The 144,179-nt window shown below is 36.6% G+C and overlaps 1 non-coding gene across 1 annotated transcript; it reads left to right on the top strand.

Moving 5' to 3' along the window:
• The first annotated feature begins 126,795 nt into the window (after window positions 1–126,795).
• Window positions 126,796–126,924, top strand: LOC125392517 (small nucleolar RNA SNORA24). The gene has a single exon (XR_007229570.3). It is a non-coding gene; the product is annotated as a small nucleolar RNA SNORA24 (small nucleolar RNA).
• Window positions 126,925–144,179: the final 17,255 nt, after the last annotated feature.

The raw sequence follows: 144,179 nt of genomic DNA, 5'->3' as shown, positions 1-144,179 counted from the left end.
TTATATTTTTGACAGTATTCAGATTTTACTTTCAATGTGTAATCATATACATAAAAATATTTCTTGAATATGTGCTTTTGGGTAAAGAAAATGACAAATTGCATAATTCCATCATAGGATTGCAATAGCACTCCTATAAGATATTCACAGATGTGCATCACAGCCAGCTATTGATTAAACTTATTGTTTGACTGTTCCATAGCTCTGTGAGGAATGCCATGTGCACCCATGTACATTTACATACATATACAAAATTTTACATACAAATTATTTTTTAATTCTGATGTAAATATTTGTGTATGCATATGTAAATATTCATGAATATACATACCTTGATGCTCAGAGAACAATTTGCAAGAGCTGGCTCTCTCCTCAACCAAGTAGGTACTGGACAATGAAACTCAGGCTTTAAGCTTTAAAGAAAGAATATTTACCAGCTGAGTCACTTCCCTGCCATGACTTTACATTATTTTTGATCATGATTAAATATAAGTTACATATTAAAAATGTAGAGATGAATCACCTTCTTTTTTTCTCTTTGGTTTTTTTTTGAGTTTTTTAATTTTTTTTTAATTATTATTACTATTAAAAATTTCCACCTCCTCCCCTCCTCCCGTTTCCTTCCCCCTCCCCCTCCCTCTCCAGTCCAAAGAGCAGTCAGGGTTCCCTGTCCTGTGATAAGTCCAAGGTCCTCCCCGCTCCTTCCAGGTCTAGGAAGGTGAGCATCCAAACAGACTAGGCTCCCACAAATCTAGTACATGCAGTAGAATCAGATTCCAGTGCCATTGTCCTTGGCTTCTCAGTCAGCCCTCATTTTCAGCCACATACAGAGAGTCCGGTTTGATCCCATGCTCCATCAGTCCCAGTCCAGCTGGCCTTGGTGAGCTCCCATTAGATCAACCCCACTGTCTCAGTGGGTGGGTGTACCCCTCGTGGTCCTGACTTCCTTGCTCACATGTTCTCCCTCCTTCTGCTCCTCATTTGGACATTGGGAGTTCAGTCCAGTGCTCCAATGTGGGTTTCTGTCTCTATCTCCATCCATCTCCAGATGAAGGTTCTTTGGTGCTATGCAAGATATTCATCAGCGTGGCTATAGGATAAGGCCAGTTCAAGCATAACTGGATGTCAACCTGTAGATGAATAAAAAATAGATCCATATCTATCACCATGCACTAAACTCAAGTCCAAAAGTATTACAGACCTTAATATTAATCTGAATGCACTGAACTTGATAGAAGAGAAAGTGGGAAGTAGTCTACAATACATATATGTGTCTACACACACACACACACACATAATTGATTCATTACGATTTTCACAACATGCCCCCCAAGCCCATGCATTTTCCAATTCCTCCATATCTTATCTTTACCCTTGCAGTGTGAACCTGCCAAGAGAAAATTGAAAAAAATTATTAAAAAGACAAACACAAACAAAAAAAAAATCACTTCACTTTTCTGTCTTTCACCCCTTTACAATATTAGTGACATTTAAAGCTGCAGTGTTTCATAAACCATAAGCTCCAGTCCAAACAGCTTTACATTCAAATGTTCAGTGCGTTATGTATCAGGTTTTTGGCCTCTGAATTCCGGCACATCACAAATACTGGATCCTTACAGAAACTTCTCTCAGGTATACTGTTGTTGGAGGATGCTAGTTTGTTTCACGGCCACCCAGACTCCCAAAATAATCACTCAGAAGCTTTATTATTTAAATCACTGCTTGCCCAATTACTTAAGCATATTGTTAGCTAGCTCTTATATCTAGTATTAACCATTTCCATTATTTTATATTTTACCACAAAGTTCATGGCCTGCTGGCAAGGTTCCAGCTGGCAGATTCCTTCATTCCCCTCTGGCGGCTACAGTGCATCTCTTTGACCCTGCCTACTCTCTGTATGTATCTTTTCTAGCCTGACTGTATTCTTTCAAGCCATTGGCTGAAAGAAGCTTCTTTTTTCATAACGCACTGAACATTTGAATGTAAACAATAAACCAACACATATACCAAAGGACTCCCACACCAACATCCTGCTGTGAGACTGAGTTATGGAGATCCTAAGGAGACACAGATTTTTTACGTTGTGGATTTTGGTAGATTTAAGTGACACAAAATTAAGGCTTTGTTTTCCAAAATAAATATAGAATACAAAATAATAAAACTTCAAAGGGAGAAAGTGTTCTTCATGCTGAAGTGGGATCATTCCTGATAACTGCATAGTGGTAGTTAGTATCACTAGTTGTTAGTTGAGCACAGGAGACCTCAGAGTCTTTTCTTACAGTCTCTGGGATCCAATTCAGATTGTCATGCTTGACAGCAAGCACATTGACCTAACCTACCTCACAGCTCCTAATAATTTATTTTATATGTAATATATTTTCAATTCACTTTTATAGAATATATCTTTGTACAATTATTACAGAATAAGTCACTTGAAGTATTTTTCTCTAGAATATTTCTATTGCTTCTGAAAGTCCTTACTGTATTTCAGTTTGAAGATGTTTTACTTAACTAATCTTTAATTCAAATTCACACAAACATATATTCCAAAGAATCTAATAAACGTTTTGTTTGCCAACTGATTTTAAATATGGTTATAAAAGTACACAAATAAAGGTATTTATTTTTGTAAAAGTATGCTATTGTCTACATAGGTGAGGTCTTATACATTGTATGTTATTCATTTCCTAAGAAGTTGCTTAAAACATTCATACAACTATGACAACTTTCCTAATTTACATTTTCTGAGAAATTTTTTTGAGAAAAACTTTTAGTTTTCAGCCCGGCAGTGGTGGCACACATCTTTAATCCCAGCATTCAGGAGTCAGATGTGGGTTGATCTTTGTGAGTTCGAGGCCAGCCTGATCTACAGTAGCTAGTTCTAGGACAGGCTACAAAGCTACAGAAAAACCTTGACTTGGAAAAAACAAAACAAAAACAACAAAATCTTTTAGCTTTCTTGGAATATTACATACTATGAGGATTGACAGTTCTGTGAATCCTGAATTTTTTTTTACTTACTTTACACATATTTGTACCAATTTATTGAGGGAAATATGTAAAAGTTTGTCACAAAAATGCAAGGTTTAATATTAGCGAACTATTTAAGTACCATTTCAAATTGATCTGAATATTATATTTTCTAGTACTGGGCAACTAAAAACACAGAGGCTTCTATGAAGTGATCCATTCATTCTGACATGAAAAACTCTATTTCATTACATAATTATGAGAAGGAAAGTCACATGGTAATAAATTGGCTGTAAATATTGGCACTCTGGAGAATTTATATTGATTTTGTATTACCTAGCAATTACTCATCTTCCTAATTGTGTTAAAATATCCTTATATTTCTCATTCCTGTCAAAAATCTCTGAAACAAACAACCCCAAACCAAATTCAAAACCAATACACTGAAAACAAAAATAGATGTAAAGTTATTTAATATTCTTGCACTCTGTGGTGCTGGAAAGACAGCCAGGTGACTCAGAGCAATTGCTGTTCTTCCTGAGAAACTGAGTTCAGCCTCTTTTGATAATATTTTGTTTATACAAATAAATCTTGCCTGAAGATAAGAGGGCAGACCTAACCACTAGTTAACCATAGAGGTCTGGATGTCTGTAGAGACAGACAGGAAGTGATATGGCTGGATGGAGAGAGAAAGGGATCAGGCCAGAGGAGATAGGAACTCACTCTGTTTTCTGCTGGGAGGTCTAGAGGAATGTTGGTAGTGGTTTTGTTCCCTTTTCTCTCTGATCTCTCAGCAGTTCCCCCTATATCTGACTCTTGGCTTTTATTACTTAGGCCTTTTAAAACTCGTGCTATATATTGGCACCCAAATTAAAGGCACAAATTCAGGAAAAAGCTCCTTGCTTGTGGCTTTGCAGCCACTGACACAGGTCAGAGCTGCACTTAGGACTCCCACAAGAGAGTCATTGTTCTATTTTTTTAATTTTCCTTTTTTTATTAATTTATGAAAATTTCCACGTCCTCCCCTTCTACCAATACCCTCCCACTCCCCTTACTCCCTCTCCTTCTCCCTCTCCAGTCCTAAGAGTAGTCAGGGTTTCCTGCCCTGTGGGAAGTTCAAGTTCTTCCCCATCTCTCCAGGTCTAGGAAGGTGAGCATCCAAACAGACTAGATCCCAAAAAGCCAGTACATGCAGACGAAACAAGACCCAGTGCAATTATCAATGGCTTCTCAGTCAGCCCCCATGTCAGCCACATTCAGAGAATCCGGTGTGATCACATGCTCGTTCAGTCCCAGTCCAGCTGGCCTTGGTGAGCTCTCATTAGATCAGTCCCCTTGTATCTGTGGGTGAACACACCCCTCTCGGTCCTGACTTTCTTTTTCATGATCTCCCTCCTTCTACTCCTCATTTAGAACTTGGAGGCTCAGTGCAGTGCTCCAATGTGGGTCTCTGTCTCAATCTCCATCAATCGTCGGATGAAGGTTCCCTCTGATCCTGAATTCCTTGCTCACGTTCTCCCTTCTTCTGCTTCTCATTTGGACCTAGGGAGTTAAGTCCAGTGTTCCAGTGTGTGTCTCTATCTCTATCTCCATCCATCTCCAGATGAAGGTTCTATGGTGATATGCAAAATATTCGTCAGTATGGTTATGGGCCAAGGCCAGTTCAGGCACCCTCTCCTCTGCTGCCCAGGGAACAATCTGAGGACCTCTCCTTGGACCTGGGAACCCCTCTAGAATCAAGTCTCTTGCAAACCCTAAAATGGCTCCCTTAGTTGAGATATATACTTCCCTGCTCCCATATCCATCCTTCCTCCCTCCCCACATCCCGTTCCCCCAAGCTATCCCCCATCCTCCCCTCCCCTTCTCCTTTCTCTCTAACCATCTCAAGTTTGCCCGGCAATCTTATCTACTTCCAGTATCCAGGAGGATAACTATATGATTTTCTTCAGGTTCACCTTCTTATTTAGCTTCTCTAGGATCACTAATTATAGACTCAAAGACCTTTAATTATGGCTAGAATCCACTTAAGAGTGAGTACATACCATATTCCTCTTTTTGGGTCTGGGTTACCTCAATCAGTAAAGCGTGTTCTATGTCCATCCATTTGCATGCAAAATTCAAGATGTCATTGTTTTTTACTGCTGAGTAAAACTCTAATGTGCATATGTTCCACACCTTTTTTAACCATTCATCTATTGAGGGGCACGTAGGTTGTTTCCAGGTTCTGGCTATTACAAATAGTGCAACTATGAACATAGTTGAACAAATACTTTTGTAGTATGAAAGGGTATCTCTTGGGTATATTCCCAAGAGTGGAATTGCTGGGTCCTGAGGAAGGCTGACTCCCAGTTTCCTGAGAAACCGCCACACTGATTTCCACAGTGGCTGCACAAGTTTGCATTCCCACCAACATTGGATGAGTGTTCCCCTCACTCCACATCCTCTCCAGCATAGGCTATCATTGGTGTTTTTGAGTTTAGCTATTCTGACACGTGTAAGATGGTATCTCAAAGTTGTTTTGATTTTCATTTCCCTGATCGCTAAGGTGGTTGAGCATGACCTTAAGTGTTTTCTGGCCATCCGAAGTTCTGTTGAGAATTCTCTGTTCAGTTCAGTACCCATTTTTCAATTGAGTTAATTAGAGTTTTAGTGTCTAGTTTTTTGAGTTCTTTGTATAATTTGGAGATCAGACCTTTGTCTGATGAAGGGTTGGTGAAGTTCTTCTCCCAGTCAGAAGGTAGCCTTTTTATCTTACTGACAGTCTTATACAATAAAGGAACTTCTGGAGGCATTACCATCCCTGACTTCAAACTCTATTACAGGGCTACAGTATTGAAAACAGCTTGATATTTGCATAAGAACAGAGAAATCGACATATGGAATCAAATAGAAGACCTGGATATTAACCAACGAACCTATGAACACCTGATTTTCGACAAGGGAGCTAAAGGTATAGGATGGAAGAAAGATATCATCTTTAACAAATGGTGCTGGTATACCTGGATGTCAACCTGTAGAAGAATGAAAGTAGATCCATATCTATCACCATGCACAAAACTCAAGTCTGTAAGCTTCCGCACTTTTCTGTGGACACCCGAACCTCGAAACAGGCGCGCGCTTTTCCTGACTCGAGCCCACGAGAACGGACGGCTGTCCTAAGGGTTTGAACACATGACACACACACAAAGAGACCGGCTCATCTGCCAAAGAGCAAGTGGCAAATGGCAGCTTTATTAAGCATAAGTCGGATATATATACTGTGAAGGACCCCAACTTCATTGGGGTCACAGTTAAAACTGTGGTTTTAACTTTAACCACAGTTATAACGCTCTGCAAAGTTTTCAGATAGCAAGCTTCATTAAAGGCCGGGATGCTGAGCAAAGACACCTGAGCAAAGACAGCCTTATCTGGCTGTGAGACAGGAGATTTATGGATTGGTCATAGGAACAAAGAAAGAGAAGATTGTGAGGCCTGAGTCACGTAGAAAGCGAGGCTCGTCACGAGTTAGGGGCTGTGCGATCAGACATCTAGTCGCCAGCCAAGCTAGGAAGGCAGGAAGAGATAAGAAAAACAGGTAGGACAACCCCCTCTTTGGTATCCAGGTGGGTCTGGACAACCCCCTCCTTGGTATTTAGGTAAAAGGTCAGGAATGTGCCACTCAGCTTAGCCTTATTTGAACTGACCAATGAAATGAAAGCTTTTCTGCTTCTGTACCCGCGCTTTTGCTCCCCTATAAAAACCCCTCATCCCCAACCTGCAGGCGCGCAAATCCTCCGAGAGACTTTGCCGCCCACAGGTGCCTGTGTATCTCCAATAAACCTCTTGCAGTTTGCATCCGGCTGCGTGTTTTCGACTGATCTTTGGGGCGCAGGGGCCTCTCCCGAGGGAAGACGCCCCAGGGGAGTCTTTCAACTGTGGGGCAAAAGGACACCAGCCCCCCATCAGGATCAAGGAAAGAGAAAAGTCATGGGGCTGCACCCAAGGTCGGAGAGCAGCTGAACAGAGAAAAGAGGAAGCCAGGTGGGCGTGCTTAGGCTCAGAGAAAAGCTGACCCGGGAACCTTGCCTGCGGGCGAGAACCTTGCTTGCAGGTGGAATTACCATGACAGTAGAGGGAGAGTTCTCTCTAAGCTACACCCTTGGGCCGTAGGTGAAATTAACATAACAGGAGAGGGCAGTTCTATGCTACACCCTCAAGCTGATGCAGTGGAACCAGGAAGCAGAACAGCCCTGCATAGCGCCTCGGAAAAATGGGGAACCTGTGTACCTACACAAGTCCAAATGGATTAAAGACCTCAACATTAAGCTGACCACTTGAACCTCATAGAAGAGAAAGTGGGAAGTAGTCTATAACACATAGGCACAGTAGACCACTTCCTAGGTAGAACCCCAGTAGCACAGACAATAAGAGAATCAAAGAATAAATGGGACCTCCTGTATCTGAGAAGCTTCTGTAAAGCAGAGAGTCATTGTCCCACAAGGCTAGGTTCTCATTTCTTTTTCCCTTAGCCTCTGAGGGAAAGCCCTTAGCCTTTTGTTGTTGTTGCTGCTGCTATTGCAATCTCTGTCCAACAAAATCCACAGACCTAAGCTCTACTGGCATCGGAATTCTAAATGCTACAAGAGTTATGATGCTGTTAAATAATAGACAATTAATAAAAAACAAAATTAATCACTAGGAAGCGATGGTACAGATCTCTTTATTTCATTCTTCCTTCTTCTATTGCATCTTTTTTAATTTAACTGCATGCTGGTTTACATCATTTAGATACATTAAAACTTCTCCTACCCTATTTAAACAATATCCCAATTATGGGACTCAGCAAAGTGGCCAAAGCCCATACCCCAACAAATTTGCCACAGAATCAATTTTTGAAAACTCATCCTCAGAGGCAGCAAATTGACTTTCAAAAAATTGCCTCCCTCATGGGTAATTCTCTTAGCTGCACTTGTATTCCTACATTATTTTCATTCCCCGAAACTCATGGGGATTCAGCTAACAATAACCATATATATATATATATATATATACATATATATATATATATATATATATATAAAATTAAGATTGGTCCTATCTAACACCATATCCCAGAATCCAATGAGCCAACTGTGATAGACTCTCTCATTGCTTGCTTGAAAGTGTTTCCTTATTCAAGTGTTTGATAGACAGAGCAAACCCTTCCTATTATGTTCCCTTGAATGTAGCCAATGTAAACGATCCCATCTGCATATTTAATCATATTTTCCCTTTTTTGTATGAATGTTTGAACATGAGGGAAATATCTTCACCACATTGCCCTTATTTCTTTTTCGCAATCTTTCCAATTTTAAGATCCCTAGGAGGACTCTTTGATATAGTTTTGAGCTGTATCTGCTCTAACTTTAGGCCTTCAAGATTTCAGAATTACCCAATAAGTACCTCTATTTCTTCTTGGTTTCTTTTTCCATATCCAAAGAAGAGGCTAACATACAGGTTAGCATTATCTCTCTACCACTGTAACTACCCCTATCTAAAATAAACAAGTTTCTTATGTGGAGGAAGTGGAGTCTATTTCATGCTATCACCCTTCATAGGGCCAGATAGCTGAAAACCATTGCCTGCTTAAAATGTTTGCTCATAACCGGAATTTTAAGAAACATTAATGCATTATTGAATTCATCAACTGCTTTGAGGCCATGCCTGTTCTACCAATACAGACCCTATTAAAAGGACATCTGATATACAATGCCAAGTAGAGGAGAGGAATCATATTGTGATTCCCCTCAAAGACATTCTACTCACAGACAGTTTGATTTTGATCGAAAGCATAACTCCCATCTCACAAACCTTGTAGTGAGCACGACACCTAGGAGATATTTTATTGTACACCACATAGAGAAAGGTAGTCATGTTTGTATTTCTCCCCAAATCATTTCACCCTCTAAGTACCCATTAAAGGGAACATACAATGCCTCTTCCATGATTTAACTTTGGTATCATTGGTTCCTGTTTAGGTGTCAGTTGTACTTGTGATATTGTTTCTGGTAGTACAGAAACAAATGTCTATTTTATCACAGTGAAATATTGGCACAGCAAATTAATGATAGCACAAAAGTCCAACTTGGTGACACAGTGAGTTTAATTTGGTTACCTACAGGAGTATGCGTCAGGAGTTGTACACAGCTCAGCTGTGGCAATTTCACCAAAAGTCCTACCTGAACATGAATGACCACTCACAAAGACCAGAAACCAGAGATCCATGCACAATTTGCAGGTAGCTCATCAGGTAAGAATGTTTCCTTTGTATCAGTTCTTTTTGCTTACATAATGTTTGAGAAGGAGGGGTTTATGAATCAGATAAGTTTCAGAAACTTCTGGAAACTCATGTGTTGTTTTCTGCCAAAGTTTACAGAGACTTCCTTCAGAATACATTGAGTGTTAATGAGCTTCATTCAATGATGAAAGGTTTCTTTTTGAAGGAAGTTTCTTCTCAGTACCACATATCCAGATTTTCTCAAGTGATTTTACATTCATAGTTTTGCGTGTTTTCACACACAAAATAATAACAACAAAAAATATATTTATTTTGTAGTAAACTAACCCATCTCAAAGACCAAAAGAAAGTAATTCCTAAACCACTGTGGTTTAGGAATGCGTCTCAGTAGTTTTCCGATTATCTAAACAATTTCAATTTTACACTTTCAGCTTCTAATGCATCTCAACTTTTCATTCTATTTCTGTAAGCTTCAGATGAATTTTGCTCAAACTTTTATTTAGAAGCTCCGTGTATATAGATAATTAGAACTATGATTTCCATTAAGATAATTCTATTCAATGCATCATATTCTCTCATGTATAACAGTCGGTCCTTGGAAAGATTGTCCTTTTATTTGTGTAGAATTCAGGCCTAGCTTTAAACTGCATCAAAAAAGAGAAATCTGCTCATATCCCTGAATACTGTTTTTAAAGCTCTGTATTCTATGCAAAAATACAAATGTTTGAAATTGACTGTTTATATACTTACATTTTGTATTTTGTTTCCTAAAAGGTAAATTGGGGTTAGGAATCTGCATATAGCAGAGTAAGCAAATGTCTAATTGGGTATTACTATGTAGGTTTTACCATAATACCATCAATATAACTGGTTAATTTGTATTTTTTATTTCTTTATAGACCACTTAGGAGTAAATTCTTGCAAATAATTTTAAAATCTATGAAAGCATTGCTATTGCCATGGAATATAGTTATGAAATACAAATAAGAAGCAAGAGAGGTGAAACCCTCATGATTGTAATACAAAGAGAAAATGAATGGGTTGGTAATGTACTCTGAAAGGTGTTATCCAATGGTATTATTCAATGCATAGAATATTCACTTAATTTTAAAGAAACCACTTGCTTATTCATTCAGTAATACACAGTTTATTTTCAAATAAATACCTTACTGAAATTCAATATATAATTTTTTTATAATTTTATAATATATAATTCGATATATAATTTTGTCTTGACTAAGACAAAAGATAGATATCAATCTTATTCATTCATATTAATTTCCATTGACTTTCATTTCATAACATTTCATCACATTTGTTCTATTCCCTCTGAGTGATTGCTGAGTATTATACTGCCAATCAATAAAATGAGGACACATGGTAAAAATTTTAAATTCTTTGTGAACCTATAGATAACCATTTTTAAACAGTAAAAAATAGACAAAGTAGAGAAATTGAGCAAATGCACTTGTCCAAAATGCAATCAGTACTAGATTGTGATGCTAAAATTTATTTTATTTGCCAGCCTTGTCTATCACAATAATTATTTAGATATAATATTTCAGTAGTCATAATCTTTTCTTTTTCATTTGAAGCATTTTGGCATTGTGATACGTGAAATACGATAGCAGATATAATACTGTTGTGCCCAAGTGAAGAGACCCCCAGAGAGACCACCGGAATCCAGTCAAGTCCAGAATGCAAAAGCAAGGTTTAATTCTTTCCAGCTAGCTTGGAGTTCTCCCATGGAACACAGCGCAGTATTGAGAGCTCCTGTTCCTCATTTGGGGTTGACATATGTAGGCCAAAACTACAAGCCATGTTTACTTAGGGTCAGGGGTTTGGTTTGCTGAGGACAGGATATGGACTACTTCTGCAGTACAGAGTATGGAATACTTCTGCTTCTGTGCATGCTCCCCACCATTCCCTCAAGGACTTATTTACTACTTCTGTCTAGACCACAAAGCTGGGTGTTGACAGAGGGTTAGCTGCTAGGGACAGTTGGTCTGCACTTTTCCAAAGGTTCCTATTTTCAGCTAACTCTTGATGCTGCAAAGAGCTCAAGGCATGTGTCTGAACCAGCTTCTAACCAAGAAAAGCTTTTTTAAAAATTTTTATGTCCTTTCAATACACATAAATGCGTTAAGAAAAATATGAAAATGCAAATTTCAGAATTATCTCTTAAAGGTAGTCCCCATGCAACCCAATCTAAATCATGAACACATGGTCTTTCTACCTTTCTTCCCAAGGTAAAGGAATATGCAAGCATGCCAATGTGTCAGCTTCTCATTTATTGAAGGTATTTCTTAATTATCAGGAAGAAATAGTAAACATATAGAAACATAAAGCTGGGAGTATATCTCTGTTAGTAAGCATCTTGCAACATTTTATCCTTCATTGTGTTACCACAATCATAGAAGACACATGTTTTGTTTCCCTGAACAAATAAATCTCACATGTATCATGACTTTGAATACTAGAATCAGTCAGGCAAGTCATCAAAATTTTAAGTAATATCAATATTGAACCTTTAAATAAATTATAAATTTTATAAAGAATTTTAAAAAAAATTTAAAATAAAATGCTCTCTTTCCCTTTCTTCCTCTTCCAAATTTTCATGCAAAGCATAATGCTATATGTTTTTGGAACTTCCTATGCTATAAACTTCCTATTAGTACTTTTGTTTTGTTTTATTTTGTGGGTTTTTTTTGACTGACACTCTTGTGGATTACTGACTAGATTATACTTAAATTTTTATTTTGTTCTGAAATTTGGTCTTGGTATTGTAGCAGTGATGAAGCTTTTTGAAGAATGAATATAGAAGTATAAAGTCAATATCCCCATTATTGTTGAGGACTGTCAGGACTGTGGGAATATTAACTTGACTTCTTGACTGATGAGAGATTTATGAAATTTCTGTACTCCAAGGTAACTACATTCTTGTCTTTATTGCTACATTGCGAAACAGGTTGTTCTAAAAAGCACCTTCTTAAGTATGGGAAATTATATTTCACTTCCCTTTTTTATACCAGTGCTGACTGGGTTGTTGTTTCTTTTTAAATTTGAAAAAAACAATCGAATATTTCTGTGTTCTCTAACTCACATAAACACACATTTATAATCATTCCCTACCTTATTATGTCTATATTATGCTAAATGTGACTTTATACTGGTATCATCAACTCTAATCAAGCAACTCATGATTTTTGCTTACCTTTCCCTTTATCTTTTCTATAACATATTTATTATAATATGAAAACTAAAGAGCAATTGCTACAAGTCATCCTAAGTGTGTATACTTTTTGACATAACTTTGTTGTTCAGTTTTTTGTGTCCAGTAGACAATGCTAAGTGATGGGCAGATAGCTCATGAAATACAGGCATCACTAGAAAACATTATTTTGAGTGAAGTAACCCAGACACAGAAAGACAATTATCACATGTACTCACTGATAAATGGTTTTCAAACATAAAGCAAAGAAAACCAGCCTACAAACCACAATCACAGAGAACTTAGACAACAATTAGGACACCAAGAGAAACATACATAGATTTAATCAACATGGGAAGTAGAAAAAGACAAGATCTCCCGAGTAAATTTGAAGCAAGGAGATGTTGATAGAGGGTTGAAGGCGAGAGGAGAGGCAGGGAGAAGAGCAGAGAAAAATATAGAACTCAATAAAAATCAATATATTTTTTAAAAAAGGAATAAAGGCATCACAGTTAAAAAGTTTGTGGGAGAGAAGAGACTTAGAATCAGTAAACTTGATGTAGGTACACAGGTTCCCCATTTTTCCCGAGGCGCTATGCAGGGCTGTTCTGCTTCCTGGTTCCACTGCATCAGCTTGAAGGTATGGCATAGAACTGCCTTCTCCTGTTTTGTCAGTTTTGCCTGCGGCCCAAAGGTGTAGCTTAGGAAGTACTCTCCCTTGACTGTTAAGGTAGTTCCACCTGCAAGCAAGGTTCTCACCGCAGGCAAGGTCCCCGGGTCAGCTTTTCTCTGAGCCTGAGCACGCCCACCTGGCTTCCTCTTTTCTCTGTTCAGCTGCTCTCCGACCTTGGGTGCGGCCCCCTGACTTTTCTCTTTCCTTGATCCTGATGGGGGGCTGGTGTCCTTTTGCCCCACAGTATATATATCCGACTTATGCTTAATAAAGCTGCCATTTGCCACTTGCTCCTTGGCAGATGAGCCGGTCTCTTTGTGTGTGTGTCGTCTGTTCAAACCCCTAGGACATGCATCCGTTCTCGTGGGCTCGAGTCAGGAAAGCGCGCGCCTGTTTTGAGGTTCGGGTGTCCACAGAAAAGTGCGGAAGCTTACAACTTGAGTCATGAAAATAACCTTCCCCAATATCAACATAAACTATCCATACCACTGGAAGCCTAACTAGAGTTAAAAAAAAACAGAAGGAAGAAATATTAGATCATGAGCTGGAACATACATATGAGTATCTCTGGTTCTTAGGCCTTCCTGGTTTCTGAAATGAAGGCAAGAGATCAGAGAACTTCTTGATCTGTTTAATAGAAATCACATGTTTGAGTTCATATAATTGATAATTAAATACATGTTTAAAACACACACGTGAGTTTGGTTTCTCTGGAAATTGCAATACAGCATCTCCAATTCTGAATAGTAGTCCTGATTTTATCTAATTCCTCTTTGGGGTCTTATTTTTAAATCAGTAAATTTATGAATGGTGAGGAGATTATTGCCATCTTTGGCTTTATGGGTTTAATAGCTCTGTTTGAGTAATTTAGCTATAATAGCAAATATTTAAAAACAGAACTCTCCACAAACAAACTATTTAAATAAATCACAATACATTTTTCTGAATATGGCTTTCCACCTAAGTCCTTAGTGTGTGGTTTATGCACTAATGCATCTCTGCTTGTTGTCTGCTGGTAGAACAAATTCTTGCTGAAACAATTTATAAAAAGGTATATTTTGTCTCATGATTTCAGAGGTTTCAGATCTTCATAGAGGGTAGGACAAGGCAAAAGAGAGCAGCTCACACCATACCTCATACATTTGTCCGTCACCTTCATTGCTTTGAAAATAGGTAATATATACAATAATATAGAGCATATAATTTAAGACTGTATATAGTTATTTTGTAATGTGATGGATATATTTTAAAGACTTTACAAGAAATAGACTTAAAGACGTAAAAGCATAGGAGTTCACTTGTAAGGGGAATTGTAGACAGTCATATCCAAAAATTGGGCCCATTAAGGGACAGATAATTCTTACCTTAAAAGGTAAATTATCATCTTATTGTAGATCTAAATTATCTTTAAATATTTGAACTAGAAAATAGGTCCCAATTAAGTGTATAGTTTTCCCTCTTATGATATATTTTAAAAAGAGTATACTGACTCCAGCTTAAGAGAAAGCTAAGGGTGCAGTAGCCAGTCATCATTTTCAATGAAGTCACAGGCTTGTAGGAAAACAGAAGCACAGACACAAGTTTGGGTCTCTTGACAGAAACTTAAATCTAAACAGAAATCCAAAGTAAATTTTGGTTTGAGTCTGTGAATTCTTAAGAATACTATTTAAACTATTTCAGTACGTCTCTAAAGTCTAGTCTCTATCCTACCAAAGACAGATAGATTGGCTTTACCATTCCGGTTATGTTTTCACTAATAGAATAGGATTTAGGATCAAGGTTATTGAGATACAACACAATGTCAATAGGGTATTTAAAATAACAATGACTTTTTTGAGTTGATCTTTTATCCAGCCACATTACTGAAGGTATTTATCAGCTGTAGAAGTTCCCTAGTAGAGTTTTTTTTTTAATCACTTATGTTTACTATCATATCATCTGCAAATAACGAAAGTTTGACTTCTTCTTTTCCAATTGGAATCCCCTGGATCTCCTTTTGTTGTCTCATTGCTTTAGTCAGAACTTCAAGAACTATGTTGAATAGATGTGGAAAGAGTGGACAGACTTGTCTTGTTCCTGATTTTAGTGGAATCACTTTGAGTTTTTCTCCATTTAATTTGATGTTGGATTTTGGATTACTGTGTATTGCTTTTATTATACTTAGGTATATTTCTTGGTGTAGAAGGTTCTTCTGTATATGTGTTGCTTTCATTGGTTGAATAAAGAAACTACTTTGTCCTTTTGATAGGGCAGCAATTAGGTAGGCAGAGTAGATAGAGCTGAATGCTGGGAAGAAGAGCAGTATGACAGATGCCATGAAACCCCTGCCCAAGATTGACAGAATCTGGTTAGAATCTTTCCGGGTAAGCCAAGACCTTGTGGTGTTGTACAGATTTATTAATGGGTTTAATCAAGATGTGAAAGTTAGCCAGTGAGAGGCTAGACATAATGGGACAGGCAATGATTTAATTAATACAATTTCTGTGTCATTATTTTGGGGGTTAAAGCAGCAGGGCAATTGGGACAAACAAGTGGCCGCGCTCCATACAACAGTTCCTTGTATCTCTGATCTCTGCAAGTTCTTTGTCATTAAGGGGTGTTAGATTTTGTTGCATGTTTTTTATGAAAACAGCCTGGTATTGGCATGAAAACTGACAGGTTGCCCAATGGGGTTGAATCAAAGACTTAGATATTAATCCACACACGTGATTCTGCTCTTCTCTGTGTCCAAAAACATTAAGAAGTAAATTGGGTTGCTCTGTGATGATTCTCCTACCATCACTTTTTAAAATCCTCTGCAACTCTAAATTAAAATGACTTGCCTCATTGTAGTTGAAGGATGCAGGTAATATTCCCAAAGTTGTAGAAAGTGATATAGACATTAAATATTGTATTTGTCGTGGACAGGGATAGGTGCACGTATACATGCAAATGCCTGAGCATGCATGTGTGTGTCTGTGTGAAGGCCAGAGAACCACCTGGGGTTTTCTTGCTTCACCAGTATCTACTTACCTACTCCTATATTCAAATGGTCAAGATCATTTACTGACTTGGAACTTACCAAATGTGCACAATTTGTTGGCCAGAAACCCTCAGGGATCAGGTTATCTTCATCCCTTCTAGGATTTGCACTAGGATTACAAGCACACAGCAGCAGACTCAGAATTTTTATGTCACCTGTAGGACTCAAATTTGTGCCTTCATGCTTGTATAGTGAGCACTTTGTCATCTGAACTTTATCCCCAGAAGAAAGAACAGTGTTCTATCATGAAATGAATTTATACCATAATAATTGATAATTTTACTGTGTAATTAGCACTCTGAAAAATAAAGGATAACAGGCTACAATACAAAGCACTCCCTATACATCAAACAATATAAGTATCCAAGACATGCGCATCATGGGCTACACGTAGAATTTTAGTTGGAGAATATAATGCACACTAGGTAGGAAGTAGAAAAAATTCCAGAACGTAATATTTTTACTTAGTATAAAATAATGACGATTGACAATTTCTGTAAATTTCATTAAGGTGACAAATGGAAGCACATCTCTTTATGGGAGAAAGGGCAGTAAACTTTCCTGTTGTTGGAGTCTGTTCACTTCATTTAATTGTTGAGTGTTTATACATATCAAAAGATGCACATCCTTGAGCACAGAGACTTGAAAGTGACTTTGAAGACAGTTCTGTACTAAAAGCAAGAAAGATTACTCATTTACAATTTTAGTGCTTAGCTTCAAGCTTGACGTCGGCAGCATTCAGTGGTTTTATTATATAAATACTTACCAGTTAAGACAAAATGGAATGGAACGAACCTTTGAAATGTAATGTGCTTATTTAACTTCTTAGATATGTTTATTCTTCAGCTATCAAAGGGGAGAGTCAACCTGCATGCTTTAGCACTTGTGATTATACCATCTTTTAAAGTTCAGTATGTATTTGTGTTTCATGGAGCTTAATTTATTTTTACTTTATATGCATGAGTGTTTTGCTTCCAAGTGTGTTTATGACCTTTTTCTTAATGCACTATTTGCTTCGAGTGCTGCATTCCTTCAATCTGGAATTACAGGTAGCTCTAAACTGTCATGTGAATTTTGAGAATCAAACTTGAATCATCGACAAATGCTTGTAATTGCTGAACCATCTTTTAAATCCTTGCATTTTGCTTTTAAAATAAAAAAATGGTACTTTCCTTCCCCCATATCTGTCCAGATCCTCTTCCTCCGTACACAACCAAATTTAAGTAATTTCTCAAAAACAAAAACAAATTAAAATTCAATACAGCAGCAAACCTCTGAAAATCTAGACCACAAATGACATAAATCAAAAAGAAAACAGCAATTAAATACCCCCACCAAACTGAGACCAAAACATTCTCTCTCTCTCTCTCTCTCTCTCTCTCTCTCTCTCTCTCTCTCTTTCACTCTCTCTCACACACACGCATCCACGCACACACAGAAACACTTACAGACACTCACTGAAATGAAACCTGTTCTGCATTGATCAATATACCCAGTGTCACTCTTAGAGAAATCAGATTTCTTCCCTCACAGGAGGTATACATGACAAATGACAATCCAGGTTTAACCTTTACCCTACTGGCTAGTAATCCATTCATTCATTTTTTTAAAGTAACAATTTACAGTGTAATATGATAAAACTATCACATCAAAGTTGGATGAGACAAAACAACAGAAGAAGATGAGCCCAAGACATTGCCCTAAGGTAAGAGACCTACCTGTTCTCAAACTCCAGAATCCCATTATTACAAACTGGAAGACATGAGTACAAAGTACCTGCTACAGATTTGTAGAAGCCCAGCAAAATGCTGCCCCTCTCTCTCTCTCTCTCTCTCTCTCTCTCTCTCTCTCTCTCTCCCTGTTAGCTCAAATGAGCTTACTCGTGATGATTTATAGGGCCCTGTTTTCTTGATCTCCTTCAGCTCCTTACATTCTTTCCACTTCTTCTGCTGAGTGATTTGCTTAGCTCTGAGGGGAAAATTTTGAAATATTTCAGTTTCAAACTATTTTAAATAATTAAAAATATAATATTAATTAATGCATTAATTAGCTTAAAAAAGAATCTGAAAACAGGTTATAATTCTACCTAAATTTGGGAAGCATTCTAAAAGTTCATTCCAATTAAGGTTACCTCCAATGTTTGACATTAACTTCTGTTTTGTTGTGCAAAAAGTCAAATAAAGACAAGTCATTGAATATAATAATTGTCTTTAGTTTCTAAGCAGGTACAGCCAAGAACCAGTTAGGATGGAAGTTCCAATGGTATATTGCATACCTAAGCTTAAACTGGAGGCATGGGTGTGAGAGATCATCTTAACTGAGTTCCTTAATGCAGGAAGATTCGTTCACAGTGGGCATCACCAATCCCTAGGTGTGTGTGTGTAGAAGGGCGTTCTGAGTGAGAGTAGAGAGACTGAGCTGAACATAGACAAGTAAGAGGACTCATTTCTTTCTATGACATTAGTTAATGTGGTTATGATGCGACCAGCAGTCACTTCTGCTGGGACTTCCTCTAGGAAATGAACCATAACCTGGTTTTGTGAACTAAATTAAGCATGTTCTCTCCCAAATAATAAAATACAAAAAGTTGTCATTTTTATTTTAGATATACAAAGTCAACCTGAGATTTTAATAATTTTTACTGGGCACATGTTGGAGAGGAAGACATAGATGATCAGGTTGAAAGACAGGTTGTGCAGTTATGCTGCAATGAGTTTTAAGTGATAGCTCTCAGTTAAGGAAAATGTTGTGTCTTGCTATCTTTTGAAACTTCATGAGGGTGTGTAGTTGGAGGGGATATTTAGGTGAAGAGTAAACTACTTTGTCAGTCACCTAGAACAGTGGGCATATTTGAAGTGGCGATTAAATTGAAATTAAAATTTCCATCATTCAGAAGCTCCTGAGATTTCCAGAATGCAAACACAGTTCTGACTTTCCTAAATTTAACCTTTGTGCAAATGTGTAGCAATTATGCCTTTTTTCTACTTACATATTATATCCAGGCTTTATTGAGAAGGTGCAATACTAATACAATGTATCTCATCTGAAGTAATTCAGTGTTTCAGTTTTGAATAGCATAATGGTTCATGCGTGACACATGACAAATCTATCTCCTTTACTCACAGAAATTCACTTTCCTGTGGGCTGAAGGAATGTGACTTTTTAAAAGTGTGTTATATTGATTTATATTAACTTTTACCACTTATGTCATACATATGCATACATGGAATCTTACAGCAGCAAAAAACAGTAGGGATTCTGAGACTTATTTTTTTTGAAAGAAGAGTACAAATGAGTCTTTAGAATGTAAAATACAATGACTAAATATGCTTCATGTAAAAATTTTATTAAAATCAATTCTAAATTAAAACTGTGAAATACTGTTAAAATGTATTTAATTAAAGAATAGACATATGCAACAATTAAGAAAATAGCTAATTTTTTGGTTATCAATCAGCAAGTGATTCTAAACATCCTTTAAAATATATAACCAATGAGGAAAGGCAAACATCTGGCAGTTAATTTATTGTTAATAATATGAGTAAGGTAAAATAATTCTAGATTTGTTCTCTTTAAAGCTGACAACATTAAGAATGCATGCAATTATTTTTCACAGGTAATCAATATAACAAAAAGATCGAAACAACTTGGGAAAACAATAAAATGCATTTTATTGCAGCACTACTTTTATAAATCTGCATATATCATAATTCCTAAAATATTAATATTTTTAAAATGTTTATATTTTGACATATATCTAATAATATCTAAACAGATATTATTTCAGTATCACATGTTATATGTTGTATTATATTTTAATGTAAATATATTAATGTAACATTAGATTTTATATGTAATCTTTATTGAAAATACTTTTTTCATTCAACATATCAAGAGTTTTTTATTTGCAGGAGTTAGTCTTCTTTCACAAAAAATCAATGTTGTATTAATTAATGAAACATCCAAGAGGGTCTCTCAAGCTTACACTATGTTGTGGAGTTATAGGAATCTGAGTATGAAATTACAGTCGTGATGAACATAAGAAGACAAAATCAACAAACACTATCCCATTGGATAAGGACTGCTGCTATTAGAAAAGCATGGTCAAAAGATCTCCTGAGAAAATTTGGAGTATGGGGAAGGAGGGGAGACAAGGAGGAGGAGAGAAGTGGGGAGGAATATAAGGAAAAGGGCTGATCTAGATGGGGGAAGGACAGAAAGGAAGAGCAAGGAAAGAGATATTATGTGACTAGTAAGAAACCTGGCACTAGGGAAATTCCCAGCAATCCACAAAGATGAACCCAGCTTAGACCCTAAGCAATAGTATGAGGGTGCCTTAACTGCCCTTCCCCTATAATCACATTGATGACTATCTTAATTGTCATCACAGAACCTTCATCCAGCTGCTCATGGAAACATGTGGCGATCCACAGCTAAGCACTGGGCAAAGCACCCAGAGACCAGTTGAAGACAGGAGGAGAAATAATGTAAGTAAAGCGGTCAAGATAATGCTTTGATTGCCCACAGAAACATCTGACCTGCACCAGTGAGAGCTCACTGACTCTGGACTGACAGTGGGGGAATCTGCATAGAACCAAACTAGGCTCTGTGAATGTGAATGACTGTTGTCTGATTTGACAGTCTGTGAAGTCACTGGCAGTGGGACCAGGGTTTACTTCTAGTGCAGGAACTGGCTTTTTGGAATCAATTCTCTGTGGAGGTGTACTTGCTCAGCCTAAATATAGGAGGGAGAGCATTGGTTCTGCCTCAAAATGAGGTGCCAGACTTTGTTGATTCCCCATGGGAAGCCTTACCCTCTCTGAGGAGTGAATGGGAGGGTGGAGTGAGGGAGAGTGAGGGGAGCCGGAGAGGTGGTAATGAAAACTAGTACTGTTATATAAAATGAGAAAAGATTGTTGAGAGAGAAGGAGAGAGAGGGAGAGAGAGAGAGAGAGAGAGAGAGAGAGAGAGAGAGAGAAGCATGATCAAATGTGTTTGCCATAGCAAGTATTTGAAATCTCCACAATAGTTTTAAACAGTTATTTACCTTAAATTTTCACAATATTCAAGTCAAGTTGACCTTACACTCTAAAGTAGTAAGGAACTGAGATCGTTGTTTTTTCTTCACAAAAGTTCACATTTCAGAGGTTGCAATACACCAAATGTGCCTTGAATTCCTAGAATTTATAGATATTTCCAGCAATTTTATTTGTTTCTTCATTTGCCTTCCGCTCGAAGCCTTATGTCCTGATGCTCCCTAGAGAATAATTCCTCATGCATAAAATAGTTTCTGTTAATTATTGCTTTAACTATATTACAGAGAACTCAATGAGTGTTCTGTGAATCTATCACAGCTACATATTCTTATATAAAGTTATTGGAGGAGTGTGGGGAAATACCATCTCAGCAGCTACAAAGAAATGTACTAACATCTCCACTAAGCATAGGAATTTGAAAGATTCACAGTTATTTTATTGAAGCTTAACTGTACAGAGACAATTAAGGAAGAATTTGTCCAGATGGGCTGTTTCTTCAGATATTTTCTTTCTCATAGCTTTTCAAATCAGTCAGAAAATTGTCTCCATCTTTCTGGAAGTAAGGATGTTCTGCTTCCCAGTGAAGAATTTAGCTCTAGTTCTTTTTTTTTTCTTCAAAGCTGTGAATCAAAGTTCATTATAAGATATTGTCACTTCAGTCGAATGAAATCTTGAGCTCAAACAGAAAGGGCAATCTAGTAAGTAATAGGTTAGGGGGTCATGGAATGAAGTTTGATGGAGGCACTGGCTGTGGAGTAAAGGTGCAGAATATTTGTTACTGCTTTTTAATTCCTTTCCTTCTCTACTTTAATGCAATCATCAACGATAAGTGTTGCAGATATTCATTATTTTCCAAAGTTCAGTAAATATTTGAGGGCCCTTTTCAGGCAAAATAAGAATTCATAGAAAACCTACCAAGTTATTAATCTATTACTAATTATGAAAATATTAAAGATTAGGGCAACTTACCTTACTCTTCCTTTTAATTGGTTTATCCAGTGACATTTGAACATATAAATGTCAATATTCCTTGTGAAGAATACTATTACCAATGTATTTGGCATCTTATGTCAGGAAGGGGAAGACTTTCTCCTAGCACACATTTCTTGTATTTAGCTTTCTGTTGGAATACTTTTGTCCAAGATATTACAACAACGTGATCATAAACACGATATAATATGTTTTCAAGGTACATTTCAAAGCTTACTCTAGAGTCAGACTGTGGCATTTTCCTTCCCTTTGCGATTCAGGCAGTAAAATAGAGATGCTTTATTATGGAAAAACAGGGACAGCATCCTGAACACCCTAATTAAAGGTTGCTAAAATGAGAGAGCTGCATGAAAGCTACCAATGAACAACATTCTCTCTGATGGGTTTGTGACAAATCGTTGGGTTTCCTCACTTGGGCCCAAGCAGAAAGTAAAACCATATGCTATTTTTTTTTCTGAGATATGATCTGGTTTCAACTACTTCATTCTGAATGTTGCATGGATATATTTCATTTTTCATTAAGACTGCATGTCAGACCTGACAGAGAGACTCACTATATAGTTGCTGAAGATTAGCAGTTGAGTTTACTTTATCGGCAGTCTGATTATTGCTGCCTGTGCATTAGTTCCTCAGAAGAAGTAAAGTTTAGCAGTTTTTAGCCTAAGCATTAATAGCCTTGGATCACCTGTGTTCTCTTAAAATCTGCTAACACCAAAAAGCCAGTACATGCAGTAAAGAGAAATCCCAGTGCCACTGCCAGTGGCCCCTCAGTCTGCCCCAGCCATACAACTGTCAGCCACATTGAGAGGGACTAGCTTGGTTCTATGCTTATTCTTTCCCAGTACAGCTGGAGTTGGTGACCTCCCATTAGCTCAGGTAAACTGGTGATAATCTTAAATATCACTATAGAAACTCCATCCCACAATAGATCAAAACAGAGGCAGAGACCCACGTCAGAGTACTGAACTGAGCTCCCAAAGTCCAGCTGAAGAGTAGAAGAAATGAGAATATGAGTAAAGAGGTGAAGACCATGAAGGGTTCATCCATTGAATCAGTCTGACTACAGGGAAAGGCCAGTTCAGGCACTCTCTCCTCTATTGCTTAGGATTTATCTCTACTTCACGTACTGGCTTTTGGGATCTTATTCTTTTTGGATGTATACCTTGCTCAACCTAGTTGTAGTAGGGAGGGCCTTGGACTTTCCACAAAGCAAAGTACCTTACCTTTTCTTAGGATTTGAGGTCGTGGAGTGGGAGGATGTGTGGAGGGAATGGGAGGAGGGGAGGGAATTTGGTTTGGTATTTAAAAAAAATCTAAGAAAAAAAAAATCTGCTAACACCATCTGAAAACAAAACAAACAGACAAAAAATTAATAAAGAAAACAAAATACAATTTAACATTTTACCAGTACCTCAAAAACCTTATAGCAGGAATCCCCACCTCAGAGGCAAAGGGTTTTGTTGATTCACATGAAGATGTGGTAACCATCAGTTCAATATGAAGATCAATCAATACGTTCAACATACAGTGAATCAGAGATACAGAAGGAAACTTAGGTAATAAAAAAACTAAGCCATTAAGATATTTGAACATAAACATAAGTAACTGGTCACATTTTTTATGTCATTGAAATTTATGTGTATGTGTCAAGATTGCAAATAATAGGGATTTACAGAATTCTTCATTACTAAATAATTCACATAATGAAATACAAATTAAACCTGACATTTATTTTGTAGTTTGTTTATACTGCAAAAATAGATTTGTGGATTCATAGACGAAATTGGGATCAAGTATTAGATTTTGAATTTATTTTATTCATATTCTAATAACTGTTTTTCAAGTATGGAACATATTTCTTTTTATTTGTCTGTAAACGACATTCTCTGCTCATTTCACAATGAAAGTCTTAGGATGTTTTCTATATAAATCACATTCTTCTACACAAGAGAGGGTCAGTAATTCCACTGGCTATTTATCTACTTCAAAGAACAATGCTCCCAGAGTGAATTAAATGTGTTCTGTCCCTGTTCAGCATTAAAACATAAAAGTTATAGCTTTGAGCTCCTGCACTAAAACCTGCAAAGGTTGTTTCTATTACATTCCTCTAATAGTTCAATGACAGGTTTCATAGGGTTTGTTGTACTTATGTCTAAGTTATAAGGTCCTGTATCAATAAGCTGAGTCAGAATCCTTTGTAGACTCGATAAGAACAATCTAATGTTTATTCATTTGCCTTTATATTAGTTTAAGATGCACTCAGAAATATCTGTATCTATGGATGGATTTATTATGTTGACAAGAAGGAAAAAAATCCAAGACTTCAATCCCAAATGGCCTGCTATTCAGAGCAATCACATGTTTTTCCTGGTACCAGGAAAGTCAAGCAGGCAACCTCTTAAGGATTCAAAGTTATAACTCATTCTAAAAATACCTCAAAACATTAATAATACCTTTATTTAATTATTGTTAATTGTTGAACTGATTAATGTTTTTAAAATCTATTACAGGCTAAATAGTATTTACATAGATATCTATTAGCTAATTCCAGCAACATTTACCTTTTTGAGATCTTCTTAAAAGGATAAATTAAGAGAAAAGCATTTGATCATTTGATAGCTATTAGGATGAAGTTATTTTGCACCTCTTCTTGAACAATTAATAGGAGATAGGAGATAAAACACAAAAATCTAAGACAACATTGACTTCTTTGAAGTTGAAAAGATTTATTTTGTGCTATTTCCTACATTATATAAAACTCTTTAAGTATCTAGATTTAGAGATGACCTAGACACAAGACTTATTATGGCATTATATTGTAGCATGATTAATAAAAACCCAGAGACACATATTGGGGTTTAATCTGAAAGTCAGTAAAGCAAAACAGCCAGTCACTGGTTCTGACCTATACCTCAGTCTGAAATGATGATCCTGTCTCCAGGAATCTCAGAAGGAGACAGGCTGAGAGCTGTTTTTTCCCATCTTATATTCCTTTCTAGGATGGAAATAAAGGTGTGTACCTTTACTGCCTGGTTGCTATGGAAAACTAGTGTGGCTACTGGGATTAAAGATGTGTGTCACCACTGCCTACTCTATAAAACTGACCAGTGCAGCTGTTTTATTGTCTGATCTTCAGGCAAGCTTTATTAATTGAAATATAAAAGAAATATCATTACATTTTCCCTTTTTATCTAAGATAGAAAAGACTATAACTAATAGAAGAAAACTATATACAATATGCACAATAATTATATACAATATGTTTAGACAATAAATATATCAACAATGTCTAGTTGATTTGCATTTGGAATATTTAGAAAAAATACTACATATCTTTCCTATCTTTGTGAGGCCAATGTCCTTTACCTAATTTACTTTCTATCATAACTTGCTTGTTGTATCAGATAAACAAGGAAAACCATAACTATATAATATTCAACTCCCTCACTTAAGAAGGGAATAATATTAAATGAGTTAGCAGGAAGTGTGAGCAAGTGACTTCCAAAAAATAGTAGATATGAAAGAAATAGCTGGATGCCTGGACAATTACTTAAAGTTCCTCTACAACACTTAGGCATCGATCTTCAGCCTACAGGCCTAGCATATCTGATAGACATTGATGTGAAGCAGGTTATTCTTTTTTTTTCTTTTTTTTTTTGAAGCAGGTTATTCTGAAGGGCTGTTTCTCCTTGACTCAAAAATGTTTAGTGGTCACTTTCTTTTGTGTCCTGCTTGTCCAATTTTTACGGCATATTATCAGATGTAAAGATAAGAGCATTTTCTTGCCTAGTGGCTTCCTTTTATCACAAAGAAAGTAAACCCCATGTGAAGTTTCTTTGATCCCCATAATCTTCTCTGAGATAGATTGGTACTGCCTGGAGCAGACATGCCACATCATTCTGAAAAAGAGCATAAAATATCAATACACCTTAAAGGCCATATTTTATAGATCTCTGAAGTGTTTGAAGATGACCTGTCTATCTAATATATTTCTTTTTTGACCTTGAAAACATACCTAATGTGACTACAAGTTCAACTGTAATAAGCAATTGCTAACCTGCATTTTATTATTATTCTAAACAATAGGTGATAATAACTTTCAAAGACTAGAAATATGCACAACATTTTTAATTAACCATAAAAGTTTGATACATGAACAAGGTTAGAAACATAATTTCAATATGTTTAACCAAAAATTAATCTCAAATTTGTATCAATATACAAAATTTGAATAAAATATATAAAACTTGAATCCAAAGAAAAATATTTAAAACTAGAGGTTGCTTTCTAAAAGTAGAGTCAATAATCTACCTTTTATCTCATCTATATCCTCCCTTTTCTCTTTTCTTTTCAGTAGTCCACCCTTTTATCCTATCTATATTACCTCCTTTCCTTTTCATAACAAGAACCTTGAATCAAATTTCCATTTTTTAGCTTTTTTACTGACCATTAACAATAATAACTTATAACCAACCTCCTTAAACAATGACAAATATCAATATTCCATTGAATGACCAATAACCATCCCCACCCCTTGGGAATGTAGGCATCATGGTCTTAAATTTCCTTCCTGCTATCTGGAGGCAATGGCATCACTATGGGGAATACTGAAAAGACAAAAAAAAATGGTTAATTGTCAAGTCCTGAAAAAGGTAACTTTATTATTTGTTGTCCAGTTTCTGCAAAATGTGGAAATGCAGGGCTTGTATAATGTCCAGGCTAGAGTAGTCTTTTAGACTAGATCATGTCAGCTAGCCAACTCAGAATTGTCCTTAGCAGTTTGCACTCAAGCTAATCTTTAAAAGGTGCTGTCATCTGGAGGGCATCATAAGAATCAAGTGAAATCATTCTTGTGGGGCCCCATTTTCTTCCTGGAGACTCCAGGTTCTGTATGACAATTTATCGTTCACTGCGGAAAACTTAAACATTATTTATATCGAAGTGGAAAGTTTGAATTTCAATAGGTATACAGTCAAAGAAAGATACCGCAGAAGTAGATATGGGGAAGTAGAATTTTTGGAAGCAGAGTTTTGATAACCTTAGTTCCAAGATTTTTATTTTCTTTCTATTCCACAACAGGTGACTTTTCTGATATGAGAGAGAAACTCTGAATTTTTCTTTTAACAATATGCTTGGATTAGGGAAGGAGACCCACAGTTAAATTCCAAAGCCAGTTTGGATTATTAAGTGGATTGGAATTACCATTATATTGAGAAGTAAGGAGATATGAATGTTTAAGTAGTGAGATTTTTTTTTCCTACAGAGAATATTGCTATCATAAATCAGATTTTCCTGTGCTTGGTAACTCTTTTTGTATAGCTATTTTTTTTTAATTTTTGGGTTTTTTGTTTGTTTGTTTCTTTGTTTGTTTGTTTTGTTTTGTTTTGTTGTTTGAGACAGGCTTTCTTGGTTGCTTTGGAGCCTGTCCTGGAAACAACTATTGTAAGTCATGCTAGCTTCAAACTCACAGGATTCTGCCTGCTTCTGGCTGTCAAGTGCTGGGATTAAAGGTGTGTGCAGTCACCACCACCTGTCTCCTAACTTTTTTATTTACACACCTAGGTGTCCAAGATCTCTTGACTTTTTGATGATGGTTATGTTCTACTTTACTGCAAAAACAAGACTAGAATCCTTTCCAACCCTTGTGAGGATTTCATACAACTTGTAAGACTGTCACTTCTGTGAATGTTCATTACTTTTCTTTATCAAGAGGTTTCTCTTTTTCAAAATAAATCTTAATTAATTTTGATGATATCTATAGCTTCTCTTCTTCTCTGGAATCAAAAGCAAATTCTCTTACCCATGTAACATATCTCCTGGCTTCCTTTCTGAGCTCAACACATCCTTGATGTACACTGGCTGATTTAATTAGAAGGTTTCTCTATTGTCCAATGTCTCTCTGCAGCTGTTATTTGTTTCCCTTTAGCATTAAGAAAATTCAATGTTAATAAGGCATTATGTAATTTATTTCTATGATGTGGGATTCCCATCTGTATGCTGTAAATACCATTTGGTTTATAAAGAAATTGACTTGGACTGATAGGGCAGAATAGAGCTAAGTAGGAAAAACTAAACTGAATGCTGAGAGAAAGAAGGCGGAGTAAAGGAGAAGTCATGTGGCCCCACCAAATTCAGATGCCGAAACTTTACCACAAAAGCCACAGCCATGTGGCAATTCACAGATCAATGGAGATGAATTAATTTAAGATATGAGTTAGCCAGAAATAAGCTTAAGTTATTGGCCAAACAGAATTGCAAATAATATGGCTTCTGTGTGATTATTTAAGGAGTCTGGGAAGCTGGGAAACAAACAAGTGGCCTCCCTAAAACACTTCTTGGGGTACTTATCATTCCTTTATGTGTATTGGACATATCATTTATTGTTCAATTTGATCTTTCTATAACTTTCTGACATGTAGGATTGTTTTGTACCTTGTAATATGTTTTATATTATAATAAGCAAAAGACTGTTTCATTTCTTAGAGATGTATGCTGGAACATTGTCTATCTTTATTAGTGTAGGTATAACCATGATTACCACAAATTCCCATAAATGTGTGCTTACTGAATTAGCCTTTTTTGAACTCACAGCAGTTTCCCATTGAAAACCTGAATAGGTATCAATGGTGTGCTGTTCATATTTTAATTTTACAAATTCTACAAAATTGACATATCCATCGGCCAGATTTCATTCCTTTCAGCATCCTTTGGGTTACATCGTGGAGGTAGTAGTGTTTGGTTGTATGTAAAACAAGTAGGACATCTCCTTATAATTTCTTTAGTTTTTTGTCATGTGATGGAAAAGTCCCTTTTTAAAAACTTTTTTTGTGTCATCATGGTTGTTTAATGAAATTCTGAGGTCTTTATCATATTCTCAATCAATAATTGATCAATTTCTCCATTACCTTGTGCTAAAGGATCAGGCAGACACATGTAAGATCATATGTGCATTATGAAAATTGGATAATGCCTATTCCTGATTATATCTTGTAGCTGAATAAATAATAAAATCTATTCTGTACAACCTAGTGCATAATCAGTGGTTTCAATATGCAAAGCAACTCTTTCTGCATATTGAGAACTGATTTCTATGTTGAGAGTTTTTTTTAATTCCCTTACTACCATGAGAATAGCATATAATTCTGACTTTTTGACAGAATCATAAGGGTTTTGTTCTATTCTATTTAAATTTTCTGAATTATAATTTATCTTTCCTGATTTATTTACATCAGTATAGAATGTATGACCTCCAGTTATTGATGTCTACCATACAATGCGAGGAAGGATGCAATAAATTCTTTTTGTAAGTCAAAATCTCTTGCTTTTTGTACATTTGTTGTTAATCTCTGCCAAAAAAGAAAAGTTACTATAAACTCTTTACCACAGTTTACTTTCTGCACATGATTTGTTAATTTTATCACTACTGAGTAGTACTTCAATTTCTCTTGGACCTATTCCTGATAATTGATGAAGTCTCAATTTTCTTTTTTTAATTAACTCAGAAATATTTTTCACATACGTTTTTAAATTTTACTCAGTTTATGTGGTAACAACATCCATTCTAAGAAAACATGTTCACTCTGCATTAAAATACCTGCATGGTAAGTTTTATAGGGTAATATGACAAGAATGCATTTAAGATTTTGATCCACCTGTATCTTCTATAATTTCTCTTAAATCAAAGTCAATACACTCTCAATTTCAGCTGAAAATCCCTGGGACCATATAAATTCTTGTCATCTAAGGACTTAAATCATCTAAGATTTTGTTTAAATTAATTATGTCATCAGTTTCTATCCCAATAGTGGACTGTAGATGGAAAATATCACCTAGCAATTTTTGGATTTCATTAAGATTCTGCAATCAATATCTCCCAATTTGCACATTTTAAAGTATAACTTTTGTAAACATATTTTATAGCATAAATAATTAATAGAATCTCCTCTTTGTATTTCTCAGCAGCAATTTTTATCTATTCTCTAACAAGACAAAACTTTCTTTACTTTTTCAAAAATTCTTTCTAAAGTATCTACATTAGAATGAGATAGTAAAGAATCATTAATGTAATTATAATCTATAGATTCAGAATACTGTTTACATATCATTTCCAATGCCTGACTTACAAAGTATTGGCATCTGGTGGGACTATTTTACATTCCATGTGGGAGAATCTTCTTTTGATATCTTTCAGCAGGCTCAGAATTACCATAAATAGGCATGGCTAAGGTAAATATTTCTCTCTTTTTCTTGTATATTATAGTAAATAAATTTTTAAATCAATAATTATAAGAGGCCATCCTTTAGGCAGTAGGGAAGGCAAAGAAATTTCAGTTTGTAGAGGTCCCATTGACTGAATCACATTATTAACAACAATTAGATTTATTACCATTCTCCATTTTCCAGATTTCGTTTTAACAACAAATACAGTAGAATTCCAAGGGCTGGTTGATTCCTCAATATACTTAACAATTGGTTACTCCTGTACCAACTGTTCTGAAGCCTGAGTTTCTTTTTTCTTATAAGTCATCCCTTCACCCATATTCATTGCTTAGTTAACCATATTAAAGGTAGGGCTATTGGTACCTCTGAGAGTTTTCCAGTTGTTCTGTGTTTTTGTACAGATGACTGTACAAAATGGTCAGGGACTATTTTTTATATTACCTTAAAATATACTTCCCAGAATCAGATGATGATTTATGATGTTTCTATGACTGCAGGAATGTTTATCTGGGTATTCCATTATTGTAAAAAAATCACAACCCTATAGATTCATACTATATTAACGACATATGGCCTCGGCCTTCCTCTCTGTCCTTCTGGACCTATGCATTCAACCCATCTCTTGTTTCATTGCACCTTAGATAGGGTTCCAATTCCAATTCAGATGCCAAGATTCCAAAGTATAATAATCCTTCAATTATATTGTTATTTATTTGTACTCTCAGCTTTGTCTTTAATCATTTATAGAAGTCTGCCAAAATATACATTTCTATTGGAATTTCTGATTCATGCTTCATAGTTATGCTATCATCCAGAACAGTATGTTTTTTTTTTCCAACAGGAGCTGGATTTTCTAATTTTCCTGGGGAGGCATATCATCCACAGTTTCTGGGAATTACTGGACCACTTTCAACCTGGGGGCCTGTGAAAGGCCATTAGGGGAATTCCCAATGTTAATGTGTTGCCTTATATGTCTCTTTTTGATCTGCATTCATTGGTCCAAAGTCAACATTTGCTGAATCTTCTTCATAATCCAGAAATTTGGGACCTTCTATTTGGGTCATTCCCAGAAGAAACATTATTGCTAGAACTTTCTGTCTTGAATCCCTTTTCAAATGGCCTATTTTATCACAATTTATACATTTGGCATTTTTGATGTCTCCTCATACCTTTGAAAATCACTTCTACCTCCAAAGCCTCAGTGTTATAGTCAAAGTATTCAACATTGTCTGTTTGTAGGATCCATTCATCCGTTGGTGATGATATGATTTTTAAGAGCCCAAGTGTCTTCTTACATTCTGAATTAGCATTTTTCAAAAGCCAGAGTTGATGTGAGATTTCCCTCTGTAAGCTGTGATTACCACTGATGAATAAAAAAAAACTGTTTTGTCCTATAACAAGGCAGAACTTACTAGGCAAGAAATACTAAACTGAATGCTGGGAAAAAGAAGGCAGAGTCAATGAGAAGCCATATAGCCCTGCCGAAGACAGATGCAGGAACTGTATCTGGTAAGCCATGTTAACCTTAGCTTATGATTCAATTCTTCTTTTTTTCTGGTTCTTCAATCTTATCCAAGGTGTTCAAGGTACTGTATGGTATAGGAACAACATATGTTCATTGTATATATGCAAAGTTTGACTATCCATATAAGCATAACAGTCCTCACCAACTATCTGATCTTGCAAGGCCTGAAAATCTCTGACTCTACCTTGATGTTCAAGGACATTAGCTTCTTCCATTTCATAACTACTCCACTGTAGTTCTGAACCATGGTAATACAGCTGAGACTAATTGAAATCAGTCATGTGGGGTAACTTTATTTCTTGAAGCCCATGTCTTTACCAGCTGCCTCACATATGGTTAATACATACCATAGGTACTACTGTGTGCTTAATATCATTTAGATATTTCATACATATAGGCTCCAATTTACATTATGTATATCCTTTTGCATATTTATTATTTGATGACTTTCAAAAATAGTAACAGGGTAAGTAGCTAAAACTCTTAGTAAGTCATCTTTGCCTCTGAGAGGTACTGGTGGTGTTAAATCTTCACTATTATCTTTTGCTTGTAACTCAACTCATTTTCTTGATTATGAGTTCTGACAAGTTTTCCAGTGATTTTAAAACTATGCATTACTATCTTTTGTACAGTTTGAATTTCTGGACTTGTGAATATTTCTAATGATTTCATCAAATCAATTAATTTCTGGTTCTCATCACACAAATATGATCCCAAGTCCTTAAGTTTTTCCATTAATGATATTTTTTCATCCTTAGAGATATTTTGGATGGCTTGTAAATTGCCTTCCAAGAGGAATGTTCTATCTGCTAGCTTGTCATAACTTTTTAGCAGATTTTGATTGTTAAATTCAACAGTATGAATTCTTTCATATAATTTCTCAGAATCATTCTGTAAGGTTTCATTATCCATCGTCAGGGAGTGAACTTTTCATGTCAAATTATGGCTTTCCTTTTCAGTGGTACGAATCCTGTCAGCCAACTTCTCATTATTAGTCTGTAAATTCTGTATCATTTCTCAAAGTTTCTCATTCTTGACTCTGTTATCAAACCATTTTCAGGATACAATATGAAGGCTCAAACAAATAGCAGGCATGGCTAAGAACATATACATCCTAGGTAGGTAATACACCTTGTCTAGAACTCCTTCCATAATAGAAATGAAAAAGTTTTTAAATTCCTAGATGGTGAGATTATCTGCAATTATCAGATGACTTATTTCCATTTAAATCCTGGATCAGATGAGAATTTTAAGGTGTAATAACGATGTGAGACCGCAGGTATCGCAGCTGTACTGCTAAAACAGTCCAGAGATGCAGGAACTCTGGTCCTACTTTGTCCAACGTTGCTAACTGGTGGATATTCCTTTCTTTTCTTTTCTTTTCTTTTCTTTTCTTTTCTTTTCTTTTCTTTTCTTTTCTTTTCTTTTCTTTTCTTTTCTTTTCTTTTCTTTCCGCTCAGGGCAGGCGGGTGGATATCGAGTTTATTTAGTAGGTTATAAAGGGGGAAAGAAAAGGAAGAAGGCAGAGGGGAGAAGGGGAAGGGAGAGAAGAGAGAGGCAGAAGCTGCCTCTCCAGAAGAAGGTCTGTCTAGGAAAAGAGTATGGTAGCCAGAAGCAGGGTCCAAAGTGTTAGGGAGCGCATGGCTAAGCTGCTTTTTCAAGCCAACAAAGAGACCACACCCAAGTGCGCTAGAATCTTAAAGAATATTGGTTGAAGGAGTGGAAAAAGCTCCCGCGACAAAGGTCTGAGAGAGAAAAACTTGTGGATTTTCTAAGCAGAACTCAGAACCAAACTGCTGCAGCTGTTGTAGTGGTTGTTCGCCTGCCGCGGAAGCCTTGGGAAGTCATGGTAGGTGCCTGAGAGTCACTCTCAGTGATGACAGCCAGGCTCTGGAATTGAGGGAGCTTTGGAACTTACAGGGGTAAACTGGAAATTTTGTGGGTGCCACATGGGGTGGCAACAAGCCACGGGCAGATGGGTAGGAAAGGAGAGAAAGCTAAACCCAGGCAGTGCTAGTTTTAATCTCAGAACCAAGTACCAAGGTTTGGATCTAGCTCTGGCCTGTGCTGGTGGCTGAAAAGCCTCAGGCAAATGTCATTTTTCATGAATTTGCACTCCACATATTGAGCAATAAATGTAGCATGATTAATAAAAACATAGAGATAGATATTGGGGTTCAATCTGAAGGTCATAAAAATAAAACAGCCAGCTTGTGACTCTTACCTCTACCTCAGTGTAAAATGGTGATCTTGCCTCCAGGATTATATAATTCACACATGATGCTCTGGCTTTCATTAGAACAAGACTACATTTTTCTGTACCAATAGAAACAGATTCTTAGAGAGATGTCTTTCTTATAAGCTTTGGACAGCTTAGTATGCCATGGTAAAACATTCAGATCCTACTCTGTAGATAATGAAAATCTTAGTTTCAAAAGCTGCAAAAAACCTTGTGAGAGGAGTTCATTCTTGATTGGAAGCATAGGTGTATGTATGTCTCTCTCTCGTTCTCTCTCTGTCTCTCTGTCTCTGTCTCTGTCTCTCTCTCTCTCTGTGTCTGTCTCTCTCTCTGTGTGTGTGTAAGAGAGAGAGAAATTAACTTGACAGTAAATGAACCACAATTCACATGAAAATTTTCTACTCACAAAAATTTTAAGGAAATTTAGATATCAAACAGTTTTCAAAATGGAATATTGATTTTATATATTTAAATTCTGCATTTACTATAAACTTCTCTGTGTTATTCAAAATTATAATATGATTCCTCTTTCTCTTACTTTAATTCCCTAAACAGTACTACCTATTGAAAAATAATGTGTGTCTTATATATAATTTGAGTGTCTGTCTGTCTGTGTGTTACTTGTTTGTTGAAGTGACAACATATCAGATCAAAACAATGTAAGGGTAGGAAGGTTTATTGTGGATTATGGTTGTAGGGTATCATCCTTCACTGAAAAAAATTATTGGAAGAGAAATGTGGGGAACTTGGTTGCATTGCATCTTCTCTCAGAAAGCAGAGGGTGCTTTGTCCTCCTCAAGTACTCAGCACAAAGTCTCTTCATTATTCTGTCTATGAGCCCTGCTCACAACATGTTATTAAGTGGTCTCTTAGGGGATAACCTAATTTTTATTAGGTTATCTAAGTAATTTTTAAGTATTATCTAAGTATTATTTAAATAATTTAATAATTTAAATAATTTTTAATAAATAATAATTTAATAAAAATAATTTAAATAATTTAAAGTATTATCTAAGTATTTAGGTTATCTAAGTAATTATCTAAGTAATTTTTTGCTATTGTGTCTACAAGCCTATACCCAAGATTATTCTGGATTCTGTCAAATTGACAATCAAAAGAAACATCACAGTTCCACGTTCTGTCAAGTTGAAATCAAGTCCATCAGATTTTAGCCACAAATACCCTGACTCAGTCCTCATAGGTCAATGATCACTGCCTATTGCTATATCTACTTAATCTAACATCTAAACAGCCACATAGTCCTTAACAGTTCCAATATTATTTTACAACCAAGAATCCAAGTCTATCCTGAGTCTCAAGGCAATTTCTTAATGGCGAGGCTCCTAAAATTATTTTTTTAAATGACACATCTCCGATAAACAGTGGTACAAAGTAAATATTTCCATTATGAAATAAGGAACTGAGAACAGTAAAGAATGTTGAGACTGCAAAAAAGACCAGAGCTCAGCAACTGCCTTCACAGTGTAGAACAATCCCAAAGCTCCTGAACATGATAGAATCAACTGTGTGCTGAATGGCTTGTTAAGACTTGGAAAGCCCTGCTGCTGCCTTAACTCGCCAGCCTGCAGCCTTCAAGTATCTCTGGAGCTACATCCATTATGTTCAGCAGCTTTCCTTCGCAGATGACTCTTGGGGAGGGCTTTTCTTGCCCCAAGAGATAAAGTCTTCAGCATTCCTCCTGTAATTCAGTTCTAAATACCTGAGCACTATAGGGTCAAGTTTATACAAATATTCTTTCCACTATAACTGCATCTGTTATTTTTTAAATCACATATTCTCACTGTCATGACAAAATAACCTTTGAAAGATTTTATTGAGGTAAAGATTAATTATGTGTCAGAGTGTGAAGACATAGTCCATCATGAAATTAAAGTCATTAAACTTGTGGCAGCTGGTCATCATTTTGCATCTATTGACAGAAAGTAGAGAGTGCAGAATGCAACCACTTAGCTCATAATCTTACTCTAGGATCCCCACCAGTTGAATGAAACTGGGCATATCCTAGCTCCCCACTAACAATTAAGGAACTTTTTACTAAAATTAAGTCAATCTATATAATACACCAGGGACAACCACAACGACTAAGCTAATAGAGATAATTACTCACAGAACAATGTGTGGGCAAGGATTATCCCCTAAGTGATTCTACATCCTTTAAAGGTAACAAAAATATTAGCCATCATAGTAAAAATCGTGTTTCTAAATATTCAGTGACACTGAATACAAATCAGGTGAACCCAGGTTTAGATGGAATGAGAATTGATATGTATATTTCACAGAAGAAAATACTATTTTCATGTAAATTCTTCGCTATAAACACTATTTTTTTCATTTATTTTGATTCATCTTTCCTTTCACATAACTGAAGCTATAATATGAGATAAAGCTTTGGTTGTTTAACAGATGATTCTTAGAACCTTTCCTCCCCACAGCTGCTTCTAGTAGGAACTCCAAAGAGCAGATCAATACAACTAGCTCGGATTCAATAGATAAAGCTCAATAGATATAGCAGACTATACTAAAACATAAAAATCTTTTGTTAACAGAGAGGAGATTGTGTGTATGTGTCACTGACAACAATAAATAGACTGCCTTCTATCATGGGTGAGTCTACGATATTATCCTGTGTACTACCTTCTGTCTTGTAACACTACACCCTGTAGGCAGAGTCTACTCATTTGTTTCCTGATCACCCAGATCAGAAATAATCACACAGAAACTGTAACAATTAAAACACTGCTTGCCCAATCACTCAGACATTTTGTTAGCTAGCTGGTAAATTTATATCTTAAATTTACCCATTTCTATTAATCTGTGCCTCACCAGGAGGTCATGGTTTACTGGCAAGTTTTTATCAGGCTCCTGCAGGTGGATATCTTTCTCCTTTGGTGGCTACATCACGTCTCATTGTCTTCAATGTCTTTTCTCCTCTATCTGCTTGGAAGTTATGCCTTGCTCTATTCTGTTAAGCCACTGGCCGAAACAGCTTTATTCATTAAAAAAGAGAAACAAAACGTATACAGATGGACTTCCCACATAATTTCCCCTTTTCTGCTTAAATAAAAAAAAGAAGGTTTTAACTTTAACATAGTAAAATTGCATATAACAAAGCAGGTATCAAGCAAGAATTAGAGTTAAAATGTTTATATCTACTGTATCTTTTATCATAACCTAAGGAAAACTATTAACTTTAACTATTCTATTCTTCAACTCCATCAAAGACTCCAGAAGGATATACTATTATCTAAATAAATAGGAAATGCATTGTAAGCACCTTCCAAAACTCTAGAATTGACAGATACACAATAGGACATATTCAGACAGACATAAAAGACTTCTAAATAAGACAAAATTTATTGTAAAATTGTACATAGACTTGTAAGAGAGAAGAAAAGATTATAGAGAGTTTTAAAAATAAATAAAATCTTTAAGAGACAGTGAAAGTAATATAAAAGAGTAAAGACAGACAAACATTAAAGGAGTATATAATAATAAGTAACATATAGATAAAATATACACAGGGTGTCTAGATTATGTATATTATTGTGTTTTCTTTGAGTCTTTCTAGAAATTTACCAATACAGTCATTGTACTGGATATTTAATGAATTGTTGTCTATAAATATTTTAAGTATAAATATAGCTAAAAACATAAGAAAACATAATTATACATGATGATAAGATATAACTCTAACACAATATAATTGCAACTATAAGTATGAGAACAAAACTATAAAAGGCATTTCTATGTTTATTTCAAAGGAAAGAGAAAATTTTGCTTTCATATAGATATGCACTCATTCATCCATAAATAATGGTGGTCAGTTGATCATGCACATGTTGATATTCTGTGATGTATGTATAAATACCAAAGGTTAATCAATTTGCTTTTTAAATTCTTCATTATACATATATTATGAGTCTTCTCATCTTTATGACAGATAAGATAGATTTGTTCATTTCTTCTGTATGTAAAACAAATATAACATCTCCATAACATAATGTTTTTGCAGTTTTTCCTTGAATGAGATTAAGAACAGTTTACATTATTAATGGAGCTCCCATATAAATAAATTCCTTTCTCCAACATCTTTAATAAGTCTAAATACAAAATGTAGTCTATTTTGTCTGAAATGATCTTCAGAACAAAGTGGTATTGAATTTATTAGTGTTCTAAAATAAATTTTGTAAGTAGATTGTGATAACTGAGTAATTTTCTATTTTGCAAGTGCACTTAGAGAATGTGATAGGTTGAAAACTTGGCTGATAAGTTAAAATCTTTAAAGATTAGTTAAAAAAATATACAGAAAAATATGATAAATATATTATTTAAAATTTCATTTAGAAAGTGAATAGAAAGGAAGGTAATATGATTTATCCCATGTTCATATTTAAATGTTTAAAAATATATGAAAAATAAGACCCTAAACCTAAAATGTCGATTAAAACAAACTTTGGTCCTATAAACAAAGTGTTTATCTTTCCCAGACTTCAGTACACAGCGGACACAAAGAAGGCCGAAAAGGGGGAGAAAGTATAAAAGAAGGAGTTGGAAAGAGAGGGAAAAGGGATTTCAAGAAACAAATTTCATCATTAACCTTTTGACTGGGAGATCTTCACCAACACCTCATCAGAAAAAGGCCTGATCTCCAAAATATACAAAGAACTCAAGAAACTAGACACTAAAACTCTAATTAACCCAATTAAAAAATGGGGTGCTGATCTGAACAGAGAATTCTCAACAGAAGAACTTCGAATGGCCAAAAGACACTTAAAGTCATGCTCAACATCCTTAGCGATCAGGGAAATGCAAATCAAAACAACTATGAGATACCATTTTACACCGATCAGATTAGCTAAAGTCAAAAATACCAATGATAGCCTATGCTGGAGAGGATGTGGAGAGAGGGGAAGTCTCATCCATTGTTGGTGGGAATGCAAACTTGTACAGCCACTATGGAAATCAGGGTGGTGGTTTCTCAGGAAACTGGGAGTCAATCTCCCTCAAGACCCAGTAATTCCACTCTTGGGAATAAACCCAAGAGATGCCCTATCATACCTCAAAAGCATTTGTTCAATTATGTTCATAGCAGCACTATTTGTAATAGCCAGAACCTGGAAACAGCCTAGGTGCTCCTCAATAGAAGAATGGTTAAAAAAGGTGTGGAACATATATACATTAGAGTTTTACACAGCGGTAAAAAACAATGACATCTTGAATTTTGCATGTAAATGGATGGACATAGAAAATGCTTTACTGAATGAGGTAACCCAGACCCAAAAAGAGGAATATGGTATGTATTCACTCATAAGTGTATTCTAGCAATAGTTAAAGGTCTTTGAGCCTATTATTCGTGATCCTAGAGAAGCTAAATAAGAAGATGAACCTGATGAAGATTATTTAGCTATCCGCCAGGAGGTAGGAAATAGACAAGAGTCCCAGGTAACCTCGGGTCCGTGAGGGGGTGGGTGGTGGGATTGTTGGAAGGGGAGAGGGTTAGAGAGAAGGGAGTAGGGGAGGAATGGGGAAAGATCGGGGGATTGGGATGGGGGGAGGGAGGAAGGCTGGATATGGGAGCAGGGAAGTATATATCTCAACTAAGGGAGTCATTTTAGGATTTACAAGAGACTTGATTATAAAGGGGATCCCAGGTCCAAGGAGAGATCCCCAGATTGTTCTCTGGACAGAAGAGAGGGTGCCTGAAACGGCCTTGGCCCATAACCATACTGATGAATATTTTGCTTATCACCATTATCATCATCTGGCGATGGATGGAGATAGAGACAGAGACCCACATTGGAACACTGGACTTAACTTCCTAGGTCCAAACGAGAAGCAGAAGGAATGAGAACGTGAGCAAAGAAGGCAAGACCAGAGCGAACCTTCACCTGTTGATGGATGGAGATTGAGACAGAGACCCACATTGGAGCACTGGACTGAGCCCCCAAGGTCTAAATGAGGAGCAGAAGGAGGGAGAACATGAACAAGAAAGGCAGGACTGTGAGGAGTGCGTTCACCCACTGATACAAGGGTACTGATCTAATGAGAGTTTACCAAGGCCAGTTGGACTGGGACTGAACGAGCACGTGATCCAACCAGATTCTCTGAATGTGGCTGACACGGGGTCGTTCTGAAAAGCCATTGACAATGACACTGGGACTTGTTTCCTCTGCATATATTGAATTTTTGGGATCCAGTCTGTTTGGATGCTCACCTTCCTGGACCTGGAGGGATGGGGGAGGAACTTGAACTTCCCACAGGGCAGGAAACCCTGACTGTTCTTAGGGATGGAGAGGGAGGAGGAGAGGGAGTGGGGGGATTGGGAGGGTGTTGGGAGGAGGGGCAGAAATGGAAACTTTTATAAATTAATAAACTTTTATAAATTAAAAAAATATCTATTACAGTGTGTGGTGGGGTTGTTTTCCATGTGTGTATGTCAGCCTGTGTGTTGTCCATGTAGATTAAAAGAAGACTTAAAATCTCCTGGAACTGTGTTACAGACAGTTGTGAAACAACATGGTAGGGCTAGCCAGCAAATCCGGGTTTCCTGAAAGATTAAGTGTTCTTTAGGACTGAACCATCTCTATAGGCTCCAAATATATGTTCTTATTTGTATAAATTCAAAAAGTCTTTTGACATATTAGAGAATTTGAACACTCCCTACATAATCAATTACTGAAAAAGTGTTCCCAGTGCAGTTACATCTTGAATTATTGGTTACAAGTCAATTAATTTCTTTGTTATTTTTCCTAAAGATATTGCTAGCATCCTATAAAAAGGTTATCTCTGAGTTCTGCAATCCTATCCTGAAGCTTAGACCACACTTTCCCAGGAGCAGCATAAGCCAATGGCAAAAAAGAGATTTTTCTGTTTTGTTTTGTTTTTGATTTTTTGTTTTTTTAACAAGTCTTACCTCTCTGTTTGCTAGAGAAAGCTTTTGTTATGACTAACTTGAACTGTCTGGAAAATAATATAACACTCAATTGCAGCAGAGACACTTATATTTCTTAAGGAGAAGTATATTATTTTTAAAGACAGGAATAGCAAATATAACCACTGAATACAATTTACTATTTCATCTTTTTAAGTTGCTATCCTAAATTTCTATGAATATGATTGCTTTAAAATTAGAGCTAGATCAAAAATCATATATATTTCAGATTAATATATGTTTTAATAACTTTTATTGCAATAACAGAAGTTTTCCACTTCTACACAAAACTGAAAAAGACATAAAAATACTAACTCTGTTGCTCAAATTTAGAATAGGGACATGGAGATTCTAATGTAGTTGTTCAGGGTCACAGCCAGAATTAAATTCCAGGCTATAGTCTTATATTGTTATTTCTCCAACACCGTACTGAATATTTCATTGCTCTCTACTGCATGAACTCTTGGACCTGACGCTGAGTAAGACATAATAGTAGAAATTGAGTTATCCTTCCAAAATTACTGTGTAGTAATTGCTACTTCTATGCCTATATCTGGATAGCTTCAGAAAAGAACTCATTTCAAGGAACAAGATGGCTGTGATTAAGAGGAGATACATTAGTAAAAAGATAATCATCCAATTATATATCTCACTGATGCAAGGATAACTTTTATTCTGGGTAGTGGTACTATGTGCATTTCCCATGTCTTCTCTGCATCGGTTTCATCAAGTGTAGAACTGGTGCATTTAAAGGTAATTCCTGTCACTGAATCTGATTACGGATTATGAAACTCAAATAATTATAAAACATGTTTCCATTTTACTTTAAATTATTTAAAGTATTTTATGATATTTTGATATTTATGATATTTTGTTTATGGTGTATGATGTATCTGTATGGATGAGTATTTATACATTTGTTAGTATAAATGTGATTCCACAAATGTGTCATAACAAACATGTAGAGATCTGAAGACAACCTCAGATAATGATCCGCACTTTCTCCCGTGTTGGGAGCAAGGTCACTTTGTTCCTGTTCAGGGGCTATGTCATCTAACACCCCTTTAAACTTCCAGGGATTCTTCTGTCTCCACCTCCTGTCTACCTATATACGTGCCGAGATAAGAGAAATTATACTAAACATCTGGTATTTCAATGGGTTTTAAGGAGTCAATCTCAGATATTCATGTTTGCATGACAAACACTATTACTCACTTTTATTTCTCATAATTTAAAATTTTAAATTAGTTAATTTCTTTTATTTGTTTATTCATTTATTTATTTATTAAAAATTTCCACCTCCTCTCATCCTCCCATTTCCCTCCCACTCCCCCCACTCATCTTTCCCCTCCCTCTGCAGTTCTGAGAGACGTCCAAGACCCTCCCCCCTCCATCTGGGACTAGGAAGGTGATCACCCAAATAAACTAGGCCCCCAAAAAACCAGTACATGCAGTAGAATCAAAACCCGGTGTCATTATCATTGATTTCTCAGTCCGTCGTCATCGTCAGCCACATTCAGAGAGTCTTGTTTGATCACATACTCATTCAGTCCCAGTCCAGCTGGCCTTGGTGAGCTCTCATTAGATCAGTCCCACCGTCTCTGTGGGTGGACGCACCCCTCATAGTTTTGACTTCCATGCACATGTTCCCCTTCCTTCTGCTCTTCGTCTGGACTTGGGAGCTCAGTCCAGTGCTCCCATGTGGGTCTCTGTCTCTATCTCCAACCATCACCAGATGAAGTTTCTATGATGATATGCAAAAAGCAGTAAAACATATTCTGAAATGTAACACTGAGATGCACTTACATATTGCCATTTCAAAGTAGAGCATGTATGATGACAATGAGAAATCACTCATACCTACTAATCTTCCATAATAGAGGAAGAAGCAAGAGCTCTTGAAATCCTCCAAAGGCCTTTGAGAGATCACCCAGAGTCCTATATCCCCATTGAATTCATAGAAGCCATAAGAAACTGGTTATGTTAAAAGGTTTTAGTGCTCACCTTCCAGAATGTTTCTCATGTAACTACCAAAGTAGAGCAGTTTTTGAGTCACCACTGGTGATACCAGCAGCCTGATCCTCAGGCAAATTTTATTTATTAAAATACAAGTGAAATGATACTACAATAGTACATGGCATTCATGGTACCTAGTACCTGGGAGTCATACAGTACCTCCTCCCCATGACTAAAAGTAAGCTAACAACTAACTTAACATTTTGAAATTGAAGAGATTATAACAGATATGTATACATTCAAAGACCACTTCCTATTTTCTTTTAAGAAATTTATTCTATCATTATAAGCATTCAACATTTAATAAATATTAATATTCAGAGTTTCCTCATTTAATTGTGTGAGAATTCTCTGCAAAGTAGTTGTCATCATATTTGAATAATGAGTGAAGAAAATACATCTCCTCCACAGTAATCTGCTTCAATGTCCTTTAAAATGCCACAGAGTTGGTAGATTAAAAAGAAAAAAATTCATCACTGTCTGTAGACTAGGAAGTCCAAGGAAAGATTTGACTTCTTGTTGTTACTGAAGGAGTTATCAGGTCTTAATTAAAACCTCTCACTATGTGTTTATCACACTGACTCACAAACTGGGTGTGAGAAGCTCTCTGACATATCTCTTACTGGATACTTGAATAATGAACTGATTTTTTTTGTTTGTTTTTTAAGACAAGGTTTGTCTGTGTAACAGCCTTGGCAGTCTTTGAAATCACTTTGTAGATCAGGGGGCTTCAAACTCACACAGATCTACCTGCCTCTACCTCCCTAGTGCTGGGATAAATGGCATGCATCACCACTGCCAGGTAATGAACTGATTTAAGTATCAAAATTACTAGAAAAAATAAAAGAGTTATAATGTGTATGAATCCCCAAACAAAACCTTGAAAAACACTGAGAGCATTACTAAAATAATCTAACATAACCTAAATTGCTATTATTAAAATCTACCCTACCATACAAACATCAAAAGATAATACATGAGAAAAAGGTAAGATTCAACCATTGTGAAAAATATAGTGCATGCTTTGCCTAGTAAAACAAATCTCTAATAGTATTATTCATCAGTTACAACATTAATATTGTTGATCTGTTTTATCTTTAATGTTGATAACTGAGCTACAAGCAAAATAGCCTACAAGTTCTAAAAAGTAATGCTGAGACACTTTTGCACTCATTAGGTCAAACAAAGTAGGTCAAAAGAGAAAACAGCCTCAGTCTCATGGCTCAAGCTAATGATTACAAGGGAAATTAGAGCTAAACAAAAAAGTCCATATTAACCTGCTTTGTAAATAAGGGAGCCAGGAAATTCTACATGTTGAACAACACTATCTAATTTAGGTGCATGATTTTTTAATTACTCTTTCCAGAGTCCTGCAGGAAGGATACAATTTGGACTTTTTAGGCCCCTTAGTTTTCACCGACCATTAATTACCAGAAATTGTATTTTGAGATACTTCTCCTCAAGCATAATCAGCCACAGAACAAATTAGGTCATTTTGATAAACATAATTTCCTAGGTAACTGGCCCTGGAAATGACAAGTAAACTGGCCTAATCCTTAACCAATTAACCTCCTTTTTATTGTTTATACTATCTCTATCAGATCAACATATATCTCACCCATGCTGGTGGGAAACTACATATTTGCAACTAACTGTGGCAAAATAAATTGAAATGGATATTATTACAAGACATACTGTCATAAAAGTTACTGATTTTCTAATATTTATGAAGAGTATTCATGAGGAAAAAGTCTTCACTTTCTCCTTTATATACCTCTAGCAATTGGAATTTAGGCTTTAATTCTCCTTAAGTTTTACTCCCATAAGATTTATATGACTCAGTTATCAGAGAAATGCAACTCAAAACAACTCTGAGATTCCATCTTACACCTGCAAGAATGGCCAAGATTAAAAACACTGATGATAACTTATGCTGGAGAGGTTGTGGGGAAAAGGGAACACTTCTGCATTGCTTGTGGGAGTGCAAGCTGGTACAGCCCCTTTGGATATCATTGTGGTGATTTCTTAAAATAATTAGAAAACAACCTTCCTCAAGACCCAGTAATACCACTTTTGGGTATATATAGCCAAAGGATGTTCAATTGTACCACAAGGACATGTGCTCAACTATGTTCATAAAAGCATTGTTTGTCATAGACAGAAACTGGAAACAACCAAAATGCTCCTCAACCGAAGAATGGATAAGGAAAATGTGGTACATTTACACAATGGAGTGCTACACATCAGAAAAAAATAATGACATTGAATTTTGTAGAAAAATGGATGGATCTAGAAAATATCATATTGAGTGAGGTAACCCAGATACAGAAAGACAATTATCACATGTACTCACACATCAGTGATTTTTAAACATAAAGCAAAGAAAACCAGCCTGCAAACCACAATCCCAGAGAAGTTAGACAACAATGAGAACAGTAAGAGAGACTTACACAGATCGAATCTACATGGGAAGTAGAAAAAGACAAGATCTTCAGAGCAAATTGGGAGCAAGGGGACCTTGGGGGAAGGTTAAAGGGAGTAGGGAAGGGCCAGGGAGCGGAGCATAGAAAAATGTAGTGCTCAATAAAAATCAATAAAAAAGATTTATATGACTTAAAATCCATATACTTGTTATGAATACTTCATTATTAATATGAGTTAAAGTATTTTCTGTAATTATGACCAAAAAATCAAGGAGTTTTGGTAAGAAATTGTTATGAAGACTATATGTAAGAATAAACTCTTATAAAACAGTTTGTTATAAGAAATTCTAAGTATCTGTGGAGTAGGATATCTGGTCTTCTGGACATATTCCCAGTAGTGGGATAGCTGAGTCATGTGGTAGATTTATTTATAGCTTCTAAACAATGCAGGCTGATACTACAATAGAGGGTTCCTCTCTGAAATGTAACAGTAGGGACTCATTGCTGAGGACAATATCCACATATCTCACTGACCACAGAGAGGTGGAGCTAGTGCTGGAATGGAGTCTTCACTCCTATACACTAATTGCTCCACTCTCTTTAGCTTGGGAAGATACTGTTTCAGCTATGGAAAGAGAATCCTGGCCATCAAGACGATCACAAAATCCTTGACCTACAATTTGTCCTGCCTGCAATTTTTACTGGGGCAATGGTGGCATAGAACTTTTGAGAGTGGCCTATCAATATCTGATTAAATGAGGCCCGTAACACAAGAGAAAGCCCATTCCCAACTCTGTCTGTAGGGGTAACAGAGCTCAGAGACCTAGGAGAGAACCAAACACAACTTCCATCTCCCCTGCCTAGAAGAGTACAGAGGGAAAAAAAATAGAAAGAAAAAGTATTAAAATGATTCCTAATAATGTTGTGTTAATCTCATAGGTGCCTCATTCAGTCATTATCAGAAAGACTTCCTTGAACAGTAGATGTGAGCAGGTATTGAGACTAAAAGACAGACATAGTATGGAGAGTCTAAATTTGAAAGTTTCCATTGGGTTGCTCCCCTTGAAGCTCAGAGGAACTCCTAGGAAGAGGGAAAGGAAAATTGTAGAAGTCAGTAGTTATAGAAGACACCTGGAGAACATGGCCCACTGAATCAACAAAGTAGGATTCTGGGCTCACAGAGACTGAACTGGCAAGCCTGGGTCTGTATGGGTGTATATCAGGTCCTTTGTGTATGTGTTATGACTTAGAGTTTGGTAGTTTTTAGGGATCCTAACAATAGGGATAGCTGTAGCTCTTAATCTCTTGCCTGCTTTGGGGGCTCTTGTTTTCTCTTATTTGGGTGTCCTCCCTTGGAGGACTATATTTTTTTTTCTGAACAATAAATAGGGACAATAGGTATAAGGGAGGGAGGAAGAGGTGGGGAGTTAGTTAGAAGTGGAAGGAGGGGAAGCAGTGGTTGGGATGCATTGTTATGAATGAAGAATCAATTTTGAATGAAAAATTTAAAAACGTAGTTGCAGTGTGTGAGCAATCCTGGTCCTTAGACGCTAATTTTAGGGGCAATCTGTGTCTGGTTTCAAATTTCCAGTTCTCATTTCATTACTAGGAATATTTAGCATTGATTTTATGTTACTACATCAATGTATCTGTGTCTGGGCTCTGTGTATAGATAAGGGGCATATTTGGTTTGTGATTATGCTTTCTGGCACACATAAGACTAGGCTGTCTCATGTGGTCAGTCTCTGGTAAGAGCCCCTGACAGTTTTACAAAATGCTGAAGAAGAAGAAATGGGAAATAGAAAAGTGTAGAGAAAGGCATATGCAATCAAGGAAATGTTAGAATCTGGGGGAACAGGCTTGGTCTTTCTTCTCTGTTAAAAAAATCTGACTGCAGGGTATATGACTTGCCCTATAGCATATCATTTCTTCACCCATAATTTTGGAACATTCAGAGCATGACTAATAATTATGCACTAGACTTTTCTTATTAAAATTTCTTTCACCTCAGCAATATTACAATGTGTGTTGACTTTAATAGCTATGAGCCTTTGTTGGCAAAACATACCCAATACAGATTCAAAAGGCAGTCACCTTATCCAAACCTATAGTCTTGCTGAATGAAAATTCTAGTTGAGAGATTTGAATAGCATGGATAGAAACAAACAACAGATTAACAAGGTACTAAAAATTCAATTTATTTCAAGTGTTATCTATAGAACAATCAAAAAAAACCCAATGTAAGTAAATACTAAAAAATGGGTATGAGAGATGAGGGAAAAGGGGAGGGGAGCTTAGGCTTCTCTGAGGTGCTGATAATTCACAGAATTGACATAAAAGAGATAAATATGCAGAAAACATCCAGGAGGAAAGAGAAAGTGAGAAGACACTACAGAAATAAAGAGCTTGAGACACACTCTACAAGCAGGGGGATGGCTGAAAGACAAGAGCATCATAACATATGTGTGTTTAAGTTTGTCTGGTCTGGGCCAAAATGGTGTCAGAGGCATTGAGGACAAGCTCGGCTTTTATTTAAAATGCAAAGAATTCACTGAAATGTCAAATGGCGTCTTCTAATTCATAATGTCTGTTTTCATTTTAATTTTATTGGCTACTGTTCACAAAAAGGATTACAAGCATTTAAGAAGAGAATCATATAGAACTGATAGTAGTTTATGGAGTGAATAGAATTTTTAAGTTGTCAGATGTCCAACTATATATACATAAACACAGTAAAAAATTCTTTCTTTTTCAAAAAGCATGGAGTCCAAACTCAAAATGGAAGCTGTGAAGAGAACCCAATGATCTACTCATAAATCCAGGAAGACAATGATAAAATCTGGCAGGCCATGAGAGTGAAATATTAAGGGAGATGATTACCAAGTTTATGGTTTAACTGACCATGCTCTTTCTTCACCAGTGCGTTTTACAAGGTGCTTAAGCTGGAAGAACCTACTGGTGTTTAGTGAAGGAAGATGATCACCTATTAAAGGGCCACTTTAGTCGGGTGTGCGTTAGACGTTATTTACTGCTTTTTGAATTAGATGTCTAATTAGTTTCTTAATTAAGTGTTAAGTAGATGCAGTTCCAGTGGATACCTATCTAGTAAGATGTTTCCAGCATTGGAAGCTCAGTTATCTTTCTTGTTATTGACAGATTACTTATTTGTATTCCCCTCCTGTCTTCTTTTCAGCATATCCCTGGACCATATTTGTCTACTTAGTTTTATCATGACTAAAACCATTAAACATGTTTTTTTTATATTTACTTATTTATTTATTTATAAAAATTTCCACTTCCTCCCATCTTCCCAATACCCTCCCATTCCCCCCACTCCCTCTCCTCCTCCCTCTCCAGTCCTAAGAGCAGTCAGGGTTTCCAGCCCTGTGGGAAGTTCAAGTTCCTCCCCACTCCCTCCAGGTCTAGGAAGGTGAGCATCCAAACAGACTAGGATCCCAAAAATCCAGTACATGCAGACGAAAGAAGACCCAGTGCCATTGTCAATGGCTTCTCAGTCAGCCCCCATGTCAGCCACATTCAGAGAATCCGGTTTGATCACATGCTCGTTCAGTCCCAGTACAGCTGGCCTTGGTGAGCTCTCATTAGATCAGTCCCCTTGTATCAGTGGGTGAACGCACCCCTCGCGGTCCTGACTTCCTTTTTCATGTTCTCCCTCCTTCTGCTCCTCATTTGGACCTTGGGGGCTCAGTCCAGTGCTCCAATGTGGGTCTCCGTCTCTATCTCCATCCATCGTCGGATGAAGGTTCGCTCTGGTCCTGCCTTCCTTGCTCACGATCTCTCTCCTTCTTCTCATTTGGACCTAGGGATTTAAGTCCAGTGTTCCAATATGTGTCTCTGTTTCTATCTCCATCCATTGCCAGATGAAGGTTGTATGGTGATATGCAAAATATTCATCAGTATGGTTATGGGTCGAGGCCAGTTCAGGCATCCTCTCCTCTGCTGCCCAGGGAACAATCTGAGGACCTTTCCTTGGGCCTGGGAACCCCTCTAGAATCAAGTCTCTTGCAAACCCTAAAATGGCTCCCTTAGTTGAGATATATACTTGCCTGCTCCCATATCCAGCCTTCCTCCCTCCCCCCATCCCATTCCCCCAAGCCATTCCCAATCCTCCCCCTCTCCCTTCTCTCTAACCATCTCCACTTACTTCTACTCCCCACCCCCCATGCACCCAAGTTTGCCTGGCAATCTTGTCTATTTCCAATATCCGGGAGGATAACTATATGATTTTTGTCAGGTTCACCTTCTTATTTAGCTTATCTAGGATCATGAATTATAGGCTAAAAGACCTTTAACTATGGCTAGAATCCACTTATGAGTGAGTACATACCATATTCCTCTTTTTGGGTCTGGGTTATGTCACTCAGTAAAGCGTTTTCTATTTCCATCCATTTGTAAACATGCTTTTAGAATACAACAGAAGATTATAAATGAATACGAACTTGATATTTTCAAGAATAGCACTCAACAGATTAGTTCTTTAAAATGTTAGTTTGGAAACTATGCTATTTGCCTTTGAATATCAGTCCCATCAACCAGCTCATGACCTAGACAAGTCATTCATATTCCTGTATAACTGATTTCTCATCAATAACATGAAGATAAACTTAATATCTTTATTTTTTATTTTTATAATTGATAAATGACTGAAAACCATTTTTTATACCTCAGAAATACACCAAATGTTTGTGTGCTAATATTTAGAGTCTGTTCGACAAGTAGTAAAGCAAACTTATTTTTAAAGAAATAGGATGAACTTATCAAAAATTAAAGGTATTGATTATAGCTACGTTTTAAGATTCCTCTTCTTTTTTTTACAAAAGGAGTCTGAGCATTACATGCATAACAATTTATTCAAATCCATTCTCCACTCCTCTTTCAACTCTTCACAGATACTCTTCTTAATCTCTAGCTCTTCCAATTTCATATTTTCTATTGTTTTATAATCCACAGAGTCCAGTTTGCCATCCCTGTATAAACATGCATGTATGTTCATAGGCTAAAACATGGGCAACTTAAGAGGTTTTCCTGAAAAACTGACTCTCCCTTTCCTGTTAGCCACCAACTAACCTTAAATGCCAGCAGCTACTCAGATGGGGGTGAAGCCTTCTAAGTCACAACATTGCTGTGCTGGAAAGTGCCTGAGATTCTTCTAGAAGTGAGGTTGTTTACAACATTTGTAATTCGGGATGTAATGTATATCCTAGTAAATATAAATTTGGTAGAATGTAATAATATTCTTGGAATATACCATAAGAAAATTATTAATAGGACATTATTAGGACATCAAAAGTTCTGCTGAATAGCAATCTTACTTGCTTGGATACTAGCATTAGTACTAGTTTCACAGAAAGACATCTTGGGCGCTCAAAAAACGTCTAAACGGGATGTAACAATGACAGACAGAGGATAAGTATAAAGACAGACAGAATGTCAAAGTTCAAGGAGAAGAAGATCCATTTTTAGGAATCAAACATATTTTTACTTTTCAAGTTTATAATATGAACAATAACAGGCAGTTTAGCCTCTAAATGACTTTATGTCATAAGAGCTCATGGGTTGTGAACAAATATCTCCTTACAGGTAAACTGTGACATCATTCTGTAATCCCTACAAGAACCTTTGAAACAAGTACTAATTCTTACTTTAGTCTTCTATTTCCTTCAAACTCAAAAAAGAAAAACCAACAGAAAGAGAGAGAGAGAGAGAGAGAGAGAGAGAGAGAGAGAGAGAAAGAGAGAGAGAGAGAGATGCTAGAACTCCAGGAGTCCTCAGAATATTAGCATAGTATTAATGATCTGGATGAATAGCAGTTAGCAGTTTTTGACTTTTACCTCCAGTGTCATGGGCCATATTTAGAAGATGGGAGATGATAAACAAATTAATATTCTCTCACAAGAAGAGCCACGTCACCTCATGTAAAGGTCAGTGTCTGTACTATCAGGTCCTATGCATTCCTCAAAAGAAAAAGATGGGAAAGAGTAGATCCAGGTAGGTCCCAAGAAACCTGCTTTAGTTTCTGTGTGATGATATGTACTTTGCTCAATCGATTCAGAGGGCTTTGTTCTGGTTTCCTCCATCCCCATTAGTTCTTACAATCACCCCTCTAGTTCTTACCACCTCTTCTTCTGTGAGATTCCCTGCTGATAGAGAACTCTACTGTAGATCCTTTCTCTGCATAATGTCTGACTGTGTGTCCCTTCATCTGTTCTCACCTGATGCCAGAGGAAGCTCCTCTGATTTCTTTATTCTGTGACATACTTGTTCAGTGATACAAAGATGGGTTGCATTCTTTATGTTGCATTTGTTTAACACTGTGAAGTTGTGTTACCTTGCCTGTCTGAAAGACCTGATTGGTTTAATAAAAGCTGAATGTACAGTTGCTATGCAGGAGAAAGGATTGGTGGCAATGGCAGGCAAAGAGAATAAACAGGAGAAAGAAAGAGGAAAAAAAAGATCAAGGAATAAGAAAAATGAGAGAAGGACTCTGGGGCCTGCTACCCAGTCATCCAGCCTCACAGCCAGTCATGGAGCAAGAGTGGAAGTAAGACACACAGAAATACAAATAGAAAAAAGCCCAGAGGCAAAAGGAAGAGGCAATAATTTAAGAAAAGTTGGTTAGAATCAAGCCAAACAAAGGCCAGGCATTCACAAACAATCATAAGCCTTCTAGTTTATTTGGTAGCTGGTTGTCAGGATCCTCAAAACAGTTAATAGTAGGAGAAAAAAAACCCAACAACACAGTTGAACAACTTGAAATCAAGAATACTAATACATTAAGCACTTTTTTGCATTGTTAAAGATTGTTTTAGCTATCCTGCATTATTTGACTTCCATGTGATTTTGAGATTTACCCTTTTAAGTTCTGTAAAAGAGTGTTTTAGAATTTGGGGATTCTATTAAATTTGTAGATAGTCTTTGGTAAGATGGCCATTTTTACTTTCTTATGTCTACTTTTCCATGAACATGGAAGATTCTTCCATCTTCTGATATCTTCTCTTTTCAAGGACATGAGGTTTTTATATACTAGTCTTTCACTTGCATGGTTAGCGTTACCTCAAGAAGTTTGATGTATTATAAAAGATCTTTCCATGATTTCATACTCAGTCAATTTTTAATTTATACATAGAAGTGCTACTGACTTTTTTGTTTAATCTTGAATCCAGTCACATTGCTGAAAGTGTTTTTCAGTCATGTGAGGTTCTTAGAGGAATTTTTAGTGTCCCTTATGTATACTATCATAATATCTGCAAATAAGGATACTTTGAATTATTCTTTTTCAATTCATCTCAGTTAGTTGTCTTACTTATTGCTCCAGCTAAAATGAAAAGTATTACATTGAATAGATACAGAGACAGTGGACACTCTTGTTTTGTTCCTGATTTTAATGGAATTTCTTTGATTTTTTTTCCATTGAATTTTATATAGGCTTGGTGTAAATTGCCTTTACCATGTTTAGACACATCACTGTTCGATTTCCTCAAATACCATTTCTGTATCTAGTGAGATAAAAATGTGGTGTTTTCATTCTAATCCTTTATATAGTGGATTACTTTTCTTTTTTCTTTTTTTGAATTTTCACATATCTATTCAACCCTGCATCTCTGGGATGTGGCCTGCTTGATTATGGTGGATGATCTTTTTGTTTGTTTGTTTGTTTTGAAAGTAATTTTATTAAATTATAAAAGTTTCCATTTCCGCCCCTCTTCCCAACACTCTCCCACTCCCCCCACTCCCTCTCCTCCTCCCTCTTCGACCCTTAGGGCAGTCAGCATTTCCTGCCCTGTGGGAAGTTCAAGTTCCTCCCCCCTCCCTCCAGGTCCAGGAAGGTGAGTATCCAAACAGACTGGATCCCCAAAATCCAGTATATGCAGAGGAAACAAGTCCCAGTGTCATAGTCAATGGCTTTTCAGAAAGACTTCGGGCCAGCCACATTCAGAGAATCCGGCCAAATTCCGAGAATCTGGTTAGATCACCTCCTCGTTCAGTACCAGTCCAACTGGCCCTGGTAAACTCTCACTAGATCCGTCCCCTTGTATCAGTGGGTGATAGCATCCCTCGCAGTCCTGATTTCCTTTTTCATGTTCTTCCTCCTTCTGCTCCTCATTTGGACCTTGGGGTGCTCACTCCGGTGCTCCAATGTGGGTCTCCATCTGTATCGCCGTCCTTCGCCAGATGAAGGATCTATGGTGATAAGCAAAATATTCATCAGTATGGTTATGGGCCAAGGCCGGTTCAGGCACCCTCTCCTCTGTCCAGAGAACAATCTGGGGGTCTCTCCTTGGACCTGGGATCCCATATATAATCAAGTCTCCTGTAAACCCTAAAATGACTCCCTTAGTTGAAATATATTTTTCCCTGATCCCATATTCATCCTTCCTCCCTCCCCCCCATCCCAGGCCACCGAGCTTTCCCCATTCCTCCCCTACTCCCTTCTCTCAACCCTCTTCCCTTCCAACAACCCTCCCCCCCACCCCCCCCCCCCCACGGACCCGAGGTTACCTGGGACTCTTGTCTATTTCCTACCTCCTGGCGGATAGCTAAATAATCTTCATCAGGTTCATCTTCTTATTTAGCTTCTCTAGGATCACGAATAATAGGCTCAAAGACCTTTAATTATGGTTAGAATCCACTTATGAGTGAATACATACCGTGTTCCTCTTTTTGGGTCTGGCTTACCTCACTCAGTAAAGCATTTTCTATTTCCATCCATTTGCATGCAAAATTCAAGATGTCATTGTTTTTTACTGCTGAGTAAAACTCTAATGTGTATATGTTCCACACCTTTTTTAACCATTCTTCTATTGAGGGGCACCTAGGCTGTTTCCAGGTTCTGGTTATTACAAATAGTGCTGCTATGAACATAGTAGAACAAATGCTTTTGTAGTATGTTAGGGAATCTCTAGGGTATATTCCCAAGAGTGGAATTGCTGGGTCCTGAGGGAGGTTGACTCCCAGTTTCCTGAGAAAGCGCTACACTGATTTCCACAGTGGCTGCACAAGTTTGCATTCCCACCAACAATGGATGAGACTTCCCCTCTCTCCACATCCTCTCCAGCATAGGCTATCGTTGGTGTTTTTGACTTTAGCTATTCTGACAGGTGTAAGATGGTATCTCAAAGTGGTTTTGATTTGCATTTCCCTGATCGCTAAGGAGGGTCAGCATGACCTTAAGTGTCTTCTGGCCATTCGAAGTTCATCTGTTGTGAATTCTCTGTTAAGTTCAGTACCCCATTTTTTAATTGGGTTAATTAGAGTTTTAGTGTCTAGTTTTTTGAGTTGTTTGTAGATTTTGGAGATCAGACCTTTGTCTGATGAGGGGTTTGTGAAGATCTTCTCCCAGTCAGAAGGCAGCCTTTTTGTCTTACTGACAGTGTCCTTTGCTTTACAGAAGCTTCTCAGTTTCAGTAGATCCCATTTTTTCACTGTTTCTCTTATTGTCTGTGCTACTGGGGTCCTACTTAGGAAGGGGCCTCCTGTACCTATATCTTGTAAACTACTTCCCACTATCTCTTCTTTCAGGTTCAAAGTGGTCAGATTAATATTGATGTTTTTAATCCATTTGGTCTTGATTTTGGTGCATGGTGATAGATATGGATCGACTTTCATTCTTTTACAGGTTGACATCCAGTTATGCCAGCACCATTTGTTAAAGATGCTTTCCTTCTTCCATTGTATACCTTTAGCTCCCTTGTCAAAAATTAGGTGTTCATAGGTTTGTGGGTTAATATCTGGGTCTTCTATTCGATTCCAGAGGTCGCCTTCTCTGTTCTTATGCCAATACCAAGCTGTTTTCAATACTGTAGCTCTGTAATAGAGTTTGAAGTCAGGGATGGTAATGCCTCCAGAAGTTCTTTTATTGTATAAGATTGTTTTGGCTATCCTGGGTTTTTTGTTTTGCCATATAAACTTGATTATTGTTCTCTCAAGGTCTGTGAAGAAGTTTGATGGGATTTTGATGGGGATTGCATTGAATCTATAGATTGCTTTTGGTAGAATTGCCATTTTTACTATGTTGATTCTCCCAATCCAAGAGCAGGGGAGGTCTTTCCATGTTCTGGTATCCTCCTCAATTTCTTTCTTCAACGACTTAAAGTTCTTGTGAAATAGGTCTTTCACTTCCTTGGTTAGAGTAATCCCAAGATATTTTATGCTATTTGTGGCTATCATGAAAGGTGATGTTTCTCTGATTTGCCTCTCTGCTTCTTTATCCTTTGTGTATAGGAGGGCCACTGATTTTTTGGAGTTGATCTTGTATCCTGCCACGTTACTAAAGGTGTTTTTCAGCTGTAGGAGTTCTTTGGTAGAGTTTTTGGGGTCACTTATGTATACTATCATATCATCAGCAAATAACAAAAGTTTAACTTCATCCTTTCCAATACGAATCCCCTTGATCTCCTTATGTTGTCTTATTGCTATTGCTAGAACTTCAAGCACTATATTGAAGAGGTATGGAGAGAGTGGACAGCCTTGTCGCATTCCTGATTTTAGTGGAAAGGCTTTGAATTTCTCTCCATTCAATTTGATGTTAGCTGTCGGCTTGCTGTATATTGCTTATATTATATTTAGGCATGATCCTTGTATCCCCAGTCTCTCCAACACCTTTATCATAAATGGGTGTTGAATTTTGTCAAATGCTTTTTCAGCATCTAGTGAGATGATCATATGGTTTTCTTTCTTTCAGTTTATTTATATGATGGATTACATTGATAGATTTGCGTATGTTGAACCAGCCCTGCATCTCTGGAATGAAGCCGACTTGATCATAATGGAAAATTTTTCTAATGTGTTCTTGGATTCGGTTTGCCAGGATTTTATTGAGAATTTTCGCATCGATGTTCATGAGTGAGATTGGCCTGTAATTCTCTTTCTTGGTTATGTCTTTGTGTGGTTTTGGTATTAGGGTAACTGTAGCTTCATAAAAGGAGTTAGGCAATGATTCTTCTGTTTCTATATTGTGGAATACGTTAAGGAGTATAGGTGTTAGCTCTTCCTGGAAGTTCTGGTGGAATTCTGCATTGAAACCATCTGGTCCTGGGCTTTTTTTGGCAGGGAGATTTCTGATAACAGCTTCTAATTCTTCACGACTAACAGGTCTATTGAGATTGTTCACCTGTTCTTGGTTCAACTTTGGTATATGGTACTTATCTAAAAAAATGTCCATTTCTTTCACATTTTCCAACTTTGTGGCACATAAACTATCATAGTAGATCTAATGATTCTCTGATATTTCCTCTGTGTCTGTGGTTATGTCCCCCTTTTCATGTCTGATCTTATTAATTTGCATGTACTCTTTCTGCCGTTTGATTAATTTGGATAGGGGTTTGTCAATCTTGTTTATTTTCTCCAAGAACCAGTTTTTTGATTCATTGATTCTTTGGATTGTTTTCTCTGTTTCTATTTTGTTGATTTCAGCCCTCAGTTTGATTATTTCCAGTCTTCTAGACTTCCTGGGTGAATCAGCTTCTTTTTTTTCTAGAGCTTTCAAGTGTGCTATGAACTTTCGCTTAGCACTGCTTTCATAGTGTCCCATAGGTTTGAGTATGTTGTGTCTTTGTTTTCATTAAATTCAAGGAAGAGTTTAATTTCTTTCTTTATTTCTTCCTTGACCCAGGGGTGATTTAGGAGTTGACCGTTCAACTTCCATGAGTTTGTTGGCTTCCTGGGGGAGGCATTGTTGTTGAATTCTAATTTTAGTCCATGGTCAACTGACAAGACACAGGTGGTTACTAATATTTTTTTGTATCTGTGGAAATTTGCTTTGTTACCGAGTATGTGGTCAATTTTCGAAAAGGTTCCATGACATGCAGAGAAAAAGGTATATTCTTTCCTATTTGGGTGGAGTGTTCTATAGATGTCTGTTAAGTCCATTTGATTCAATACCTCCAATAAATCTCCTAATTCTCTGTTTGGTTTCTGTCTGATTGACCTTTCCATTGGTGAGAGAGGAGTGTTGAAGTCTCCTACTATTAGTGTGTGTGGTTTGATGACTGCCTTGAGTTCTAGAAGAGTTTCTTTTACATATGTGGGTGCCTTTATATTAGGAGCATAGATATTCAGGATTGAGACTTCCTCCTGATGAATTGTTCCAGTTATGATTATGAAATATCCATCTCCATTTCTTCTGATTGATTTTAGTTTGAAGTCGATTTTGTTAGATATTAGAATGGCCACACCCGCTTGTTTCTTAGGTCCATTTGCTTGGAAAACCTTTTCCCAACCCTTTACTCTGAGTAGGTGTCTGTCTTTGTGGTTGAGGTGTGTTTCTTGGAAACAGCAGAATGTTGGATCCTGTTTTCGTATCCAATCCCTAAGTCTGTGCCTCTTTATAGGTGAATTGAATCCATTGATATTAAGTGATATTAATGACCAGTGGCTGTTTACTCCGGTCATTTTTTTTTTTAGGTAATAGAGTGTATGTGTTTTCTTTCTTTGATTTGTGCTTGTGAATGGTCGCTAGATGTTTGAGTTATTGTAGTCAGTGTTGGGAATGTTGGATTCCTTTGGTAGTGATTTTCCTTCTACTATTCTCTGTAAGGCTGGATTAGTAGCTACGTATTGTTTAAATTTGTTTTTACCCTGGAATATTTTGTTTTCTCCGTTGATAGTGAACGATAGCTTGGCTGGGTATAGTAGTCTGTGTTTGCATCCATGGTCTCTTAGTTTCTGCAGTACCTCTATCCAGAATCTTCTGGCTTTCATGGTTTCCATAGAGAAGTCCGGTGTAAGCCTGATAGGTTTACCTTTATAAGTTACTTGACCTTTTTCCTTTGCAGCTCTTAAAATTTTTTCTTTAATCTGTATGTTTTGTGTTTTGATTATTATATGGCGAGGGGATGTTTTTTTCTGATCCAGTCTATTCGGTGTTCTGTATGTTTCTTGAACCTTCATAGGAATATCGTTCTTTAGGTTGGGAAAGTTTTCTTCTATAATTTTGTTGAATATATATTCTGGTCCTTTGATCTGCAGTTCTTCTCCTTCTTCAATCCCTATTATTCTTAGATTTGGTTTTTTTTATTGTGTCCCAGATTTCTTGAATGTTTTGTGATGAGAATTTGTTGGATTTGCCGTTTTCTTTGACCACAGCACTTATTTTCTCTATGCTATCTGCAGAATCTGAGATTCATTCTTCTATCTCTTGTATTCTATTGGTTATGCTTGATTCTGTAGTCTCCGTTTGTTTACCTAGGTTTTCCATATCCAGCCGGTTGTCGGTTTGTGTTTTCTTCATTACCTCCCTTTCAGTTTTCAATTCTTTTTTTTTTTTTGTTTTTTTTTTTTTTTTTTTGTTTTTGTTTTTTTGTTTTTTTTTTTTTTCGGTAAAACCATAAATTTTTTTTATTTGTTCACCAAACGTCTATTGAAAGTCCATTATGCAGAAATCATGTAGTAGATACTGGGTATATGGCATCCACAAAGGTACAGAGAAAATCTTCCTCAAACAGGATTCAAAACACCTAAATAATAAGCAAATAAGAAGTTTAGTAGCCTGGTGCAGACTCAGATGTGACTACATAGAATATACTTGCTATCTCTGGCCAGACAATAGGAATAAACCCTGGTAATAAGGAGACAAGATATGATGATGAGCATAAAATATGAGGAGAACAGAAAGCAACCAAAGAAAGCATGTAGTGTGCTTTCTAGAACTAAGAATGCCAGTCTGCTAGGTTAGAACAAAGGAAACGTGATGTAATTAAGCTGAGAACAGCATGAGCAAAGCGTGATAAAAGAAAGCAGTAGCTCCACAAGCTCCACAGATATATTGATGCCATGCAAGGAAAACAAGCATGGTTAGATATTGGCTACAGTTCTTATGATTTATTTATTTATTTATTTATTTATTTATTTTTTTTATTAATAATTAAATTCATAGTTTCCATTTCCACCCCCCCTCCCAACACCCTCCCACTCCCCCTACTCCCCCTCCTCCTCCCTCTTCGTCCCCCAGGGCAGTCAGGGTTTCCTGCCCTGTGGGAAGTTCCAGTTCCTTCCCCCTCCCTCCAGGTCCAGGAAGGTGAGTGTCCAAACAGACTGGATCCCCAAAATCCATTATATGTAGAGGAAACAGGTCCCAGTGTCATAGTCAATGGCTTTTCAGAAAGACTTCGGGTCAGCCACAGTCAGAGAATCCAGCCAAATTCGGAGAGTCTGGTTAGATCACATCCTCTTTCAGTCCCAGTCCAACTGGCCTTGGTAAACTCTCACTAGATCCGTCCCCTTGTATCAGTGGGTGATGGCATCCCTCGCAGTACTGAATTCGTTTTTCATATTCTTCCTCCTTCTGCTCCTCATTTGGACCTCGGGGGGCTCAGTCCCGTACTGCAATGTGGGTTTCCGACTGTATCGCCGTCCTTCATCAGATGCAGGATCTATGGTGATAAGCAAAATATACATCAGTATGGACATGGGCCACGGCCGATTCAGGCACCCACTCCTCTGTCCAGAGAGCAATCTGGGGGATCTCTCCTTGGACCTGGGATCCCATATATACTCAAGTCTCCTGTAAACCCTAAAATGGGTCCCTTAGTTGAAATATAATCTTCCCTGATCCCTTGTTCATCCTTCCTCCCTCCCCCCCCCATCCCAGGCCACCAAGCTTTCCCCTTTCTTCCCCTACTCCCTTCTCTCTAACCTTCTCCCCTTCCATCGACCCTCCCTCCCCCCCATGCACCCGAGGTTACCTGGGACTCTTGTCTATTTCCTACCTCCTGGTGGATAGCTAAATAATCTTCATCAGGTTCATCTTCTTATTTAGCTTCTCTAGGATCACGAATAATAGGCTCAAAGACCTTTAATTATGGTTAGAATCCACTTATGAGTGAATACATACCGTGTTCCTCTTTTTGGGTCTGGCTTACCTCACTCAGTAAAGCGTTTTCTATGTCCATCCATTTGCATGCAAAATTCAAGATGTCATTGTTTTTTACCGCTGAGTAAAACTCTAATGTGTATATGTTCCACACCTTTTTTAACCATTCTTCTATTGAGGGGCACCTAGGCTGTTTCCAGGTTCTGGCTATTACAAATAGTGCTGCTATGAACAAAGTAGAACAAATGCTTTTGTAGTATGATCGGGAATCTTTAGGGTATATTCCCAAGAGTGGAATTGCTGGGTCCTGAGGGAGGTTGACTCCCAGTTTCCTGAGAAACCGCCACACTGATTTCCACAGTGGCTGCACGAGTTTGCATTCCCACCAACAATGGATGAGTGTTCCCCTCACCCCACATCCTCTCCAGCATAGGATATCATTGGTGTTTTTGACTTTAGCTATTCTGACAGGTGTAAGATGGTATCTCAAAGTGGTTTTGATTTGCATTTCCCTGATCGCTAAGGAGGTTGAGCATGACCTTAAGTGTCTTCTGGCCATTCGAAGTTCATCTGTTGTGAATTCTCTGTTAAGTTCAGTACCCCATTTTTTAATTGGGTTAATTAGAGTTTTAGTGCCTAGTTTCTTGAGTTCTTTGTATATTTTGGAGATCAGACCTTTGTCTGATGAGGGGTTGGTGAAGATCTTCTCCCAGTCAGAAGGCAGCCTTTTTGTCCTACTGACAGTGTCCTTTGCTTTACAGAAGCTTCCCAGTTTCAGTAGATCCCATTTATTCATTGTTTCTCTTATTGTCTGTGCTGCTGGGGTCCTGCTTAGGAAGAGGCCTCCTGTGCCTAAATCTTGTAGACTATTTCCCACTTTCTCTTCTATCAGGTTCAAAGTGGACGGATTAATGTTGATGTCTTTAATCCATTTGGACTTGATTTTTGTGCATGGTGATAGATATGGATCTACTTTCATTTTTTTACAGGTTGACATCCAGTTATGCCAGCAAAATTTGTTAAAGATGCTGTCCTTCTTCCATTGTATACCTTTAGCTCCCTTGTCGAAAATTAGGTGTTCATAAGTTTGTGGGTTAATATCTGGGTCTTCTATTCGATTCCATAGGTCGACTTCTCTGTTCTTATGCCAATACCAAGCTGTTTTCAATACTGTAGCTCTATAATAGAGTTTGAAGTCAGGGATGGTAATGCCTCCAGAAGTTCTTTTATTATATAAGATTGTTTTGGCTATCCTGGGTTTTTTGTTTTGCCATATAAACTTGATTATTGTTCTCTCAAGGTCTGTGAAGAAGTTTGATGGGATTTTGATGGGGATTGCATTGAATCTATAGATTGCTTTTGGTAGAATTGCCATTTTTACTATGTTGATTCTCCCAATCCAAGAGCAGGGGAGGTCTTTCCATTTTCTGGTATCCTCCTCAATTTCTTTCTTCAAAGACTTAAAGTTTTTGTCAAATAGGTCTTTCACTTCCTTGGTTAGAGTAACCCCAAGATATTTTATGCTATTTGTGGCTATCATGAAAGGTGATGCTTCTCTGATTTCCCTCTCTGCTTCTTTATCCTTTGTGTATAGGAGGGCCACTGATTTTTTGGAGTTGATCTTGTATCCTGCCACGTTACTAAAGGTGTTTATCAGCTGTAGGAGTTCTTTGGTAGAGTTTTTGGGGTCACTTATGTAAACTATCATATCGTCAGCAAATAACGAAAGTTTAACTTCATCCTTTCCAATTCGAATCCCCTTGATCTCCTTATGTTGTCTTATTGCTATTGCTAGAACTTCAAGCACTATATTGAAGAGGTATGGAGAGAGTGGACAGCCTTGTCGCGTTCCTGATTTTAGTGGAAAGGCTTTGAGTTTCTCTCCATTCAGTTTGATGTTAGCTGTCGGCTTGCTGTATATTGCTTTTATTATATTTAGGTATGATCCTTGTATCCCCAGTCTCTCCAACACCTTTATTATAAATGTGTGTTGAATTTTGTCAAATGCTTTTTCAGCATCTAGTGAGATGATCATATGGTTTTTTTCTTTCAGTTTATTTATATGATGGATTACATTGATAGATTTGCGTATGTTGAACCAGCCCTGCATCTCTGGAATGAAGCCGACTTGATCATAATGGATAATTTTTCTAATGTGCTCTTGGATTCGGTTTGCCAGTATTTTATTGAGAATTTTCGCGTCGATGTTCATGAGTGAGATTGGCCTGTAATTCTCTTTCTTGGTTGTGTCTTTGTGTGGTTTTGGAATTAGGGTAACTGTAGCTTCATAAAAGGAGTTAGGCAATGACTCTTCTGTTTCTATATTGTGGAATACGTTAAGGAGTATAGGTATTAGCTCTTCCTGGAAGTTCTGGTAGAATTCTACATTGAAACCATCTGGTCCTGGGCTTTTTTTGGTAGGGAGATTTTTGATAACAGCTTCTAATTCTTCACGACTAACAGGTCTATTTAGGTTGTTCACCTGTTCTTGGTTCAACTTTGGTATATGGTACTTATCTAAAAAAATGTCCATTTCTTTTACATTTTCCAACTTTGTGGCATATAAACTTTCGTAGTAAGATCTAATGATTCTCTGAATTTCCTCTGTGTCTGTGGTTATGTCCCCCTTTTCATTTCTGATCTTATTAATTTGCATGTTCTCTCTCTGCCGTTTGATTAACTTGGCTAGGGGTTTGTCAATCTTGTTGATTTTCTCCAAGAACCAGCTTTTTGATTCATTGATTCTTTGGATTGTTTTCTCTGTTTCTATTTTGTTGATTTCAGCCCTCAGTTTGATTATTTCCAGTCTTCTAGACCTCCTGGGTGAATCAGCTTCTTTTTTTTCTAGATCTTTCAATTGTGCTGTTAATTCTCCAATGTGTGCTTTCTCCGCTTTCTTTAATTGGGCACTTAGTGCTATGAACTTTCCTCTTAGCACTGCTTTCATAGTGTCCCATAGGTTTGAGTATGTTGTGTCTTTGTTTTCATTAAATTCAAGGAAGAGTTTAATTTCTTTCTTTATTTCTTCCTTGACCCAGGGGTGATTTAGTAGTTGACTGTTCAGTTTCCATGAGTTTGTTGGCTTCCTGGGGGGAGCATTGTTGTTGAATTCTAATTTTAGTCCATGGTGATCTGACAAGACACAGGTAGTTACTAATATTTTTTTGTATCTGTGGAAGTTTACTTTGTTACCGAGTATGTGGTCAATTTTCGAGAAGGTTCCATGAGCTGCAGAGAAAAAGGTATATTCTTTCCTATTTGGGTGGAGTGTTCTATAGATGTCTGTTAAGTCCATTTGATTCAATACCTCCAATAGGTCTCTCAATTCTCTGTTTGGTTTCTGTCTGATTGACCTGTCCATTGGTGAGAGAGGAGTGTTGAAGTCTCCTACTATTAGTGTGTGTGTTTTGATGACCGCCTTGAGTTCTAGAAGAGTTTCTTTTACATATGTGGGTGCCTTTATATTAGGAGCATAGATATTCAGGATTGAGACTTCCTCCTGATGAATTGTTCCAGTTATGAGTATGAAATGTCCATCTCCATTTCTTCTGATGGATTTTAGTTTGAAGTCGATTTTGTTAGATATTAGAATGGCCACGCCCGCTTGTTTCTTAGGCCCATTTGCTTGGAAAACCTTTTCCCAACCCTTTACTCTGAGTAGGTGTCTGTCTTTGTGGTTGAGGTGTGTTTCTTGGAAACAGCAGAATGTTGGATCCTGTTTTCGTATCCAATCTCTAAGTCTGTGCCTCTTTATAGGTGAATTGAGTCCATTGATATTAAGTGATATTAATGACCAGTGGTTGTTGACTCCGGTCATTTTTTTTTTTTTGTTAGGTAGTAGAGTATATGTGTTTTTCTTCTTTAATTTGTGCTTGTGAATGGTGGCTAGATGTTCGAGTTATTGTAGGCCGTGTTGGGAATGTTGGATTCCTTCGGTAGTGATTTTCCTTCTACTATTTTCTGTAAGGCTGGATTAGTAGCTACGTATTGCTTAAATTTGTTTTTATCCTGGAATATTTTGTTTTCTCCGTTGATAGTGAACAGTAGCTTGGCAGGGTATATTAGTCTGGGTTTGCATCCATGGTCTCTTAGTTTCTGCAGTACCTCTATCCAGGATCTTCTGGCTTTCATGGTTTCCATAGAGAAATCCGGTGTAAGCCTGATAGGTTTACCTTTATAAGTTACTTGACCTTTTTCCTTTGCAGCTCTTAAAATTTTTTCTTTAATATTTATGTTTTGTGTTTTGATTATTATATGACACGGGGATGTTTTTTTCTGATCCAATCTATTCGGTGTTCTGTATGCTTCTTGAACCTTCATAGGAATATCGTTCTTTAGGTTGGGAAAGTTTTCTTCTATAATTTTGTTGAGTATATTTTCTGGGCCTTTGATCTGCAGTTCTTCTCCTTCTTCAATCCCTATTATTCTTAGATTTGGTTTTTTTATTGTGTCCCAGATTTCCTGAATGTTTTGTGAAGAGAATTTGTTGGATTTGCCATTTTCTCTGACCAGAGCATTTATTTTCTCTATGGTATCTTCAGAATCTGAGATTCGTTCTTCTATCTCTTGTATTCTATTGGTTATGCTTGATTCTGTAGTCTCCGTTCGTTTACCTAGGTTTTCCATATCCAGCCGGTTCTCGTTTTGTGTTTTCTTCATTGCCTCCATTTCAGTTTTCAATTCTTGGACTGTTTCCTTTACTTGTTTGATTGTTTTTTCTTGGTTTCTCAGGGTATCACTCACGGATTTACTTATTTCTTCAAACTTTTTGTTATATTTCTCATCCATTTCTATACTCATTTCTTCAAACTTTTTGTTATACTTCTCGACCAGTTCCTTAAGGGAGTTATTCATATCCTGTTTAAGGGACTCTATTGCTTTCATAATGGCACTTTTTTCCACTTCATCTGGGTTAGAGTGTTCAAATCCTTCTGTTGTAGGGTCGTTGGGATCTGATATTTTCATGTTGTTTTTCAGATTGTTGGAGGAGGTCTTGCCTTGGCGTCTGCCCATCTCTTCGATCCAATGCTCTCTATTGGAGCTTCTGGTATCGGGTCAGGTTCCCTTGTTGGGCAGGGAGTTCACTGATAGAATGCCTACCTTTCCCCAGGCAGGGTATTGAAGCACAGGCACTCCCTCTTTCCGGGATGCCCCTACAGAGCAGGCCCAGTGTGCAAGGCAGCTGAACTGGGGAAATTTTATGGCCTCAGTGGGAGGGGAGAATTATAGAAATTTGTACCTGGATGGAAGCTGGGATGGCAGGCGGGAGAGCCTAGCAGTGTGGACACAGCACTGCAGGCTGACCTGGGAGTCTATGGGGTCGGGGAAAGTCCTAGCTCCCCCTCACCGGGGCCGCTGCCGTGGCCCGAATCAACTCACCACTCGGAAGGCCCTCTGGATGGAAGCTGGGATGGCTGGCGGGAAGCTAGCAGGGTGGAGCCAGCAGGGCAGGCTGACCTGGGAGTCTATGGGGTCGGGGAAAGTCCTAGCTCCCCCTCGCCGGGGCCGCTGCCGTGGCCCGAATCAACTCACCACTCGGAAGGCCCTCTGGATGGAAGCTGGGATGGCTGGCGGGAAGCTAGCAGGGTGGAGCCAGCAGGGCAGGCTGACCTGGGAGTCTATGGGGTCGGGGAAAGTCCTAGCTCCCCCTCGCCGGGGCCGCTGCCGTGGCCCGAATCAACTCACCACTCGGAAGGCCCTCTGGATGGAAGCTGGGATGCCTGGCGGGAAGCTTGCAGGGTGGAGCCAGCAGGGCAGGCTGACCTGGGAGTCTATGGGGTCGGGGAAAGTCCTAGCTCCCCCTCGCCGGGGCCGCTGCCGTGGCCAGAATCAACTCACCACTCGGAAGGCCCTCTGGATGGAAGCTGGGATGCCTGGCGGGAAGCTAGCAGGGTGGAGCCAGCAGGGCAGGCTGACCTGGGAGACTATGGGGTCGGGGAAAGTCCTAGCTCCCCCTTGCCGGGGCCGCTGCCGTGGCCCGAATCAACTCACCACTCGGAAGGCCCTCTGGATGGAAGCAGGAATGGCTGGCGGAAAGCTAGCAGGATGGAGCCAGCAGGGCAGGCTGACCTGGGAGTCTATGGGGTCGGGGAAAGTCCTAGCTCCCCCTCGCCGGGGCCGCTGCCGTGGCCCGAATCAACTCTCAGTTTTCAATTCTTGAACTGTTTCCTTTACTTGGTTGATTGTATTTTCTTGGTTTTTCAGGGTCTCATTCACGGATTTACTTATTTCTTCAAACTTTTTGTTATATTTCTCATCTATTTCTATACTCATTTCTTCAAACTTTTTGTTTTATTTCTCATCCAATTCTTTAAGGGAGTTATTCATATCCTGTTTAAAGGACTCTATTGCTTTCATAATGGCACTTTTTTCCACTTCTTCTGGGTTAAGGTATTCAAGTCCTTCTATTGTAGGGTCCTTGGGATCTGGTGTTTTCATGTTGATTTTCAGATTGTTGGATGAGTTCTTGCCTTGGCGTCTGCCCATCTCTTACTTCAAATGTTCTCTATTGGAACTTCTGTTACCGGGTCAGGTTCCCTTCTTGGGCAGGGACTTCACTGACAGAATGCCCACCTTTCCTCAGGCAGGCTATTGAAGCACAGGCACTCCCTCTTTCTGGGATGCGCCTACAGCCCAGGCCCAGCTTGTAAGGCAGCTGAGCTGGGGAAATTTTATGGCCCCAGGGGGAAGGGAGAAATATAGGAATTCGTACCTGGATGGGAGCTGGGATGGCAGGCGGGAGGGGGTAGCCAGCACTGCAGGGAGACCTGGGGGTCTATGGGGTCAGGGAACGCCCAAGCTCCTCCTCACCAGGACCCTGCCATGGCCCGAAGCAAACTCACCCCTCCTATGGCCCTCTGCTAGAAGTCGGGGCCCCTGCTGGTCAGGGATGTGGCTGAGCTGGCACCTGGTCCACCTGTCCTCAGGGAGGCCTTTAAGACCCAGGAACTGCCTCCAGCCGGGATGCGCCTACAGCTCAGGCCCAGCTTGCAAGGCAGCTGAGCTGGCGAAATTTTATGGCCCCAGGCAGAAGGGAGAAATATAGGAATTCGTACCTGGATGGGAGCTGGGATGGCAGGCAAGAGGGGGTAGCCAGCACTGCAGGGCGACCTGGGGGTCTATGGGGTCGGGGAGCACCCAAGCTCCTCCTCACCGGGACCCTGCCATGGCCCGAAGCAAACTCACCCCTCCTATGGCCCTCTGCTAGAAGTCAGGGCCCCTGCTGGTCAGGAATGTGGCTGGGCTGGCACCTGAGTTCTTGAATTCAGTTTTTGAGTATTTTATTGAGTTCGTTGTTGTTGTTTTAAGATAGAGTTTCTTTGTGTTGTCCTGGCAATCCAGAAACTCGATATGTAGGCCACACTGGCCTCAAACTCACAGAGAACTGCCTGCCTCTGCCTCCTGAGTGCTGTAATTAAAGCATGTACCATCACTTCCCATTCTTATTGAATAGTTTTGAAACTATATTCATGGATGGATATTGGTTTGTGTATTTCTATCTTTGTTGAGTCTTTGTGTTGTTTTGCTCTCACTGTAACTGTGGCCTCTTAATATGAGTTTGACAATGTTCCTATTCTTTCAAAGACTGAGAAATTCTATGCTAAAGCCTTTTCCCTGGGTGGATTGTTTGTTTGTTTCATTCTTATTGCTTTTTTGTTTTTGTTATTGGAGAATTTTAAATACTGTTTCAATTTTCTTAAGGTTTATATGTTTATATAAATTGTTTATCTGAACTTGATTTATTTTTTTGGTAGTACCTAACACAAATATAACCATTTCTTTTAGATTTTTTAATATGATGAAATATTTTTTTTCAATGTGATTTATGATTCCCTGGGTTTCTTTGGTGTCTGTTGTTATGTCTTTATTTTTCTTTCTGATTTTGATAATTTAGAAATTTTCTTTCTGCCATTTAGTTTGTTTGGATAAGGGTTTGTCTATCTTTTTGCTTTCCTCAAAGGACAAACTCTTTGTTTCTTTGATTCTTTGTGTTTTTCTCTTATCTATATTATATTGTTTTTTAGCCCTTAGGTTAATAATTATCATCTTGAGTGTGCTTGATTCTTTTTGTTCTAGAGCTTTTAGTTCTGTTGTTAAGCTGTTAGTATGAGATATTTCCAATACATTTTTTATAGAGGCAGTCAGCACTATGACCTTTCTTTTCAGCATTGTTTTCACTGTGTCCTGTTTTTGGTATATTGTGTATTCATTTTCTTTAAATTCGAGAAAATCTTTAATTTATTTATTTCTATATTAACCCAGCCTTCATTCAATAGAGAGATGGTAAATTTCCATTATTTGTAAGGTTTCTATTGCTTCTGTTTTTGTTGCTATCCAGCTTTAAAATGTGGTGGCCTGACAGGACTCAGCGAGTTAATTTTCTTATATCTATGGAGCCCTGTTTTGTGTGGAAGTATGTCTTCAGTTTTATAGGAAGTTCCACGTGGTACAGTGTACATGATACATTCTTTTAAGTCCTTGCTAAATATTTGTAAGTATCTGTTGCATCCATTTTGTCTTTGGTGTCTGTTAGTTTCAGTATTTCTTTATTGAGTTTTGTCTGCATCACAAGACCAGGGAGCAAGCAATGTATCCACATCTCCCAATATTAGTATCTGGTTTAATCTGCAGTAGTGTTGCTTTAAAAAAAATGGGTATCCTTGTTTTGGAGGCATAGAGTTAAAATTGGGATGTTGTAATGGATTTTTTCCTTTTATGAATATATAGTGTCTTCTTCTATATCTTTGGTTAGCTGTGGTTTGAATTATACTTTGTTAGTTATTAAAAATAGATATACCAGATTGCTTCTTAGATCCATTTGCCTGAAATTTGTTCTTCCAATCCTTTACCCTGAGGTAATATCTACACTTGATGGAGAAATGTGTTTTTTGGATGCAGCAGAAAGTAGATCCTAGTTTTGCATCCATTCTGTTGTTAGTCTATGTCTTTTTGTTTGAGAATTTGAGACCATAGACTTTGAGAGATATCAATGAGAAACAATTCTTGATTCCTGTTATTTTAATTTTTTGTTTCTGTTTTGGTGGTATTTTTGCTTATATGTATGGGTGCATATGTGTATGTGTGTGTATTTCTCTTCTTTTGATTGTGCTGGTATGAGATTATTTATTCATTTTTTTCATGCATTTATTTAACCTCTTTAGATTGAAGTTTTTCTTTTAACACCTTTAGTGGGGATTGAATTTATGGAGAGACATTGTTTACATTTGACTTGATTTTGGAGTATCATATTTTCTCCCTCTATGGTGCTTGAAAATTTTGCTGGGTACAGCACTGTGGAATGACATGAATGGTATTTTACAGCTTCCATCACATCTGCTAATGCATTTGTTTCTTATAGAGCTCCACTGAGAAGTCAGGTGTAATTTTAGTAGGTCTGCCTTCATATATAAGTAAGTATATGTTCACTTTTTGAGGCTGTCCGTGAGTATTTTAAGAGAAAGACAGTCTTGCAATATTGGAGTCATCAGAGCCTTTTATGACTACTACATTCTACAAAGGATTTTGCTGGGTTTTTACATACATTACTTTGTATTTCCAAATGCATATTCTAATCATGTAACAAAAAATGAATAATAGAGAGATTTTTAGAAGTTTGCATGAATAATTAAGATTCAAGCAGATTGGTTGAGAGTCATCATTACAAGGACGAGACATTTATATTATTTCAGTTACTTTCATTTAGTTAACATGTTAATTATACAAAACTAATCATAAAATGAATTAACGAAAACATCTGGACCTACACACCAGAGAATCTTTAGTTCTGGTCTTCAAGGGAGTGAATTCTCAGAATAGAAATGCAAATTTATGAAAAGATCTCAGCATTTTTACTCTAAATCCTTAGGATGAAAAAGACTGAAAGCTTCAGAAAAAAATCCTAAATCAAAAAATGTGGAGGAAGCATCACTATAAAGAAAAAAGAACATTTCTTGAAACCTCCACCAGACAATTTTGCTACATTGTTATTAACTTTACCTTAATTCCTCAGTTGATCCAAATCATGTACTTCTCCGGCATTCTTGAAACGTCATCTGAAGTGACTTCCTTTGTTTACATAGTTTCACTTATACCAACGTGAAGATCCCATGTTTTTCTTTCTAGGACCTATATCTGTGTTCATAGAGACTGGTCTATTCTAGAAAAATGGTCACTGGACATTCAGAATAATAACATTTCACTTGTGAGAAAAAATAAATGGAATCAGTACATATGCTGACATGGAAAGTACATCATTAAAGACATGCATATAATGCATATCATGTATGCATAATACACACACACACAAGTGGATTTCTCAGTACAACAAAAACTCACTTTATCCTCTATTCTTTGCCTGGGTTGCATTCGTGACTGTGAATGCATTATGTTAGAAAAGAAATAGTACATGAAAGAAACATAACTCTCTAAGACTCTACAAGGAGTAGAATTTGCTCTTTCTTTCTAATATAGATACTGTTTCCAGAGTAATCAATAAGTGATTTTTGGTTTGGGTGTTGATTGGCCCTGTAAACACTCAGTTATAGATGGTGTGAGAATTTGATTGACTTTATCTGCTACTGCTGAACTATTGACTATGGAAACATTCTAAAAGAAGTAGAGTTGTTGGCTTCAATTATGTACCCACTGCTTGAATAGGCCACAGTGAACTAAACCCAGAGACTTACTTATAGCCTTGGCTAACCTCCATGTGTTACTAAAACAAATAAGGATATGAAATGTGAAGTTGTACAGAAGGGTAAGCATGGACAGGGTGCAGAAAAGTCTAGATAGGGTGAGGCATGAGGAGCAATCAGAATGCACTACACCCAAATATTTAATTGTCCCAGGACAAAATTAGGAACTGAAATAAAACTGTAAGACTAAAAACATTTAAAAGCACATTTTGATAAATGACAACATTTGAAGAATTCTTTTAGTAGCAAATTGATCTTGAAGGACTGAATCACATAAAGTAATATGTCTCAAAATGGTTTTTAGAATTAATTAGAATATATATATATATATATATACTTATATGATTAAGCACACTAATTGGAAGTTGAAAGAATATAGGGACCTTCTAAATAACTGCCCTTCTGAGGTTTCCTGTTTCCTCTTTATTTTTTTCTGCAAACTCCTTTGCATTGACCCAAGAAAAAACAATCTTGAGCCAACCATATTGTCATGTACAGATGAGATTGCCATAATGACACTGAGAATCATTTAGTTTTATGTTTGGATCCCACATAAAATCTTATTACACTACTGGCTAATGCATGGAGATATGATCACATTCTGCATGGTCTGCTGCATTGTACATCCTTCATGTGTATAATGAGGTAGCTAAATCCTGATTGCTGAGGCTCCATCATCCATTCCAAGCATCTCAGAATTTAAGTGTCATTCACTTCATGTAACAGTTTATTATAAATACTATATGTAGAAGCATCAAGGTCAACACAGATTACTGAATGCCAAAAAAGAAAGTGAGAAAGAAAGAAAGAGAAAAAGAAAGGAAGGAAAAAGAAGAGAACAAAAATAAATATGTTCTAATTTTGGCATATAAAATTCTTCTGTACACAAATTTGTTTTTATTTTTGTTTTCTTTTTCGAACCCTTCCAAACTCCAAGAATTTAATTTTATCATGGAATAATTGTGCTTTTATCAATTCAGGCATAAACCATTCATTTTCTTTTGTTTCTTTTTTTTTAAGTTTTCCCCTAGCATGAACTCATTTATACTGATAGAAGCATTGGGGATCAAAGGTCTTCATTGTTTTGCTGACTATTTTCAACAGTGAGTTCACCAGATCCAAAGAATATTTCCAAATTTGATGTCATGAAAACATTCCTAATTTAAACTGTTTAGTTAAAAACAAAACAAAGCAAAGCAAAGCAAAAGGATGGGATTATGGAGAAGGAGCACATAGGGTATGTGGCAGTAGTGGGATTGATATAAGAGAGGTTAAGGGATTAGAATTACGAAAATGCATTCACTAAATACATAAAACTGTCAAAAAGTTATAATCAATATAAAGATGAGTTTCCACTTAATTTTGTTCAAATAGCCAGAAATATTTTATTGATCTCTTTTTTTTTCTTTCTTTTTTTCCTCTTTTTTCTTTTCCTTTATTTTTTTCTCATTTTTATTCTTTTTCTTGTACTGGCAAGAAAACCTGGGTTAGTCCTATGAATTTTGGCAGAAGACAGAAAACCCCTTGGTTAGGTACAAAAGACTACAGTTCACAGCATTACAGATAACTTATGTTGGGGTTGTTTGTATCTCAAATATAAGTGAGCTACAAAGAATGATCAATATGAATGTTTTACACCAAAGAATTCTAAGTCCATGATGCCTGGGCTGTTTCTTTTACTTCTCTCTTTACTTGATTTTTTCATGTATATCTCCTGCTTGAAAACACTCATTATACTTTCCTTTCAATATATAACTTGTCTTTGGAGTTTTATTATACTTCTGTAAAGACTTTATGTCCTCCTTCCAAGATATGCAGAATAAAAACATCCTTGATAAGAAAAAGAAAACAAGAGGACAGGCAGGCCCTGTGTCAGCTCAGCCACATTCCTGGCCAGCTAGAGACAGTGATCTTCTAGCAGACATCCATTGGAGGAAGGGTGAGTGTGCTCCTGGCCCGAGGGCTTTGGCTAGGAAGAATTCAGACTTTTCCTGCCCCCCCTCGACTTCCTGGTCACCCTGCAGTGGTGGCTCCACCCTGCGGAGCTCTCCCGAATCCCATCCCAGCCTTCATCCAGGTACACCTTCCTCTCTTCCCCCCTTCCCCCTGGGGCCACAAGATCTCCCCAGAGCAGCTCCCTTGCATGCTGGGCCTGGGCTGTGGGCGCAACCTAGCAGGGGCAGTTCCTGTGTTTTGATAGACTGCCTGAGGAAAGCTAGGCCTTCTGTCAGTGAAGTCCCTCCCCAACAAGGGAACCTGACCCGGAACCAGAAGATCCAATAGAGAGCATTTGAAGGAAGAGATGGGCAGACGCCAAGGCAAGAACTCCTCCAACAATCTAAAAAAAAAAACATGAAAACACCAGATCCCAATGACCCTACAATAGAAAGACTTGAACCTCCTAATTCAGGGGAAGTGGAAAAAAGTGCCATTATGAAAGCAATAGAGTCCCTTAAACAGGATATAAATAACTCCCTTAAAGAACTGGATGAGAAGTACAACAAAAAGATTGAAGAAATGAGTAAAGAAATGGATGAGAAGTATAACAAAAAGTTCAAAGAAATGAGTAAATCCATGAATGATACACTGGGAAAACAAGAAAAAACAATCAAACAGGTAATGGAAACAGTTCAAGAATTGAAAACTGAAATGGAGGCAATGAAGAAAGCACAAAATGAGGGCGGGCTGAATATGGAAAATCTAGGTAAATGAACAGAGACTACAGAATCAAGCATAACCAATAGGATACAAGAGATGGAAGAACGAATCTCAGAGTCTGAAGATACCACAGAGAAAATAAATGGTCTGATCAAAGAAAACAGCAAATCCAACAAATTCTCATCACAAAACATTCAAGAAATCTGGGACACAATAAAAAAACCAAATCTAAGAATAATAGGGATTGAAGAAGGAGAAGAACTGCAGATCAAAGGTCCAGAAAATATATTCAACAAAATTATAGAAGAAAACTTTCCCAACCTAAAGAATGATATTCCTATGAAGGTTCAAGAAGCATACAGAACAACATATAGACTTGATCAAAAAAAAAAACATCCCCTCACCATATAATAATCAAAACACAAAACATACAGATTAAAGAAAGAATATTAAGAGCTTCAAAGGAAAAAGGTCAAGTAACTTATAAAAGTAAACCTATCAGACTTACACCGGACTTCTCTATGAAAACCATGAAAGCCAGAAGGTCCTGGATAGAGGTACTGCAGAAACTAAGAGACCATGGATGCAAACCCAGACTACTATACCCAGCCAAGCTATCATTCTCTATCAATGGAGAAAAAAAATATTCCAGGATAAGAAAAAATTTAAACAATTCGTAGCCACAAACCCAGCCTTACAGAAAGTAATAGAAGGAAAATAGCAACCCAAGGAATCCAACATTGCCAACACTGCCTACAATAATTCAGACATCTAGCGACCCTTCATGAGCTTAACTCAAAGAAAGAACACATACAAACTCTATTAAACAAACAAACAAACAATAATAATAACCGGAGTCAACAACCATTGGTCATTAATATCACTTAATATTAATGGACTCAAGTCACATATAAAAAGGCACAGACTAAGAGATTGGATACGAAAACAGGATCCAACATTCTGATGTTTACAAGAAACACACCTCAACCACAAAGACAGACATCTACTCAGAGTAAAGGGTTGGGAAACGGTTTTTCAAGCAAACAGACCTACAAAACAAGCAGGTGTGGCCATTCTAATTTCCAACAAAATTGACTTCAAACTAAAATCAATCAGAAGAGATGGAGACGAACATTTTATACTCATAACAGGAAAAATTCATCAGGAGGAAGTCTCAATCCTGAATATCTATGCCCCTAATATAAAGCCTCCTACTTATGGAAAAGAAACACTTCAAGAACTCAAGGCAGTCATCAAACCACACACACTAATAGTAGGAGACTTCAACACTCCTCTCTCACCAATGGACAGGTCAATCAGACAGAAACCTAACAGAGAAATAAGAGAATTATTGGAGGTATTGAATCAAATGGACTTAACAGACACCTATAGAACACTCCACCCAAATAGGAAAGAATATACCTTCTTCTCTGCATGTCATAGAACCTTTTCGAAAATTGACCACATACTTGGTAACAAAGCAAACTTACACAGATACAAAAAAATATTAGTAACCACCTGTGTCTTGTCAGATCACCATGGATTAAAGTTAGAATTCAACAAGAGTGCTACACCCAGGAAGCCAACAAATTCATGGAAGGTGAACAGTCAACTACTGAATCACCCCTGGGTCAAGGAAGAAATAAAGAAAGATTATTAAAGTCTTCCTTGAATTTAATGAAAATAAAGACACAACATATTCAAACCTATGGGACACTATGAAAGCAGTGCTAAGAGGAAAGTTCATAGCACTAAGTGCCCAATTAAAGAAAACGGAGAAAGCAGACATTGGAGACTTAACAGCACACTTGAAAGCTCTAGAAAAAAAATAAGCTAATTCACCCAGGAGGTCTAGAAGACTGGAAATAATCAAACTGAGGGCTGAAATCAACAAAATAGAAACACAGAAAACAATCCAAAGAATCAATGAATCAAAAAGCTGGTTCTTGGAGAAAATCAACAAGATTGACAAACCCCTAGCCAAGCTAATCAAACGGCAGAGAGAGAACATGCAAATTACTAAGTTCAGAAATGAAAAGGGAGACATAACCACAGACACAGAGGAAATTCAGAGAATCATTAGATCATACTACGAAAGTTTATATGCCACAAAGTTGGAAAATGTAAAAGAAATGGACATTTTTTTAGATAAGTACCATATCCCAAAGTTGAACCAAGAACAGGTGAACAATCTAAATAGACCTGTCAGTCATGAAGAATTAGAAGCAGTTATCAAAAACCTCCCGATCAAAAAAAGCCCAGGACCAGATGGTTTCAATGCAGAATTCTACCGGAACTTCCAGGAAGAGCTAATACCTATACTCCTTAATGTATTTCACAATATCGAAACAGAAGAATCATTGCCAAACTCTTTTTATGAAGCTACAGTTACCCTGATATCAAAACCACACAAAGACACAACCAAGAAAGAGAATTACAGACCAATCTCACTCAAGAACATTGACGCAAAAATACTCAATAAAATACTGGCAAACTGAATCCAAGAACACATTAGAAAAATTATCCATTATGATCAAGTGGGCTTCATCCTAGAGATGCAGGGCTAGTTCAACATACACAAATCTATCAATGTAATCCATCATATGAATAAACTGAAAGACAAAAATCATTTGATCATTTCATTGGATGCTGAAAAAGCATTTGACAAAATTCAACACCCCTTTATGATAAAGGTGTTGGAGAGTTTGGGTATACGAATATCATACCTAAATATAATAAAAGCTATTTACAACAAGCCGAGGGCTAACATCAAATTGAATGGAGAGAAACTCAAAGCCATTCCACTAAAATCAGGAACACGACCAGGCTGTCCACTCTCTCAATACCTCTTCAATATAGTGCTTGAAGTTCTAGCAATAGCAATAAGACAACATAAGGTGATCAAGGGGATTCGAATGGGAAAGGATGATATTGAACTTTCGTTATTTGCTGACGATATGATAGTGTACATAAGCGACCCCAAAAATTCTACCAAAGAACTCCTACAGTTCATAAACACCTTTAGTAACATGGCAGGATACAAGATCAACTCCAAAAAATCGGTTGCCCTCCTATACACAAAGAATAAAGAAGCAGAGAGGCAAATCAGAGAAACATCACCTTTCATGATAGCCACAAATAGCATAAAATATTTTGGGGTAACTCTAACCAAGAAAGTGAAAGACCTATTTCACAAGAACTTTAAGTCGTTGAAGAAAGAAATTGAGGAGGATACCAGAACATGGAAAGACCTCCCCTGCTCTTGAATTGGGAGAATCAACATAGTAAAAATGGCAATTCTACCAAAAGCAATCTATAGATTCAATGCAATCCCCATCAAAATCCCATCAAACTTCTTCACAGACCTTGAGAGAACAATAATCAAGTATATATGGCAAAACAAAAAACCCAGGATAGCCAAAACAATCTTATACAATAAAAGAACTTCTGGAGGCATTACCATCCCTGACTTCAAACTCTATTACAGAGCTACAGTATTGAAAACAGCTTGGTATTGGCATAAGAACAGAGAAGTCGACCTATGGAATCGAATAGAAGGCCCGGGTATTAACCCACAAACTTATGAACACCTAATTTTTGACAAGGGAGCTAAAGGTATCCAATGGAAGACGGATAGCATCTTTAACAAATGGTGCTGGCATAACTGGATGTCAACCTGTAGAAAAATGAAAATAGATCCATATCTATCACCATGCACAAAACTCAGGTCCAAATGGATTAAAGACATCAACATTAATCCGACCACTTTGAACCTGATAGAAGAGAAAGTGGGAAGTAGTCTACAAGATATAGGCACAGGAGGCCACTTCCTAAGCAGAACCCCAGTAGTACAGACAATAAGAGAAACAATGAATAAATGGGACCTACTGAAACTGAGAAGCTTCTGTAAAGCAAAGGACACTGTCAGTAAGACAAAAAGGCTACCTTCCGACTGAACACCTGATTTTTGACAAGGGAGCTAAAGGTATACAATGGAAGAAGGAAAGCATCTTTAACAAATGGTGCTGGCATAACTGGATGTCAACCTCTAGAAGAATGAAAATAGATCCATATCTATCACCATGCAGAAAACTCAGGTCCAAATGCATTAAAGACATCAACATTAATCTGTCCACTTTGAACCTGATAGAAGAGAAAGTGGGAAGTAGTCTACAAGATATAGGCTCAGGAGACCACTTCCTAAGCAGAACCCTAGGAGTGCAGCCAATAAGAGAATCGATGAATAAATGAGACCTACTGAAACTGAGAAGCTTCTGTAAAGCAAAGAACACTGTCAGTAAGACAAAAAGGCTACCTTCTGACTGGGAGAAGATCTTCACAAACCCCTCATCAGACAAAGGTCTGATCTCCAAAATATACAAACAACACAAGAAACTAGACACTAAAACTCTAATTAACCCAATTAAAAAATGGGGTACTGAACTGAACAGAGAATTCACAATAGATGTACTTCGAATGGCCAAAAAGCACTTAAGGTCATGCTCACCCTCCTTAGTTATCAGGGAAATGCAAATCAAAACAACTTTGAGATATCATCTTACACCTGTCAGAATAGCCAAACTCAAAAACACCAAAGATATCCTATGCTGGAGAGAATGTGGAATGAGGGGAACACTCATCCATTGTTGGTGGGAATGCAAACTTGTGCAGCCACTGTGGAAATCAGTGTGGCGGTTTCTCAGGAAACTGGGAGTCAACCTCCCTCAGGACCCAGCAATTCCACTCTTGGGAATATACCCAAGAGATGCCCTATCATACTACAAAAGCATTTGTTCAACTATGTTCATAGCAGTACTATTTGTAATAGCCAGAACCTGGAAACAACCTAGGTGCCCCTCAATTGAAGAATGGTTAAAAAAGGTGTGGAACATATGCACATTAGAGTTTTACTCAGCGGTAAAAAACAAATGACATCTTGAATTTTGCATGCAAATGGATGGACATAGAAAACGCTTTACTGAGTGAGGTAACCCAGACCCAAAAAGAGGAAAATGGTATGTACTCACTCACAAGTGGATTCTATCCATAGTTAAATGTCTTTGAGCCTATAATTCGTGATCCTAGAGAAGGTAAATAAGAAGGTGAACATGAAGAAAATCTTATAGTTATCCTCTTGGGTATTGGATTTAGACAAGATTGCCAGGAAAACTTGGGTGCATGGTGGGTGAGGTGGGGGGTGGAAGTAAGTGGAGATGGTTAGAGAGGAGGGAGAGGGGGAGGATTGGGGATGGCCTGGGGGAATGGGATGGGGGGAGGGAGGAAGGTTGGATATGGGAGCAGGGAAGTATATATCTCAACTATGGGAGCCATTTTAGGGTTTGCAAGAGACTTGATTCTAGAGGGGTTCCCAGGCCCAAGGAAAGGTCCCCAGATTGTTCCCTGGGCAGCAGAGGAGAGGGTGCCTGAACTGGCCTCGACCCATAACCATACTGATGAGTATTTTGCATATCACCGTACAACCTTCATCTGGCGATGGATGGAGATAGAAACAGAGACACATATTGGAACACTGGACTTAAATCCCTAGGTCCAAATGAGAAGCAGAAGGAGAGAGATCGTGAGCAGGGAAGGCAGGACCAGAGTGAACCTTCATCCGATGATGGATGGAGATAGAGACGGAGACCCACATTGGAGCACTGGACTGAGCCCCAAGGTCCAAATGAGGAGTAGAAGAAGAGAGAGATCATGAAAAAGGAAATCAGAACCGTGTGGGATGCATTCACCCTCGGATACAAGGGGACTGATTGAATGAGAGCTCACCAAGGCCAGCTGGACTGGGAGTGAACGAGCATGTGATCAAACTGGAGTCTCTCAATGTGACTGACATGGGGGCTGACTGAGAAGCCATTGTCAATGGTACTGGGTCTTGTTTTGTCTGCATGTACTAGCTTTCTGGGATCCTAGTCTGTTTGGATGCTCACCTTCCTAGACCTGGAGAGAGTGGGGAGGAACTTGAACTTCCCACAGGACAGGAAACCCTGACTGCTCTTAGGACTGGAGAGGAAGGAGGGGAGGGAGTGGTGGGGGGAGGAGGAGAGGGAGTGGGGAGAATGGAGGGCATGGGGAGGAGGGGAGGAAGTGGAAATTTTTATAAACAAATAAATTAATAAAAAAAAGAAAAACAAAACAAATGTTGACTATTCTTCTGTCTGCATAAGACCCATGAAAGATAGGCTCTCCTTTCTATAGCACGTTCTCTAAATTTTGTATCTTCTGCAATATGAAGCCTGTTTCTTTTCAGTGTTAATCATGTAATTTTTCTAAGTGAATCACTTGGCTCTTTTTAAACCTCTTTGAATGGCCCTCTTTGGGGTCATACATCTGAATGAACATTACTGTCTCAGAAGCCTTCATTTTATACACGTTTTCTGTGTGCTGGTTTCTAAACTCAGTGTTAAGGTGTTAAATCATGCTTTTCTTGTGAATAATCTGTGTTGCATAGATTCTTTTCATTTACTCTCAGAATTGCCTGCAGTATGCTAAGCTATCAGTAATTTTATTCAAACATGCTTTAGTCTATGTTGTTTTCTTTGATCTTGCTTGGACTTGCAAATTTGATTTCCTAATACTATTGAACAATTAGGACATCTGAGTGCTTACTTATTAATTTCCTTATAAATATGCTAATGATTTTATTTCTATAACACTTGCCTTTAATGTACAGATATGTAAATCTACAAACAAAAATAGATGTTATTGAGTTTGTGTGTGTATGTGTGTGGCTGTGTGTATTTGAAAGAGAAACAGACATACAAAGAGACACACAGAGAGTAGTGTATTCCATAAGTTATAAGAAAAAGATGGTTTGTTTCTTGATTGTGTAAGCAAATACATATTTTTCATGGATGCTCTTTTGCTACAACAGAAGGGAGAAATAATTAAAATAAATACTTGTATTGTCCACAAATCTAACTTATTTTCTGACCTTTGACCGAAAACTTATTTGAACCTTGTTACAGTTCTCAGAGTTGAATATGAAAGTACATGAATTTCATTTTAAACTTAGATGATGTTCATATGAAGTTTAATTTTCATTTTTCAAGACCATTATAGTTATTGCAATTTTTTTCATTTATGGTGCATTTTATGTGTATTTGCTTTAGAGTGAGTTTTTATTGTTCATGAATATATATCAACTATTTTTCTTGATTTCTGTCAACTATCTTTGATTAAATAGTACAGTTTCCTTCAGTGTATTCTGGTTGTTCTATCTGGTTATCCATCTTTGGGTGTTGGACCTCCATAGGTGAACTAAAATTTTCCTTTTGGGCATTTCCAAACTAGGGCCTATTTGTAAGTGTGGTGATTTGACATAAATTGTTCCCCAGAGGGAGTGGCACTATGAGGGAATATGGCCTTGTTTCAGGAAGTATGTCACCGTATAGGTGAGCTTTGACATCTTTTTTTTCCCTAGTTTTCTTCAGTGTGAAGGTCAGTCGATTTCCTATTGCCTGCAAGATGTAACACTCTCTGCCCCAGCAACCATCTACCTGCTCACTGCCATGAACACATTCGTGATCATATAGGACTGAACCTCTGAAACTAAACGTGAGCCACCCTCAATTAAATATTTTCTGCTGTTCCTCTACAATAGTAAATGCTAACTAAGGCAGTAAGAATATCTATCATTGTGGTAATCAGGGAAGAATGAATACAGTAGATACAAATCTGAAGCTCTTAGTTTCAAAGCAAGCTGTCAGCCCTTTGTTCAAGACCTTAAAGAAAAAAGAATACAATCTCCAAATTCCACCTCTTACTGAATGCTACTATCACACAAGTTCAATTAGCATTAGTGTCTTATTTTTTCCCAATGAATGCTTCATGATTCGTCATTAAAAATAATGTTAGTTTTCCCATCAAATTTCCATTTCGTTATTGGAAAGATTCTTCACAGTGTATAGGCAAATTCTGTTGGTCATCTATCAGAGCACTTGTTTCATGAAAATAAGGATCTACACTAGTTACTATTAGTGAACAGAAGTGGGTGCAGGCCACAATGTACTAGAGTACCCGCATATATCTCAAGGTTTTCTAGTTAATGCTTATAAAATTTTTTAAAAAATGGAGTATGTATACAAGTTTTGAAAGAATAAAGCAACAAAATCTATCATCTTACAATAGATATTAGTGATAATAACACTATCCAAATCCTCCAATTTCTCACTTGGAGAAACCTTTTAATTTAGTGTCATCTTTTGAAACTCCATCTCAATAAACATATCAAATTCTTTTCCAAAGGCGTTTATGTTTATTTATTTATATAATTTAATTAGAACAACATCTTTTAATAATAAAGTAACTAATACATTTTTCAACAGGTACATTAAAAAGACTCTGACATAAATTTCTAGGTATTTAATTAAAAAATCAGTTTTTCAAGCACTAGTACTCTATGTAGGCTATAATTTATTTTATTCTATTCTGTCTCAGAGGATGACCCAACAAGGATCCATAAATGTGGGAAAACTTATAACCAGAAAAGAGAAAAGAGTGCAAGAAAATATGGCTGCTTGTAAGACAGCTGCCTTTGCTGTGTTATTGGGAACACTGTACATCTCATTTTGTATCTGCTGATTGAGCTTCCTAATAAATTGCTCTATCAAAATATCCGCCTGAATGCTACATTGCTCCTTTATAGGAATTAGATCAATTTTAACATCACATGCCTAAAGTTACAGTGGAGAAGAAGGATCCCATGTAATATATCTGTCATTTTTATATGCTGGTTCAAAGCTATATAAATATTTTATTGCTATCAATTATCTTTCAAAAACTGTCAAACATGTTCCCTTACTTCTTATGCAATCAGACAACAAAATATATGAGATACAGTTTTTGAAGTCAGATAAGTTATCAACCCTGAAATGCCTTTGAACCAAATCTTTTTTCCATAGCATAATGAGTTTCCAATTCCTAGTAGAGTTTTGTAAAGAGCACTCATTAATACTAGCATGGCGAATGTCCAGCACTAAGTATACTCTTTCTCTTACTTTGTTTTCGTTTTGTTTGATTCTGTGTAATGAAATCTTAGGCTTAACTAAACAAGGGTAGACCAGGCCACATCTCATAATGCAGGGCTGAAGGGAAGTCTCTAGGTTAGATTCTCCAAGGGCTGTTGTTTTAGATTCTCACATTTTAAAGAATTTATTCAGTTTTAGTAAACAATAATAAATAGGAGATAACTAGGCAGTTAGGATCAACGGCAGCAGATGAACTTATGAAACTTTCTTGTGACATTGGTATATGTTTCAACGCATCGACTCCTTGAAAAGAAATCCACAGAATGATTTTACAGAGTATAGTGAAGGGATACTTGCTACTCTTCAAACTTTAGTGAAAAGAAAACACTCCCAAATGCAGATAGCAAGCTGGTAAAGATTTCTATCTATTATGAAAGGCCCATACTGTTCCTAAATGGTTTGAGATATGTTGTAAGTTGCATAAAATGAAAAAAAAATAAGAGAACCATTTCAGAAAAAAATATAAACAAGTGAAACATATAAAAGAGAAAAAAAGTGTTATATTATCTCACAAGTCTGCTGTGTATAAACCACAAGGTTAGATATGAATAATGAAAAAGATCTTGTAACAAAAGTTACAATGTCCATAAGATACAAACAAAATGATTGCTTAGGAGAAAATATGAAATGCTGCATACTTAAATCAGAAACTATTTTTTTTTCTGACGGTCCTTATGAAAAGGATATTCAGATATGGAAGAATTGGATGTAACCAGAGTGTCATACTCTCATTCAGAAATGAAAATATCTTTATAACAGAAGCTTAATCCTTTTAAGATTGTGTAATTCATTACTTTTTATACCAGAAAATTAACAATAATTTTGTTTTATAAAAATATGAAGCTATAATAAAAATGTATTAATAAAAATTTAAAATTAATGATATTAATTTATATTTTACTTAAATAACATATTTTTTCACTTATTTTTTAAGCTAAGCAGAGTTTTCCCTCCCTTATTTTCTCTGGGTCCCCCCATGCCCCTCAATCCCATTTTCCTAGCTTTTCATCTACCACACCTCCCCTTCAACTTCTTCTCCATCTCCATTCAGAAAAGATCAGGTTTCCCTTGGGCTTGAATCGCTTCAAGGTTGGACCAGACTATCCAGCTCCGGAAACAGATTCACAAAAGTCAGCTATGCAGCAAGAACAGATCCTGATCTCAGTGATAGGAGCCTTATATTAAAGAGAAAAATAATACATTATAGCAAAACTGTGCCCTAATAGATTCCACAACCTGATGCGATTTTTTTCCCTACAGAATCCATTTTACAAATCAGTTATTTTTTCTGAGTCATTGTCTTAGTTAGGGTTACTATGTCAGTGGTGAACCAGCATGATGAGGAGCAACTTGAGGAGGAAAGAATGTGTTTCACTCACACTTTCTATTAACAGACAGGTCGCCATTAAAGATTGCTGTTGCAAGTACAGTTGATGTGAGAATCCCCTCTGTATGCTGTGAATATGTTTTATTACCATTGGTTAATAGAGAATCTACTTTGGGCCTAAAACTGCGGAGTAGAGGAAAGCAGAAATTCTAAGCTGAGATAAAGGAGAAAGGGTGGAGTCTGAGAGACATCATGTAGCCGCAAAAAGAGAAAGACACCTGCCCACCAGAACCTTAATGGCAATCCAAGAGCCTCGTGATAAAATATAAAATAATAGAAATGGGTTAAGATGTTAGAGTTATTTAATAAGTAGGACAAGCTAATAGGCCAAGAAGTGTTTTGTTTTAGTTCATATAGTTTCCTTGTGAGTATTTTGGATCTGGGTAGCCGAGAACAAACAAGCAGCCTGCTACTACATAGAGAAACACAAGAAGGGCAGGAACTTGGAGGCAGAAGGTGATGCACAGGCTGTGGAAACATAGCTGCTACTGGCTTGCTCTCCATAGCTTCCTCAGTCTGCTCTTGTAGAACCCAGGATCATTAACCCAGGAAGATTAGCCCCACAATGGGCCTAGCCTTTCTCTATCAACCACTAATTGAGAAAATACACAACAACTAGATCTTCTGGAGGTGTTTTCTCAATCAAGGTTCCCTCTTGTCAGATAATTGCAGCTTGTATCAATTGACACAAAAGAAGCTAGCGTGATTGTCGTCATGGCAACTTGACATACAAACCCATCAGATTAAGCCATAACCTTTCCTCTCTTGCTCTTTTCTAAGATCTTACATTAACATCAAACTGATAATATAAACACTCAAAATTTTAAAAGTCCCACACTCATTAAAATTTCAAATTCTTAAAAATTCAATCTCTTTAAAATGACCAGTCTATTTTAAAATTTGAAATCATTAAAATTCAAAGTATTTCAACTATGGGCTCTTGTCACATAAAAATAAGTTTAAAATGATTTTCTTCAAGAAGAAGAACCAGGACATGGTCACAATTTGAAAGCAAAATGTACTTCCAGCAGTATAAACAATTCAATGTCTAATTTCTAGAACTCACTCAAGACATTCTGTTCTCCTTCAAACGTTTTAGGTCATGACATTGGCTCTGATCTCTGCAGCACACAGAGCTTCTTTCCCAGGTTCCAGTTGTCTGCACTCCGTTGGTGCTACTGCCCTGGGTGGTTGTCTCATTGTATGGGCATCTTCAAAATTGCTGCTGTTCTTGGATGCTCTTAGCCTCTCCTGGGTTCTTTTTTCAGGAACTGCAGTCATGCAACACAGTACCATTACTCAACTGCTCTCCATGACCTGTTCAAAATTTTAAAACCTGGGTAACTCTTACACTTCCAAGATCTGTTTGAGCACGAGGAACAACCTTGATCCCTTCTAGAATACAGTCTCTGTGTGTGGACACTAAGGAAAATATTTCCCAGAAGCACTTCACCTCAGTAATGCTTCCCTTAATAAGAGCTTTTTCTTGAGCTCAGATGAACAGCATCCATTATAACAGCAAAGAAAAAGCTTTACTTTAGTAATTCTCCTGTTAATCACAGCAGATTCTTTAGGTACAGCTGACAAGAAAACACAGAATCTCTACATACAAAGCCTGGAAGATTTCTTGCTTTATCAGAAAGTTCACAAGCCAGTCCTCCATTTCCTGTACTGTTTTCAACATTCCTATTTTCAAAGCTCCTACAGAAAAACACAACTAACTCTCAAAACTCAATGGGTTTTTTGGCCCAAAGATCAAAGATCCTTCCACAGTCCTCACCCAAACCACATGGTCATGCCTGTCATAACAGTATGCCACTAATATGATACCAACCTCTCTTAGTTAGAGTTACTACTGCCCTTACAAAACGTCATGATAGAAAACAACTTGGAGAGAAAGGAGTTTAACTCACACATAGTTTCATATAATAGTTCATCTTCAAAAGCTGTGAATACAGGAATTTGAAGCTGTACAAATACATGGAGACAGGAGCTAATTTAAAAGTCATTGTAGGGTACTGCTTTCTGCCTTTCTCATCCAGTTCAGGAGTGGCACCACCCACAATGGACTGGGTGAGCCCCCATTAATGACTAATAAATGCCTCACAACTGAATCTTATGGAGAATTTTTCTCAATGAGGGTCCCTCCTTTCAGATAACTCTTGTTATCTATACCAAGCTACAATAAAATTAACAGCCTATCTTCTTTGGGACCAAGTGTTCAGGGTTCACTTCCCTGATATTTTTCAAACTTGTTCCCCCTTTATGGAACCATAATTCACAGCTGCCATTCAGTTTTCCTTCCCCTATGATAGGCATTTCCTTCAGCAACGCTGTATTTTAGCCTTGTTAATTATTGATCTAACACTGCCAGTTCAGATTGATTTTACCAACTGCAATTATATTTAGGAAGATATATTTTTCAATGGATTTAAGTAGTTCACCAAGACATTGTTTAACTACTTGTCCATATCTTTTTTCTTATTGTATAGTTCAGAATCCTCTTGGGCATGTTTCAGTGTGTAAATATCTGGTCCTCACATGGTGCAGCTAATTTAGGGTGTCACTCCCTTTCTACCTTCGCTTTCTTCCCTCTGCCGTCCTGCTCAATGCTAGGTCCCCCTACTCCAAGTCCCATATATACATATCAATAGAATCTATTTTCCATTCCTAAACAAATCCATTTGCACATTCTAGTTTCTTACTCTATATCTAACCTCTGTGGTTTTATAGATTGTACCGCAGTTATTATTGACTTAAGATACACACACAAGAGAATACATACTATACAGGTGTTCTTATGTCTGGAGAACCTCACTTAGGATGTTTTTTTCTAGTTCTATTTATTCACTTTAGGATTTTATGATATCATTTTTTTTGTTTTTTGCAAATACTGGGTAATACTCAGTTGTATTAATGCACTAAATTTTCTTTAACCTTCAGTTTGTTGAGGAACATCTCAGGCTGTTACCAATTTGTAGATATAATTAATAGATCAGCAATTAACATGTTTGAGCAAGTGTTCTTGTGGTATGATGGAATGTCTTTTGGGTGTATGTACAAAAGTAGTATATATAAATCTTGAGGTAGATTAATTCCAGCTTCCTGTGAAATAACCATACCTATTTCCACAGTGGCTGAACAAGAGTACAATGCTACCAGTAATGGATGAGTATTTCCCTTTCTCCACATCCTCACCAGCACAAGCTATCACTAGCTTTTTTGGTCTTTACAATTCTGAAAGGTACAAGATAGAATCAAACTAGTTTGGATTTCTGTTTCCTTGATGACTAAGGATACTGAATATTTCATTAAGTATTCCTTGGCTACTTGTTTTTTTTTAATGCCCCCTTTTTATTGATTTTATTGAGCTCACTTGGATTTCTAATTGAGAATTCTCTGTTTTGATCTATACCCCAATTTATTAACTGGTTTTCTTTTTGTTTGGAAGTCTAGTTGCTTAAGTTTTTTATATACTTTGCATACTGGTCCTCTATCAGATGGGTGGTTATCAAAAATCTTTTCTTATTCTGTAGGCTGTCAGTTTCTTCAAATAACAATGCTCTTTTATCTTCAAAAAGCTTTTCAGTTCCATGAGGTTCTGATTATTAATTATTGATTAATTGTTAATTAGTATCTGTTCAGAAAAAAAAATCCTGTGCCAGTAAGTTCAAGGCAATTCCCCACATTCTCTTATATCGGGTTTGATGTATTTATCTGATTTTTCTTGAGGTATTAGAACTATTTCAAGTTGAGTTTTGTGCAGGGTGATAAACATGGATCTAGTTGCATTCTTCTGCATGCCAACATCCAGTTTGATCATTATAATTTGTTGAAGATGCTATATTTTTTCCCACTGTATATTTCTGCATCTCTTTCTCAGTAATATGTAATCAGGTATCTATAAGTATATAGATTTATATCTGGGCCTTCAATTTGATTTCAATTAACTTGTCTATTTTAGTGCCAATACCCTTTAGTTTTGTTTTGTTTTTTACTATAGCTGTGTAATACAACTTGAAATGGAAGATAGTGACACCTTTTACAATTTTGCTTTTGTTTTTTGTTTATGTATTCAGGGCTGCTTTAAGGATTCTGAGCTGTTTTCTTTTGTTTTTGTTTATCTATTTGTTTGTTTTCAAGGTATGCTTCCATATGAAGTGGAATATTGTCCTTTCAAGATGTGTGAAACTTTGTGTAGGAATTTGATGGGAATTTGATTGAATCAGTATACTGTTTTGTTAGGTGTGTTAGGTTTCTACTGCTGCAATGAAAGCCCGTGAACACAAAACAAGTTGGGGAGAAAAGGTTTTATTTAACTTACAATTCATTATCACTGATCACCATCTAAGAAAGTCAGGACATGAATGCAAACAAGGGAGAAACCTTGAGGCAGTAGCTGATGCATACACCATAAGATGCTGCTTGCCATCTTGTTCCTCATGGCTTTCTCAGTCTGGTTTCTTATGAAACCCAGCACCACTGCCTCAGAACTAGCATGACCAGCTTTGGACTGGGCTTTTTCTTTCCCCATCAGTCACTAATTAAGAAGATACCTTACAGGCTTTCTTATGGAGGCTGGTTTTATGAAGGCATTTTTTTTTTAATTTGAGGTTTTTTTCTCTCAGATTACTTAACTCGTAAGAAGTTGACATGAGGCTATCCAGCACAATATGATGGCCATTTTTCCCGTGGGGTCCAGATCCCTGAACATAGGAGCTCATGCCATCTTCTGGCAACTTCTTCTATTTCTTTCTCAACGTCTTGAAGTTTTTATACATAGAAGTCTTTCATTATCTGGTTAGAGTTGTCCCAAGCTATTTTATTTTATTTGAGACTATTGCAAAAGATTCCATGTCCATCATTCCTCTCTTAGTCCATTTTCCATTTTATACAGAAAAGGGCTACTGAATTTTGTGCTAATTTCTGTCTAGATTACTTTGCAGAAAGTGTTTATCAGCTATAGGAGCCTCCTGGTAGAGTATTTTAGGGTCACTTACATAAACTATCTTATCATTTGCAAATAAAGATACTTTGAATTCTTGCTTTCCAATCTGTATACAGTTGATCTTGTCCAGTTATGTTACTTTACTAGCTAGTCCTTATTTTATTTTTTTTGATATTATTATACAGTTACAAAAGTTTCTCCCTCTGTTCCCTTTCTCCATTTTCTTCCACAGAAGCCCCTTACTTTTTCAAATGAATTGTCCCTTCTTTAATATTCTGCTGTTTTACTCACACATACACACAAACACACAAACACACATTATGATTTTTTCTTATACAGCTTTCACTATTTGCTGTAGGTATGACCCTGTGTGGCATGCATGTTTTGTATATGCGTGATATATGTATGTATTTGTGTGAGTGTGGGTATGCTTAATCTACAAGGTGTCTACAAAGGTTAAATAACATTTCGAGGGAGCTGGTTCTCATTTTACACATTGCCTGATGTAGGATCTTTCTTACTGATTTTTTGACTCTATATCTATACCAGGCTTGCTATTCTGGGGACATTTTACCTGGATTCCAGGAACCAAACTCAGATATTCAGGTTTGTATACCAATCAAATTTACTCACTAAGCTAACAACGTGTTCAATCTTATAACTTCTTTAATTGAGATGGTTTTATTTTTCAAAAATATATATTCATGAATGTTTTGCTTGCATGTATATATGCAACACCATGTGTGTTTCTGGTGTCTATGAAGCAAAAACTCATTGATCCTCTGGAACAAGATATTTTTCAGATAATTGTGAACTAATTTATGACTGCTAGAAACTAAACCCAAATTCTCAGGAAGAGCAGGAAGAGCTCTTACTTGTTGAGACAATCTCCTGGTTCTAACTGAGAAGTTTCATTACACTTCTCATTCTTATCTGTTTTAAATTTACAGACAACAACTTTCTCTGTATCAGTTGTGGCTACCTAAATGTGATTATTACAGAACGGTACTAAGGATCTCAAAATAATAAACCCATAGTTGGCACATTTCACTAGAATGGACCCATGGGAAAGTGCATGTGTATCTCCATTTTTAATAAATGAACTCAGTGGCTCAGAGCAGAAATATTTCCCTATGAATTCATTTCAGCAAATCTGACTGGGAGACTCTAGCTTGACAGGCATTGTGCTCGGTGCTGTAAGTTCTCCCTGTGCCTGGCAGCCACTGCCAGTCTTTAACGTTAAATCCGTATTATTAAAGTTGTAATGGCCCTCCTTTTTTGTCTTACTATCATGCTTTTAGTAGACAGGTACATCAGCCTCATAGGATTTCTTTTCTCCAAAAGGCATTTGGCATGCTTTTACCACCGGCATCTGAGTTTCAGTGATTTTGCTTGCCTCATACTAGTTGCTTAGTAACACAAAAAAAGTACAGCTGCAGCTTCACTTCCTTCAAGCTACTGCTCCTAAATATGAATAAAACCGTAGACATTCTATTTTTGTGTCCAGAACTCACCACGTTCAAAACTTGGTGTCAAGTTCTCTGAAGCATAATGGTGAAGGCAGTCAAACTACAAATCAAATGAGAGTTCTAAAAAATGTTCTCTTTCATTCTTTATTTCTCCCCAGATACAATCATATTGTGTTAAAGCTCTGAGATTCAATTAGAGTCCTATAGGGAAATAATTGAAGTCAGGATCAAGAGGACTCTGCACTTGATTTTAAGCAAATTATTAGCATATCAGGAAATGTATAAATTTCTTAGTCCAAAACATACAAATGCTTAAATTTGGTGATTGTTCTTCTTTCCCATTAGCAAGATGTGACTTCCTTCCGAATAAGGTAGCAAGCCATGTGGCTAACATAAACAAGAATAAGGGCTAATATAAGTTATAAGAGTTAATAAGAAGCCTTAGCTAATGTGCCAATTAGTTTATAACTAAAAAAAGAAATATATGTATTTCTTAGTCCATAACACACAAATGCTTAAATTTGATGATTGTTCTTCTTTCCCAGAGACTCTTTGAAACTATTGTGCATATCTCTAAATTACTCAGCATAATTATTTCTAACCAGATTATTTAAGTGTGTTTTCGTTGTAGTTTATGTTTTATATCGTCTCATATTACATGGACTAGAGATGAGAAAAATACATTTAAAAGGAGGAGGAAGGATTCACTTGCTAGCTAGCCAATTTATAGCCCCTTAGTGCTCATAGGATAAGTGAAAATATTCCCATAATGACAATGTGAAGTAATGACTCTTTTGCTGTGCTCTAGGTCATCCCTCTCTTCAATGCCCACATAAAATCTATTCCTCAGTTCATTTCACGTTGTAGGGAATGAAGTCAGCTTACATGGTAACTTGTCTTTTTTTTTTTTCTCTGAACTCCAAGTTCATGACTCTTTTGTGATCTTCTCTTGGTTCCTGTAGAGTGAGTTTTTTCAAATAGGATGTGGATCCCTGTCCATTATAAATATGGGTACTAATCTGTCTTCTTCTCTGGGCTGTAATCTCTTGCAGAAAAAGAGATTTCTGTATTTCACTTTCTTATATTTCCATAACCTAGCAGAGTTTCTGGCACATTGGGTTTATTGAATATTTCCTTTTAAGTAGTAAAAGCTAAAATATTTAAGCAGATCTCATATATCCCTTGCTAGGTGAAACACGGTTAACATACTACTTCCTTGAAAACAAAGTGTATTCACAGATGATACTAAAAGTTCTATGCTCTCGGGGACAACCTACAAATCAGGAGTTTATGTGCTTTTTAGCATTTATCTTCCCTCCAATTAAATTGCAAAATGTAAATATAAAACAATCATTTGAGATTAATCATTTCTAGTTTTAGCTTGTGTTTAGTATAGACATGGTTGTGAGTAACTGGGTTAGGTGTTACCTTTTATTTCAAAGAGGTCTTCATAGTAGTGATATTTATATAATTAAAACTTATTATAGTAATAAGTTTTGGGATAAATAATTTTTTTCTGCGCTTTAGTGTAATTTATGGTTATACAAAATGTCTAACAGTATGTTAGACATATATGAATTATATCTCATTGTCAATGTACATATTTCAGGCATGTTTATGATTTTTACAATGTCATCAATGTGATTAAAGAAAGTTCTAGCTGCTATTCCAGGCAAATTCAGCACTTCTTAGTTATGGGATTAAAAACCAGACCTTTCTCTTCTTCCTCCATCTCAACCATCCCACTCCCTCAAGCTCTCCCCAACCCTCCCCTTCTCGCTTCTCTCTCCCCCCTCTCCCCTTCCCCCACTCCCCACCCCCAGGCTCCCAATTTTTGCCTGGCGATTGTCTGTTATGGGAGCAGGGAAGAAGATGTCTTAATTAAGGGAGCGATTGTGGGGTTGGCAAGAGGTTCGACTCTAGAGAGGATCCCAGATGTCTTCAGGGATGTCCCGAGCTAGGACCCTGGGAAGTGGAGGAGAGGGTGCCTGACGTGGCCTTGTCCCGTAGTCAGACTGATGACTATCTTGAATATCACCATAGAACCTTCCTCCCACGACAGATGGAGATAGAGACAGTGTCCCACATGGGAGTACTGGACTGAGCTCCCAAGGTCCGGCTGAAGAGCGGAAGGAGGGAGAATATGACCAAGGAAGTCAGGACCACGAAGGGTTGGTCCAACCACTGAGACAGAGTGTCTGAACTAATGGGAGCTCACCAAAGCCACCTGGAATGAGACTGAACGAGCATGGGATCAAACTGGAACCTCTGAATGTGGTTGACAATTGGGACAGACAGAGAAGTCAATGATAATAGCACTGGGATTTGTCTCTATGGTATGTACTAGTTTTCTAGAATCATAGTCTATTTGGATGCACACCTTTCTAAGCCTGAATGAGCTGGGAAGGTCTTGGACTTCTCACAGGGCAGGATACCCTGCCCGCTCTTAGGACTGAAGGGGGAGGGGGGAAAGGAGGTGCAGAAGGGAAGTGGGAGGAGGGGAGGAAGTAGAAATTTTGATTCCTGGTATTAGAAAAAAAAAAGAACCAGACATTTAACGTCCTTTGCCCTGAACATGGCTTTCTATGTCATAAATAACTTTCCATCTATTTCTATAATCGATTTATGAATGTGCATAGGGATCATTACTCACTTTTCTTCCCTGACCCTTTCATGAATGAAATGCACAGACTCTGTTACTCGAGGGTGGGGGTGGGGAGGAGGGGCTGGGGAGGTGGGAGACACATTGAAACATGTCAATTTCTCATAGTAAAAGTAAGAATTGAAATCACACTCATATCTTATGAAGGTGTTTCTCTTTGTTGAGAAAAATCTGAAATAATGAGCTAACTGAAGGCACAAAGACAAATATCATAGGAACATATCATAGGACATATCATAGAAACTTGGAATTTGTAGGAATGGAAGAGAAAGGAATAACCCACAGCTTCTTGGACATAATTTGGTCTTCAGATGCCATGAAAAACAAAATAATCATCAAAAGGGTCTCTGAAAGTAGGAAAGAAAAAGAAAAGAAGGGCAGATAAGGGAAAATAGGAAAAATAGATTATATTTCTTGTGTCTAGTCTTTATCACTTATAATGAATATATATTATATATCATATAAACTAAGACTTTTCATTAATTTGGAGATTTAGCTATGTCACAGAGCTTCATCCTAAATTTTGCAAAGACACACTTTTTAAAGATATTAACTTGTTTTTCCAAAGTTCTAAATTCCAAGAATAGTTTTGGATACAGTGATTTGAGTGTTCTCACTGTCTTTCTCTCTATGTTGTAAAAAGTCTCTATGGACATCATTGACAGACATCTCAGATCGGCTTCCTTTACTCTTTATAAGAAAATCGGCCTGCACATGTATTCGGAGAGCATGTGGAGAAAGGTGGAAAGGAACTGAATGAATCTTTTTGGTCTTTGAACTGCCTCGGAATGTTGCTATAGAGAGAATTTGCTTTTCATTTGCCTATCTGGAATTTACTGACCCTATGATGATACAAAGTAATATTCATTCAGTGAAAATCGTCTTAAAGTTGGAATCTTGATCTTTCAGGATAGTATTTACAATTTTGCAAGTCTGAACTAACAGTGAATTATCAGTCTGCATCAAGTCCTGTGTAAAAAACACATAGTCCTTAGTGGATTGTGTTCTTAAGGTGTAAATTTCTGCTTTTAGCTCATTTCAATAAAATTTAAAGATACAATGGCACTGTCAGTAACTAAATCTGTGTGTGTGTTTTCTGTTTCTCACACCAAGGCATCTATCCAAAATTTAAGTAGAATTACTGTGTAAATAGACATGTTAATTAGAAATCCTGTATTAGCATGCATAGTGTTAACTGGTTCAAGTGAGTGACTGCTTTACCAATTGAGTGTGTGGAGGAAGGCTTGCTTCAACTGAACATAGAAAACAGTGTCTATCTTTGAAAATTTCATAGATGTCTAAAACAGCATTTCATCCTCCAGTACCTACTACCATCTTCCCCTGGCCTCACCCCAATATATATATCTCCCTTCTCATTTCAGGTTTTCAACACTCCCTTCTCCTGCCTTCCTCTGTCTTCTTCCTATTTCAAAGGGTTCAAGTAGTTATACTCCTAGGCCCCTAATTGTAGGGTCATCCGCTGTGGCATACCGAGCAATCATTGGGCACTCCTTCCCCCTAAATAAACCCTATATCCCCCAAGGAGCCATTACCTGCCAAATGATTCTGAGCTTGGTGACCATTGTCAGGTCTAAAGGAAACTTCACCTTTCAATATCTGGAATCCCTTCCCTACGACCAAAGGAGCCATTCTTCTTATCACTGTCAGAAGGGAAAAAGGGAGAACTGTGGCTCCTATTAACATACCAAAGTTCATGATGATCTCCAGGATTCCTCAGTATTACAACCACCTATGACTTTTTCAGCCTTTCTTGGCCTTACCCCTACCTTAACATCTTCCAGCTCATGCCTTCCTTGAGCTTCTCATTCCCTGCAATTTTGACGATTCACTCTCTTGTCCCTCTTTCTTTGGCTTCTTTCCCTTTGCCATCTATTTCTTTTCCTCCATTTTATCTCTACCTCTCCTTTCACATCCAAGTACAGATTGCTGGCCATGTTCAATCTCATGCTTTTTCTCTCAGTTGTTGTAATCTTCCAGACATCCTGCATGTACTTTCCCTAATATGTACAATAAAATACTTCTGTAAAAAAAATACCTCAGTTTATACATCTTGTACTGAAACCGTTTATGCAATGTCCAGATTCTCTTTGGGTCTGTAATGTTTAATAGCTTCCTCATGTACAAATCCTATACATGGAATCAGGGTTGCTGTGAGTTTATTTGTGAAACAGCAATGTCATGTCCAGTGTAGAGCATCTCAAACTCCTCTGGTGAAAATGGATTATTAATGAAGTCTTAACAACAAACTCTTAGCAACAGAAATATAGCCATTATCGTCTGTTTATTTATCTGATATTTATTTACTGAATAATTCTCAAAGTTTGACATGGGCAGAATGGAAGTTTGATTTCAGTTTTCATTTCACTTCAGTCACCCGTAAAGATCAGAAACCAAGTTTGCTGCTCAGAAACCTTTCTTTGGTAAGATACAATCAAATCTTTCCAGATAGAATGAAATAGAAGTTGATTTTTTTTTCACAAATCTTTTATTGGATTGTGAATTTAAAGCTCAATAAATGAGACCAACTCCTCAAGAACTGCAAAGGCTCTTAGAACAAAAGAATGTATGGAGCTCTGTGTTTTCACCACACTCTAACGTAAAGAATTGCCCTGACCCATAAAGTATCTCAGACCTAAGTTTATCAAGGACCACTCTGTACTGAGAAATTTCTAGACTATCTAAAGAATTTCCAGTTTGTGTAAATACACAATCCTTGTCTTCCTATCTCAGGAGTTGTAGGCCCATATTTGTATATGGCATGGTAGTCAGGCTCTGAGCCACAGGCCACCCGTGAAGTGGTCATGTAACATTCCAGATAGGCTGTGGCTACCCAGCAAAAGGTCAGGATGTTGTTTTGCTTCTTTTCTGTAATTTGGAGGATAAATGAATAGAGATGCTAATTCAAGCCTCCCTGACTGAGCTAGTATACTGACCAGGAAGATGTGACAACCAGCACAGGTAGATGTGGACTTGACTAAAAGCCATTCACCTAGTTACCTAGGAAACAGAATGCTAATGGTTTTATCCCTCAGTTTAAGTTTTGGTATAAAGACTGTTTGGAGAATAAATGAGAGGAATTCTTTAGGATGTGACCTCAGGATTTTATGAGCGATCATGGAGAATCTCCCTCCTGATAAAGCCATGTGAGTTGTGTCTTTATTCCCATGCTGATGGGGAAACTATTAACTGATTGTTTCAACCAATCACATCTAGTTTTAGGGTGTGACCACCTAGAGCCCAGGTAGAAAAACCTGGGGATGCAGGTGCATGTTCTCTCTTCTTCATGGTGCACGCAGCAGGACCTATCAGATTTTGGAACTCTCATTCTTGTAGGGTAAGTTTCCCCCTCTTTAACCATTAAAGTATTCCTGTTACTCGTGAGCTAGCCTGGTTACTTATCATACCGAACTAATTCACGACACACCTTCACGATGGTCAAAAGAGAGATAATTTATGTTGGGGTCTGATCAAGAGAAATAAATTATGGTCCGGCCCGACAAGCAGTATTTTATTATAGGTAGTTTTTTGTTTTCAGGGTGAGACCTCTAAAATTTCCCTCTCTCACAGTTCAGAATGATACTGTAGTTTCTAAGACTGGTTTAGGCAGACATTTTGTTGAGATGCCATGTGTGAAGCTTCCCTATTATTTCTAGGTATATCTATATCACAGCAGATTTTTTTGGTCCTCTCATTCCTGCTATCTTTAAACCCCCTCTTCTATATTTCCTGTGCCTTAGGTACAGGAGTTCTGTTATAGATGTATCCTGTGTGAATGGGCAGACCACAACTAGCTCTTCTTTGTATTTTGAGCATTTAATGTTTTCTATAATGGTTTCCACCTATTGCAACGAGAATATTTTTTTTATGGGGAGTCGAAGCTACACACATCTGTGGGCACAATATAATTAATTAGGATGCCACTAGGAAGTACACCGATCTAGAAGAACCTACAGTATTCCCCATTAAAAAGACCAGTGGCTGCATTAGTTATGTGTAGTTGGCCAGAGTTGCAATACTAGGCAGGGTTTTCCTCCTGTTGAGAGAGCTAAAGTCCAATTAGACAGATGTTGGTTACCACCATAATAAGAGTGTCACTAGTATACGTTCAGTAATACCAGGAATATCTTATTGTGCTGTTCATTGTTGTGGTTCTTAATATTAACAGCTGAATAACAGTGTAGATTGTTTTTCTCTTTTAATAGCTTCCATACCACCTTCTGGAACTATGAAAGCAGGTCTTCATAGATGAGACTTTCAAGTCAAAACCATCTCAAATTTCCTCCTTAATAAAACGTATCTCTAGCAGAAGGGGCTTCTCTCTGGGAGAGAACCAAGAGCAGCAGCAATACCTACAAAATTTTGAGATTCTTTTACACTCCCTTGACCAACAACTCATTTGAAGGTTTTTATGCCTTTTTCCTCTACTTAATTTTTTGATTTTATAATCTGATTATGTTACCCCTTCTCTTTCCTTCCTCCTAATCTTGTTATATTTTCCTCCCCACTCTCCTTCAAATCCATGGCCTCTTTTCTCAATAATTGTTGCTGAATTCATGTATTATGGTACCTATATATTCCTAATTATAACTTGTTCTGTTTGTATAATGTAAACTGAATATGCTTTTTAGGGCTGACTATTGAGAACTGGCCAAGCAATTGATATTCTCCTCCCCAAGAAAAATTTCTCTCACTGCAAACAGCATTCCTCGGTTGACTAGTGCTGTTTGTGTGGTATTGACACTTCAAACATTGTCCAGATCCACTTTGGTGAAACCATTTATGACCCCTTGCTTTGTGAATTTTTGTGCGGTCATGTTTGTGAGATTTCATGGGTTTAGTTTCTGCTGTTACTTGGAGATACAATCTCAAAGCAATCTTCATGATTCATTGGCTCTTAGAAATTTTCTGTCCTCTTCCACATTGTTCCCTTAGACTTGGGTATGGGATTTTTTTATAGATGCATCTATTAGAATGGGCTCCACAACTCTGCATTTTAATTAGGTGCAGTTTTCCGTAATGCTATGTACGTTGGGAAGTTGGCATTTTTGTTAGAAGGTCTAATGCACTTGAAGAGAACATTGAATTGATACTGATGAATAATTTAGTGTTAACTTCTGACTTTTTAAAAAAACATATTTATGTGATTTGTTTCTTCATATTTAAGAAATGTAGGATAACTGATCAATATTCATTCATAAACAGACATACGTACAAAGTCTTGCTCTCATATTCATCCTTTTTATTTAATTTCTAAAATGCCATTAAATATAAAAAATAGCATTTAAAATATGAGTATTTCCTTTTTATTCTTTTACTTTTTCTTTAATTGACATACAATTACTTCCTCCACCACCATGCTCTCATTCCTCCTGCCCTTCCCGTGCACTCATCCTTTTCCTTCTCAAAGGCACAAAGCCTTCCCTTCTGGATTTAACTTTGAATATATGTCATTATTCTTTGTCTTATTGGAAAATTATACTGGCACCCAGACTTCTTCTTTTGTTTTACTTCATTTGACACAGCTTTGAAAATAGTCTTATTATTGTTTCATAAAAAATAAGAGTAAAACACACCAAATTTCACCATTATAATTGATCTTATTGAAACTTATTATATTTGTTTTCATTATAATTGATCTTATTGAATTGTTATAGGTAAACATATTAGTCATTGTTAAAACCAAACTTGCAAAAGTCAGCCAAGGTATGATTGTAGACTGAGGAAAATATATGGCCAGAGTTTATAAGAATTATAATGTTTAATTTATCTTTTTACGTTTATGTTTTCTTTTGGTAACCTAAAATTGAAATACAAATTATTTAATCTTAATAATGAACAATTTTAATTTCTTTACCTTTGACAAACCACTTTCCAAAATTTAAATTAAAGAAATATATAGATGTAATTGAAATTTTATTACCCGCAATATTTTAGGAAATGTTTGTTAATGACCCATGCTCAGCACATTCAAACAACTTTCAATAGCATTTCGAGAAACAATTACGACTTAATGTGTATAGTCTTAACTGTTCACATATTTTTACTCGGCTTTTTAGATTGATATCATAAAAAACTGTATAAAATACTTTTGTCAGAGAAAACCCTTTACTCCACGCAAGCACAGATTTGATGCCCTCACCAATACAAGAATACCCTCTTTTAACTACTAAACCAGAAAAGTGTTCCATCTAGTCCAATGTTTCTTCTGGTGCTGTAGTTCAAATGCAGTGTCCTATTACCACCTGGATGCTTTACACTAGATCAATCAACATATTAGGAACATATTTAATACAAAAATAAATCATCAGTTGAGAAAAGTTAGATTATAAAGGCCATTTTAAACCTTTTGCCTTGCACTTCAGCTGTTTCAGTTCTCAGAGCCTCGTGTGTTAGAGCTGCTGAGCTCTGAAAGAGGCCTATCGTCCTTGTTCTTACTGATTATTTTTTTATGCTTGCATCAAGGCATCTGCCTTGGGAATAAATATAGCTTTTGTCTTTGATGTGTGAATGTTTTGTTCCCTGATTTTTGTTGCTCTCTCTGGTTCTTTGGAGGGTGTAGTGACTATGGTAACCTGATAAGAGACTTTTTTTCTGAGATACTGCTAGGTGTGGCTAGTGGAGATTCCTGGTAAAATGCATTTCTAGGAATTGGGAGCTTATTCACAGGAATGGAAATTGGCTGTGGGGAGGCTCTTAACAGATCTAAAGATCTGAGGAAAATAAGATGTTCTATCAGGATATCTTTGTCCCCTGGAAGGGGAGCAGAGACTGCAGAGAGGTCCCAGCATTTAGATCTCTACAGAGTTGAGGATGAAACTGGGGAATTGGTTCTGCAGGAGAGGACAGAGAGGAAAGATCTGAAGCTGTCCTACAGGCTTCACTGGCCTGCTTGTTCTCTGGAAGGCTTGGTTGCCTGTGTCCCAGGAACTGCTGCAGTGGAGGAATGAGTTATCAGGATGAGTAGAAATAAGGCTGTAGGAGATCAGTGTGCTTCATTAGCGATGCCATAGCAAGAAAGAGAGGAAGAGGAGGCCACAGCAGATGTTAACTACAGAGCTTGGAATGAGACTGGGTGGGACTTGGAGGAGGGGACAAAGGGGTGAGAATCTACAGTTAGCCCTTCTTCTTACCTTTGTCAGCCAGGAGAACATTAAAGAGGAAGTGAAGGAATCCCTTAGGAAATCTATGAAAACACACAATGAGGGAAACTGGAAATGAAATATTTAGTGACTTGAACAAAATAGAGTAACTACAATGGAATGGCAACTCTTCAAGGTAAAAAGAGTTTTAAGGCCAGCATCCTAAATGGAAAAATACAGATTCATGAACATTGTATAGGCAGCTTTTCCTGGTAGTAATAATTCAGAAGGCTAGTATGATGATGAATGAAGGAAATCACACGTGTATAAGATACTACTAATTAAAGGAGTATGTGATTAAAATATTGGCATATCTACAGAAAATATTTGTTAGTCTTTTTTATATCTTATGTTTCACAATTAGTCTACTTCTATAATTTATAGCAGTATGTTAATCGTATTTGCTATTCTGGCTATTATTTTACCACCTTGAGTTAATTTTTATGCTTACCTATTTATGAGGGAATAGGTCTTAGAGGATTTTCCATTTCTCCCTCATATTACAGTACGCTTTGCATTTGTATTTCAAACATCTGATTGTAGATTTATATTACAACTTTGGATGGAGTCTAATGCTTCCTCCTGTACACAGGGATAACATTTAACATCATTTGATATTTAGAAAAACTGCCAAATCTTGACACATCTCTGAAATGTTATTTTTCTCCTAGTCCTCAGAGATAAAAATAATTTTCATGATTTAACCCTGTACTATTGACTCACTGTATTAAGATTGTCATAGAGAATTATGCTAAACTAGGGTGCTTATAAATGGCAAAAGCATTTTCAATATCCTGAAAGAACCAGCTTTCTCAAAGATGGTCCTGAATTTTGATTCCTAGTTTACACTAATATGAATATTTAATACACCAACATTTACATTATCACCCATGTTAATAAAAATTTCATTTTCTTAATAGTTATCAATAGTCTTGAGCTCTGATATTTCTTAACTATGACCAATTTCTTCTACCTTTCTAATTCTTTCTTTTTTTTTTGAAAGTAATTTTATTAAATTATAAAAGTTTCCATTTACACCCCTCTTCCCAACACCCTCCCACTCCCCCCACTCCCTCTCCTCCTCCCTCTTCGTCCCTAAGGGCAGTCAGGGTTTCCTGCCCTGTGGGAAGTTCAAGTTCCTCCCCCCTCCCTCCAGGTCCAGGAAGGTGAGTATCCAAACAGACTGGATCCCCAAAATCCAGTATATGCAGAGGAAACAAGTCCCAGTGTCATTGTCAATGGCTTTTCAGAAAGACTCCGGGCCAGCCACATTCAGAGAATCCGGCCACATTCAGAGAATCTGGTTGGATCACTGCCTCATTCAGTCTTCAGTCGCAGTCCAACTGGCCTTGGTAAACTCTCATTAGATCCGTTCCCTTGTATCAGTGGGTGATAGCATCCCTCGCAGTCCTTATTTCCTTTTTCATTTTCTTCGTCCTTCTGCTCCTCATTTGGACCTTCGGGGGCTCAGTCCGGTGCTCCAATGTGGGTCTCCGTCTGTATTGACATCCATCGCCAGATGAAGGATCTATGGTGATAAGCAAAATATTCATCAGTATGGTTATGGGCCAAGGCCGGTTCAGGCACCCTCTCCTCTGTCCAGAGAACAATCTGGGGATCTTTAACAAGGGAATTACATTCTCATTTGTCATATTTACAATGTTCTAACCTTACTGAAGAATATAGATAGAGAGATGAATACATAGTGATGGTGATAGATGACTGGTTTTTAATATGATAAGCAAACAGTCTCTTATAAGATACTCTAAAGATGTTTGTGAGTCTAAAATATAATTTAGACTAAAAAATTAGTTACAACTGGTCTTCACATTTTATTTTTTATTTATTTTGTTTTGTTTATTTAATTTTGTATCCAAATTTAAATTTTAATAAATTTCACTTTCAGTAACATGGAATAGAAGTGCCTACTTATGATACTTGATTTTTATCCTTTGCTAGCCTTCTTTGTAGTATAATAAACAGTGAACTAAACCTTCTGATGCTGAGGCATTATCTTTATTGTTTAGAGATTGCATTTTAATTAAACATTTTTTTCTTTTCCTTTTCTCCCACTAAATTATCCCATATTTCCCAATTCTCTTTTCTTCAAATTCAAAGCCTTTTAAAAAGCAATTGTAATTGCATGTGTGTATATTTTGAAGATACATTTATACTCTCATATAAGCCCCATTAAAATCAATAATGTTACTTTTATATATGCTTTCAGGATGGACCCTTTGCGACCAGACATCCAGTTCCTATACTGTTCATGGGCCACCATTCTCCTGCTCCCAGTTTTACTCTGTTGCCTGTGGTTCCTGGTATAGGATTGATGCCGAGTAGTTTGATATGTTCCTAAGAGCCATTATTTATGTGAATAGCTGGTTTTCTGTAAAGTCATCTCCAGTCTCAGGTTTTATGGATTGTAGAGGTACCTAAATGGCATTTTTACCTCCTATGTCAGTACCAGACAATGATACCTAATGAAAATATAATTTGGTTTTTTAAAACAAAATCTTTAGATAGCTGTACTTATGCTTAGATGTTCCTCATCAAAGAATTGAATAAAATAATGTGTGACTCTTCTAATCTTTCAAAGTGAATCAATCTTCATTGCTGATGATTATAAAACTGCTGCATGAAGTCTGCTTCATGTTTTACATTCGCTGTTTGCTTCACAAGGAAGAAAGATTATCTAGTATATAAATGCACTTTTTAAAAAAATATTATACAAGCAGAACTTCTTTTCTTTGGAAAGCCAGTTGCTTTATCTATAGTAGTATTGATTAAAAAAAATAAATCCTTTAAAGTATGGCATTTTATCCACACTGCTGAAAAGGTAGAAGTGTGTTACACAAAGAAACTTATGACCCAGAGTTCTACCTTTCAATTATTCACATTGAAATGGTGAAAACTGACAGACATTTAAGCAAGCTCACAAAACTATGGAATACTCAATGTAGCACACAGTATCTGTGTTTCAAAAGGACCATTAATACACTTATGCCCTCATCAAGGCACAATGGCCACTATGTAGATAAAATATAACATCAGCACTGAGTAAGTTATTCACACAAAAATAACACCAGGAGATATATAAATAGCTTTGCATGCCAGTCCCATGGAGATAAGTAAAAGATATAAGAAGACAGGGAGGATTTAGATCATTAATGGCATTTTGTATTTTTCAGAAAGTATTGGATTTTATCCTGGGGATTTTGGACGGGAGGTGACCCTATCAGGTGTATGTCTGAAAAAGACTCCAGTCCCAACAGCGTGAAGGATAGCTCTGACAGGGATCTAAGGCACGATGAACATTAATAGGTAGGAGAGATGCGAGGAGAAACATAGTCAGGACATGCTAGTGAGCCTTCAAAAATGTTTATTGAGTTGAAATGAATTGAAGAAGTTTGTTGAAACTTTCTTTTCCCACGTCTTATTTTTGGAAAATGTCAATAGTATCTCTTCATTGGGCTACTTCAAAGTTTCTCCACCAAAACCCAGTGAGGGTGACCCAGCTGAAGTGCAGGTGAATGACCCATCTCATCACAAATGCTGCAAAAAATGTCATCAAACACTGCACTGTAGATGCCCCCATTGTTCAAAGCAGTCTTTATAGGTTCTGAGTCCAATAATACAGTTAAGATGCACAAAATAGTTTTCTACTTTTTGTGGGGGAATTCAATGTGTATCATAATCATTTCCTTTCCATCTTGACAAACAGCTTGCTCATGACTGTGTACATTTTCATAATTATAAGCACACTTCTTATATACCTCCAGACTCTTATCCAGTATTTTTAGAACGTTCTTCTTATAAAATAACCCATTAGGCAGTTTCTTGTGATTAATTTTGAAAGTTAACATTATGCAAACATATTATCTGCTCGTGGATGATTGAAGGCTGTTTGCAGTAACTTTTATTTTTGGATCACTTCCACATTTTTATAAATTCATCATCATAGCAATGACATCTGAAATAAAATGCATATCTTTACCTATTTGATAAATGAAACTTAAGTTAATAAAAATGCATAGCTCAAGAGGGGAAAAACAGATATGGTGATATATGCCTCAGATCCCACCATGTGGGAAGAGAAGCAGGCAGATCTTTGTGATTTTGAAACTAACCCTCTACATAGTGAGACTCAGACTTCTCAGAGCCTAAATACTGAGAACCTGTGTCATAAAATAAAATAAAGAAAAATAATGACATAATACTATCTATTATTAGTTCAGGTAAATATATCAATGATAATAATATCAACACAGCTTTGACAGTGTAAAATATTATTAGATAATAATACTTTTTCTGCTGTGCATGGCTCCACATGACTTTATGTTCAAAAACGATGAAAGCACTTACAACACTATTCACTCCTTGAGAAAAGACTATCGTGGGCTAAATGTGATTGTCTTTTAATAGAAATCAAAAGACTTCAAAGAAATAGCTAATTAATTTACTGATGAATGATAATGTATAATTTTCATCTGTAGAAACCTTTGTGTTTATCATATTGCAACCTGAGCAATAAAAATTTCTACTGTAAAGGTCATAATTGAATGTAATAAATAACAATTGACACAGTTTTTAAAATATAATCTCATAAAAGATTTTGGTAATGAGATGTGATTGAAAAAATTTTGAATTGAGAAATATGAAAAATTCAGGCAATATGGAAACATTCTGTATAGATTTTATATGAACAATTGATGAAATAATCTTTGAAAACTAAGAAGTCCAGCAAATATGGAAAAAGATGTATCATCAAATTATGTTACATCATATTGAAATAATTAATTCAAGTGTAAGTATATAAAGTTATTGGAAATAGTTGCCTCTGGTATTAGAAGATGTGATAAAGAAGGGTTAGGCAAATAACATTTGAAATGACTAATCATTTCTAACATTAATATATAAGAAGACCAATCAGTATTTCTGATATAGAAAACACAAATATTTCATTACAATTAATGAAATACTTTATCATACTGTGAAAGGAAGATTTTTGAAAGGTTTACATTAAAAGGAAGGCATTGAAGAGGCTTAGAGCATAAGTTGTTCTTGCAGAGGACCTGGGTTCAATTCTGGTTGCAGAAAGGAAGGTCTCAAAACTTGTAACAATAGTACCTCCAGATCTGATGCACTTCATGGACTCCATGGGCACTATATGTATAAGGTGCTCAGACATATGTGCAGGCAAAGCACTAATACACACACAATAAACATTAAAAAAGAGGAAGGGGATGTCAAATAATAAAGAAAGGACACAGAATTAAACAAGTAAAATAACGTGGTACTTATAAAATAGTAGCTACAGAATATGCAAGTAACAAAGAATTGATACTTACTTTAATTGTTAATTGAAAACTTTCAATATTTGAGAAGCTTAATTACTAAGATGTTAGGTCAGTTATGGGTGCTACCTACTAAAGGTGCATTAAGTTATCAAAGGCACAATAACCAAGATATATATCACATAGTCAACTGTAAAATTGTCTAAATGAGGAAGAAAGAAAAACATAAAGAGTTGTCCTACAACTATATGCCTCACAAGCAAATCTCGAGAATGAGGTAAAGGCCCTGAAGTGAGACCTGGCAATCTGAAAACAGTCCCTGGATTGTATGTCGCAGTGGAAATGATGATCAGAAAGGCTGCCAGAAGATTTTCATGTGACACTCATACCCTCAGAGTGTCATGTTTGCCCCTTCCTGCCCTAGAACCATATAATACAAATATATAATTACAAATATAATTATATATTTATAAATATAAAAATAGAATGTACATATATATAATCATATATGCGTTTAATAATATCAAATGTTTAATAGCATTTAGTAGTGTAGCTAGCTTTGAATTATGCATTTGACATCTCTCTATCTCTCTCTATCTACCCATATTTCTTAATTGTATAATATATGAATGAACTAGTCCCATGGGAGTTAAATTATTTAATATACATTGTAAAAAATAAAATAATTATATGTCATATTATAGGCACTAACTATATTGCTAGTAGAGAAAATTATGTCATGTAAGATAAAAAAGAGGCTAGTTGACTATATGTGCTGGAAGATAAGCTAGGATATATGTATGTTTTCTAATTCAAATCAATGAGATACGAGAAGGAGTCTTGGTTTCATAGGAATAAAAAACTGATCCAACAATTGTTCCCATTTTTATATGAATTCTAAAACAATGTTGAAACTATGAACACATATTAAATAACACACATCCTGAGTCTAGACATTTGGACAAGGTACAAATTTGCCAGGCTTTTCTTGGATGCAGTAATTTTCCATAGTCAGGATCTACTCAGGAATATCATCATGATTAAGACCAGAGACTGAAAGATTCTACTGACCACAATCACTGGAAATGAAGGGAAAAAAGGGAAATTGGAGATGTGCCACAAACTGATGCTGCAGACCCTCCAGTCATGCTTACTGCTTACTAAATTTGACATTTATTGTATAAAGGGTTCTGGTGTTTTCTGTCTTGAAACAGATTGTCTGTTAGTTCTCATGGTGAGGAACTGTTTACTTTAGTTTTCCATATAAGGTTTACCATGACTAATTTCCTCACTCTTAATCTAGAATATCAGAACTTTAGAAATCTTGCCTTGTATCGAAGTACTGAATAAGAGTTGTGCATTGTAAAATAGGCTTGCTCAAAATTATTATCTTTTACCAATTCTAATTAGGTTAAATACCTGTTACATAATACAATTATTAATACTGTGAGAAGAACCCATGAAAAACTTCTGTGAATTTCCTTTATATAATTTTTTTTGTAAAGTAAGATAGAATTTAAAACATTTTGATTAATTGAGATAAGTGCAGATTATAAGAGATACTCTATATTTGGGAAGATTTGAAATTCGTGATACCTCAAAAAATAGAAAGAGAATTTTAGAAAAAGGTTTAATAAAACTTCAGAGTTATATCAGATATTTTTTCTTGTGCCCTTTTTGATTTTGTTGTTGTCTTGTGTTTTACAGGGTTTTATGTAGATTGAATTAACCTTCAAGAACCTATTTTGGATTACCTCAGATTACTGATCCTCACACATCTTGCATCCCAAAAGTTTGACTCGGAGATAAATTATAAATACCATGACACCTGTTTCATGTCTGCAGTTTAAGAAAATAATTCTTAAATAAAAGGCAAGATATATCACCTTGTATGCTGTCTCACCTACACATAAGAGTGTAGACAACCATTCATTATTACTTTATCAAAGTCATTGTCAATACATCACAGTATGGACAATATAAGAATATCAACTTTATTAACATTTTTTCAAAAGGTTTCAATATTCATAATTTAGAACTATTATAATGATGTCTGCTAAAAATGAAGGTCTTCTTGGGGGATATTCAACTGGATGGAATAAATCACATATCTGTGTCTCTAGCAGAAAAGGAGTTTACCAAACCACATCTTATACTATATTTAGAACATGAAAGTACAGCATAGCAAGTTTCACAGTAGTTGAAGCACACAAAAGAACATGGGCCAGGCTGATATCAGTACTTGCCCAGTGATACCAGCTATTCTTAGTCTAAAGTCAAAATTGAAACTTTTCATAGAATGTTAACCACACGAGGTGACTTTTCTCTACCATTTCTTAATTATTGAAAAAGTTAATATATCACTGTGCTTTTTGTAATTTTAGGAATCCATAGCTCTGAGGAGTGCTGCCACCATTCAATCTCTGGATAGTGTTTCATTAGTGGTGTCTGGAGACAAACACTGTGCGTGCCTTGCCTGAAACTCCCTGACAAATACCATTCAGAACCAAAATTTAACACTAACGATTGATGGGGAAATAGTTTCAAAAGAAAATTTAGAGTGAAAGATAAGATTAGGCAAAGAAGTTGAAATGTACATCTATCACTGTTTATTCCATGGACCAAGGTAGCAATTCATTGACTCAAGGGAGTCAGATTTTATATCTGTACTAACAAGTCATTATACGTGATGAAAGTTGGGCACTGCCTGAGATGAAGCATCTCCGTTTGGCCAGAAACAGCATTTTCTGAATGATTCATCTTTGGTGTTTCAGGATTTCACTGACAGCATTTTGGTCTTGGGAAGCAAGAGTTGGAAAGCACACAGAGCCCGTGGGTTTTAATGATCTTCCTACTTATGCATACAAGCTCTAGGCACAGTTTTCTAGCCCTGCTGGAGTCTGTATGAATTAGAGCAGTATTTCCATTGCTTTTACTTTCCTAATTAAAATAGTTTAAATGTTAAGCATGTAATTGACTTGACTGATATAACCTTGGATTTTCTTAACTTATTCTAAATTCTTTCATGAGATTTTAATTTTTTTAAACTTCCATAACTGAAGATTAGAATTCATCAACATGTATTATGATAAAAAAAAAAAGCTTTTTGGGATCCTAGTCTGTTTGGATGCTCACCTTCCTAGACCTGGAGGGAGAGGGGACGAACTTGAACTTCCCACAGGGCAGGAAACCCTGACTGCTCTTAGGACTGGAGAGGGAGAAGGAGAGGAAGTGGGGGGGGGAGGCGAGGGAGTGGGGGGAATGGGAGGATATGTAGAGGAGGGGAGGAAGTGGAAATTTTTATAAACAAATAAATAAATAAATTTTAAAAAAGAAAAAAAAAACAAAAAAAAAAGCCTTGAAACATTTATGGGTTCTATCCCCATAAAAATGAAAAAAATAAGTGCTTTTCGGTTCCTGTTTCCATTGGACATTGCAAGTTATTAGAGAATGCACAGATAGAGTATTCACTACCTCTCTCCTTATCGATATAATTTATCATGACCTTTCGGGAAAAGGGGACATAAGGACACAAAGAATGTGGATGCATTCATCGTATCTCAAAACAAGGAATAAAACGAAGAGAGGAAAAGAAAGAAGGAAGAGATGGGGGAGTGAGGTAGTAAAGAAAAAGGAAGACAGGAAGGAAGGAGGGAGAGAGGAAATAAGGGAAAAATGGAGAAAGGAAAAAAGAGAATAAGACAAAATGGGAAGGAATATGTGAAGTATCCAGTTAGCAGTAACTAGTATAACACTGGGATAATTGTTTTGTTCTACTGTTTCTCCACAGGGAAAGCTGTGGCTTGACTAGAATCAAGTCAGAACAAAACCTTCGTGTAAAAACTTGGAAGACACAGAAAAGCTGTAATTATTCTCTAAGAGTGTATAGTGACTCAAACCACCTGAAGTTTTAGAGTCAAAAGTTGCTCATTAAGTCCTTCAATCCAGTGAATGCTAATTTTTGATATGTGGTTAAGAAGATGCTTAGAGTTATCTCTGAGCAAAGATATCTAGCCACTGAAGCCAGTGGTATCAGAAAAAAGATTTCATATAGAAGACTGTTCTGGAGAACGTTGTAAAGTATCTGAGCATTCATTTCAAGGGGATATTGGCAGGAACCTATGGTGTAGAGAAAGCAGTGTTGCCTTTTAAGTGATGTGAGTTGCTGATAGTACTATTATGCCCATGAAGTCAGTCTGTGTAGTCCCTGCTGTTGATCCATCTGTAGAAAGTTCACTATGCTAGTTTTCTTAATTAGGGTGGGCAGAGAAGGACAGCCTGTTGAGAAGAAGTCCATAGCTCAATAAAAGAAAAACCTGACTTTGCTTCTTAAACTGCTACCAAGAAATGTGCTACCTATCAAGTAGAAGAATATTTCAAATTGGTGGTAAAGGAAGTTCTTATCAAATGCAAGAAATTTGAAGTAAGATGAAATTATTACTTTAACAGAAGCATACAACCTACTGAGAAGATGGATTGAACTAACTGTTCTGAGTATATTTATTTGATCTTCAAACCTGATTTACCTAGCATTTCACTGCGATAAAATATGTTATCAACTCTTTACCTGTGTAGCCTACAAGGGACATTTATAACATTTTCCACTAGATAAAGATCATTCTTGAAACTTTATTAAGAAATGAAAGTATCATTTATGCATGTGAAAGAAATTGAAGAATATTTTGAAATAGAAGGTGGTTTAAATAAGCAAGAAATATGCAGTCACTGTATCACACAGAAAATTAGTATAACCATTTTGCTTCTTGTCTTCTGCTTTATAATTAATTGGTTGTTTGTTATCACACATGTTGTTTTCTTGTAGTTTTACTCTTTCATCCAAGCTCTAAAATAAACAAACATTGATAAAATTTATTAAAGGCATATATCTCTGAGAAACTGCCATACTGATTTGCATTCCCATCAGCAATAGAGGAATAATCCCCTTCCTCCACATCCTTTCCAGCATAACCTGTCATTGCTACTTTTGATCTTAGCCATTCTGACTGCTTTAAAATGGTATCTCAGATTTGTTTTGATTTGCATTTCCCCAACTGCTAAGGACGGTGAACATTTCTTTAACTGTCTTTCAGCCATTTGAGATTCTTCAACTGAGAATTTTCTGTTTAGTTGTGTACCCCATTTTTAATTGGGTTATTTGGGATTTTGATGTCTAATTTCTTGACTTGTTAAATATTTTGGGGATCAGCCCTCTGTCTAATGTGGGAATGGTGAAGATTTTTTCCCATTGAGTAAGCTGCCCTTTTCTCTTATTGACTGTGTCTTTTGCTTTGCAGAAGCTTCTTAGTTTTAAGAGGTCCCATTTATTTATTGTTGGTCTTGATGTCTGTGCTACTGGTGTTATATTTAGGAAGTGGTCTCCTGTGCTCATGCATTGAAGACTACTATTCATTTTCTCTTCTATCAGGCTCAGTGTAGTCATATTTATATTGAGGTCTCTAATCTCATTTAAGAGAGGATTCCTGACTCAGCTTTAGCTGCAAAACCTTACAGCTCTTTAAAAGGTCCTGTCATGAAACAGTTAAGTGTATAGCATTGATAAAAAACTGACAGCATACTTTTCATTGGTGGCAGAGACCTTGAAATGCCATAGAGTTGTGGCAACAAACATGGTTCTAGATAGCACCTTTGCCATGAGGTTAGACTCTTAAGAAAAAAAAAAGTTAAGGAATGGCCTGGATCCAGCTGTCAAAGCCACAGCTTTAATCCTTTCCATATCACTTAGCAAATTAAAGACTCATGTGGTTCGAAAAAGAGAGATATACAGTAAAGAGAGAGTCAAAGATGAAGAAAGCCTCGAAATGGTTTACTATGTATTTGAAAATATATGTAGGCTCAGACAAAACGGATTAAGTCCTTAAAAGAAAAAATAAAAAAGAGAGTAGTTGGGTGTGGTGGCATACACCTTTAATCCCAACATTTGGAAGGCAGAGGCAGGCAGGTCTCTGTGAGTTCAAGGAAAACCTGGTCTACAGAGTGAATTCCAGAAAAGCCAAAAATAGATAGAGAAATGCTGTCTCAAAAAAGCCAAAAATTAAAAAGAAAAAAGAAAAGAATAGAGGTTAAAATAAAACCATGTAAAGATGAAAAATACACAGAGAGTCGGGATACCATGTGTTATTTCCCCCTGAGAAATCTCTGATAGGAGAAATGGCCCAGATGTCTGACTTCTACATCAAGAACAGTTCAAAGACTCCTGCCTGAGATTATCAAGTCTCAGAGGATATTCCAGTCAAGACTTGATAAGAATTCTTGATTAAATTTTCCTTAGGTCCCCATAAGATTATCAGTGTCCCCAAGCTACAGGAAGTAGCCTGGAAAACTGAATTCACATTTCCAAAAAGTGTTTTATGGATGTTTGCCTTTGTTTAGAACGTTGGTTACAAATTGTTATGGATAATGGTCAGTAGAAAAGCTAAACAAAGGAGATTGAATTCAGAGTTCTTGCTTTAAAAAAAAAAAAGAAGTGCTGTGGGAAAATGTCTGTACCTGTCACTTCAATTATTTTTAATAAAATGAGAACTGGGTAGTAGCCAGTCAGGAAGTATAGGTGAGATATCAGTGACCAGGCAGGAGGTAGCGGCATGGCAATGAGAATTATGGTAATAGGAAAATGTTTCAGTCTGCAGTAGTCCCCCAGACAGAGAGGAACCAGACACAGAACAGAAAGATGAACATGGTATGTATTCATGCGTAACTGGAGACTAGCTTAAAACAAAAGATATTGAGCCTATAGTTCATGATCCTAGAAAAGTTAATTAACAAGGTAAACCCTAAGAAAACTAAGAACATAGATCTACCTGGAAAGGGGAAACAGAAAATCATCTTACAAATTTGGGAAGATGGGGATGGGGCAGTAGGGAGGGTAGAAGGGGAAAATAAGAAAGGGAGAAGGTAGGAAAACTTGACTGAAAAAGTTGGTTAAGATGGAGGAAGGACAGAACTGAGAGCAAGGAAAGAGATATTTTGATTGAGGGAGCCATTATGGGGCTAGCAAGAATCCTGGCACTTGAGAAATTCCCAGGAATCCACAAGAATGACCCCAACTAAGACCCTAAGACATAGAGAAGAGGGTGCCTGATCTAGCCTTGCCCTGTATGTAACATGAGGACCTGCCTATTGGGGTTTCTGTCCTGCTCAGTTCCCACAGCCAGTAAATCCCAAAGAAAATCACAAACAGGTCTAGAACAAGTTATAAATTAATTGGCCCATTAGCTCATGCGTTGCATTATCCCTTATAACTTATATTAACCCATTATTCTTATCTATGTTAGCCACATGGCTGGATAACTTTTTAAGTGGGGCAGGTCACGTCCTGTCTTGGCAGGTGGCTGGGCAGGACTGCAGAGGAAGCTTCCTTCTTCCCAGAATATCCCTGTTCTTATTACCCCGCCTCTACTTCCTGACTGTTGTTCCACCTATACTTCCTGTCTGGCTACTGGCCAATCAGAGTTTATTTAAAACATAATTGACAGAATACAGAAAATTCTCCCATACCATCTGTAGACAGGCTGATGAATATTGTAAATATTACTATAGAACCTTAATCCAGCAAGTGATGAAAACAGAGGCAGAGACCCACACTGGAACTGTGACTGAGTTCCCAAAGTTCAGATGAAGAGAGGAAGGAGTGAGAATATGAGCAAAGAGGTCAAGCCCATGATGAATATATCCACTGAAACAGTTTACCTGAGCTAATGGGAGCTTACCAACTCCAGTCAGACAGTGAAGAAAACAGAATAAGTCCAAAATTAGTCCCTCTGAATGTTGGTGACAGTTGTATGATTGGGTCACATAAGGGGTCACTGGAAATTGCACCAGGATTTATCTCTACTGCTTGTACTGGCTCTTTTGGAAACTATTCTCTTTGAATATATACCTTGATCAATCTGGACATCTGGGAAATAAAGCAATTTATCTAAGTGTTTTTTAAATATATAATTATATGACAAAATTATACTAACTTACACAATATAATTTATATTATGTAATAAATGTATAATATATTAAAACATGTATTTCTATAGGCTGTAAATTAATAAAAAATTTATAATGAATATGGTGCTTTAAAGTTATTTTTACATTTTATGATGATTATTAATTAAGTATAGAGTAATTTACATTTGTTATGAAAATATAGTGATTATTTTAGTCCCTGAATTACTTTAGCAAATATAGTTCAAGGGCTAGTTAATACAGGACTTAACAAGATGCAGTCATATATATGTGTATGTAGGGTATATATTCTCACTTGTGAATTTGCCATAATCTCACTATTAATTCCATTATTCATAGAACTAAGGTAACATCAGAATTTCATGGCATCCACTTACTTTCTCTTCTGTTGTGAAAAACTGAAACATCTTGATTTTGATCATCTTCATTCATGTTATATAAGTCGTTATATATATAACGTGTTATATAACCACGTTATATAAGTGGTTGTGTATAATTGTACATTACATTAGTATATTTTTTCTCACAATAAAATGATCAAATTTCAAATGTGACATCATAAAATATCAACATATTTTTCTAATCTTTGTTCAATCTTAAAATAGTAATTACTCTTTAACCTAAGGGATTACAAGTATCCACAAACTATAAATGGAATGGTAAGTCGCATTCACTATCATGGAGAATAAAAGTTGCTATGTACATACACTATTACAATGCCTGTGGTGTTTCCAACTGTGATACAGTACAACTACATTAGTGGTGTACAGACAGCAAGACTTTGCCAATGTGTAGAGTATCCTGTGAAAGTGACTTTCCATATAGCTTCTCAGAGTTTTCTACTTATCATTATGCATGAATTTATTTTTTGTGGAGACTATGCCTTTTTTTCTTAATCAGAAAGTTACTTACTTGAAAGACATTTTAAGTTTGAGAGCTACAATTATTATAATACCAAAAAAATTCAATAAATAAACTTAGTCCCAAATTAAGGAATAACTATACTTAGTTTGAAAAGTGTACAATCTTGTCTAAGAGGACTAATCATTCAAGATATTTGAGAAATAATAGATGTTGAAAAAAATGAGAATTGGAAGTACCTAGATTTCATGGAAACCTCTTAGGTATTTGAAGGGTTTTGAAAATGTATGTGATGTCTCAGTGACAAAGTGGAGTAAATAATTTTGGAAAAACCAAAAGAGAATACAAGGGCAGGAAAGGAAAAGAATGAAAAGAGGAGAGAAATATCATAATTAGAATTAGATTAGTACATAGAGAAAAGTGTTTTGGAATCTTTTGAGTTAATTAGTATGTTAAATGAAAAAAGTGGTTAATTCACATAGATTTATTGATTTCAGTATTATGTATTATATAATGATGTTTCCAATCTCAGCATTTTTAGGAGTGTTATCTAGAGTTGCCCAGGTCCCTAGCCACATTTTGGTATGTTTCACTTGTCAATCTAAAGGAATTTACTTGTTTAGTGAATTTGATCATATTTGGGGTAATAAAATTGAACATATTTTTGTCTTCTGTCTCTGCACTTATGAATATTTGCTGACTTATTTTATTGTCCTGATATAGATCATGTAAATATAAAAAAAGGTTTGTCATTTTAGTCTAAAATTAAAATTATTTTTATGTCAATCATTTTATTAAAATATATTTCAAGTGACGGTTCAGCAAATGATAATAAATAACATGCATTTTTTTCTGAGCACAATAGCAATTATTTTCTGATCTTTATTCTTTAAATGGCATTATGATAGATTCTTTTTCTAGGCACAGTTCCAGACTTTGTCAATCACTGATATTAATGAGCAACTCACTGCACATGCTTCAGTGTATTCTGAAATAACAGTGCACTAAATATAATGACCTAGATTGCATGTACTCCTTTCACTAGGCAATTATAGGCCTCAGAAGCTCTGAACATTTAGTTGAAGTACTTATATTTATTGACATCAAAATAATACCTGCAACTAGCTTGCACACACATGGGAGACTGATGCTATACAAATAAGTCTTGTTTAGTGGTGGCTGGACCAAACTGGTGCTATTTGTATATTTCAATAATAATGAGAGAGATTGTTGCATCAAGAGACAGAAGCTCTAGCAAATATTTTTTTCTTAGCTGAAAATATTCAGAATACATGCTGCAGAAGATGAGAGCCCAACTTGTAGAATTATTAATACCAAGATTTGTTACATTCAATAGTGAGGAACCAGAACCAGAACAAAAGAAATGAGCAAAAAAGACACTTGAAGCCTTTAATAGCAAGCTTTAAGACTGATGAGTTATAATTGTGTGTGTGTGTGTGTGTGTTGAGAGAGAGAGAGATAGAGAGATAGACTGAGACACAGAGACAGATACAGACAAAGAGATAGATGGACAGACAGAGACAAAGAACACTTCTGGGATAAATTTCAAGATTCTATGTATATTCTTATTTTATAATTGTATATGCTCAGTGGAAAAGAGGAATTCCATCCACATTTCACTTCAAGTATGTGGTTGTTAAACTATAATAGAAGATTTATTTCTTGTACACTTTAACAAGAATATTTAGTGGTCATAACAAATTCTTACTGAAACCTGTCAGTTTGATTTAAATTGGACTTAATGGAAGTTCGGTGTTCGTTACATAAGATAGTAAATGATACCACAGTGGTATTCTGCCAGGATTTTGTGGCTTTTGACTGTGAGTGTCATTATTCTTCGTAGTGGTTGCCTATGAGTTTGATGTCACCAGCACACCCAGTTTAAAACAGAGTCTTTGCACTGTATTCATAGTGATTACAGTGAGTCAGAACTAAGTCTATTAGAGAAAAGCAGGGATCATCTTCTAAAACAAATGAATTACCAAGACATAGATTCATTTTCTGTACTCTTATTCTTTTTGTTCATTCTTTAAACACCAGTTTCCCCTCTCTTTTTCTTTTGTTTCATTTCTAAGAGGCTGCCTTCCAGACCTCTCTATTCTTCTCTGGATGCCTCCTCTCACTTCAGAAGTAAGCACTCTGTCTCTTTTCTCATTCTTATCAGAACTGTTGTGATTTCTTGCTGGTTGCTTATTTCCTGTTTTCAAATATTTTGTTTCTGATAGTTCCTTCATCTCTGAATGCACTCTCAAATTACTATTTTAAATTCCGTCTATTCTCTATTCCATCCATTGTCCGACAAAATTAGAAGATATTAGATCAAAAGGAAAGATTTTTTAATTGTTTTTTCTAACCCTTTTTTAATCTAAAATTTCTAATTCTTGAGAATTTCCTGAGTACATGAAATGAAATAAGGTTATTTCCATGTTTCTACTTTCTTTTTCAACTTTTCCTATAAACATTCAACATTCTCCCTAACAACTTTTGGGTTTTATTTTTGTTACAGTTATTTTTTTATTTGATTATTAGTCTTGTTAAATTTTCCGTGATTTTCTCTTTTTCTCCAACTTTTATTGTTATAATGAATAAATACATAAATGCAAACTACTGAATCCATTTAGTGCTGTTCTTACATCTATGTTTCACAGTTGACCATTTAATATTTATGATTAATTAGTGCACTCATCCTTGGGCATAACAGATTTTCCTCTCTCAGCAGTCATTGCATAAATAAAATGTAGCTTTGAATCAAAGGTTAGACATATCACAGGGAGGCTGAGTTTACCATGGCTTTGATTAAACTACTATTATTGAGATTTCATGGAAAGAAGACCATTCTTGGTTGTGGACAGCACCATTCTATGGGTTGGGATCATGGATTGAATTAAAGAGAGAAGGCAAGTGAATACTAAATTCATCTCCTTGCATCCTTACTACAGAAGTAATTTGAGCAGCTGCTTCAGGATACTGAAACTATAACTAGAATCAGTTTGCTACCAAAACTTCACCATCATTTCTTCACAATTATTTGATTGGGTATTTTGTTAAAAACAGCAAAGAACTAATCCAAATATACTTCATGATAGTATCATTCATTCCAAAACTTTTTATGTATAACTAGAGATAATATGATAGGTTATATCTCCTCCTTTCTGAAAAGAATTAACTCTCATAAATATATTTACATGACTTTTAGCCATAAATTATTAAATTAATATTTTACGTTAATAATCTAAATATACTCTCACTGCAAAATTTAGTCGCAAAATACTTTCTGTCCACATTTCAAGGAGTTTTAGGTCAGATATACAGAAAATAAAAGATATCTCCATGGCTAGTTAGTACTATGCCTATATCTTGACCTCTAGTTTTCCTTATTAAAGTCAATGGTGGAGCTATTTTACATATATATATATTATTTATATATGTAAAATATATATTATTTATATATGTGTAAAATATATATGTAAAATATATATTTTTATTTATATATATGTAAAATATATATGTAAAATAAATATGTAATATGTGTGTGTGTGTGTGTTTGTAAAACTAATTTTCTAACAAATAGAACTTATCTTCTGTTGGCATTCTACATTGAATTCTTGGCATAAATAGTTTTAGTCCAGAATAAGGCTGAAGAAAATTCTTCATTGAAAGTATTCTACTAAGGGGACCAAGAATTGCTAAATTACTGAGGGAAGGTTGACAGAGGTTTCTGTCTCACCCAGTCACACAGCCATTCAGTTGCAAACAAAATAAATAGAGGTCTACATTAATTATAAACTGGTTGGCCTATTAGCTCAGGATTCTTATTAATTAATTCTTACATCTTAAATTAGTCCATTATTCTTGTCTATGTTAGCCATGTTACCTTTTATCAGCAAAGCACTCTCATCTTGCTTCCTCTGTGTCCGGGAGATGACTGTAGACTCAGTCTTTCCACTTCCCAGAATTATCCTGTTCTCCTTGCTCTGCCTATACTTCCTACCTGGCTGCACAGCCTATACTTCCTTCCTGGCTACTGGCCAATCAGTGTTTTATTAAAGCAATACAACAGACAAATCTTTACAGGGTAGAAGGCTATTGTACCTTAGCAGTGGAACTAAGAGCTTGCTACAACACTGAGGGGACCAAGAGAGAGGACAAGGAGAGAAAACCAGGAGAGAGAACCAAGAGAGCAAGCTTAGAGAGTCGCCAGTGACTCCCTGAGACTCAGACATTGACAGTACAGCGCAGACCAAGAATCCCAAGGATTCAGATAGCCACTGCAAAGATTGGACCAAAATACAAAGACACTGCTGGATTCATTTGAAGGAAGAGATGGTTAGGCCAAAATGCAGGAATCCAACAACCTAAAAAGCAACATGGTAACATCAGAACCCAGTAGTTACACAACAGGAAGACTGTAACATCCTAACCCAGAAGAAGTGGAAGAAAATATTCTGAAATTTAACTTTATGAAAATAATGGAGACCTTTAACCAGGAAATAAAATTTCATTTATAAAGGTGGAGGAGAAAACCAAAACAAGTTTGAAGAAATTAAAAAGTCCCCCCAAAACACCCAAGAAAACCAAGAAAAAATAATCAAGCAGGTGAAGCAAGCAGTTTAAGACTTGAAGACACAAAAAGAGGCAATAAAGAAAACACAAACCAAGGGGATTCTGGGTATGAAAAAACTGAGTAAATGAACAGGAACTCTAAAGAGAAGTATAACCAACAAAATACAAGAAATAGAAGAAATAATTTCAGGTTTTGAAGATCCTATAGAGGAAAGAGAGGAAAGATCCTATAGAGGAAAGGTCAAAAAATTAAATTAAAAAAATAAATTAAAACTCTTAGCACAAAGCATCCAGGAAATTTGGGACTCTTTGTAAAGATCAAAGAACAGGAACCAATAAACAGCAGGGAAAGTTTGTAAAGAACTGTGCCCATATTCCCAAATATTGTTTAAAAATGTTTGTTTATATTTAAAGGGGGATATCTTATAGAGATTTGCATTGGTATGGATCTGTTTTATTGATACAAATTTAAGGTCAATTTTGTTATACTATGTATATGTATTTCTGATATTTATTATGGTATTGTGTTTGTACAGCTCATTTAAAAATTTAACGTATAATTTTAAAATACAGGTAAATATATAGTCATCTGTAATAGTCAAACTTTTAGTCATGTTAGTTAGGTTTTCTATATAAAAAAGAGATATATTTCAATTAGATCTCTATTCTTCAAATCTTTCAGAGATCTTCAGAATATGGCATTTAAATTGTTTTAAGTATTTAGAACTTTTCATGACAATGAGACACATCTGTACCTGGCAGCACCAATCTATTTCAAGAGGATGACAGGCATTGTAGAGGCTCCTTATGGAGTTTGCTAGCCATTTAGGCAGGCACCTGCTCTTGCCTGGACTGCATGAGGGTATATTGTCTGAACTGGACTTGCAGGACCCACAGAGAAATGACTGCTGAACTTGCCTAAAGAAGGTCAGACGATCCTTCAGGGTTCCTGCTCCATGAAAAAGTCTGAGAGACATTCTGCAGAATACAGAAGAAAGTGAATGACAAACTGCCAATATAGGCAGAACTGTCTTTGAAATATCCTGCTTCATCCAAAAATCTGCTAGATACTATAGGCCTGTAGGTTGAAGATGGATGTCCCAATGGTACAGAAGAAATTTAGGTGACTGTTCAGGCTACAAGAGGTTTCTGCCAATTCTAGAATTTTGAAACTTGTTGTTAACTTAGTATTATTATATTCTTCTTGAGTCTTTGATGGAGTTGAAGAATTGGTAGTTACAGTTTTCCTTAGTTATGATAAAAGATAAAGTAGATATAAATACTGTAACTGTAATTCTTACTTGATACCTGTTTTGTTATATGTAATTTTACTATATTAAATTTAAAATCTTCCTTTTTATTTAGACAGAAAAGGGGAGGTGATGTGGAATTCATGCTATGAATACAATGGGTTAATTGTCCCATGCTTCCTCTCGCCTGCAAGAACCACGCGGGACACAGGATCCTACTGCAGAAATAGCTTTAATGCCCCTTGGGAGAGCGAGCATCAGCCAACATGGCGGAGACCCAGATATGATGGAACCCATCCCTTATATAGGAAACAGACCCTGCTTCGGACGTGTCACTCTTGGATTGGTCAATTGTCCATAATCCCAGGTGAATGCCTCGGGAGTAGGCGGGGACTCAGTGGAAAATTACCGAGCACATATGCGTTCACCTGGTGGTGAAGCCGGATGTCAGCGCCATCTTGATGATGAAGAATGTGGCTGCGGCCTTCTACAGTTAATAAAGGACTGCATTGGACCTATAGTAGGGCAGAACTTAGCTAGGTAGGGAAAAGTAAACTGAATGCTGGGAGAAAGAAGGCAGAGGAGAGAGAAGCTATGGATTCACTGTCAGAGACAGACATGCTGAAATTTTGTTGTAGGCCATGACCTCGTGATGATACACAGATTACTAGAAGTGGGTTAAATTAAGATGTAAAAGTTAGCCAATTAAGAACCTAGAGATAATGCAGTGGTTTAAGTGAAAACAAAAACAAAAACCGGATTCAGCCTTCTGCTGTATAAAAGAAACACACCTCAATCTCAAAGATAGACATTAATTCAGAGTGAAGGGTTGGGAAAAACGTTTTGTAATTAAATGGACCTAAGAAACATGGGGGTGTAGCTATACTAATATCAAACAAAATAGATTTCAAACTAAAATCAATCAGAAGAGATGGTGACAGACACTTTATACTTATATCAGGAACATCCCATCAGTATGAAGTCTTAATCCTGAGAATCTATGCCCCTAATACAAGAGTATCCACATATGTAAAAGAAACATTACTAAAACTTAATTCACACATCAAATCCCACATACTAAACGTAGGAGACTTCAGCATTCCATTCTCACCAATGTACAGGTCATCTAGACGGAAACTTAACAAAGAAATAAGAAAACTAACAGTTGTCATTAATCAAATGGATCTAACACACATCTATATACCATTTCACCCAAACACAAAATAATATATCTTCTTCTCAGCACTTCATAGAGCCTTCTCTAAAAATGACCACATACTTGGTGACAAAGCAAACTTCCACAGGTATAAAAAAATTGAAATAACCCCCTGTATCTTATCAGATCACCTTGGTTTAAAGTTAGAATTTAACAACAAAAGTGTTTTCAGAAGCCTACAAACTCATGGAAATTGAACAGTGAACTAATGAACCACTTCACCAGGAAAGGAAGAAATTAAGAAAAAAATTGAAGACTTTCTAGAATTCAATAAATGAAGGCATAACATACCTAAATCTATGAAAGGAGTGCTAAGAGGAAAGTTCATAGCATTAAGTACCCACATAAAGAAAATGGAGAAAGCTTGCAGCAGTGATTTAACAATGCACCTGAAAGCTCTAGAACAAAAAGAATAAGACAGACGCAGGAGAAGTAGAAGACTGGAAATAATCAAATTGAGGGCTGAAATCAACAAAATAGAAACAAAGAAAACAATACAAACATACAATAAGACAAAGAGCTGGTTCTTTGAGAAAATTAACAAAATAGACAAACCCTTATCCAAACTAATCAAAAGAGAGAGAGAGAGAAAGAGAGAGAGAGAGAGAGAGAGAGAGAGAGAGAGAGAGAGAGAACATCCAAATTAACAAAATTAGAAATGAAAAGGAGTACATAACAATGGACACTGAGGAAATTAAGAAAATCATTATTACATACTACAAAAACCTGTACTCTACAAAATTGAAAAAGGTAAAAGAAATGGACAGTTCTCTAGATAGATATATATACCAACATTAAATCAAGATCAGGTGAACAAATAAATAGACCTATAAGCTGCAATGAAATAGAAGCTGTTATCCAAAACATCTCTTCCAAAAAAAGACCAGGGCTGGATGGTTTTAGTGCAAAATTCTACCAGAACCTCTACGAAGAGCTAATACTTATGCTCTTCAATGTGTTCTATACAATAGAAAGAAAATGAATATTGTCAAACTCTTTCTATGAGGCTACAGTTACCCTGATACCAAAACCAAACATTGACAAAATCAAGAAAGAGACTAACAGACCAGTCTCACTCATGAACATGGATGCAAAAATACTCAATAAAATATTAGCAAACTGAATCAAAGAACACATCAAAAAAAAATCATCCAGCATGATCAAGTTGGCTTCAGCCCAGAAATGCATGGATGGTTCAACATACAAAAAATCTATCAATGTAATCCATTATATATATCGACCTGGAAAGTCAAAATAGAGAAAGGGGGAGGGGTGAGGAGAACTTGAGGAAACTGGATATTTGAGATGGAGGAGGAACAGAGATGAGAGTATGAAAAAAGATATCTTCATTGAGGGAGCTATTATGGAGTTAACAAGGAACCTGCAACTAGAAAAATTCACAGGAATCTACAAGGATGATTCCAGCTAAGACCCTAGGCAATAGAAGAGAGGATGCCAGAACTGGCCTTGCCCTGTAATCAGACTCATAAATAATATGCAATAGAACCTTCATCCAGCAACTGATGGAAACAGAGGCAGAGACCCACATTGGAGCATTGAACTGAGCTCCTAAAGTCCAGTTGAAGAGTGGAAGGAAGGAGAATATGAGCAAAGACATCAAGACCATGATGGATAACCCACTGAAATCTTTTACCAAAGCTAATGGGAGCTCACCAATACCAGCAGGACTGTGAAGGAGCAAGCAAAGGACGAAACTAGTCCCTCTGAATGTCATTGACAGTTGTATGGCTGGGGAAGACTGAGGGGCCGCTGGCCAGAATTTATCCCTAGTGCTTGTACTGGCTGTTTTGGAACCCATTCTCTTTGGATGATACACTGCTTAGCCTAGATATAGTAGGAGGACCTTGAACCTTCCCCAAGCAATGTGCCTTACCTTCTCAGAAGAGTGGATAGGGGTGGGGTGGGATGTATGTATGAAGGGAATGGGAGGAGGGGAGGGAGTGGGAAATTGTATTGGCATGCATAATAAAAAAATTGTTTGCTTTATTTTTGTAAAGAAAATATTTGTTCTAACGGTGAAAGTGTTTTACTTTCTTTTTATTAAGTTGACCTGTAAACTTATGCTTCTATTTTCATTCTTCCTGAAAACTAATCAAAGCAATTATTCTTTATTCATATGGCTCTCAAAGCTTATTCCACTATGTAATAAGAAAACCACTGAAAGTAAACATGATTAAACTAAAACAAAATATCAGAATCACAGAATAAGGTCAAAATGTGATCAAGCAGATAATTTTGTATACCCTATATAACAAATATAATACTGGAGTAGATGAGGAATAAAATTTAGCTATCTCCAGGTTGGTTTATCTATAAGCTTTAGCTATGATATTAGGCAGAAAAGAGATCCATTCATACATGAAATGTCTCTCAGAGTTTTTTAATTGTATTATAGCATCTGGAACTGTCTTCTGAAGCCACAAACTATGACCAAGCCTGTACTAATTAAGGAGGATTTGGCAGCTAGAAATACACTCCTCCTTTGAACCCAGTCCAGTACTTGGGATCTGCCACGCATGAAGAAACAGGCCCAGCTGCAGGACTTACGGGTAATTTGAGTTAATCAGAGAGCTCATAGTACTTAGCAGATTCTATCAAACAAGTTATATTTCACAAGGTTATAGTTCAAACAAGACAGTAATGTCCAGTAGCAAGTAAAACAAATTGCTCGAGTTGAACTGAAATAATGTAACATAAGGGCAGTGATGACTTTGTGAATTCGACAAGCCCAGAGTTATGAAGGGTTCAGCTATGACTCTGGATACTGGAGGATCCCTGTATTCCAACTACCACGGTTCATTAAAGGTTCTAGTTAGAGAACTGATTGCTGAAACAATACATTTCCAAATGTGGACACAGAAGCTGGTTGGACAACTCATCGGGATAATGCTATTTCTTAAGAATCTGATCTCTAGAGTTCATGCACAAAGTAGATATACAGAAGCAATTCCATACTGGCCATTTGCCAACCACATGGAAACACATAGCATATGAGATTCTGCCTCTTAATCAGTCACACGCAGAAAAAATAGTAATATATTTTTAGTGACATGTAATAAGGTACAAAGAAGACATTGTCTACTAAGAAAATCACTCTGTTCTTGACTTTATAGCTTAAGATTAAAAAATGATAAAAAGAACCACAAATGTAATTTTAATTTCACTCTGCTTTTAGCATTTAATTAAAATTTCTGATTGTAACAGGCTTAAAATTATTGCAAACTAATGATTTCAAAGTAGATGTTATTTCATATGTAGTGCCTAAACTGTTTTAGTTATACTGAAAATAAAAGACACTATAAATAGATGACTATCTGTATGTGCAGAGTGATAGTCATCTGTCCTCCTGTGGATGGACATCTTTAAGGGGATATGATGAGTCACTTCCCCATTTTATGAGTTCCTTAGAATACACATTGCCTGAAAGGGATACTCTGTAGAGTCTAATATGTTTGTCACCATTTTGAATACCACAAAAGCTTTAGAACCACTGATCAAACTTGACTGGGTAGTGAGCAGCACACTAACTTTAATTATCACTTCCCTGGCCCAACAGTCTATCTAAACTTCTCTTTAAATCCCCCCATTCTTCTAGTCATCACTATCTGTCCTAATTCTACAATGTCACCCTCCATATTCTTGGATACTTTCCTTGCCAGCATCCTACTTTTGTCTCCAAGCATGTTCTCTGGGCATGCTTCTATTCCCAGTCCAGCTAATTGAACATTTCTTATTTCTGGTTCTACATAAAACTTCATCATGGGTGGTATTATGACTTCCAAAAGGGAGTCATAAAAAAATTTTACAAAAAAATTAAAAAGTCACAAATTTAAAAAAAATTGATTCACAATTTCTTGGATTAAAATACATTATATGCTATTATATACATGTTTAATATTTTTAAAATATAAAAAACAGATATTTTGCTGGGTGGTTGTGGCACACGCCTTTAATCCCATCACTCAGGAGGCAAAGGCAGCAGGATCTCTGTGAGTTCGAGGCCAGCCTGGTCTACAAGAGCTAGTGTTCGGACAGGCTTCCAAGATACAGGTAAACCCTGTCTCAAAAAAACAACATTAAAACTAAAAATATATAAAAAACCCAGATATTTAAAGATAGTTCAAATGCTGGTATTTGAAGGCCAACTTATAATCTTTATTGCCAGTGAGATAGGAGGTATACCTGGAAGAAGAAATTAAAAATTCTTACCTATATATGACAAAATGAGGGTTTTTGTCAACATTCTTGTTCTTGCTTTGTTTGATCTGAAGATTAAGAACATTGTCTCCACAGGCATTATTTCTTAGAAGCTGCAGTCTGTGTTGCCAACACTGCAAATATATTCTCTATCACATAGAATATATTACATATTTAATATACAATAAGCTAAATATATTTATCTTAGTGTATAACCCAAATAATTATAGCACAGGGTGCAAGAGAATGAAAAATGCCAATTATCAAAGCTTAAACCAAAATACAGAAGGTCTTTAGCATACATAAAAATTTTGCTATTTGATTTCTAAGAAAAAAAGACAACTGACCATGATTTCCTGATGTGTAAAATTGTGGAGATAAGCACTCTTGAGACAGGACAGAGGAAGTAACAGACTAAAGTATAGAAAGAAAGAAGAACAGAAGCAGGCACCCCAGCAATCCTCAAAGCTGGGCAAACAACTTCTAATAGGGAAAATGAAGAGATGATTCATCACTTTTGATTTTCCAGACTCTTGGCATCAATGTGACCTGTTTTCTTTCTAATGAAGGTTGTTCCTCTATCCACTCCCACATTATGACAGCTTAGCTACACAATTAGTGATTGTGTAGTGAAAACAGAGTTCAAATTAACTTTTGTGTAACAGCTGCAGCCTAACAGATATGATAACAGCCCAATGACCCTATCCCTATGTTCTCAGATGGATGCAAACTTCAATTTTTGGCAAATCTTTTAGGTTTAGTTTCTTATACTGAGAAAAAGACATTTCATTCAGGGTTTGTGAAGCTTACAGTTATACATGCAACCATAGTGAACATTATGGTAAGTGTCTTTCATTTGTGATTTCATAAAGTAAATTTAAGGATCGTACCATTGCAGAAATAAAGTGGTAAATAATAAACTCATCATCCTAAAGCCATTACTCACATTTTCTGCACAAATACATATCCTTTCACGAAATGATATGTTCTTCAAACCATCCATTGTCTATAATACTCATGTATTTTAGTAAATAAGTAGTTTACTTATTTCTCTTTCTATGCATGAAGGAGAATATTCCTTTTAATTGGCACAGCTGTGTCCATTTCATGGGTATCAGTTTCTGGCCTGCACAGTACCATTCATTTTTAAAATTTCTTTATTTATTTAAAATATCTTTTATCCTTTTATATACCAATCCCAGGTCACACTCCCTCCCTTCTTCCCACTCCCTTCATCTTCCTTCCCATCCCAACCCCTATCCACTCCTCAGAGAGGGTAAGGTTTCCAATAGGAAGTCACCAAAGTCTAGCACATTGCTTTGAGGCAGTGCCAAAGCCCTCCACATAGTATATGGGCTGAGCAAGATATCCTTCCAAAGGCAAAGGGTTCCAAAAATCCAGTAAAGCAGTAGGGATAAATCCTGGTCTCACTGACAGTTGCCCGCAGTCTACCCCACATTCAATGTGCCTAGTTTGGTTCTATGATGGTTTCCTTGCTGTCAAGACAGAGTAGGTAAAGTACTATTAGCTCAGGTAAAATGTTTCAGTGGATAGCCCCGTCATCCAATTATGCCAACACCATAGTTGAAGATGCTTTCTTTTTCTATTGTATACACTTATTTTCTTCTCAAAAATAATGTGTTTATAGTTGTGTTGATTAAAAGGGGTATCGTTGAATCAATTCCATTGGTCTGCCTCTCTGTTTCTATGCCAATTCCAGACTATTTTCATTACTGTAGCTCTTTAATAGAAGTTGATGGCAGAGATGGTGATGGCTCTGGAATTGCCTTTATTGTACAGGATTGTTTTGACTATCCTGGGTTTTGCGTTATCCATATGAAGTTGATTATTGTTCTTTCAAGGTCTGTGAAGAATTGTGTTGGGATTTTCAGGGGAATTGCATTGAATCTATAGATTCCTTTAGGTAGGATTCCCATTTTTATTATGTTGATCCTACCTATCCAAGAGAATGGGAGATCTTTTCATTTTTCTGGTATCTTCTTCAGTTTCTTTCTTCAAAGACTTAAGTTCTTTTCAAGCAGGTCTTTTACTGCTTTGGTTAGTCTTACTCAAGAAATTTGTGAAAGATCGTGTTTCTCTGACTTCTTTCTCGGTTTCTTTATCATTTGAATGTAGGAGGGCTTCTGACTTTTTTTTTCAATGTCTTTTTTTTTTCAAAGTTTATTAAATTATGAAAGTTTCCATTTCCGCCCCTCCTCCCAACACCCTCCCACTCCCCCCCCCTCCCCCTCCTCCTCCCTCTCCATCCCTAAGAGCAGTCAGGGCTTCCAGCCCTGTGGGAAGTTCAAGTTCCTCCCCCCTCCCTCCAGGTCCCTAAAGGTGAGTATCCGAACAGACTGGATCCCAAAAATCCAGTAGATGCAGAGGAAACAAGTCCCAGTGTCATTGTCAGTGGCTTTTCAGAAAGGATCCAGGTCAGCCACATTCAGAGAATCCGGCCACGTGCCCCTCAATAGAAGAATGGTTAATAAAGGTGTGGAACATATACACATTAGAGTTCTACTCAGCGGTAAAAAAACAATGACATCTTGAATTTTGCATGCAAATGGATGGAAATAGAAAACGCTTTACTGAGTGAGGTAAGCCAGACCCAAAAAGAGGAATATGGTATGTATTCACTCATATGTGGATTCTAACCATAATTAAAGGTCTTTGAGCCTATTATTCATGATCCTAGAGAAGGTAAATAAGAAGGTGAACCTGTTGAAAATCATGTAGCTATCTGCCTGGAGATTGGAAATAGACAAGAGTCCCAGATCCTTCATCTGACGATGGATGGCGATACAGACGGAGACCCACTTTGGAGCACCGGACTGAGCCCCCCATGGTCCAAATGAGGGGCAGGAGGAGGCAGAACATGAAAAAAACTCAGGACCGCGAGGGGTGCGATCACCCACTGATACAAGGGGACTGATCTAATGAGAGTTCACCAAGGCCAGTTGCACTGGGACTGAACGAGCATGTGATCCAACCAGATTTTCTGAATGTGGCTTCTGACTTTTTAAAGTTAATCTCGTATCCTGTCACATTAATGAAGGTGTTCGTTGGTTGTAGGAGTTCAATCATTGAATTTTTGGCATCACCTATGTATACTATCTTATCATCTGCAAATAACAAAAGTTTAGTTTCTTTCTAATTTGTATTCCATCGATCTCCTTTTGTTATCTGATTGCTTTAGCTAGGACAATGAGTACTATGTTGAATAGATATGGAGATAGTGGACAGCTTTGTCTTATTCCTGATTTTAGTGAAATTGTATTGAATTTGTATCCATTCAATTGATGTTGGCTGTTTACTTGCTGTATTTTGTTTTTATTATATTTACATATGTTTCTTGTGTCCCTGATTTATCCAAGACCTTTATCATGAAGGAGTCTTGGAATTTGTCCAATGTTTTTTCAGCATCTAAGGAGATGATTTAGTGTCTTTTTACTTTCAGTTTATTTATATGGTGAATTATATTACAGATTTTAATATGTTGATCCTCTTTTGTATCTCTAGGATGAAGCCAAATTGATCATTGTGGATGATTTTTTTATGTGTTCTTGGATTCAATTTGCCAGTATTTTTTAGTATTTTTGCAGCAATGTTCATGAGGGCAATTGGTCTGTAATTCTCTTTATGATTGAGTCTTTGTGTAGCTTTGGTATCAAGGTGACTGCAGACTCATAAAAAGTTTGGCAATGTATCTTCTGTTTCTGTTGTATGGAAAAATTTGAGGAGTATTAGCTCCTAAAGTAGGTATTTGCTCTTCTTTGACATTATGGTAGAATTATACCCTAAAAGCCTCAGGCCCTGGGCTTCTTTTGGTTTGGAGTCTTTTGATGACTGCTTCTATTTCCTTAGGGGTTATAGGTCTATTTAAATTTTTCATTTGTTCTTGATTTAATTTTGGTATGTGGTGCCTATCCAGAAAATTATTCATTTTTTTTTTTTACATTTTCTAATTTTATGGCGTACAAGTTTGTGAAATGTGACCTAATTATTCTCTAGATTTCCTCACTGCCTTTTGCTAGATTCCCTTTTTGGCTCCTGATTTTGTTAAAAATGATGTCCTCTCTCTACCCTTTAATAAGTTTGGATACAGGATTTTTTATGTTGTTGATTTTCTCTAGAAATCATCTATTTGACTCACTGATTCTTTATATTGTTTTATTTGTTTCTATTTTGTTGGTTTCAGCCCTCACTTTGATTAGTACCTGTCATTCACTCCTCCTGGGTGAGTCTGTTTCTTTTTGTTATAGAGCTTTCAGGTGAGCTGTTAAGTCATTAGTGTGAGTTTTCTCCACTTTCTTTATGTAGGCACTTAGTGCTATGAACATTCCTCTTAGCACTATTTTAATAGTGTCTCATAGATTCAGGTACATTGTGCCTTCATTTTCTTTGAAATACAGGAAGTCTAATTTTTTCTCTTTATTTCTTCCTTGACTCAGGATTGATTTAATTGAGCACTCTTAAATTTCCATGAGTTTGTAGGCTTTCTGCAATTAGTGTTGTTGTTGCATTCCAACTTTAAGCCATGGTAATCATAGAAGATACAGTGAGTCATTCAAATTTTTTAAATCTCTTGAGGTTTACTTTGTTATGTGGTCAATTTTAGAGAAGGTTCCATTAGGAGTTGAGAAAAAGATCTAGTCTTCTGTGTTTGGGTAAAATGTTCTGTAGACGTCTGTTATGTCTATTTGAGTTGTGATATTTGTTCGTTCCCTTACTTCTCTAATTAGTTTTTGTATGGTTTTCCTTTCCATTGGGGAGAGTGGAGTTTTGAAGTCACCTATTATCAGTGTGTGGGATTTGATGTACAATTTCAGCTTTAGTAATGTTTCTTTTACATATGTGAGTGCTTGTACTTGTGGCATAGATGTTCAGGATGGAGACTTCACCTTGATGGATTTTCTTATAGTGAGTGGGAAGTGTTATTTTTCCCCCATCTCTTCCGTTTGATTTTAATGTGAAGTTTATTTTGTTAGACATTAGGACAACTTGTTTCTCAGGTCCATTTGATTGGAAAATCTTTTTCCATCACTTTAGTCTGAGGTAATGTCGATCCTTGAGTTTGAAATATGGGTTTTTTTTGCATGCAGTGAAAGGATTGATTCTGTTTTTGTATCCTTTCTCTTAGCCTGTGTCTTTTTATTAGTGATTTAAACACATCGATACTAAGAGATATTAATCACCAGTGAGTGTTAATTCCTGTTATTTTTCAGTTGTAGTGTTTGTGTGTTCCCCTTCATTGGCATTTGATGGTGTGTGGTTATTTGTTTCTTGTATTTTTGTGAATACAGGTACCATCCTTGGGTTGGAGTTTTTTTTCCCTAATACTTTCTGTAAGGCTGGATTTGAGAATAAGCATTGTTTACATCTGGTTTTGCCATGGAATATCTTGTTTTCTTCATCGACAGTGATTGAAATCATTGTTGAATATAGTAGTCAAGGATTGTATTCGTGGTCTTTTAGTGTCCTCAACACATCTGTCCAGAACCTTCTGATTTTCAGGGTTCCCACTAAGAAGTCAGGTATAGCTCTGATTTGTCTGCCTTTATATGTTAGTTGGTCTTTTTTTGTAGCTCTTAATATTCTTTCTTTCTTCTTATATTTAATGTTTTGATTATTATATAGTGAGGAGACTTTTTTTGGTCTTTTCTATTTTTTTTTTAGCTTCGTGTACCTTCATAATCATATTCTTCTTTAGGTTGGGAAACTTTTCTTCTATGATTTTGTTGAATATATTTTCTGTTTCTTTCATCTGGAGTTCTCTTTCTTCTATACCTAACATTCTTTGCTTGGGTCTTTTCATGGTGTCCCACATTTCCTGGATGTTTTGTTATAAGGATTTGTTGGATTTAACAATTTTTGGCAATGAATCAATTTTCTGTACCATATTTTTAACTCCTGCAATTTCCTCTTCCATCTTTTGTAATCTGTTGGTTATGGTTGCATCTGTAGTTGCTGTGCATGTGCACAGATTTTCCATTTCCAGAATTCCCTTGGTTTTTGTTTTCTTTATTGACTCTATTTCAATTTTCAAGTCTTGAAATATTTGAAATGTTTGCTTCACAAGCTTTATTTTTCTTGGTTTTCATGGTTTTCTTTAAGAGATTTATTGTAGTAGGGAGGCTGCTACTTGTTTGTCCTGGCTGCCCCGAACTGAAAGAATCACACACAGAAACCATATGAAATAAATCACTGCTTGGCCCATTAGTTCTAGCTTCTTATTGGCTGACTCTTAAATATCAGTTTAACCCATCTCCATTGATCTGTGCATTACCACGAAGTTATGACCTAACAGCAAAGTTTCAGCACTTCTGTTTCCAATGGCTGCTCCATGGCTTCTCTCTGCCTCTGCCTCCTTTCTCCCAGCATTCTGTTTAGTTTTCCCCCACCTAGCTCTGTTCCCCTATGTTTCTGCTATAGACTCAAAGCAGTTAGTTTACTAACTAATGATATTCACAGCATACAAAGGGGAATTACACATCAATTTTTTGATTTCTTCCATTTTTTTCTTTATCTTTTCCTCCATTATTTTAACTGAAATCTTTCATTTCCTTTTTAAAGGTCTCTGTCTTCTTTAGAAAGTTACATTTAAGAATGTTTCTTCTGCTTCTTCTGTGTTAGGATGTTCGGGTCTCCATTTGTAGGATCACTAGGTTCAGGTGCTGTCATATTGATCTTTAGGCTGTTGAATGCATTATTGCATTGGCGTTTACCTATCTATTCCTCTATCTGGTAGTCACTGATGTGCCTCTGGGGGCTCCTCTCCAGATGTAGTCAAGATCTAAGCTCCAATGGTCATTCATAGGTGCAATGGGGGATGGTTGCAGGAGTGTGGAGGCTGCTCCCTGGTCCCTGGAGCCTAGCTGTTTGGGGGTGAGGAATGTGGTGTTCCTGCAGGGGCTAAAGTCCAGATATCTGGCCCCTCGAGGTATGAATGCAGACACTCACTTTTCCAGGAACACCCAGTGCCAAGGCTTAGGTGGTCAGAGATGAGGTGGGGGTAGATATGTATGTATAGGCTGTTTCCAGGTCTCCAGGACTTCACTGGGTGGGATGGGACACAGGATATGCCTCAGCGGCTAGGGTCCAGAGAGCTGTACCTTCCAGCCACAAACCCAGACATTTACCTCTCCTGAAGTAGTCAGTGCCAAGACTCAAGTGGTCAAAGATGGTGCATTGCAGGTGGTTGGGGGGTGTGGAGAGACTGCTCCCAGGTTTTGCTGGGTATTAATGAGTCATGGGATGTGTCTCCAGCGGCAAGGGTCCACAGAGCTCACTGTAGCTTTCTTTACTCTTAAGAAGCAGTGGGCTGTCAGGTTTTTTGTCGTGATTTTCTAAACCATTATTAAAGTGAGTCTATGAATAAAAAGAGATTTGACTGAAATTATGCAAGTTAAAGAGGTTTTTAAAAAATTCACCTGAACTTAGCATTTTTAAAGCTAATCTTAACATAACAAATCTGCTGTAAAAAGAAAAACAGATTTTAAGTTGTAGACCAGAAATAATAGACATTTTCCTCGGTATTCTTCATGCTAAATGCAGCTAAAAATATAAAACAACATAAGAAAAGTAAAAAGAAGGTGGCAGGTTCAAGAAGGTTTTCTTACTGAGGAGTTACATGAAAAGGGTTCCTGCAGACATCTCTACTTGATCTAATTTGTTCCAGCCTGGGTCCTGAAGAGGGCTACTCCAACATAATACTATAGGGACAGTAAGAAACAGAGCAAAAGAAAATTCGGTTCTATCAAGTCAAAGAGTGAGAGCATTAAAAGGAACTGTGCTGATAGGAAACATTTTTCAGTGGTTCTCCTACTCCAGGTCAGTGCTTTGTGCAAACAATGAGGACATCAGCTGAATGAGAAGGCGACACACTTGTGCTAAGATGACTACAAGGAGGTACAACTCCCATTCTGCTCCTCATTATGGTTGTATGAGGCAAGCTGAATGGGAAATTAACAGCTTCACATGAAATCGACCATGATGTCCCATATCTCACTTCTGCCTCTACAGAATCAGAAGAAACAAGTGGGTGCTGAAAGTTACCCTATATGTAACGCTTATGAAGGACTGATTTTCTGGTCTCTATAAGATGTAGGGGCACTCGGGAAGTAGTTCCACTATCACTCTTTGATGGGATTAGATTCCTTTGTGCTATAGCTCCACCTATTAACAAGAGAGAAATAGGTTAAACAGAGAAATAAAATAGAAAGATAATATTTTATCAGATTTATTTTATTTTGTACATGCATATGAGTGTTTACATAGCGTGTGTTTGTGTGTGTGTGTGTGTGTTCCCACTGTGTGTGTTGTTCTCCAAAGCATTTGTAACAGGTGTTAAATTCCTTAGATCTGAAATTATAGATGGCTGTTATTATTTGGGTGCCTGGAACTGAATCTGCATCCTCTGCAAAAATAACAAGTTCCCTTAGCCTGTGAGTCATACCTTCTTTCCTAAAAGAAAGACATTTTAACAAAAATCACTGTTGAGAATGCTCACATTCAAAGATCTATGGGTCAATAGAATATAATAAAGCCCATAAGAAAGATGCATGAATACTGATTGTCAATGAATCCTGGCAAGGGTCACCACAGGGAGATGTAAGAAAATGTTTTCTCTTTAGTGAAAAGTGCTAAGAAAATTGCTTTTTCAAGTTAAAAGATAAAGATTTGATTCTGATACCATTTCCACTTTCTCTTCTCTCTCCCATTCTCTCTCTTTCTCCTATCTCCTCTTTCTCTACCTCCCCATTTTTTCTCATCTCCCCTTCTGTCTCTGTCTCTGTCTTCCTCTTTCTCTCCTTCTCTCCCCCTTCCACACAAAATAAAGCAAATAAACATACACTTGAGGTAAGTTGTAAACATAACAATGAAACCTGAATCCATTAAGAATCTCCCAGCCCTGTCATAGCAGAAAAGAAATAATGACATCTTGAACTTTGCAGGCAAATGAATAGAAATAGAAAAATTCATGTTGAGTGAGGTAACCCAGACCCAGAAAGACAATTATCATATGTACTCACTCATAAGTGGTTTTTAAACATAAAGCAAAGAAAACCAGCATACAAATCACAATGCCAGAGAAACTAGACAACAATGAGGATCCTAATAGAGAAATACATAGATGTAATCTACATGGGAATTAGAAAGACAAGATCTCCTGAGTAAGTTAGAAGCATGGGGCCTTTGGGAGAGGGTTGTAGGGGAGGGTAGATGTAGGGAGAAGATCAGAAAAATATGTAGAGTTCAATAAAAATGATAATTAAGGAAGATAGTAAAAAATTCTACTACTTATGATGTTATTAGCTACAAAATAAAGTAAATAAAGGAATGTTAAAAAATGAATCTTTCAGCAATTGGGACATACACACAGAGGTATTGAGTGTTTGACCAGGATGGGTTTCAGACTCTGAAATTCTATCGGAAAACAGAGTAAAATAAAATAGCTTCTAGAATGGAATATTAGGAAAAGTTAATTTTATTAGCTTAGACTAAATTTTCTTTAGTATTAACCAAAATATTAAACATGTAAGTAAACATAAGTAAATTAAGTGACATCAAGTTAAAAGTTATCCTAAAACAAATAGGTAACAGAACAGACAAAATAGCAACAAATGCATTGAGGAGAAATTATGCAAAATGTATAGAGAACTTACACAATTCAAAAATAAGAAAGTCAGTATGTTAAAATAGGTAGAATGTAAGATATTTTCCTAATGTACTTATAAAGATTCCCACCAGACATAGAAAACTGTATACCATCATTAGGTATAGTGGACATGCAACTTAAAACAATTATAATATGTCACTGACTACCCTTTAAGACTACGATTGTCAGAAAAAAATAATATAAGTTTACATGTTAGCAAGTAATGGAGTAAAGAGCCATTTGTTTATATTTATCTATTGTAGGCACAGAATTTTAAGTAAATAATATATATATATGTATATATATATATATAGAGAGAGAGAGAGAGAGAATAGTTGAATAGTTGGTTTATACTCATTGTGTTATAAGTGATGTAATCCCACAAAAACAAAATTTTAAGAAATGAAAAGAATAAAGATTATTTGAATCCATGGGAAGTTAAAATAATTATTTCAAAAATAAACTAATATAACACAGAGACTGGATTATAGGAGAAACCAAAAAATAAAATATAGGAAAATGGAGAAAAATTGGAGCTTGGAGGTCTAAAATAATTTAAGATGTGATAATATAATATTAAAAAGACAATTCATAGGTAAGATGAAAAATAAATATCTTAAGTAATAAATATTCAACACAGGATGAAAGACAGAAAGACCAGGTTCAAGTGACTTAGTTAATCAAATCAATAAATGACAGAACTGCATACTTAATTAATGTTAACTAATTAACTTTAAGAAACTTTAATCATTTATACTTTGGTAGCTACTTTTCATGTTGCTCTGATAAAATAACAGATCCAAACAACTTAGTGGAGAAAGAGTTTCCTTTGTTTCACAGTTTTAGGGTACAGTCCATCATCGAGAGAAGCTGAAGCAGTAGGACATCGAGTACCTTTCACCTGGCCTAGGAAGCAGAGTGGTGGATGCTGGCACTCAGCGGGCTTTCTTCTCTTTGTTCTGAGGCAGATCACAAACAGTGCAGTGAGTATATCCCATATTCATTAGGGTAATCTTCATGATCCCTCAAGGTATCACAAAAGCCAACATTATTCAAATAATCCTTTATAGATGTGCCCAGAGACTTGTCCTTTAGGGGTTACCACTAACGTAAAGTTGAAATACAGTATTAACCATTACTTTTCATTTTTTAAAAATAAATGTTTTGATTATGATTTGAAAATATTTAGCTTGTGCCTGAATTTCTGACACTAACATGTTCATCAATAAATCAATATTTTATCTATTTGTAGAAAAATCTAATAGTTAGCTGAAATAATCTTGTGAGTAATTGGTGCAGTGAAAGAGTTAATTGATGAATTTTGCACTATCTTACTATTTAAGAGTCATGCTTCATCTCTAACGTTTTAACATTTGGTTGTTAGAGGATGAAAACAATGGTTAGGTCACAAGCTGTCTTCCATGGGACTGAAAATAATCAGTCCATGACACATATTATGAAAAGACTCTGATTCATGAAATGAGAGCAGATAGAGGAAATAAAACTTCACTAAATTTCAACAAGGAATTTGTGCATCAAGGTGACTCAAACTTTTCTTCTCACTGCATATCCAGAGATGAGCAAGGAAAGTTAACTACAACTGCTTTAAAATAACATCCTCTGCATAATGGAAAAAGAGCAAAGTTGATTTATATGAATGATGAAGTTCAAATAAAAATATTAATTTTTGAAAAATCAAGTGGTGTTTTAAAAGTCTAGTTTCTGTTACAAAAATGTAGGAAATTGCACATTAATTATCTGTCAAAGAAGTGTATAATTAGAACTAACAATAAAAAGATTGAAAGGAAATTGTTGCTTTCTGATTATGGCCAGGCTAAATAAAATACTTTTGACTATATTTAGAGTTACTGCTTGCAATCTATAAGTGATATTCTTTGAGTAAAGAAATTGTCTAACAAAATAACATCTTGGGACTTCCTTTTACAACTTAGTCTCATTTATATTTCTGCAAAGAACCAAAAAATATGTAATTTAAAAAGGATATTCTAAAGTGTATGATATTTTTCTGAAATCATGGTTCCACATTACTGAGTAAAAATGATGGATAAAGTATGAAACACAGTGTACCAGGAATCTATTGAGGCATTGTATAGAAAAGGACAGAGGAGGGGAAAAAGTGGTGCAAAATCTTACCATAGAAATCTGTCACCTGTATTATTTTACATTTAAAAAGTACTTAACTATTCTCTGAAACAGTTCCTACTCAATTAGAACTCAATTATATATTAAATGAACTAACTGCCATTTCATTTGCAGAGAGGAATATTTAATAATGATTAATGGAAATTTAATCAACTATGAGTGGAGACACAAAACTGTTCTACAATAGAATATGAATGAGTTATATCAGTTCTAACTAAATCCATTATCTAGATCATCATGATGATGAGGTCAAGTCTGAGGGTTTGTTTCTTATACAGCACATCAAACAAAAAGACCATTATGTAGAGTATCTGACAGCACTTTCTAATTCTCTCTTCACCTTATAAATGTACCCCTTTGACCTCAATAGAGGAAAATGATTATAAATAAGGAAAATCTTCAAGATTAGATAAAAATATGTTAGACAGTGCTTCTTTTGTAAAATGTGAAAAGCCACAGTGGAGGGCTTAATTACACTGTTTATAAGGTGCACAGAATTTCACGCGCTACGGTAAAAGGGAGGCAGATACTTAACTCCTCCTCCTCTCTACCCACAGAAACCCCTTCTCACAAAATTTAACTACTTGACAAATATTTGCATTTTAGGAAACAGAAATATTTTGCCAACTTTTATATTTAAATCTAAATGAATGCAAAACTTACTTTCATTTTATACTGGTTTTAGTGTTAATTTTGTACAATATAATTAATAGTGAATGTTTCCTACTCATTTGTAAACAGTGTGTTACTCTATTCTTTAATATGTTTTATTCATATTCTGTTAGTTTTTATGTTTAGTTTATATTATTACTACAAGTGATTATGCACAATTGTTTTCTAAAATTTATGAAAACTGAAATATTTATAAGGTATTTCTCCATTCTGTACTATAAATAAATCATATTACCATATAAGTCACAAATCTGTTTTGTCCAATATTTTAACTCTAACAATGACCCTCTCATAATATGTCTAATTAGTCTGGCATCTGATATTATAGCATTTTTATGGAAGTAAAATTTTAATTTTTTATTATACCTTCTGTTTAATGAATACCTTATACATTATCAAAATATTGTTCAAGTTGTATAAATATTCTCTCTATGTGCTTATATTTTTGACAAAAGGAGACCAACGATGTAAATTGATTTTGGCTATTGTATTATAATAAAATGAAGTGAAGCTAGCAGGTACCTTGTATCCATGAGCACACTGAAAATTCTGTGCCATTTACTAAAATGAGAATTTCAGGGATGGTTGCACAATATTATAATGCCCTCTTGGCACTTGTGCCAGTACACCTGGGAAAATCACTGTTAAATTGTTTGATTGTATACAAATCTTAGTGCAACAATATGCACTTTTCAAGGTCAACTTCAACCAAATCCTGTAGGCCTGAGTTATTAAGGCCTCAGATGACACCCATCAGATGTAAGAACTTCTGCTGTGCTCTTTATATGTCTCAAGGGGCACCAGACACTGAGGTGTGGAAACTCAGAGGACCTATAAAAGAATGCCGCTGGGTAAGGAGGAGCTTAAGGTGAAAGGCAACATCATTGCTAGGAGAAAGGAATGTGGATTATTTCTTCATTAAAAGCTCCAATTGGCTTAGTGCTCTCAAAACATTAGTTTTAGCTTTATAGTTTAAAACTGAAGCTACTTTTTTATACCATAAACACTGATATTTAAATAATGTTGTGTCAAAAAGCTACTTACTTCTATGTGATATGACCTTAATATTTAGCACTGACTATGTTTCCAGAAGCTCTCAGGATCACAGAAATATATCTGAAGATAATATACAAATTGTAAATAAGCATATAATTTGGAAAATACACTTTGAAAAAGATAGAGGATGAACTATTGAACAATAATTAAAAGTAGGCAATAGGTTTCCTATTTTAATGCTCCAAATTTTATTTAGGTGACGTTTTGCAAAACATTAAAATAAGAGAAGTCTGCAATAACAGTAGATATGAGTTGTCCCAATTCTTAGACTCATAACAGATTCACGTGATCTGTATTTGCCTCTCTCTCACACACACAAATTTTTTCAATAATCGTAGCAGTATAGGTGAATCATGTATTGCTGTTATTGGTAGACAACCAATCCATGTTCCCTTATGGCTTTCAACAGGAAGTTGCATTTCTTTCTTCCCATTTCTTCTACCCAGCAGCTGGCACTCTGTCACGGATGTAAGGAGGCCTTGTATGTAGCAGCCCTCCCTGAACTATGAAGAGTTTCTGTGTCTTTCACTAGCCCCTCTTGACACATTATTTCCATCACTATAAAATGATTTCATGAATCTTGGAGTTCTTTGCAGGTATTTTTCATATATAACTTTGAGGAATATTGAATTTCTTCAAGGAAAATTAGTTTGAACATAGTTCTGTATTGTTTCATGTCATGCACTGCAGTTTTGTTCACATTCTAGTCCCTCCTAATCTACCCCTCACCCCTGCAGCATGTCCCCCCAAAAGAGTCCTCCCCCAAAGAGTTAATTAAAAACAAAACAAAACAAGCAAAAAATAATCCATGTCACTCCTCCATCATCCCAACACTACTTCATCCATCCTATTGGCATCAGCAACTGTGGTCTGTCACTTGGTATACACTTTTGTCCAATTATTCTCATCTACATAACGTCTATTGCATGAGTTATTGGTCTGTTTCAAGGCCTTTGACACAGCATCATTACTGGACACTCAGCGTACCTCCTCTAGGATATCCTGCTCTTGTCCCAAGTACTTAGATCCCGAGATTCAATTTTTGCAGGACCAGTCCCTTTATGATCTGTTCCTTCATACACTCTAGCAGGTCACACAAGGATAGATGTTAGGGTAGGTCAACATCTCAGGATGTGTGTGGGGGTGGTATCTGAGCTGATGAGTCCAGGCCACCGGGTCCACCCTTCTCAGAAAAGAGGCAGAGTTAACTCTTCTAAGTGATGTTTTTAGGGCCAGCTATCCATGTTGTGGCGAGCAGTAAGAGCCATTTCTAGCACAACGGGTTCTTTGTTGATGTCAGTGGACCATGGTACCAACAAAACCACATAGAGGCCTAGCATCTGAGCTGTAACCTGTGGCTATGTTGGTGTCTTAGGACTGTGCTACCCCCAAGTCCATGTTCATCTATGCGGCCTGTGCTGCCAGGTGAAGTCATGGTTTTGTCGTGGTCCAGGCTGCTGCTGTGGGTCATGTCTGGCGGTATGATCCAGAAGCAGACAGGCTGTGTGTTGATGTCTGTGACTCCTGTGGCCATCGTGGGGTGCCCGCAGTCTAGACGGCCACCTGAGACCATGTTGGTGTCGAAGGACCTAGCTACTGCCTGGAACATACTGATCTGGGTGGCCAGTTCAAGTATTTTTTTATTTTTGAAATTTATTCACAAATGTGTGCAGGTCCTTCTCTTGTTGATCTCAGTTTTATAATTCATAGGGTAAGGACTTGCAAAGAAGCAAGAAAAGCACTGTGGTATGGCAATCTCGCCACACATTTCTTGCTCAATCTAACACCATTACACATCATATGCAGCTGTGAGAAATCTCCTATCAAGCAGATGAATTTTCTGTCTTCCAAAAGTGCCTGATGTGGTTTTGTTGGCAGTGTTTCTTTTATTTTTGAGACACATGGAAGAAAGGCTTTAGGAATTGAAGGTACTGTTAACCTTTGTTGATGTCTGTTCATATTGCTTTGCCTGGAAATGATCTAGAGAGAAATATTCATTATTTGGTTACAATATATGCTATAACTCAAGTGTTGAACATTCTTCCATCTTTTACATTGGATTCACTTGCTTTTGCACTGATCCGTTTTCTAGGAAATTTCTTGTGAAATGAATAGTAATACAAGAAAGGATACTCAAACCCTTATTTCCAATAAACAGGAAATATATGACACGTCTTTTAGTTCCCTTGATCTCTCTGTCTCTGTCTATGTCTTACTCCCTCTCTCTCTTCTTCCTTTTCTGCCCCCCACATTCCCATGGTGGTTTAAAAGAAAAGGGTCCCAGAATGGAGAGGCACTACTGGAAAGTGTGACCATGCTGAAGTAGGTGTGGCATTTGTTGGAGGAAGTGTGTGACTGTGGGCGTGGTCTTGGGGTCTCTTATGCTCAAGCTTTCCCCAGTGAGACAGGCCATTGACTTCCTGTTGCCTGCAAGATATACGACTCTCACCTACCTCTTCAGCACTACATCTGCTTGCAGTCTGCCACGTCCTGCAGTGGTGATAATGGACTGAACTGATGCAACTGTAAGGGAGCCCCAATTAAATGTCGTTTTCTTCAAAAGAATTACTGCTTCATGATGTTTCTCTTCACAGCAATAGAAACCCTAACTAAGACACCCCACACACTTTCTTTAAATCCCAATTAATTGATGTTTATGGTACGTATGACCATATTAGGATTTTCCATTTTCTTATTATCTCCTTTATACACTTTTGAATCTTTTTCTCCTCTTGTCCTTTGATCTGCTCACAAACTCTTTAAAGATGATCCTAGTTTAAAAGGACATCAAGCTTGGATGCATCTAAGTTATGAAGGAGAGAGGTGATGTGATCTTTATGTTTAAGATATTGGTGTACATAGTGTAATAGATGGGATCTGGCCCAGGACAGCATGTCAGAGCCTAACTAGTGTGAGGACTGTTTTTACAATATACTAACAAATATGTAAATAATAAATAGATTGATAATTAATGTAAATCATAAATAAAAATTATACTTAATAATATTCTAACATACTCATAGCTCAATGTCTTATCTCAAAAATATCCTGCATTATTGGAACTAAATGCTCTATACATAAGAAGTGCACAGATATTTTAATATCAAAACCCAAGGTGTATGTTTTATACCTACTCTAAAGTGGAGACACAGTAAATCTGGTCATAAGATGGATAGGGAGGAAGAAGCTCAACCAATTGGATAAAATATTTAGCATGTTTCTATATCGCAATGACTCATGAATTGTGAAATAGTGTCCTCCCCTCCTTACCTCACTGAGGATCTTTAAATTACAGGAAACCAAATATAAAACAAGAGAACAAGATTAAAAATTTGGAATTGAGCTTGATGTGCATAAGTTTTCAAGTGTACCTTGTCATTAGCAACTTTGGCCTGCAATCTCAATATAGACATTAAGTTTTATACTATAAAATATGAAAATTACACTGACTCTAAATAAAAAGTCGTATAAGAGGCTCAAAGATTAAAAGTTTTATTTCAGTGATCTACGTAAAGAGAAGTATGATAGCCTAGGAGTGCCTAAGGCAATTTAGAATTAGTTTTTACACATTAAGTACATGGAAAGCACATGCCTTTCTGATACTGATATGACAGCTGTAAATTTGTGTTTAGGAGGGATGAGCAGTTATTTTTGTTTGTTTGCCTTCCTTATGCCTCAGGTTTTGTGTCAATCTTCCATCACATCTTGGGAATTGTCAGGATTATTTCATGAGATGCTTAGGTAGACCTTATAAAGATAGTCCTTCATATAAAACATAAGGTATATAATATGTGTATGAATTTACATATACATATCATATTTCATATTTTTGTATTTGTGTAGAGATAATATTTATTTGTAAATAACAGATGGAAGGTATTTCTACAGTTAAAAGGGGTTCTACGTGTTTGTTATGGTCAATGATGAATAGTTACTTATTCATTACTGATAATGCAATAGCTATTTAAAATCAAGTTGCAATATTTCTAGTGTTTTATCTTTGCATTTTATGGTGATTAAGCTGTGGATATATATTAGTAACAACTAATCTTCTTTACTGCATTTATCACTAGTTGTCCATTCTGTAAGTATGTAGACTATAAACACAAACTATTCAAACAGCGCACAGAAAGAGCTTAATGTTGATACATTGTATACCTGAAATTTGGAAACCATTACCTCCTGCCACAAGTTATTTCAAAATATTTTATTTCTGAGATAGTGCAATTTGTTAGTAATGAAGTTACACTGAGATTTTGCTATATCTTTGGTTTATTGCAAAAATGTCAATGTATCTTTTTCTAGAAATTATTACGAAACAGTAAGACATATTGGTGGTTCAGACTTTTGTCTTACTCCTGCACCAAAAATCATAATATTAGACAATTGAAAAGTTGCCTGTTTATAATTTGAGAGATTTAATGAGTGACAGCATGAGTTCTAGGTCAAGAGTTCTCAGTTACTGTGAGTTTCATCCTTCATGAATAAGAAAATAGAAAACTAAAACTATCATTTTTTTGTTTAGGATGTGTTGAGAAAAGAAATTGTAAAATTTTTATTTTCTAAGTGTTTATGCTTAAGAATCTAAGATATTCAGTTGTCAAATTTTTGTATTGAGATTAACAAAATGAATTTTTATTACTTGTTTTTAAAGACCCACATCCGATTTAAATGTTTATACTTGGGTAATATGCATGAAGACTTTGATTCTATAGTTGTATAGTTTGAACCATAAAAATATTAAAATTATGCTGCAGACATTTAACATGGGGCTGGCTAACGTATCTTTCCAGGTATTATTTACAGGAGATTTGAAAAGACAACTGAATAGCTGTAAGTGCCAAC

This window comes from Myodes glareolus, chromosome 12 (assembly GCF_982192425.1).
Source record: "Myodes glareolus chromosome 12, mMyoGla1.1, whole genome shotgun sequence".
NCBI classification, from domain to species: Eukaryota; Metazoa; Chordata; class Mammalia; order Rodentia; family Cricetidae; genus Myodes; species Myodes glareolus.
Note: the sequence above shows the minus strand (reverse complement) of the source record. Positions and strands in the feature narration are given on the sequence as shown.